The 121,896-nt window shown below is 48.6% G+C and overlaps 2 protein-coding genes across 2 annotated transcripts; both read left to right on the forward strand.

Moving 5' to 3' along the window:
• Positions 1-3,522: 3,522 nt before the first annotated feature.
• On the forward strand, positions 3,523-35,495 carry LOC143962022 (nucleotidyltransferase MB21D2-like). Its single transcript, XM_077471363.1, has 4 exons — positions 3,523-3,644; positions 13,070-13,169; positions 16,209-16,381; positions 32,367-35,495. The coding sequence occupies exons 3-4, from the start codon at positions 16,210-16,212 to the stop codon at positions 33,404-33,406; spliced, it is 1,212 nt and encodes a 403-aa protein (XP_077327489.1). The 5' UTR covers positions 3,523-3,644; positions 13,070-13,169; position 16,209; the 3' UTR covers positions 33,407-35,495.
• Positions 35,496-58,211: 22,716 nt separating this feature from the next.
• LOC143962023 (fibroblast growth factor 11-like) lies at positions 58,212-120,152 on the forward strand. The gene is made up of 5 exons (XM_077471364.1): positions 58,212-59,879; positions 67,879-67,989; positions 108,940-109,043; positions 114,046-114,244; positions 117,977-120,152. Exons 1-5 carry the CDS (start codon positions 59,690-59,692, stop codon positions 118,075-118,077), a joined length of 705 nt encoding a protein of 234 aa, XP_077327490.1. The 5' UTR covers positions 58,212-59,689; the 3' UTR covers positions 118,078-120,152.
• The last annotated feature ends 1,744 nt before the right edge of the window (positions 120,153-121,896 follow it).

Consider the following 121,896-nt stretch of genomic DNA (forward strand, 5'->3'; position numbering starts at 1 on the left):
CTCTCTCTCTTCCCCCCCTCTCCCGCTCCCTTTCTCTGCCCCTCCTTACTCCTACTCTATTTCTTTCCCCTCACCATGTCCTTCCCCCTCTCTCTCCTCCCCCACCTCTCTCTTTCTTTCCCCCTCACGCTATAACTTTTGCGCACACCAATCAATGTACCCTTAGGGCCAGTTCACATCACATGCAGTCCAGTGCGTTTTTTTTTTCTTTTCCTTTCCTGCATCAAAAACACATAGAAAGTAGGTTATATGATTTTCAATGGCAGAGTTCACACCAGTGCTTGCAGTTCCAGAAAAAAAGTAAAAAAAAAAAAAAAAGAACCTGCACTGGAACGCTGTAAAAAGCATCAAAAACTCGGAACGCACCTAAATGCACCAAAAACGCACTGGAACACCCATGCTCTTATTTAAGGTTAAGGAAAAAAAAGGGAGGGGGGAATGCACTGGACTGCATCAAAAACGCACTGGAACGCATCAGAAAACACACATGCAAAAAAGCATCTGGAGCGCATCTGGACTGCGTTTCTATGGTGTGAACCGGCCCTTAGGGGTTTTTGATGCGTTCCGGTCCAGTCCAGTGCAGGAAAAATGCAGCATGTTCTACTTTTTTTTTTTTTCTGGAACTGCAAGCACTGGTGAAAACCATATAACCTACTTTCTATGCATTTTTGATGCAGAAAAAAACGCATTGGACTGTATATGCTGTGAACTGGCCCTAACAGAAAGTAAAAAAAAAATATTTTTTTGTTTTTAATTTATGTTCTTTTTTTTGTTTATAGTGCAAAAAAAAAAGAAATCTCTATTTGTGGAGAAAAAAAGGACGTCAATTTTATTTGGGTACAGTGTCGCACGGCCGCGCAATTGTCAGTTAACCACTTGCCGCCCGCCCAGCCATCGTATGACGGCCCCCCAGAACGACCGATCGCAGCCGCAACCATGTGACTAGGACACGGCACGACCCCGATCTGTGTAAATCACCTTGGCTGCGGCGCTTTAACCATGTGACGGGCTGTGTCCAATCACAGCTGGTCACATGTAAAAACGGAGATGCCGGTAAGCGGCACTCCTCACCTCACACTGAAAGACAGTAAGGAGAGGAGAACCGATCGGGATCTCATCACAAGGGACATGTAGGTATGCAATCAGGGCACTGATCATCAGTGCCCTGATTACACTTAAGTGCCCACCAGTGCCAGCAATCAGTACCAATCGGTGCCCACAAGTGCCACCAATCAGTGGCCATGAGCGATCCCAGTCAGTGCTGACTATCACTGCTGCCCATCAATGCCACTCATCAATGCCCATCAGTGCTACCTATCCGTGCCGCCTATCTGTGCCCACCAGTGCCACCAATGATTGCCCACCACTGGCAGCAATCAGTGGCAACTGAGGATGAGCTCCCCTGTGTTCTCACAGCCCACCAGGAAGTCGGCGCTGCGCTGATCACAGGCAGTGAGACGTTGCCCCGATGTGCAGCTGCAGAGATCCGGCAATGTCTCGCTGCCTGCGATTAGCGCAGCGCAGCGGCGACTTCCTGGCGGGCTCTGCACTTGGGGTGTGCGAACACGCCTGAGCTCATCCTTAGTGCCAACCAGTGCCCACAATTGCCAATCGGTGGCCTATAGTGATGCCAGTTAGTACTGGCTATCAGTGCTGCCCATCAATGCTCATCACTGCTGCCCATTAGTGCTGCCTATCCTTGCAGGAGCTCATCCTTAGTGCAAAACAGTGCCCACAATTGTCACAAATCTGTGCCCAAAAGTGCCAGCAATCAGTGCCCACAAGTGCCAGAAATCAGTGGCCATTAGTGATGCCAGTCAGTGCTGGCTATCAGTACTGCCCATCAGTGCCACCCATCAGTGCTGCCTATCCGTGCTGGAGCTCATCCCTAGTGCCGAACAGTGCCCACAATTGCCACCAATCTGTGCCCAAAAGTGCCAGCAGTCAGTGGCCATTAGTGATGCCAGTCAGTGCTGCCCATCAGTGCTGCCTATCTGTTCCACCCATCTGTGCCCACCAGTGCCACCTATCTGTGCCCAGTGCCCATAAGTGACACCTCATCAGTGCAGGAGAAAAATTTCTTATTTACAAAATTTACGTCCCGTGCACGAGCGGCCTGCGCGCCCCCTGAGGGGCGCGTGTGGCACGCTCTGTGATCGGCAAGTCTATGAGATTCGCCTGATCACTGATCTGAGCAAGGGGTCGATCCCGACCCTTACCACATGATCAGCTGATCATATGATACAACGGAGCCGGTAACCGGCTATTATTCCTCCTCGCGCTGACAGCGCGAGGAGAAAAAAAAAAAAGAGCCGATCACCGGCGGCCATGATCGGGACATCACGGCCAGTCCTGCCAGTGCCCACCTGCCCCCTGCCAGTGCCACCTCATTAAAAAATAAGTGCCCCGTCAGTGCCACCCAGCAGTGCCCATAGTGCCACCCAGCAGTGCCCGCAGTGCCACCCAACAGTGCCCACAATCTGTCTCAACAAAGGTGTTGCACCCCAGTGCCACATATCCGTGCTCATCAGTGTCATCTACCAGTGCCCAGCAGTTCCGCCCATCAGTGCCACCTATCAGAGCCACCTATTAGTGCCCATCAGTCCCATCTATCAGTGGTACCTATCAGTGCCCCTTAGTGCTACCCTTCCGTGCCACCCATCCGTGCCATCTTATCTGTGCCCATCTTTGCCCATCAGTGCCGCCTTATCTGTGCCCATCGGTGCTGCCTTATCTGTGCCTATTAGTGGCGCCTTAACTATGCCTATCAGTGCCCACCAGTGCAGCCTATCAGTGCCCACCAGTGCAGCCTATCAGTGCCGCCTCATCAGCGCACTTCAATGAAAGAGAAAAATGACCTGTTTGCAAAATTTTATAACAAACTATTAAACATGATTTTTTTTTTGCATTTTTTTGTTTGTTTAGCAAAAAATAAAAAAACTCCCAGCTGTAATTAAATACCACCAAAAGAAAGCTCTATTTGTGGGGAAAAAAATGATAAAAATGTCATTTGGGTACAGTGTTGTATGCCCGCGCAATTGTCATTCAAAGTGCATCAGCGCTGAAAGCTGAAAATTGGTCTGGGCAGGAGGGGGTTTAAGTGCCCGGTAAGCAAGTGGTTAAATGCCACCAAAAGAAATCTCTACTTGTGTGAATAAAATGATAACAATTTCACATGGTTACAGCGTTACACGACCGCGCAATTGTCATTCAAAGCGTGAGAGTGCTGAAAGCTGAGAAATGGCCTGGGCAGGAAGGGGGCGTAAGTGCCCAGGATCAAAGGGGTTAAAGCAACGCGGCACCATATCGCGATAAAATGGCCTGGCCATGAATCCTTCTGGAGGGCAACTGAGCGAAAGTCTGTGGTGACGGATCCGCCTCATCTCATCTTCTCCTCCGAGACATTTCCTGGAGAGCGGCCCAGCCAGGTGTGACTGCAATCAGTGCTGGGGGGCGGAGCTTCCTCTACAGGTAGGACAGGTGAGGGATCAGGTGAAGAGGGGAGGAGCAGCACAGGTGGTAAGGAAATAGACAGGTGAAGGGGGAGGGGCAGCAGAGGACACAGGTGAGAGTTCTGCCGTCACATCCAGGAAGAGGGGGATGGAGATGTCTGCTACCGGAGGAGACACGTAAATCACAGACAGGTAACGTCACCTGATCCCCCAACCTGGAGGGATCCCGCAATCTGATTGTTATAGAAAGAGGATCCCTGTGTGCTCTATTCCATGATAACCTATACAGAGCTGATATGTCATCAGGTTATACATTGTTACATTTTGTGTTTTTTGTTTTTTATGTCCTTTCATTTTATTGGTGATTTCCCCGGTAGAATGTTGTAAATGTTATGACATTTGTCAGAGCTTTTTTTAAATATATATTATTATTATTATTATTATTATTATTATTATTATTATTATTATTATTATATATATTTTTTTTTGTGTTTGTTTTTGGTTCATATATTTATTTTTTATTATTATTCACTGGGAGCCAATTGTAGCACCTGATACAGAAACCATATTGCCTCTGCATTTTAAAGCAGTGTTCCGCCTGGGGGAAAGAAAAGTCAGCAGCTAAAAATACTGTAGCTGCTGACTTTATCCACTTAAGCCCCGGACCAAGTTGCAGCCAAAGGACCAAGCCCATTTTTGCGATTCGGCACTGCGTCGCTTTAACTGACAATTGCGCAGTCGTGCGACGTGGCTCCCAAACAAAATTGGCGTTTTTTTTTTTTTTTTTCCCACAAATAGAGCTTTCTTTTGGTGGTATTTGATCAACTCTGCTTTTTTTTTTTTTTTGCACTATAAACAAAAATAGAGCGACAATTTTGAAAAAAATTCTATATTTTTTACTTTTTGCTATATCCCCAAAAAATCTAATGCATTTTTTTTTTTTCCTCAGTTTAGGCCGATACGTATTCTTCTACATATTTTTGGTATAAAAAAAAAAAAAAAAACACAATTAGCGATTATTGATTGGTTTGCGCAAAAGTTATAGCGTTTACAAAATAGGGGATAGTTTTATAGCATTTTTGTTAATATTTTTATTTTTTACTAGTAATGGCGGCGATCAGCGATTTTTCTTATTGTGACTGTGACATTATGGCAGACACATCGGACATTTTTGACACATTTTTGGGACCATTGTCATTTATACAGCAATCAATGCTATTTAAATGCACTGATTCCTGTGTAAATGGCAGTGAAGGAGTTAACCACAAGGGGGCAGTGTAGTGTTATGTATGACGTAATATGTGGGGTTTTTTTTTATTGTGGGGGGGCGTGGCCTGGCATGTGACATCACTGATCGTCCTTCCCTATATAAGGGAACAGGAGATCGGTGACAGCCACACAGGGAAGCACGGGGAGAGATTTGTTTACACAGACCTCTCCTCGTTCTTCAGCTCTGTGACCCGATCACAGGACACCAGCGGCAATCGGGTCCCGTGGCCACGGTCACGGAGCACAGGACCGGGGTCAGGAGCGAGCTGCCGGCGGCGCGCTCCCGACCCACGGCTGGGCACTTAAAGAATCACGTACCGCTATGTGATTGTGCCATTCTGCCGATGTATATCGGCGTGAGGCGGTCCTTAAATGGTTAAAAAAAATTATATATATATATATATAATTACACACAGACACTTACCTGTCCAGGGAGTCTACGATGTCCGTACCCCAGCCAATTTTCGGATCGGCTGTCGGGGTGCTTCTGCCGTTTGTCATAAGGGAAACCGGCAGTGAAGCCTTTCAGCTTCAGAGCCGGATCCCTTCTGCACATGCGCGAGGTGCGTTGCACTTTCTAATTGGTCCGGCAGTGGGGGGGGGGGGGGCGAAGGAGGGGGACAAACTTCCAAGGATCAGTGCCACGGCGCCATCTCTTGGAAGTGGGGAAGAGTTAAAAAACAGGTACTAGTATTTCTCTTCTCTTTTTAACCATAACAAAAACCCCCAAATATCCTGCGCTCCCCCCCGGTGGTATTTGATGGCACATCCCAACATAACTCTTTTCCACTTCCACACGGTGGGCCTTTTTCCATACCAGGCCTCCAGCCATGTCGCACCAGCTTCGGAGACAAACCCATTACCGCAGTGCCACCATTACCATCTTCCAGTTGACCTGTGTTGACTGAATACACTGTGGACCCATACCCCTGATGGGTCCCCCCCACACTTCCATCTTGTAGACTATCTTGCCACCATCAAAGGCCCCCACCGCCATTTCCCTGCTGCCATGACATGTCCTGTTGCACCACCTGGAATAAAGAAAAATGAACCCACCAGGAAGGGCAGGTGGGAGAGTGGTCCTCTGAACGATCCCCTGCAGTGTATCCCAGGTCACCCCCCCCCCCCCCTTAAATAAACTAAACCCCACATATTCCTACTTTATCTCCAATCACTACCCCCCCCCCCCACCTCTGCACTATTTTCTTAACCCTTGCTGTTCCCTTATCGCTCTCACCATGCCGGCCCTCTGCTAGTTCTTTTCGATCCCCCTCGCTCCAGGACTCTCTTTAAAATGGAATTTCACAGAAAATGTAAAGTCCCACTGTTTCGCTCCCTCCCCCTCAGCCGGGACTGATTTTTATCAGGACCTGCTCCCTCTTCCACCATCCTTGGCTGGATGAGGATGGTATCCCTTGCCCTGCCCTCTCCACTTTCGGGAGCCTCTTGGAACATGTCACATGTTCCAGGAGGCTGCAGGACCATTCACTATGTGCTGCATGACCTCGCACGTGCGCAGTGGGAGAGGGGGTGGAGGTCATTTATGGTTCCTCAGGAAGCAATCTCCAAGCTGGAGGTACCAGCAAAATGCAGCGGTGAGAAGGAGTAAGACAATGCCGCTGGACTCCAGGCACTGCTAAATATTTGATTTTGAAAAATCAGCACCTACAGTTTTTTTTGTCCAGTATTCGTAGCTGCTGGGGAAAAAAACCCCCAAAACTGAAGTTCCTCTTTAAAGTCCACCTCAAGGGCCACCGGGAGGTGGCATTAAGGGGTAATACTGCTAGTCTTTTATTCAAATAGCAGGCCTTGCTGAAATTTGAAGGGCTCTAGTCGGGTCAAGTCCTGGGGAAAAAAGTATGGGAACTCACCCAAGATCCTTCACCCCTGTGCTGGTCCACTTCATCACCAGCATGTGCATACCAATTAGCATACTGGTCTGTTACTATGAGCAGTTGCTGAAGGGTCTTTAGCTTGTTCCTGAGTACCTGCTTACTTGTGCATGACGTGACCTGGAGTTCCTTTTGGACTTTGCACTTGTCCTGCCCCAGCTCTGTTCACCTGATTACTCTGACCCGGGCTGTTTACTGGACTTGTCTTTGCCTGTTGACTCTGTACTGCTTTGCCCAGCTGTTACTGACCTTGGCCTGCTTCCTGGACTTGCTCTGCCTGACGATTTTGGTCCCTCACTGCCCGGAAGTTGCTGACCACTGTCTGTCTCCTGGCCTTGCTTTTGTCTCCTGCTCTGGTGCCAAGCTGCTTTTTTGCATCCTGTTCTGAGGTCTGCAACTACCAGCTCTACCCACTTGAGTGGACATTATCAGCTAATCTGACACATTGTGCCACCCCTTGCCCTCACACTTTCTGTCTTCAGCTCTAGGAGCTGCAAGAGAGGCCTCCACAACATTCCAGTCTTCACCAGGTACATGACAGAGATGCAGTCTCAATACTTTATAGACGGTTGGCTTCCATTTCCAGGGGTAGTACTCTTTATCGGGATGGGCTATAGAACTTTTGCCAGTCCACGCCTCTGCACTGCTTTACTGTAGTGTATGAAGTGAAGAAGGAGCCTTCCCTGAGCTATCCTTCCTTGTCTGGAACCTGACCCTGTGCCAAACTCTGTCCCTCATAAGCAGGTTCCTTTCCCTACCACACCATCGCCAAAAGCACATAAAAATCCGTTATGTACCCTCTCCCAATATGCCCATGAAGTCTCATGAGGATTCAGTGTCCAATTAGCTTGCTTTCTGTATGGCAGCTCTAACGGACCAATTTCCTTATGAAACTTCTCCTCCAATGCATTAATGGCACAATGCCAGTTACAGGTGGTAAGGCTACAGGCATGAGCCTATAACTGATCCTATAACTATGCCCATTCATTTCCTATGGTCCTCAAAGGGCCACATAACTTACCAAATCCCCTTCCTTCAGGTTGAGGCTGGATGGTAGAAGGTCCAGTGGTTGGGGGTATTGTGAGTCTGTGTCTCCCTCGCTATGAAGCATTCAGTAGATATCAGAAGGTGGCAACTGATGGTACTGGGGCCTATGAGTACTGACCGATGTTCTATACCTGTATGTAGTTTCCAGCTCTACAATGAAGCAAGCTTTAGTATTTCTCCTAGCAAGTAGAGACTTTGCAGGAGTCCTCTGCCAGGATATAGAGAAGAGATCTCAAGTGCTTCCGTTCCATTGGGGTATCCCATGACTCCCCCCATACCTATCCAAGTTTCACATCAGCAATAAAAATACAAAAGATACCCTTGGACTGTGTTTTATTGAGCCGGTGAGCGAGAAGAAAATGCCATGTACTTGACTGTGTGTGCTCTCGTGGGTTATGGGGCCACGTAATGCCAGTGACCCCTGTGGTGGTAGAGCTATACTACATTCATGTAAGCTGGTGAATATTGGCATCAACCAAAGTTCACGCACGGAGACGATCAAGTATTTAGCTGAGCTGGCTTGATCCATTCTTTGGAAGGAAAGGAGAGAGACAGCCTGTAGATGGAATTTGGCCCTCTAAAGGTTTGACCTTGAGGCTCCATACATTTATACAGATGTGACGTGTAGACACTTTCCATAATTCTTTATATGGTGAGTAAACCATCCTATTTAAGAAGGTAACTTCCTGATTGTCTCTTTATGGCAGGGATCTGCAATTAGCGGACCTCCAGCTGTTGCAAAACTACAAGTCCCATCATGCCTCTGCCTTTGGGTGTCATGCTTGTGGCTGTCAGTCTTGCTATGCCTCATGGGATTTGTAGTTCTGCAACAGCTGGAGGTCCGCTAATTGCATATCTCTGCTTTATGGGATAGAAACCGTATCTGCTAGGCCGAGGACTCCTCCCGTCAGCTAAAATTCTGTAGAAAGCTCAATAAAGACACTTGCTTATGGTTATGAAAAGTCCTCCACGTACACAGAATGGTTACCCCAGCTTTGTCCTTCAAATATACATGTACGAGGACAAGATGGAATCTACATGCACAGAAGATCTATACAATGTCAGAGACCTTATGTAATTAATCTCCCAATCTTTAATGCCGCGTACACACGATCGCACATTCCGACAACAAAATGCCCCATGTTTTATTTCCGACGGATATTGGCTCAAACTTGTCTTGCATACACACGGTCACACAAATCTTGTCGGAAATTCCTAACGTCAAGAACGTGGTGACGTACGAGCCGAGAAAAAGAAGTTCAATAGCCAGTGCGGCTCTTCTGCTTGATTCTGACCATGCGTGGAATTTTGTGCGTCGGAATTGTGTAAAACCGATCGGCATTACCGACAACGGTTCTCAAATTTTGTTTGTTGGAAATTCCAACCGAAAATGTCCAATTGAGCCTACTGTCAGGGCTGGCTTAGCCCTTCCTCCTCTGGGCTGGCCGCTCAGCTGTCGGCTAATTGCCAGCTCTCTTCTATTTCCACAGTTACCAGCTGTTCCCGATGATGCTCGCCTGACCTGCCTATTTAAAGCCTTCCAGCTCACTCTTTCCTTTGCCTTCTCGTTGGTCACATCACAAGGAACCATCTCCTGCTGTTTGTTTCAAGACTGGCTTGATGACATCCCTTCTGGCTTCTTATCCTGCTTGCAGTTGCTCTCCTTGGATCCCTTACTTCTGGACTGGCTGATTACCCGATCTGATTTATGAACTTTGGACTTGCTTACTACCCGATCTGGCTACTGGACTCTGGCTATGCTTCACTATGCTTTTTTCTATTTACCTTTTTTTTATTTTTATTAATAAACAAGTGTGATTTGTTTGCACTTCTGTCTCAGTCTGTTTCATCGTTCCTGACACCTACACATGGTCGGAATTTCCGACCCATCGAACATTTCCCGTCGGAAAATCCGACTGTACACAGCATAACAGTGAAGAGGCCATAGTCAGGATGGGGTGTATGAATTGGCCTGGAATGTTGAGAAGCTGCTTCCAAAGAGATGAAAGGAGGATAAAAGCTTAGATGTGGCTTGTTAGGAATGGGCGTAGCTACACAGGGCTAATGACGGGCTTGCCTATAATGACCATGTCGAAGAGGGACCATTGTGTGTTTTGTGTGTTTGTTTTTTTTTTTTTTATTATTTTATTTATTTTTTTATAACATTTTCCTTCTTCAGTAACTGCTTGATAACCGATGAAAATTAAAGAGGAGCTTTATCTTCCCCGTCAACCTTGTATCATTCACCTTCTGTATCCTCCTCTCAAAAAATTGGATATTGGATAAGGGGGAGGGTAAATTATTTTCTGGGAGACACATCCCTCCCCTTAATCTTACTTTTCACATAAGCCAGAATTAAGTGAACCATGCCCACAGCATCCTAGATCAGTGGTTCTCAACCCTGTCCTCAAGTGCCCCCAACAGGCCATGTTTTGGGAATTTCTCTTAAAATAGCTGTCCAAAATACCAAGCCATTGACTCTGGTTTAAAGCACCTGTGCAAGATGAAGGGGAAAACCTGCGAACATGGCCTGTTGGGGATACTTGAGGACAGGGTTGAGAAATACACTGTCCTAGGATACCAAGGCCACGGATCCCAGGAGGCCACAGGTTACTCAAGGTCATCAATGGTGGGGGACTGGCTACCTATTAATGAAGTTGCCCCCCTGATGATGCCCATGCATTGAGTGTTCAACCCAGTAGAGACAGTTGACATCCTCCCAGTGACATCATAAAATGGCGGCACAAGGCTGCTGTGCTGGATCCCTAGGGAACATTGCAGGAGCACAAGGTAAGTATATGCTTCTTGTGCACAACCCCGCTATGTGGGTAAGAGGGGATGGGGGTGGTGTTTTTCCTTTAGGGGAACCAATTATCAATATTTTGGGGACACCCCCCTTCCCAAAAATCAGCTTGTGCTGTAACAAAATCGCAGCACAGCCGGGGTGGTGGGTGCGCTCTCTAGTCAGAAGCACTGATCACACCGCCAAAAAAGTCCACCGCACTGCCACTTTACTCGTTGACAGTACTTGGCCTTGTACCGGGCTGAGACCCGTCTTACCTTGTTCCCACTGCTCCGCACTAATTAGACACAAGAGGGGGGATTTATGACTTCTCCAATCACAAGCAGAGGGCGGAGATTGTGCCCCTCCAGACATTCCCGACCAGAATAAGTACCGTCAATCAGTAAAGCGCCCATGTGGCGGCTTTTTTTGGGGGGCATCAGATCGGCCTTGGGGGGGGGGGGATTTGGCTGTGTGTTTCATTCTGGGTCACTGTATTGTCCTGGAATGAAGGTTCCCGGGACCTGGGACAAGCCTCCAAAATGCGGGACGGGCAATCCGGGACACACGGTCAACCTAGCTGAGGTGCCATTCACAATCTCTGTATGGCATTACCATATTGCACCGTAATGCAGGTTGTGCGCATTACCACAATGAGGAAGTGTAACCAGGCCCTTAAGCCATATGAAGAAAAACTCATTGTTTGCAAGCATGCCAGTGTTGCATGGTTTACCCCAATCCTTATTAGGCCTTCTTCTTTATTTATTTATTTTTTTTTTTTTTACACAGGTAGCCAGAGGGCTCTCAAGATTGGTAAGTCCTTTGGAGCTTTAAAGAGTTCGGGTAGAGAAGAACCTCCAAACTCTGATAACAGGAACTATGGTCCTGAAGGGGTTAACCCAGATGCATCAGATTCAGAAAAGGAAGAGGAAACCGTGTCTGGGGGGAAAAAAAAATAGAAAAACGCATTTCAGAATTTGAAGAGCTGCACATCCCAGAAAATTGCAAAATGAAAAGATTCCCCCAAGGGTTTTTTTATTTTTTTTAGCAGTTATGTGTTCTAATCAAGGAGGTTTATATAGTTGTAAAATCTATATTTGGACAAAATTCCTACATAATAGAAGTTCTGGCTATAGGTATATGCATTCATGTTCCATTAAAACTGTCAAAATATTGCACAATGCTACTATCAATTGACAATACATTTCAAAAATGGTATTCAAATGAGCATCCCAACATGTTTCGACTTATTTGGCCGTAGTCTTCTTCAGGTGTTTGTTTTATTTTATTTTTTCCCTCTAAAAAGATGCATCAGAACATCCCATGTGTTCAATGCCTCCATAATCTAAGCATTTGTGCATGTGATTATAGTATAGTGAATTTATAATTACCACTCAGGAAATGGAACTGTATCCTATAGCCCTGTCTGTGAAGGAGAGAGCAGGACACGTCTGGGTGAGCAAGGTGGACTAGCTTGGGACTGAGCCAAGGCTTTTGAACTGTGAAAGCCTCTTTTTTTTTTGTGACCTGTGAAGCTGACAGGAAACCCCAAACCCCAGTGTGGGACTGGAAGAGTGGCGGTGAGCCATTTTCCTTGTTTCTGTGGCACCAGAGTTATGGACCATTTTGTGTTTGCTGAAGAAAGCAGTTCTGTTTTCTGGTTTATTTTGCAAGTTTCAATAAAGATTGGCATTTTTACAAGCAGCTGGCAGTGATCCTGAGCTCCCAGAAAAAAAAAATTAAAAAAAGGCAGCAAGGTCACCTCCTGAACACCCGATAGTGGTTGTGGATCATTTTTTTTCAGAGCTTTGGAGAGTGTGAACCTAACCATCACTTTTACTGGACAGCTTGGCCCGTTACAGGAAGAAGAAAAGTAGAAAATTAATGGATCTACTGGCGAGAGCAACGAGAGCAATATGTTAGACATTCTAAAGGGAAAAAAAAAAATGACAAACATGTTATACTTGCCTGCTCTGTGTAATAGTTTTGCATAGAGCAGCCTCAATCCTCCCCTTCTTGGGTCCCCCGCAGACGGTCCTTCCTCCAAGCCTCTTGCTATAGGGGTACTCAAGTAGGCTTGCTTCCCAGCCATGCTCTGATTCGGCCCTACCCCTGCTCTCTCCTCCCTGGCTCACAAGCTGTGATTGACAGCAACAGGAGCCAATGATTTCTGCTGCTGTGAACCAATGAGAGAGAGAGAGAGAGACACCCAGGAGAGCCGCTACTCTCATGCACATTGCTGGGTCATGATGGAGCTCAGGTAAGTATAAAGGGGGGCTGGGGTGGGGGAAGCTGCACCCAGAAGATTTTTCACCCTAATGCATTAAGGTAAAAAACCTTGAGCCTTTAGGACCACATTAAGTTTACAAAAACGTTTGAATAGCTATTGCTTGACTGGCCATTGTGAGTTGCCGGGGACTGCTGTTCCCTTTCAGAAGGGTAAAGTCAGGCTTAGATATCTCATTAAAATGCCAGGGAGATCTATGAAGGTGACCATCTGACCACCCATAAACAGAAATATCAGGTCCTGGTTGGACCAACACTTGGATGTGGAATAATTCATATCATTGGCACCCCCATGTCTTCACCCCTGACATTTACATCGCACTGTCCTCCTTCTCTTCCAGGTGGCGGCACGTATGTTTGTATGAAGTATTGACATCTTATGGGGAACCTGCATGCCAGGACCAAGGGAGTCTTGAATGTCTAAACCTCTCCAAACAGAAGGTGAGAGTCCTAACAGAAACACAATACTGAACCCCACGGGAGAGCAAATAGGGGGGTTAATTGGAGTGTATATGCCCAGGCTACAGTGTGCTCCTCGGTACGTGTAGGGTTAACGTGACTAATCTTGCAATTTTAAATAAGCTGCCAAAAAAAAAATGCATCTGTGAGTTTTTAATAAAAATGTCATGGACGGGTGCAGAGGCAAGAGGCCGATCAATAAGTGAGGCATCCATTGCATGTCCTCAAACTTGATCAGCACGCTGACAGATTGTCAGGAGAACACAGTTCTCCAATCCAGACATGGGTAACACCCATAGAACATCATGTACATGTTAATCTTCCATCACTGTCACCAAATGTCAAAGACACATGCCCATGCTGACTCTCTAATTGGAGTGAGGACCTTGTCTGGTGAAGAAGGTGTGAGGAGAGAACTTGCCTTTGGAAGTTATAACCAGCTGTGAAACATCATTACGGCAGCTTGCAGTACCAGGCCGAGAGGCTTAGGTCGAGTGGAGGCAGCCCAAGAGGCTTGGTTTTTGGGAACTGGGGGCATTCGTATTGTGCCACTAGAGGGGGACCACTAAAATCTGGCTGTCTGGCCACACGCGGGCAGATACAATATGGTGTACAATGAGGCTTGTGGAGCAGCCAAGTGATTAAACCACACGTTTCTGAGATTCCCCTAAACTAAAAGTTAATGCATTCTACCTCATGGTAAGAATCGGTTATCACTTTCCTACTGCCCACCCACACCATGTATGCACCCGCTCTTATGGGGTCTATTTTACAAAAAAAAAAGCCACTTGAATGTCGCAAGCATTTGCCCAGTGATCTTGAATAATTACAGTAATGTGCCTCATACTTTTTATTTCTATGACTGTAAGCTCCTTCTAGTGGCCTTTTCCTGATTGAGGTATTATAGGAAAATGCCACATTACGGACATTAAATTTAAGCTAGGAGTCTCCAGTATAATGTTCTGTTGATGCTACATTATACAAAGACATTGTAGACAATTTGTGCTCTTCCAGCTTGGTGAAGACCCCCTTTCTGTTCCAGCATGACTGTGCCCCTGTGTACAAAGCCAGCCCCCTAAAGACATGGTTTGACCAGTTTGGTGTGGAGGAACTCGGGTGACCTGTAAAGAGCCTTGACCTCAACCTTACTCAACACCTTTGTGGTGTATAATAAGGGCAATTGTGAGCCAGGTGGTGTTGTCCAACATCAGTACCTGACCTCACAAATGTTCTTTGGACACAAATTCCCACAGACACCCTCCAAATATTTTGTGGTAAACCATCCCAGAAAGGTGGAGCCAGCTCCCTAAAGACAGGGTTTGACCAGTCTGGTTTGCAGAAACTCGAGTGTCCTGCACTGACTTCAACCCTATTAAACACCTTTGGGATAAATTGGAAGGCCAATTGCAAGCCAGGTCTTTTCATCCAACATCAGTGTATGACCTCACAAATGGCACAAACTCCCACAGACACCCTCCAAAATATTCTGGGAATCCTTTCCATAAGAGTGGAGCCAGCTCCATAAAGACATCGTTTGACCAGTTTGGTATGGAGGAACTCAAGGACCCTGACCTTGGGATGAATTGGAACGTCAGCTGGAAGAGAGATTGTTAATTTTGGTGCCCAACGTGGGGCAACTGAACAGCTTTGGGATGGATTGGAAGGCCAATTGTGAGCCAGGTCTTATCCAACATCACTACCTGCCCTCGCAAATGGGCAGAAATTTCCAGACACAATCCAAAATATGTGAAAAGTCTTCCAAGAAGAGTGGACACTGTTTTAGCTGCAAAGGGGCACAGGTCCATATTAATGGCCTTGGGGGTAGGGTGACAACCTGTCATGGTTATGCAATAGAGTTGGTCTACTTACCTGTTTCCATGTGTTCATCTCTAGAGACCAGCCGACCCTCACCTGACTGCTTTTGTAATCCATCCTCTGGCATGACTCCACCCTAGCTCCTATCAGAGAACTCTATATATTAACCTGTGCACTGCAGGCCAACCCCGCTGATCAATCATTGTGTATTCCTTTGTGCGTTAGCTTCCTGTTACCTGCCGTGTGCTCTTCTGCTGTTTCGTTACCAACTTTGGCGTGTCTTTGACTATCCCTGTTTGCCTGTGATCCTGACCTTTTTAGCGTGTCCCTGACTATTCCTGTCTGCTTGTGGCCCCGACCTTGGCTTTGTCCCTCACCATCTCTATCCTGTGAATGTGAGCTGGGGGTCGCGACCTGGAGCCAGTTGCAGCCAAGTCCATCCTCACCACTCGAGGCTCTGGTGAACACCTGCTGGCTCTTAGACTCCGCACCCCAGGGAATCTTATGCTCTAACCCCGGTGGGACCTGTCTCCCGTCCGCAGCAGTCAGCCATAGGGTCAACAACCTTGCGGTGCACTCCTGATCCCTACGGTGTGCATCTGTCACCTCGCCTCAAGGTGACCTGACACAACCCATATAAATGTCCATGAGGGTTGCCGGCTGACCCCCTTATTAATGGCTGTATTTTCGAATGGGATGTTCAAAAATGGCCATATAGATGTAATGGGCAGGGTTCCAAACATCTTTGTCTATTATAGAGTATGTAAAAATGTATCCAATGTCTACATAAGGATTTGGTAAATAAAATTTTAACCTCCCCTAAATGTTATCAAAAGTATGGGACCCATCCTAAATATGGAGGCAAGATGACTTTACCACCAGTGTTGGACGTTCTTTGTGGGAATTGTTGAACAAAGAAATCCATTTTAAAATCTACTCGAGGATCTTAAAGATGAATTGCACCCAAAGGTATAATTAAGGAAGGATAGTGTTGGAGAATTTCCATCCAAGGAGCGGATCGCTCTGTCACTGTCAGGGAAGAAGTTTCTTCCTGTTTTGAATTAATTTCTTTGCCTCGAAGGTGTTTTTCTATTTTTGCAGTTTGCGAGAGATTGAACTTGATGGACTTTGTTGTCTTTTTAATTAAAAACTCCATAACCGGATCTACAATCTAAATGCCCTTTTTTTTTTTTTTTTTTTTTGCAGGATGACCTCGTCTGCCCGACCTCTGACGGACGTGGATTTCTGTTCTGGCTCTCGTATCGAAGAGATAAACAAACTCCTGGAGGAGCTGGAGAGGAGAGAGATCAGCACCCTGCAGGAGAAGGAGGTCCTGCAGAGCTGTGTGCAGGCCAAGGACCTCATCTTCTCTTTAGTAGGTAGGAGACCTTTATCATTAAGCAAAGGGAGGGATGGGGTGGAAATTAACATTAAACGCAACATTTTAAAGTAGAACTGAACTCAAAAATGAACGTTTTCTGTTATTGGGAACATTTAGAAATCAACCTTCTTTTTTTTTTTTTTGTCTTGCATTTCTGCTGGAAAATAGCATGGCCCCTGTGCCTAGACCGCCCTATAACTACATCCCCCCCCCCCCCCCATGGTGGTACATCTGCAGTGTGAGAACATCTAAGGCACATACTGTGTGTCAAACCCAAGGCCTACGGGCCTAGTCCAGCCTGCCGGCCCTTATAATGTGGCCCCGACATCCCAGTTTTGTCCTCCTCTCCTCCAGACTGATGTCGGCGATGGATTTTTGGCCCCTCCCGCTGTAGCTGTCAAATCGGGAGAGGCAGCCGGTCACGTGAGCGCCGATTGGCGCTAGCAAATAAGGTATACAGAGGCATTTTTTTTAAAATAAAGCGTATACAGTGGAGACATTGCATGATGGAAGATAGAACAACCACTTTAACTCTGCACTCTGTACACGGCACACCCCTGCACTCTGTACGTAGCGCACTCATTAACTCTACACTCTGTACCTAGCACACTCGTTAACTCTGCACTCTGTCCACAGGGCACACCCCTTAACTCTGCACATAGCACACCCCTGCAACCGGCCTTTTGAGGGCAACCATACTGCCAATGCGACCCATGATGAAATTGAGTTTGACACCCCTGATCTAAGACATTCCTTCTTCGTCTAGTCTAGTCTCACCAGCCTTGGTGTGAGATTAGGTGATGTCACTAATGTGCTGCTCCCTGTTCTCCTTGCTGGAGGGGAAGCTGTACCTGAGGCGTGCAAGGATCTCCCTGCTTCTTACATTTTGTGGGTGTGTGCTTCCTCCACCTTCCCAGGGTGGGCAGTTCTGATGGGGCGTGGGGTTCAGCAACTGGTCTTGTGAGGGGTGGACTGGAGGATCAGGTAAGTATATCTCCCTTCTCCAATCCCCGAGACAAAAACAAACCGTTAACCCTTGCACTGAGTGTGGGCACAGTCCAACATCAAGGGAAAACTTTTCTTGCCCAGAAGTGGGCTTTAATACTGTTATTCCCTATGATCATCAGCTCCATCTAGTGTCCATAATATGGTATTTTTACTGGTAGTGGGAAATTTAAGAAGAAAATACTGCATTATGGCCCCTAGATGGAGCTGATGATCATAGGAAAGTCACTAATTCAGTGGGATACAGTCAGGCTTTGTCAAGGATGGGCGAACGTTTGTCACATTCTTCCAACAAATTATTTTATAACTAACTCAAAGTGTGTTAAACTGCATTTAAAGGGACCCCATCATTAGTTACTGCTTTAGTCTTTATAAAATGGACAATACCATTAGCACCACTTTTGACCCCAGTCTTGCAGAGCTAGAGGAGTTGGTAGAACTTTCAGCATTCAATGGCTCCGGGTGCGTCGGATGCCTGCGTCTTCCCCCTCTGGGCCGCTTTGGCGCTGCAAGGACATACTATTGATATAACGGATGAGGGGTGGTCAGGGCTGCTGTTAGAAATGATGGGGCCCCTCCCGTACAGCCATCCTGATGATGCCTGCTTATATCCTCCCACCTCCTTGCCCCCTCTGTTGACCTGATGGGGCTCAGGGAGATGTCATTTAAGCCCAAGTAAGCAAGTAGGAAGCGGGGGTGTGGTCTAGTAAAATCAATTCATTCAATTAGTCCGAAATTCACAGCTGCCCTGGGCCCCCCCTGTTTAGCTGATGGGGCCTGGACCCAGTACAATAGGACCGGTTGTACTGCCTTATCAGCAGCCCTGGGAGTGGTGAGGTAGGTGGGGCTTAGCCCACTATGGCAAACACAACATTAACAATTTCTGGTAACTAGTGATGGTGTGTTTTATTTTTGCATGCCAAAAAAAAAAAAAAAGGCAATATGGGCAGAGAGACCACTAGAGCATGCCTACCTAGCTTTTTAAGGGGTCTGAAGTGTTATTGGCCAATCCCCCATTTTAACTTAATGCAGCTCTGTAATTAATGTTATTATTATAATATAATAAATATATAATTTTAATTTTTTTTTTATACAACTAGTGTAAGCAGGGCAGAGAAAAGGGGTGGGCAGGAGGGACAGCTGCCCCTGATGCAGTGGACTCATTTGAAGGAGTGCCGCATGGCGAGTTCCCGTCCCTGTAGCATTTTAGGCCTGTAAGTTTCAGGGCGGGAGGAGGGAATTTGTACTAGGGACACAATGGAAGGAGGGCTTGATTTGTGGTAGGAAGAAGGATTTGACAGGCGGTGACAAGGCAGTTTGTGCTAGGAGGGGTTGTTTTTTTTTGGGGGGGGGATAGAATTTGTGCTAGGAAGGGAGATTTGAGGGGAGGGGAAAGAATTTATGTTCTGGAGGGGTTGGAGTGGATAGAATTTGTGCGAGGAGGGGGCTGTTTCTTGGTGGGGGGGGGGGGTAGAATTAGTGCTAGGAGGGTTTTTTTTCTTGGGGATAGGAGGGTAGAATTTGTGCTAAGAGGGGGATTTTTTTGGGGAGGGGGGTCAAATTTTTTTCTAGAAGGGGGATAGAATGTGCTGGGAGGGAGGATAGAATTTGTGCTAGAATGGGAAATTTGGTGGGGACTAGAATTTGTGCTAGAATGGGAAATTTGGTGGGGACTAGAATTTGTGCTAGGAGGGAGGGTTTTGGGGGGGGGGGGGGGGAATTCTTGCTAGGGGGGAATAGAATTTGTGCTGGGGGGGGGGGGGGTTTGGGAGAATAGAATTTATGCCGGGGGGGGGGGGGGGGGGTTTGGAGGCAGGATATAATTTGTGCTAGGAGAGGGATAGAATTTATAGTAGGAGGGGGGGGGGGGGTTGGGAGGGGATTTGTGCTAGGAGGGTGGATTTGGGGGGTTGGGAGGAGTTGAATATTGCCTTACAGAGGGAAGGTATGTTTGTCATCTTTACCTGGAGCACTAGGTGCCCTTGTCTTAGCACTGACTGTAAGTACCTAAGTTTGGAGCAGTATAAGCCTCCCGCAGTCCCTGTTTTAGAGAAGCTCTGACTGGAAGAGGGAGAATCGGGACACATCAAGCCACTTAGTACAAGGAGACTGCTGATAGGAGGAGAGGGCAGATCGACAGAGAGATCTCATCAGTTTTCTGCTCCTCCTTTTGACTGTCCAATCACAGGCTGGGGGAGAGACGACATCTGTACATGAAGAATCCGGTCTCCTGCCCTGCAAGTGTGGCAGAGCTATGTAAATTTCAAGACTGGATGAGCAGAATTAGAAACCCGTTGGTATGTTGGACAGTTGCCCCCGATGTATATTTCATCTATTGATACCTTTTGTGACACGCTGAGCTCCAGCCAAAATGTTTCTTGTTTTGGACGGAGAAGTCCAGGATTAGGACCACTGTTGGGAGTTCGCCGACCTTCCCGACCTTCCCGACATTACCTTGGGTGTCTTCCCGACCTTCCTTCCCTCGGGTGTTTTTGGAATCTTTTTGGGAGAAGCCATGGAGGTGGAGCGTGAAATAAAAGTCTGACAGCACTGCGCTTGGCCACAGTTCATTTAGCTGCTTGCTCTGTTAGCAATTATTTGTTCTGCAAACAATCGTTCTTTATCTGCCACCAGCAGAGCACACCCAAGTCCTAAGCACACAATATGTTGGTTGTGGGTCATGATGTGTTACCTCTTTATTACCATCTACATCTTAAAATCTTCATTTTACAAATAAACATTGGAAGCCCATCTCCAGGATATCGGCATACACCCCCCCCCCCCCCCAGTCCTTCACTCCTCCCTCTATATAAATGCCCATTTTAATTACCCAAACCCACTGCCAAGTGACCCGACCAACCCTCCCCACCTTCCTGGAGGTCTTTCTTCAGGTGTCCACATCACTATCTGCAGGTTGTTGATGCCTCCTATTGGTTGCCCAAAGGGGGTTCTCTCAGGGGGCAAAACATCCCTGACATCACAAGGGGGCTGGTGGTCTTGGGGGGGATTTAGAACCAGACAGGGGACTTCAGGTGAGCCTTCCTTCACCAAGGGAAGCACAGTAAAAGACTATTTGGGCTTCAACACATATTACACTCAAGATTCCTAGAGAATAGAAGAAGTTTGCCTTTGGACGGTTTCTCTCTGATATAAACGTCCTATCTAGCCATATAAAAAAGTGACTCGGGAGAGAGCAGCAGGGGCAAAGCTCTGAAGGGGGGGGGCAGGTTAAAGTTTCACTGCTCTAAACAGGTTGGGTCATTATTTTATTCAGTTTGGACCTGGGTTTCTCAATCGGGGTTCCTCTCAGGGTTGCCAGGGGTTCCTTTTAGACATTGAGCAATTTCTGCCTATTAGATTATTATTTTTTTTTCACTGACACCATTGATCTATCTTTAAGGGGGGGGGGGGGGGGGGGGGGTAGGGGGATTCTTCCCAAAAAAACACAAGTGTAAGGAGCATTCTTCCCATGACCATCACACTAATGTATTCTGAGTGTAGGTATAGTAATTTTTAGCGGGGGTTTCCTGAGACTGGAAAGTTTTTTTTGTTTTGTTTTTGTTTTGTTTTTTTCCCAAGGGTTCCTTCATGTTCAGTAAGGGCCAGTTTACTGTCCTAGAGACTTTTAGAGGGGCCGGACTGTGGCCAGTGGGAGTAGGAAACATCCTGGTATTGGCAAGGTAATAACGCCAACTCGTTGGTGTCCCTGTGAGGAATAGTGACCCATTGTTAATGTCAGTGGAAGGAATAGTACCTTGTTACTGGTGTCAGTGGGAGGAACCATGCCTCATCACTGGGGTCAGTGGGATGAATGGTGCACCTTTGTTGGGGTCAGTGGGATGAAGGGTGCGCCTTTGTTGGGGTCAGTGGGATGAACGGTGCGCCTTTGTTGGGGTCAGTGGGATGAGCGGTGCACCATTGTTGGGGTCAGTGGGATGAACGGTGCGCCTTTGTTTGGGGGTCAGTGGGATGAACGGTGCGCCTTTGTTTGGGGGTCAGTGGGATGAACGGTGCACCATTGTTGGGGTCAGTGGGAGGAACGGTGCGCCTTTTGTTGGGGTCAGTGGGAGGAACGGTGCGCCTTTTGTTGGGGTCAGTGGGAGGAACGGTGCGCCTTTTGTTGGGGTCAGTGGGAGGAACGGTGCGCCTTTTGTTGGGGTCAGTGGGAGGAACGGTGCGCCTTTTGTTGGGGTCAGTGGGAGGAACGGTGCGCCTTTTGTTGGGGTCAGTGGGAGGAACGGTGCGCCTTTTGTTGGGGTCAGTGGGAGGAACGGTGCGCCTTTTGTTGGGGTCAGTGGGAGGAACGGTGCGCCTTTTGTTGGGGGTCAGTGGGAGGAACGGTGCGCCTTTTGTTGGGGGTCAGTGGGAGGAACGGTGCGCCTTTTGTTGGGGTCAGTGGGAGGAACGGTGCGCCTTTTGTTGGGGTCAGTGGGAGGAACGGTGCGCCTTTTGTTGGGGTCAGTGGGAGGAACGGTGCGCCTTTTTGTTGGGATCAGTGGGAGGAACGGTGCGCCTTTTGTTGGGGGTCAGTGGGAGGAACGGTGCGCCTTTTGTTGGGGGTCAGTGGGAGGAACGGTGCGCCTTTTGTTGGGGGTCAGTGGGAGGAACGGTGCGCCTTTTGTTGGGGGTCAGTGGGAGGAATGGTGCGCCTTTTGTTTGGGTCTTTGGGAGGCGTGCCCCACTGTTGGCATCAGTGGCAGGAATTGTGCTTCATTGTTAATGCCAGTGGAAAGAATAGTGCCCCAAGGGGCCACATAGAGGCATACAAAGGGTTTCATCCAATCTCTGGGCCACAGTTTGGAGAACACTGGTCTAGACCATAACAGATCCTGAAAGAAGATCTATGCAAAACCACTCTTGCTTACTTACAATAGGCTTTGAACTGCCCAGACAGTTCAGAATCGGACCTGGCACTGGCACAAACAACCCCTCCAGGCTAGAGCAGATCAGGGGGTGGACAGAAAAGGTATCTGCCTTGGGTTTTTCAGTAGGAAAGGGAGTTAAAAAAGAGCAGGACCTATGCTGCTGAAGTCGTTCACAGCCCATGGGTGGCACACTTTAGCCTTTTGGCTTCGGTGAAGGACCATGTCCTGACATTGCCTCCAGGTCTACAGGGGCTTAAACCAGGAAACTGAGCCTATCTGCCTTGGGTGCTTCAGTGGGAAGGGCATGAAAATGGGTCAAGGCCTGAAATCTATGTTGCTCTGGTAGTTCACAGCCCATGGGTGGTGCACTTTGGCCGTTCGTCTTGGGTAAAAAAGGACCTCATCCTGGCACTACTTCCAGGTCTACAGGGGATGCAACAAGGAAACTGAGCCATACGGCCTTCTGTTGGCAATAGATTTTCAGCATCAGGCTGCCAAGCCATCAGCACTATGCACTATATTCTGTATAAATTACAACTGTTTTGGACATGTTTATTCTGTCGCGTTGACAGTTTTTAGGAGCACATTTCTTAGTTGAACAGTTCCCATTATCATTCGGCTTTTGTTACCAGCTTTCTTTCTTCCAATTGTTAACTCTTGTCTGCTCTGGAGCAAGGGGAAGAAGGAGCCTAGGCGGAGTAGATGACGAGCCCTGCTGCATTACACCACCCATCAAAGACTGACCTGGTACAGAGATGGTTAAAGGGGAATTGCTGAACTATTGAAACATCTGATCTCCCTTTAATAACATGTCCTTGACAGGTGTAGGAAGTACCGGGACAGGTTCTCCAGATGCCCGGGGCAAGATTACGGAAGTGCATCCGACCTCCCTGTTGCCAATGCATGGAGTAGAATGGGTGTATTGCCCTGAACCCATTCTCAAAACCCTTGCTCCAGCTGCCCATGGTTGGCCAATCATTTTCTTTCTAGACAGCTAGAAGGTAGTTGTGCATGTTTTTTGTATCAATTGTGGGCATATGGGGTGGGAATTGGACGTTTTGGATCACGGTGTGACAGCAGTAGCTGTAAAAGAAAACATGAAGCCGCAGCCAGCTGGTTGCTAACCACTGATCTGCAAGAAGAAGGATAACCCCCATGGGGGGGCTGGGATGCAGGGATGGGGTAATGGAGGATATTTTGCAATCTAGAGCAGTTCTACTTGGATATCGTTCTACTCCTACAGGAGCCGCTGGTACTTTTGGGCCTATTTCCCCCTTTTAGGGCACACACAGCCAGGCACACAGTATTTTCAGATTTCTTCATCTAGCCCAGAGATCTAAGGGTTTCCCTTTTTTTGTGGATAGGGATAGGGAGCCTGGGATACTCTGGAACTGAAGAAACTTGAACAGTCTGAGGACTACTACATGTTTGGCTGCTCTGTGCAATTCTTGAAAGCCTTGAACTACTTGTACGCTTCCTGGCAGTATTCCACCTCTGCTTGGCTGCACTGCACAACTTCTGGCTGCACTTCCCCAACAAAGTCCCACAGAATCTCCATCTGCCTTTTGACCTCTACTTCACTCACAGTCCCAAGTACCTCACTGTCATCCCTTGTAGCACTCAGCCACTCACTCCGCCACCACCACCAGGACCCTTGGTTGCCTTCTGCCGATATCTCATCAGGTTCTTCCTAGTGATGGAGATGTAAACTCATGCTGCCTCTTTGGACAACTCCGAGCTTTCTCCTGACGCTCTGGATTCTTGGGTTGCTTTACAAATTGCCCCCCCCAGCTAAGCCTACCTGGGACCTGCATGTCTTCATACGGGCTTTCTCCCCCACCTTCTGCCCAGGAGGACAAGGACCCTAAACAGAGGTCTCCTCCAGCAGGCTAAACCCAGGAACACTGCCCTACACCCACATATACCCACATACTGCAAACTACCCCTGCTGCACAAGACTATTCATGGACTCTTTCCTACCTTCTGTCTGGGCTACATCTCCCCCAAGGATTGGCTGAAGTCCCATAAATATTTAGGCGGCGGCCTCCGCCTTCCCTTCCACTATGTTGGAGAAATCGCTTGAAAATTGGGGAAAGTAGCAGAGCAGCAGCAGCCTGTAAAACCCCTGAGCAGCCCCTTAACCACTTGCTTACTGGGCACTTAAACCCCCCTCCTGCCCAGACCAATTTTCAGCTTTCAGCGCTGATGCACTTTGAATGACAATTGCGCGGTCATACAACACTGTACCCAAATGACATTTTTATCATTTTTTCCCACAAATAGAGCTTTCTTTTGGTGGTATTTAATTACAGCTGGGAGTTTTATTTTTTGCTAAACAAACAAAAAAAGATGCAAAAAAAAATAATAATAATTTTCTTAGTTTGTTATAAAATTTTGCAAACGGGTCATTTTTCTCCTTCATTGAAATGCGCTGATAGGCGGCACTGGTGGGCACTGATAGGCTGAACTGGTGGGCATTGATAGGCTGCACTGATCGGCACAGTTAAGGCGGCACTAATAGGCACAGATAAGGCAGTACTGATGGGCACAGATAAGGCAGCACTGATGGGCAAAGATGGGCACAGATAAGATGGCATGGATGGGTGGCACGGATGGATGGATGGCACTAAGGGGCACTGATGGGTACCACTGATAGATGGGACTGATAGGTGGCTCTGATAGGTGGCACTGCTGGGTACTGATGGGCACTGGTAGATGACACTGATGGGCACGGATATGTGGCACTGGGGTGCAGCACTGTTGTTGAGGCAGATTTTGGGCACTGATGGGTGGCACTGATGGGTGGCACTGATGGGGGGCACTTTTTTATTAGTTAGGGAGCAGGTGGGCACTGATAAGCTGGCCGTGATCGGGACTGATGTCCCGATCACGGCTGCTGGTGATTGGCTTACCGGCTCTGTTGTGTCACATGATCAGCTGTCATTGGCTGACAGCTGATCACGTGGTAAGGGGTCGGGATTGACCCCTTGCTCCGATCCGTGATCAGGCGAGTCTCATAGACTTGCTGATCACAGAGCGCGCCGCGTGCGCCCCTCAGGGCGCGCAGGCCCCTCGTGCACGGGACGACGTCAATAGACGTCGTCCCGGCAAAGCAGGTCCGCTCTGTAGCCGTCATTCGGCTATAATGCGGATCCCTAGTGGTTAATCAACCCCATTGCTCCACTGATTACAGTGAAGCTGAAATTAGATTGTGGGCTAGCGGTCTGCTATACCAGGCGGCTCATACATAAATATGTCAGGTGGCTGGTTCTGACGAGTAGAGATGAAACATTTCTGGAAATTTTAGGCCATGGGAATTTTTATTTTTTTGGAAAAATTGAAAATAAAATCAATGTGGGGCAGCTTTACAAATTAAAATTTGTTTTGTTACACTGGGAAGGTGAAATGTATATAAAAGTATTAGGCTTGAAAGAAATGCTTTTGCAGTAAATAGTTTTTTTATTTTATTTTTTTATGGAATAACGAGGACTGTATATGATGAGAACATTTCACCTATACATGAGAACAGATAACCCCCTCCTCCACCTTCCCCTCGTAATAATTTAAAGTCTCAGAAAATGTAGCCGCACTCTTGAGCGTCTGTGGCATAAGACTAAGTTCCAGGAAGACTTCACACAATATAAATCTGCCCTCCTAAAATACTATTCCTGCCTCCGCACTGCCAAACAGAGCTACTTTATCACACTCATTAACGCCTTCTCATCCAGTCCACGTCAACTCTTCTCTACCTTCAACGCTCTACTCTGTCCTCCACCCCCTAACTCACTCACTACCCAGAAGATCGGCACTTCAAAAAAAAAAATGTAGCAGCCATAACCCTTTGTAGGGCGGCCTTAATTGACTGGGCTTACCGGTTACCTCCGCTTGGCTTGTCCTTCCACGTCTAGGGGTACCCAGGGTTGATACCCAACAACTGGAAAGCTGACACAAATGAAGTCCTTTTGAAAGGTTTTATTTTGCAGTGATGACATCCAATAACACAGTCTCTCATGGGAACAGAGGGCACGGGGTGAAGCACTCGGGCACCTTGAACTGCAGGTCTAACAAAGTCTCTAATTCCACCCAGAGAGTAGCCACTCGCAGCTGGGTACTTCAAGGCTGAACAGACCTCTAGCCAGAGATCATGGCAGTCAGCACGTTGACTCAAAACTTGAAACAATCCTCTGATGGTGTACAAATTGTAACTAAGGGCAAACAGGAACCTTTTTCTTCAGTACCTGGAACGTTCTCTGTCTCCTTAATAGTACTGGAAAAAGCGTGGATTCGTCAGTGTTCTTCCCAACTCAGTAACCAGGCACTTCTCAGGATGCTACTTGTCCGCTCTCCTCCGAAGAGTCCTCCCCCAGTCACTTCCACGAGCGGTGGTGCCCCTCCAAGCCGAGAACACACCCAGGCACCTTGAATCCTCCCTCAGTTACTGCGCCTTGGACCAGCCGGTTCCGAGACTCGGGAACAGACAGATCCCTACCCCAGACCAGATGGGTCTATTGGGGCATCTGACATGTTGCGGGATGTCGAACACCCCGTGACCTCTCGCGGGGCTACCCCGGTCCTGCAACAAGAACAGACCACATGGGCCTCACAAACTCTTCCCCAAACACGTGACCCACACATCTTAAGTACCCCTTCCCAGACTCCTTAGCGGGGCCCAGCACTCCCACTGATTGGCTCCGAGAAGTTTGATACTCAAAACGTCCAACTAGGCCAGGTTCAGGCCTGTCATGTGCACCTCAGGCCGCGTACACACGCGCGGACTGTTCGCCCAACCTTGTCCGCTGAACAGTGTTTGGGCGGACAGTCCGCTCGTGTGTGGGGCTTCAGCGGACAGTTTCAGCGGACAGTTGGCCGAACAAGGTCTTACGGAAATTCCGAAAAACTGTCCGCTGAAACAAGGTTTCAGCGGACTGTTCGCTCGTGTGTAGGCTTGTTCGGCCAACTAAGTCTCGCGCATGCTCAGAAAGGATTTCCACGTCGGAAGGTTGCATTGCAGTGTATAGGACGTCGTATTTTTCGTCCCGTCGTACGTGCCGTTCACGTCATCGCGCACGGTTTCAGCAAACTGTTCGTCCGTCGTGTGTGGCCATGTCCGTCCATGCTAAGTTTGAGCGGACTGTTCGCTCAAACTGTTGGACGGACAAAGTTGGGCCAACAGTCCGCGCGTGTGTACGCGGCCTCACTGTACACATGACCAGGCAGAACTTCTAACATAGCCCAGCCAGACTGATGTCAAGGCCAACCTACATAATTAACCCTCAGAACCCCTATTGTTCTGAGGCAAAAACTAAAGTTTCATCTGCATGACACTTTGTCCAAAATGTCATCCGCTACATAAGATTGATGCAATTTATGAGGAGATCTCCCCCACGCAAAACCCATGTCCACCAATAACAATCGTTACTTCCCTCATTCAACCCTGCTAGTATTAATGAGGTTGCTAAACTTTTATCTAACATTCATCTAACCACCTGCCCCCTGGATTCTGCTCCCTCGCAAATGCCATGCTCACCCTCTAACTCGATTCTACACTCTCTCTCTTTTCAACCTCTCCCTTGCTTATGACATCTTCTCAAGCTCTCTAAAACACACCCTAGTCACCCCCATACTTTAAAAAAAAAAAAAAAAAAAACTCACTGGACCCCACCAATCTTAACAACGTCCCATCTCCTTACTCGCCTTCAATTCCAAACTTCTTGAAAGACTGGTCTACAACCGACTGAGCAACCATCTGACCATGTACAAACTTCCTAATCTCCTTCAGTACGGATTTTGCCCTCAACACTCCATGGAAATTGCTTTCCTCCTTTTAAACTCTCAAATGACCTACTAATGGCTAAAACCAGCAGACACTATTCTGTACTACTTCTCCTCCTCAATAAACTCCACTCCTTTTGCTCTCCGTGACTGTACTCTTTACTGGTTCTCATCCTACCTATCCCCCCCACTCCATAAGTGTCACAACTCCTACTTCCTCCTCTCCTCTTGCTTTCTCCATTGGGGTCCCCCAAGGTTCTGTTCTTGGACCTCTCCTTTTTTCAGTCTACACCACCTCCCTGGGTCAATTGATTGCTTCCCATGGTTTTCAATATCATCTTTATGCTGATGACACCCATATCTATTTCTCCACCCCCCGGCTCTCCATCTGTCTCCTCACGCATCACCAACTTACTAGCAGACATATCAGCCTAGATGTCACATCACTTCCTCAAACTCAACCAATCCAAAACTGAACTCATGATATTTCCTCCCTCAGGTGCCGCTTCCCCTTATTTCTCTGTCAATATCAATGGCTCAACTATCAACTTGTCCCCCCACGCCAAGGTCCTAGGTGTAATCCTGGACTCTGAACTATCCTTTCGGGCCCACATCCTATCTCCAAAATGTGCTGCCTCAACCTCCACAACATCTCCAAGATACGCCTCTTCCTAACCAATGTCACCACTTCTAATCCACTCCCTGGTCAGCTCTCGCCTCGATTACTGCAACTTCCTCCTCATTGGCTTACCTCTAAATAGACTATCCCCTCTTCAGTCCATCATGAATGCTGCTGCCAGGCTCATCCACCTCACAAACCGCTCAGCGTCTTCTATACCCCTCTGCCAATCACTTCATTGGCTGCCACTCAGCCAACAAATTAAATTCAAGATACTAACTATAACCTACAAAGCCATCTACAACCTGGCCCCCAGCTACATCACTAACCTGGTCTCAAAATACCAACCTAATCGTTCTTTTCGCTCCTCCCAAGACCTCCTGCTCTCAAACTCCCTTGTTACCTCCTCCTATGCTCGCCTTCAGGACTTCTCCAGAGCCTCTCCTATCCTCTGGAATGCTCTACCCTAATCTGTCCGATTTTCTCCTACTTTATCCACTTTCAGACGATCCCTGAAAGCGAATTTCTTTAGAAAAGCCTATCTGGCCCCCACCTAACAACTGTACATTCATTTTCTCCATCAGCACATCCTCCACAGTTATTATCTCTTGACTTTCCCTCTTAGATTGTAAGCTCTAAGGAGCAGGTCCCTCTGATTCCTACTGTATTAAAGTGTATTGTATTTGTACTGTCTACCCTCAAATTGTAAAGCCCTGCATAAACTGTTGGCACGATATAATTCCTGTATAATAATAATGGTGATATGCAATTGTAGTTCCTGACGATGCTGATCCAGAAGCACATATTGCTCTATGAAGAGCTGGATGATGAATGTTCTCCTGATGTTCAGGTGTCCTTGTCTCTATAAATGAAGGAATTGCCTCCTATTTTTCACTCTGGTCCTCCATCATTTCTTTCCATAGAGTATCTGTTAATGTCTTTAGGGCGCCTCTGGCAAGCCAGGATATGTTTTGTCCTCTTTGTAGCATGTGGAAAAGAAAATGTCTGCTCACAATATTTTCCAATTAAAGGTTTGCTCTTAGTAGAAGTTGTGGGAATGTTTTACTGAGTGGGAGAAAATTTAAAAAAACAATTTACCGAGCAGACTATAGGGAAACATTATGCTGTAATGGTGGAGAACATTGGAGAAGAACGGGGAAAGCTTGTTTGGCTGTGGATCACAGGATTGCAGTCTATTTTGTACTCCTGTGACCTGTTTTTAGCTGACAACAGGCTGAAGCCCGCGGTCGGCTGACAATAGAGAGCCGGTCCAGGCACGAGCAAGATCGTGACCATATGGTTGAAATTTTCCCCCCATGCCTGGACCGGGCACCTGGCTCAGCCTCCTCAGTGAGCCGCTGAGAGCCTGACGGCAGAGCAGAGAACCGGTGACTGTCAGTCTTCTTGGGGAGCTCCAAGAGATCTGCGGTGTTTGATCACTCGATTCTCAGTGTTGCAGCATCCAGCTAGGTAAGTAGGAAATCCCCAATTCCCACACTTACCTTTTTTATAGCAAACATTTAAAGGGTTATAAATAAACTAATTTGTCAGCCAAATTGACTCTTTTTTTTTTTTTTTTTTTTTTAAAGAAAATTTTATTGAAGTTTATTCAAATACAAGAGAATAAATGTAAGTACAGACAAATATCTTCCAAATGTAAACAACGGGAGATCGTTAGAGAAAAAAAACAACAAAAACCGTTTCAACACAGCCATATTTATCACAAACTGGTATTTTTGTGTAGTCCGGACCAAGTGTAAATGTAATTTCTTAGAGATAAGACTCGGTTAAAGGAACTGTATTAAGGAAGGTTAGGAGATGTTGCTAACTTAGCAATACAATGCTGAGTCAAGGAGTTTGCATTCAGTTACGCTCTCAAACAAATACAAGATACCCCCTGATCCATGCGTAAAATTTTTTTGGGGGAATAAGTTATCTGCAGCTTTCGGAAAAATAATAGTATGATTCCGCCAAGATTGGTGTGGGCCGAGTCTTAAATTACTGTATGTTCCATCGTGAACTCTTGGATCCTATGGAAGGCAATGGCTGGGGAGAAAAATGGATGGGTGGTGTACAGGGATCATATGATCGGAAGAGTGGGGTCGAAAGAAAAGAAGCAGGGAGGGTGGGTGAGGATAGCTAGGGGGATAGAGAGAGTGGGGGGGGGGGGGGGGAGAAGGACACATAAGGAAAAGGAATGAGAGGGAGGTGAGTTTGCCTCCCGGGGTCGTATTAAGTGGTAATTAGTGTTGGGAGGGGGGAGCTGTATGTTCTACTATCATAGGTAAGGCAGAGTGTCTTTCGTGTCTTCTATACAATCAGGGCTCAAGATTGCAAATTGACTATCTTGGCTGTTAATTAAGGCCTGAGAGGACAGAAACTGTCATCCACTGTATTCCAACAATCACCAAACTGTAGGAGGTACAAGATGGAGCCGACAAGCAAACTGAACTGGAGCCTTTTCTCTGCAGTGCCCCCTAGAGGAAGTAATTCATATTTCTCTTGCTTGAGAACTGTATTGAGAAGTATTGCTCCCTGGTCTGAGAAGGACCAGGGAGCCACGTTTAACCACTAACAGGCTCCTTGTGGGTGGCACAGGAGGGCAGACAGCCCCTCCAGTCTGGGTCTCTCCCCACCAGGGCAAGGATCCCGCTGTCTAGGTCCCAGACTTTTTATGCAAACCTCATCCCCCTGCTGGTCACTTCACCACACCTATGTCCTAGAACTACCCAAAGAATTGTGGAGTGCGGGAAGGAGCAATTAAACCCGCAGCCTGTGAAATCCAGAACAGATAAAAGCAATCAACCTGCTCCTCTACAGAGGAGACAAAAAACAAATATACCTAACCCTATAAGCAACCGAACTAGGAGGGTGCTACAATCTTTTAGGAACACCAACTTTTCACATGCCCAACAATGAGGGCTGCTGTTAGAACTTATGGGGCCCCAAGCAGCCAACCTGACAGGGCCCCCACCCAAATAAACTGTTTACTATGGTTCAGTTATGAATGAACACGATGAGTGATTGGTACCGATCACTCATTGCCTTTATTAAGGAAAAGAAGGGGCTGGTAAATATGACATATTTACCAGACCCTTTCCCCTCTCACCATCCTGAATTGTGCTTGCAGCTGCCGGTGGGAAGCAGAGGAGGGAAGGTAGCAGAACTGCAAGGGGTGGGGCCTGGGCAGCAAGGCGGGGGGGGTGAATGGTGTCGCAGGGGAGCAATTGCTGGAACCAGTCCCCTGTATGGCTCTGCAGCTTCTAAAAGCCGGTGGATGGGAGAGGAGAAGAAACCAGCTTTCAGCTGCTGCAGAGAGCCATACAGGGGATCTGTTCCAGTAATTGCTCCCCTGGTGCGCCAATCGCCCTCCCTGCCCATATCTGATTCACCCTGCTGCCCTGGCCCCCTTTCTGGCCTAGGCCCCATACAGAAGTGCCAGTGGTACCCCCTTATTCATGGCTTTGCCAACAGTCAATGTGACTCCATGGCAAACTTTGTGCAGTACGCTTTTTAACCTACAGAAACATGTCCCTCATGAAAGGACTAGTCGTTGGTGTTCCCCAAGCCATATGTTCTAAACATGGTAGGTTTTCCCAGAGCCTGCTGGGTCCTCCTGAGATGTACATATTCTCTTTGCACTGAATACACAGTACTGTCTGTAGATCTTTGAGAAAGACCATGACCCACATATATAATATTTGTGTTTTTTTCTTCTCCAGGTCAGATCCATCCTCTGCCATCTCCGAATGCCTTCCTTCTCCTCTCCGGTGGATTGTGCTCTGGACTTCTTGATGTTTCCCCAACTGATTTAGGATCACGGACCCCCTTCATTTCGTACTCCATCTCCTATACGCTCCTAGTCCCCATCCTTCGTCTACCATCCCCTGATGCCCTGTCACAGCCCTGTCCATGTCACTACCTCCTTCCCATATCTCTCTGGGAGTCTCCACACCCAGAACTCAGCTCTGACAACCCACACCTCACCCCAGACAATGTATCTCAATGGTTTCTTCCTTCTCTCCTTTCTGCGGTGTCCAGCCTCCGTGGTTCCTCCCTTCCCCTGACCCTAGAGAGGGCTGATGTGTGGGGTAACACTGCCTCCATCCTGCTGTCTACATCTAGTGGCCTCCTCATTCGCTTTGACATTGTCCCCGTAGTGGAAGTTCAGGGTTGGCCCCCAGGAGCTCAATATCTAGATGACTGGTTAGGGAAAGATGGAGTTCCACCTCAGGTGTTTCATCTTTTCCCATGGGGAGCTGAGGGACAGTGGAGGGTGGGCTTCCCAGGGGTCGAGCTTTACATGAGACGATACTTACACCCAACGCTGTCCAGGGTGCTAAGAGCCTCCATGGCTGTGTTGGGACCCATACTCCAACAGCACGGAGGCCCAGGTCCATATGTATTATGGATCACCCTCATACATGCCTGTGAGAGGCTACCACACGGATACCTGTGCCAAGGGCAGAATGCGGCCTCCTGTTTTCTTGGGCTTCTTGAGGAACTTTCCCTGTCCTTCCTTCGAGGATCATGCCCCAACCCATTCTTACCAGGATGTGATCTGCTACTGGGCTCTGCCCAGGGCCACTACCTTGCCCGAAAGGTGTCCGAGGTAAGAACGCAGCCAGTATACTACCTCTGGGAAGTGGTGAGGGAGGCCAAGGAGGTGGTGAGGGAGGCCAAGGAAGTGGTGAAAGGGGAGAAGGTGGAGGAGGATATCGAGGAGAAGGAGGAAAGAGGGTCCAGCTGTTACCCCAGCTAGGGTAATGATTCCCTCGTGTAGCATTATATTAATTTCTAATTGCTGCTAGGAAAGTGCAGTTCTGACCAACCATACCTCTGCTGAGATTATGAGATCCGCTCCAATTTTACTACACCCCCTCCCAAGTGAGCAGTGACTTGCTTAAATTAATAATATGACTGGGTGCATCATGATGGGTAAGACTCAAAGCCCTAATTGGGTTTTGGTTTTGAAACTCAAAAGTATGAAGTACACATGTGCATAGTTCTAGACACACTTCAGTGCTCTGCAAGATCATAAGTAGTCTCGGAAATGCTCTGCAAGACCATGAAGCTGCTCAGCAATACTCTGGGAGACCATAAGGAATCTCTGGATTGCTCTGCAAGATCATGAGACAGCTCAGTATTGCTCAATTTGCTCTGCAAGACCATAAGGAGTTTCAGCATTGCTCTGCAAGACCATGAGACAGATCAGAAATGTTCTGCAAGACCATAAGGAGTTTCAGCATTGCTCTGCAAGACCATGAGACAGATCAGAAATGTTCTGCAAGACCATAAGGAGTTTCAGCATTGCTCTGCAAGACCATGAGACGGCTCAGCAATGCTCTGCAAGACCGTAAGGAGTCTTTGTTTTGCTCTGCAAGACCTTGAGGCAGATCAGCAATGCTGTGCAAGGCCATAAGGAGTTTCATCATTGTTCTGCAAGACCATGAGGCCGATCAACAATGCTCTGCAAGACCATAGAGTTTCAGCATTGCTCTGCAAGACCATGAGGTTGCTCAGCAATGCTTCATAGAGAAAAGTTTACTCTGGCAATGTCCTTTAAAGCTTGGGGGATGGCGGCATTGACGTTCTCCAAAGGTCAAGGCATTGGCAATGCTTTGCAGAGAACGGGAGTACCGTAACAGCTTGCACTGTGGGCAACGCGGAGATGCTCTGCAGACCACTTTTAATAACATTGCAGTGAATATAAAATCTTTCTCCCTTAACCCTTCATCCTCCACTTCTTGAAGAATGTCTTTGCCTCTCTTTCCCATAGGAACATCATTAACCCCTCGCCCTCTACATCCCGCAGAGCTCTCTTCAGTCATTAACCCTTCACCCTCCGCTTTCCTGCAGAGCACACTTCAGTCATTAACCCTTCACCCTCCGATTTCCTGCAGAGCACACTTCAGTCATTAACCCTTCACCCTCTGATTTCCTGCAGAGCACACTTCAGTCATTAACCCTTCACCCTCCGATTTCCTGCAGAGCACACTTCAGTCATTAACCCTTCACCCTCCGATTCCTGCAGAGCATTTTTCCCTGTGTCTGTTTTTTCGTTAACCGTGATGACATCACAAGCTGCGATCTGTTAAAGATGTGTTGCAGGGCAGCGATGCATCGCACATGATGGATTCGCCTCACGTCCCGTACAGGGTGTCCCTCCCTTTTAATTCTGATCAATTTTCTGATTAGCTCAGTGGCTGGCGGCGGTGTGCATGTATATATTACATATCCGTACCCTGTTGGCAGCACACCGAGGGCGACGTCACCCCCCAACCGTATATATATATATCTGAAGGCATCTCTCCATAGAGACAAGATTCTCTTCCATATGTCCGGGGCGGAGAATTCTATTTTATCTTTACAGAGTTTACATTGTCGCTGTACATATTTCAGCAGTGGAAATATAAGGGAGTGGAGATAATTCTTTGTGTAGTATGGAAAGGCCTGATTATTCCAGTTCTCTGTATGTAGGGCTCTATAGGGGGAGAAGATATATTTTTATAGAATTTTTTTTCCAGATTGAATCATCTCCAGATGTAGAAATAGATCCCTGCAAATAAATATCCGTTATCTCCATAAACGGCGCCTGAATCCAAAGAAGTATAACGATCTATCTTTATCTACCTCCGTATTTTACTCGCAATTTCCCCCTTTTCCTGTTCTCGATCTCCCCCCCCCCCCCGATCTCCCCCCAGATCTCCCCCCAGATCTCCCCCCAGATCTCCCCTCGATCCCCCAACTCAACCCTCATTTGCTCTCCAAGGATCTCAAATTTTCATTGTATAATGGAATGACGGATAACAAATTGTAACAAAACCTATAATAAATATAATTTATAAATACATTTGATTCAGCTTTGTTACTTCTACATGTAGCCCCCTTGACCTAAACAATGGTTAGTGTGTCAATTTAGTGATGGGCCAAACATCCCCCCCCCCCCTTCCCCCCCCTTCCACTCCGGTTCGTTTCACATCAGAACTCCCGAAAAGTTCATGCATCGGTCCGTGACGTCACAAGTGGGGGCGGTGCTGCCAGGTGACGTCACCCCCCATTGCCTATTTTTAAGGACTGTCAGACGGAGGAGCAGGCAGTCAGCAGTTAGCCTTTTGTTGTGAGCAGAGCGTTTATAAAAAAAAAAATGAATAAAATAATTTAAAAAAATAATAATAATTTTTGAGTCCGGCGGTGCAGCTGGCGTTGTTATTAAGCACTTTCCTACTGGGCCTATGCTGGTACTCCTCTCCTACTCCTCTCCTACATGTCAATTTCATCATATTATTCTTTATTTATTTTTTTTGCTAGAAAATGACTCAAAACCACAAACATTATATATGTTGTTGGTTTTTTTTATTTTTTATTTTTTTTTTTTATATTTTTTTTTTTTTTAGCAGACACCCTAGGGAATAAAATGACGGTCGTCGCAACTTTTTATGTCACAACGGTATTTGCGCAACGGTTTTTCCAAACGTGTTCTTCTTTTTTTTGGGAAAAATAAAACAGTTTAGTTAATTTAATAAAATAACAAAACGGTAACAACAATAAATAATAACAAATAATAATAGCAAATAATAGTAATAACAAAAGATGAAAGAGGATGTTACACCGAGTAAATAGATACCCAACATGTCATGTTTAACCACTTCAATACTGGGGGGGCACTTAAACACCTTCCTGCCCAGACCAATTTTGAGCTTTCAGCGCTGTCGCACTTTGAATGACAATTGCGCGGTCATGCTACACTGTACCCAAATGACATTTTTATAATTTTTTTCCCACCAATAGAGATTTCTTTTGCTGGTATTTGATCACCTCTACGGTTTTTATTTTTTGCTAAACAAGTAAAGAAAATACTTATTTTTTTTTTTGTTTCAGTTTAAAAACGTAAATAAGTAAGTTTTTTCCTGCACTGGTGGGGCTGCACTGATGAGGTGGCACTGATAGGCGGCACTGATGGGCACTGATAGGTGGCACTGATGGGCGACACTGATGGGCACTGATAGGTGGCACTGATGGGCGACACTGATGGACACTGATAGGTGGCACAAATTGGCACTGATAGCTGGCACGGATTGGCATGGATAGGCGGCACGAATGGGCATGGATAGGTGGCACAGATGGGCATGGATGGGCACTGATAGGCGGCATGGATGGACACTGATAGTTGGCATGGATGGGCACTGATAGTGCATGGATGGGCACTGATAGTTTGCACGGATGGGCACTGATAGGCAGCATTGTATTGTACTAATGGATGCCAATCAGTGCCAAACAATGCATGCCAATCAGTGATGCCCATTATGGCCACTGATTGGCATCCATTGTGGACACTGACTGGCATCCCTGGTGGTCTAGGGTGGCATACCTGGTGCTGGGCATCCCTGGTGGTCTGGTGGCGTCCCTGGTGGTCCAGTGTGGGCATCCTCGGGGGGGGGGGGGGCTGCGCTGATAATTGATCAGCACAGACCCCCTCTGTCAGAGGAGCAGCCGATCGGCTCTCCTCTACTCGCGTCTGACAGACGTGAGTGAGGAAAAGCCGATCACTGGCTCTTCCTATTTACACTGTGATCAGCCGTGATTGGACACGGCTGATCACGTGGTAAAGAGTCTCCGTCGGAGACTCTTCACCGAGATCGTAGTTGCCGGGTGTCAGACTGACACACACCGCAACAACAATCGCAGCGACGCGCGCCCCCCGAAAATCCTGAGGACGGTCTATGACGTCCGTTCGGGATTTTGAAACCGCTTTGCCGCCGTCATTTGACAAGGGGCGGGCGGCAAGTGGTTAAAATTGCACGCATTCATCGAGATTTTTTTTTTTTTTTTTAGGTTATTAGGAGAACACATCACGTGGAGAATTAACATTTTAAGAAGGAAAAGGGGTGGGGGGAGGGGGAGGAATAGGAAGAGGTAAGAGAAGAGGCAGTAGGAAAGGAAAACTTTGAAAAAAGGTGAAGCATATATAAAGGAATGGGATATTTTATTTTTTATTTTTTAAAGTTATTCACAAAAAAAGTTATTTATATGATAAAGAATTTATACAGCACGCAAAAAAAAACAAAAACACATAGGACACAGAATCCTGAGTAGAATATAAAACGCACTTAAATCACTAATAAGAAAAAAAAACACCAACATAGAGAATACAAAGGGAAAGGGGTAAGGGGGGGTATACTTTTTTTTTTTTCCTTTTCTTCATCCTCACCACCCATCGCCCCCTCACCTCAACAGAACATAGATATAGAGGCAGATAACCTCTCCCCGGACTATTATCTTGAAAAGAATGTTAAGGAAAATACAGTTGATAAGATGTAAGAGCCGAATATTTGGCAGCACCTAGCCTGCTTTCATGTGCAGGAGGTGGGTCTGAGATCCTGCAAACCGGGACCTTAACTTCAGCATTAGCCTTGGTTGCAATGGAGCGGCTTGGTGGGCGGGGGACTGGTGAGACTCTTTCCACTCTTCTTGCAAATGCAGGACATTGTCCACGGCCGGCCCTGCATCCCACACATCCACCCGCAGCAGCCCTGCCATCCACACATCCACCCACGGCCAGCCCTTCAATCTGCACATCCACCCACAGCAAGCCCTGCAATCCACACATCCAATCTGCAATCCACTCGTGGCTGGCCCTGCATGCATATCACAGTCAACTCTTCCTAAGACACATGGCACCGGTCCACCAGGCAAATGCCCGGTGTGCCCTATGGCCAGTCCAGGCCTGATGGCGGCTCATGTGAGACAGAGGCAGGACTGGCAGGGCAGCCTTTGCGCATGCGCCACACGTGAATGTGGACAGGCCAGCCCTGCCGCCCCACATGGCCCCATTCACCATTCACATGACCCCAGGGTGCCAGCCACACAGCCTGAGACTGAACATGGCAGCTGGAGTGCAGCGCAACGACGACATAGGACAGATTTAGTATGTGGATTAAAAAATGTTTAATAAAGTTGGAATTATAAAAAATAAATAAAAATGGCGCCAGATTTCGGTACTTAAAAATCTCCATAAGCGACACTTTCTTTTTATTTACAGGTTACCAGTTTAGAGTTACAGAGAACGTCTAGTGCTAGAATTATCGCTCTCGCTCTTACGCACACAGCAATACCTCACGCGTGGGGTTTGAAAGGCGTTTACATATGTGGGCGGGACTTGCGCGTGCGTTCGCTTCTGTGCGCAAGCTATTGGGGACAGGAGCGCTTAATTTTTTATTTTTTTATTTTTTTTTTATTGCTTATTTTACTTTCTTGTTTTTTCTTTTTACAATTTTTCTCTTTTAATTTTTTATTTTTAATTTTTTTTTTTTATCACTTTTATTCCTATTACAGGGAATGTAAACATCCCTTGTAATAGGAAGGGTGTGTGACAGGTCCTGTTTATGGAGAGTTGCGGGGTCAATAAACCCCGCATCTCTCCTCCAGGCTGAAAAGCACGAGATTAAAAAAAAAAAAAATAATAAAATGTAAAAATTCACAATCCCGTGCTTTCCAGCCGCGGACGCGGCTTTGTTTCTAAGCACGGCCCAGACGTCATAACCTTTCAGGGGTCTCAAACTGGCGGCCCTCCAGCTGTTGTGAAACTACAAGTCCCATCATGCCTCTGCCTGTGGGGAGTCATGCTTGTAACTGTCAGCCTTGCAATGCCTCATGGGACTTGTAGTTTCTCAACAGCTGGAGGGCCGCAAGTTTGAAACCCCTTGCTTTAGGCGCTTAGGGCCGGTGTGCACTGTAGCAGCAGTTACTCCTGCGGCTGAAAATAAGACCTACAAGGACTTTAACTAGGGCTTATTTGAGGGGGTAGGGCTTATATTGCAGCCATCACCGACAATCACGCTAGGTCTTATTTTTGGGTAATTAACGAATAATCTGATATCAAATCTAACAAACGAATATTTATTATTATTATTATTATTATTATACAGGATTTATATAGCGCCGACAGTTTACGCAGCACTTTACAACATTGGGGCAGACAGTACAATTACAATACAATTGAATACAGGAGGGAATCGGAGGGCCCTGATCGTTAGAGCTTACAATCTAGGAGTAATCATAGCAAATCTGATAGATTTATTGGATTTGTTAATAGATTATTATTTTATCAACTATTTATACTTTAATTCTTGAGAGTAAGTGCGAAAATTGGGACAGGCTTGTAGGGGGGGGGGGGGGCAGGCCCAGTGCATTGCTATGCCCGGGGGGGCCCAGGGCGCTGTTATAATGGCCCTGCAAGCTGTGTCAGTAACAGGTTATCAAAGGCAGGTAACAGGTTGCAGATCACACAGGAAATGATGTCGGCGAGACAGCCCTGAACAAGAGCAATGCTCCAGATTAAATAGCCCACCGAAGGAATAAAAGGGAGGAACTTTCCCAAAATGCAATAAGAAAAAAAAAAAACAACGGTACATACAAGATAATCGGAAGAGGTAATTGAAATGCAGCCCTTACCGTAAAAAAAAAAAAAAAAAAAAGAAAAATGTAAAGTATTGACAATAGAGGTGCGAGGAAAAAAAAAACTACTCATAATGGGCAGAGCTGTTGTAAAGAGCTGTGAACTCAGCACAAGGATGGTGTGAACCCCTCTTAATGGGCACAGCGGGTGTACAGTCCCAGAAACTCGGCACAGGGATGGTGGGAACCCCTCATACCCCTTGTGTAGTGTGTTCCGGCGTGCAGGGAAAGAGCAAGATAGGCAGGGACAGTGTGTTCTTTTCTCAGGCATCTGCAGGAGTTAACGTGGGTGTTGTGTGCCTCCAGCACAATATACATCTGTATCTACCCTTTATTGCTGGTGTTCTCTAATACAGGCATCTGCAGGAGTTAGTGGGTGTTGTGTGCCTCCAGCACAGCACAGTATACACCTGTATCTACCCTTTATTGCTAGTGTTCTCTAATACAGGCATCTGCAGGAGTTAGTGGGTGTTGTCTGTGTGCCTCCAGCACAGCACAGTATACACCTGTATCTACCCTTTATTGCTGGTGTTCTCTAATACAGGCATCTGCAGGAGTTAGTGGGTGTTGTGTGCCTCCAGCACAGCACAGTATACACCTGTATCTACCCTTTATTGCTGGTGTTCTCTAATACAGGCATCTGCAGGAGTTAGTGGGTGTTGTCTGTGTGCCTCCAGCACAGCACAGTATACACCTGTATCTACCCTTTATTGCTGGTGTTCTCTAATACAGGCATCTGCAGGAGTTAGTGGGTGTTGTGTGCCTCCAGCACAGCACAGTATACACCTGTATCTACCCTTTATTGCTGGTGTTCTCTAATACAGGCATCTGCAGGAGTTAGTGGGTGTTGTCTGTGTGCCTCCAGCACAGCACAGTATACACCTGTATCTACCCTTTATTGCTGGTGTTCTCTAATACAGGCATCTGCAGGAGTTTAGTGGGTGTTGTGTGCCTCCAGCACAGCACAGTATACACCTGTATCTACCCTTTATTGCTGGTGTTCTCTAATACAGGCATCTGCAGGAGTTAGTGGGTGTTGTCTGTGTGCCTCCAGCACAGCACAGTATACACCTGTATCTACCCTTTATTGCTGGTGTTCTCTAATACAGGCATCTGCAGGAGTTAGTGGGTGTTGTGTGCCTCCAGCACAGCACAGTATACACCTGTATCTACCCTTTATTGCTGGTGTTCTCTAATAAAGGCATCTGCAGGAGTTAGTGGGTGTTGTGTGCCTCCAGCACAGTATACACCTGAAGATACTCCTTATTGCTGGTGTTGTCTGTTGCATAATTTGCATATTAGCCTTTAAAATTAGCACTTTTGATTTCGAACGTTCGTGTCCCATAGACTTTAATAGGATTCTAAAGTTCGAATGAATTTTTGGTCCGTTCGAAGGTTCTGGTGCGAACCGAACCCGGGGGTGTTTGGCTCATCCCTAGTGGCGGTGATGTTCCTTAGTCTGGCTCTCTCGTAGGGATTATGTTGTGCGCAATGTGGTTTTCACCATTTATTATGTTCTTGTTTTTTTGTTTTGTATAGTCATATTCAATTATTTTGTAAATAAGTTTCTTTTATTCATTATGTTTTTATTGTATATAAGTTGTTGTTGTTTGTAAGATTTTTCAATAAACAAAATTAACCCCTCATCATGGGCACAGCGGGTGCACAGACTCGGGAAACTCAGGACAGGGATGGTGGGAACCCCTCATAAGGGTCACAGCGGGTGTGGAGACCTGGGTATCGGGCAGTGGAGTTTTCTGATCACTGTATTCTATCTGTGACTCTGAATGCCTCAGACATGCCACCTAGGGGGAGGGGTATCTGGATATTGAATTCGGCCCTCCTGGAAGACGAGAGAGTAAGACAATCCTTTGAGCATTTTTGTTGAAGCACAGGTAACGATCCTAGACTTTCGCAACAGTAAGTCAGAATGGTGGGAGCTTGTAAAAACAGCGGACTGTTGGGCTTTTCAAGGCCATAGGAAGAAAGAAGCAGCAAGATAAGTATATCACCTACCAGCGTTTGCAGAGGAAACTTGACCACCTTGTTTCGAATGGAGGAGATTCTGGGGCGATCTCTGAGGTGAAACTCCTCCTTGGCCCTTGTAAACAAGGTCGGAGATTCAGACGGAAATTGTCCGATCGGACCGTGTTGTCGGATAATCCGACCGTGTGTGGGCTCCAGCGGACTGTTTCCGTCGGAATATCCGACGGACAAAGTTTTAGAGCTGGGCTATAAAACTTTCCAACAACATGATCCGATCGGACTTTGTCCGATTGTGTGTAGAGAATTTCCGATCGGACAAAGTGCCACGCATGCTCAGATCAAATTACGAGACCAAAGCTATTGGCTACTAGCCTGAACGTCGTAACGAAATAACATCATCACGTTACGTACGATCGGATTTTCCGACAACTTTGTCCGACCGTGTGTATGCAACAGTTTCAGACAAAATCTGATGGATTTTGTTGTTGGAATGTCCGACTGTGTGTACAAGGGCTTAGAACTCCTCCAAACCCAGCACAGGGTTGGTGGGGATTCCTCATAATGGGCACAGCAGGTGTAGAGACCCAGGAACTCAGCACAGGGATGGTGGGAACCCCTCATAATGGACACAGCGGGCGTGCAGACCTGGGAACCCAGCACAGGGATGGTGGGGACCCCTCATAATGGGCACAGCAAGTGTGCAGACCTGGGAACTCAGCATAGGGATGATGGGCACCCAATTATAATGGGTTCAGCAGGTGTACAGACCTGGGAACCCAGCACAGGGATGGTGGGGACCCCTCATAATGGGCACAGCAAGTGTGCAGACCTGGGAACTCAGCATAGGGATGATGGGCATCCAATTATAATGGGTTCAGCAGGTGTACAGACCTGGGAACCCAGCACAGGGATGGTGGGGACCCCTCATAATAGACACAGCAGGTGTGCAGACCTGGGAACCCAGCACAGGGATTGTGGGGATTCCTCATAATGGGCACAGCGGGTGTACAGACCCAGGAACTCGGCACAGGGATGGTGGGAACCCCTCATAATGGGCACAGCAGGTGTACAGACCTGGGAACTCAGCACAGGGATGGTGAAACCCCCTCAGAAGGGGCACAGCAGGTGTACAGACATGGGAACTCGGCACAGGGATGGTGAAACCCCCTCATAATGGGCACAGCAAGTGTACAGACCTGGGAACCCAGCACAGGGTTGGTGGGGATTCCTCATAATGGGATCAGCAGGTGTACAGACCCAGGAACTCGGCACAGGGATGGTGGGGACCCCTCATAATGGGCACAGCAGGTGTACAAACCCGGGAACTCGGCACAGGGATGGTGGGAACCCCTCATAATGGGCACAGCAGGTCTACAGACCTGGGAACTTGGCACAGGGATGGTGGGGACCCTTCATAATGGGCACAGCAGGTGTACACACCCAGGAACTCAGCACAGGGATGGTGATACCCCCTCATAATGGGCACAGCAAGTGTACAGACCTGGGAACTCAGCATAGGGATGGTGGGGACCCCTCATAATGGACACAGCAGGTGTGCAGACCTGGGAACCCAGCACAGGGATGGTGGGGATTCCTCATAATGGGCACAGCGGGTGTACAGACCCAGGAACTCGGCACATGGATGGTGGGAACCTCTCATAATGGGCACAGCAGGTGTACAGACCTGGGAACTCAGCACAGGGATGGTGAAACCCCCTCAGAAGGGGCACAGCAGGTGTACAGACATGGGAACTCAGCACAGGGATGGTGAAACCCCCTCAGAAGGGGCACAGCAGGTGTACAGACATGGGAACTCGGCACAGGGATGGTGAAACCCCCTCATAATGGGCACAGCAAGTGTACAGACCTGGGAACCCAGCACATGGTTGGTGGGGATTCCTCATAATGGGCACAGCAGGTGTACAAACCCGGGAACTCGTCACAGGGATGGTGGGAACCCCTCATAATGGGCACAGCAGGTCTACAGACCTGGGAACTTGGCACAGGGATGATGGAAACCCCTCATAATGGGCACGGCGGGTGCACAGACCCGGGAACTCGGCACAGGGATGGTGGGGACCCTTCATAATGGGCACAGCAGGTGTACACACCCAGGAACTCAGCACAGGGATGGTGAAACCCCCTCATAATGGGCACAGCAAGTGTACAGACCTGGGAACTCAGCATAGGGATGATGGGCACCCAATTATAATGGGTTCAGCAGGTGTACAGACCTGGAAACTCAGAAAAGGGGTGGTGGGGACCCCTCATAATGGACACAGCAGGTGTGCAGACATGGGAACCCAGCACAGGGATGGTGGGGACCCCTCATAATGGGCACAGCAAGTGTTCAGACCTGGGAACTCAGCATAGGGATGATGGGCACCCAATTATAATGGGTTTAGCAGGTGAACAGACCCGGGAACTCAGAAAAGGGATGGTGGGGACCCCCCCCCCCATAATGGACACAGTAGGTGTTCAGACCTGGGAACCCAGCACAGGGATGGTGGGGATTCCTCATAATGGACACAGCGGGTGTACAGACCCAGGAACTCGGCACAGGGATGGTGGGGACCCCTCATAATGGGCACAGCAGGTGTACAGACCCGGGAACTCGGCACAGGGATGGTGAAACCCCCTCATAATGGGCGCAGCAAGTGTGCAGACCTGGGAACTCAGCATAGGGATGATGGGCACCCAATTATAATGGGTTTAGCAGGTGAACAGACCCGGGAACTCAGAAAAGGGATGGTGGGGACCCCCCCATAATGGACACAGTAGGTGAACAGACATGGGAACTCGGCACAGGGATGATGGAAACCCCTCATAATGGGCACAGCGGGTGTACAGACCCGGGAACTCGGCACAGGGATGGTGGGGACCCCTCATAATGGGCACAGCATGTGTACAGACCCGGGAACTCGGCACAGGGATGGTGAAACCCCCTCATAATGGGCGCAGCAAGTGTGCAGACCTGGGAACTCAGCATAGGGATGATGGGCACCCAATTATAATGGTTCAGCAGGTGAACAGACCCGGGAACTCAGAAAAGGTATGGTGGGGACCCCTCATAATGGACACAGCGGGCGTGCAGACCTGGGAACCCAGCACAGGGATGGTGGGGATTCCTCATAATGGGCACAGCGGGTTTACAGACCCGGGAACTTGGCACAGGGATGGTGGGGACCCCTCAGAATAGGCACAACAGGTGTACTGACCCAGGATTTTAGTGCAGACACCTCAGCAATAAGATCCATGAGAAACAGATGCATATAGATGTATATGCCGGGGGGTTTAGGTCTCCACCATCCACCAGTACAAAACAGATTACAGCGCACACATTCAAGAATGACATTTATCCTGCAAGGCTAGTTAAAAACACCTGAACATATTCAAAAGAAAATACGGGGGTTTGGTCACACTATATGGTCATATAGTGCTAAGCCCACTTACTGTGACAAAGTACCCACCGAATGAGTGGGTCTTTCCCTAGTAATAGGATGAAAGATCCTGCGTCTCAACCATGGGAGCCAAACTCCTCCATGTGGGAGAACTGAAGGGATTTCCCCTATGCACCGGTGGCCACTAAATGCACTATATGACCATATAGTGTGACCAAACCCCCGTATTTGTTCAGCTGTTTTTAACTAGCCTTGCAGGATAAATGCCGTTCTTGTATGTGTGCACTGTAATCTGTTTTGTACAGTTTGTTGGTCTTATAGCAACACCATCTTGAATTTAAACGCATTTTAGGGTGTGCCCCCCCACAAATATGTTTTTGTCCACCATCCACAAGACACAAGTTTGAAATGGAGTGACCATTTATGTGGAAACGAATATCACAGCTTATTTAATTTGGATAGAGCCAACATACTCTTCAGCTCTACACGAAGGACACGGCTAGTTAGGTGACATATATTAAGATAAAGGATGTGCATTAATCCCCATACCAATACTATTCTACAGACATAACCGATTAAATATATAAGACAAACGCAGATCAGATACAGCAGTGTATAGTAAATTCTGCTGCCTCCCTGACCTCTGGATCCTCACCCTCCCACCCAACCCCCCCCCCCCCCCCCCCCGAGGCACCGTACCATCCCTCACCTTACCCCGACGCACACTTTGCTCCGCATAGACAAAGAAGCTGGCACAGCAAACTGACAGATTCCTGGCAATCCCTCCTCTCCTTGTTTCTCCCTGTCCATCCTGCCAAACTGGACTCCGGCCCATCTAAAAAAAAAAAAAAAAACACTTTTAATAAATGTGTCAATTGAAAAACGTTGCAGTGTGGATGCAGAGAGCGATGCAGAACATCTGCTATTATTTATGTCGAAAAAAAGTAGAAGGATACAGGAAAGGGTGGGGGAGTGTGGAAAGAGATTTGCGAAGGGTCAGTACAGTTATGGTAGATATACAGGACAAGATGCAGGTGGATATGGAATAGTCTTTCTTGAAAAAAATGGGTTTCGCAAAGATAACCTAATATACAGCCAGTGGTCAGACTCAGAGACCAGTAGCTATAGCAATAGAGAGGCTCTCACTGAGCAGCAGGATAAGTGAACAAACAGGTCACCCTGGTGGATGACGCGGCCTCACCCGAAGTGTGGGGTCTAAGAACTACACCAGAGCTACTGATGGTGGAGATGTATTTGGCTGCTTGTTAGTACCAGATCATGGTCCTCGGGATTGCCCCACCAGGAAGTGAGCAAGCTGGGGTCCAGTAGCAGATATAGCAGGTTGGGATCAAGCAGAAGTATAGTCAGTAAACAAGTCAAAGTTTGGTAACAAATGGTTGCAGGTTTGGATCAAGCAGAAGTATAGTCAGTAAACAAGTCAAAGTTTGGTAACAAATGGTTGCAGGTTGGGATCAAGCAGAACTATAGTCAGTAAACAAGTCAAAGTTTGGTAACAAATGGTTGCAGGTTGGGATCAAGCAGAAGTATAGTCAGTAAACAAGTCAAAGTTTGGTAACAAATGGTTGCAGGTTGGGATCAAGCAGAAGTATAGTCAGTAAACAAGTCAAAGTTTGGTAACAAATGGTTGCAGGTTGGGATCAAGCAGAACTATAGTCAGTAAACAAGTCAAAGTTTGGTAACAAATGGTTGCAGGTTGGGATCAAGCAGAAGTATAGTCAGTAAACAAGTCAAAGTTTGGTAACAAATGGTTGCAGGTTGGGATCAAGCAGAAGTATAGTCAGTAAACAAGTCAAAGTTTGGTAACAAATGGTTGCAGGTTGGGATCAAGCAGAAGTATAGTCAGTAAACAAGTCAAAGTTTGGTAACAAATGGTTGCAGGTTGGGATCAAGCAGAACTATAGTCAGTAAACAAGTCAAAGTTTGGTAACAAATGGTTGCAGGTTGGGATCAAGCAGAACTATAGTCAGTAAACAAGTCAAAGTTTGGTAACAAATGGTTGCAGGTTGGGATCAAGCAGAAGTATAGTCAGTAAACAAGTCAAAGTTTGGTAACAAATGGTTGCAGGTTGGGATCAAGCAGAAGTATAGTCAGTAAACAAGTCAAAGTTTGGTAACAAATGGTTGCAGGTTGGGATCAAGCAGAAGTATAGTCAGTAAACAAGTCAAAGTTTGGTAACAAATGGTTGCAGGTTGGGATCAAGCAGAAGTATAGTCAGTAAACAAGTCAAAGTTTGGTAACAAATGGTTGCAGGTTGGGATCAAGCAGAAGTATAGCCGAGGAACAAGCCAAAGGTCAATAACGAGTGGTGGTGGAGATAAGGACGGCAACAGGAGGGACAAGAGCGAGATATCGGCTGTAGAAGAGCACAACAATCTGGCAAACAAGAAGTCCAAAGGAATGGCTTAAATATGAAGTTCATGAGAGGAGCAAAGGGTTCAAGGTTCAAGAGAAACAAGACACAAGGCAAGGTTTTCCAAGCAAAAAGGCAGGTGCTGTCCAGCATCTTAGGTTGCTCAGTGACGAGATTTACTCCCAGACACAGCAGAGGTGCCGTATTCAGGTCCAGGCCGTGACACCTAAGGTTGAACAGAGTAAATAGCTGGACGGATAGGTGTGGGGAGTTCCACAGAATGGGAAAAGCTCTGAACAATTTTTGGATGTGAGCATGGTTTTCGGTGATAATTTGTGAAGAGGTTGGGGATGTAGCCGGGGGCAGAGATGTGGATGCCTGGATATGTAGGTTCTTGTTAGTATTTTGATTCGCATTTGTTATTGTAGGTGAGCGGGGGCCAGGGGTGGGATTGGGAGAGAGGGGTGGAGGATGCTGAGGAGAGACCACTGGAGGGATTGGCAGAGAGGGGTGGAGGACACTGAGTGGAGGCCAGTGGAGGGATTGGCAGAGACGGGTGGAGAAAACTAAGTGGTCGGTAATGTAGATGAGCCTGGCACGAGGAGGAGATACTCTGTGTAAGAATATTTTGAAGAGGAGAGAATTGACATATTTGAGGCTAGAAATAATAAGATAGCAAATTAGTGGTTTTGGTGTCATTGGTTAAGAGATGTTAAAGCGGAGTTCCACCCAAAAATGGAACTTCCACTTTAAGCACTCCTTGCCCCCTTACATGCCACATTTGGCATGTAATTTTTGTTGGGGGGGGAGTGGGGGCTTCGTTAGGAGGGGGACTTCCTGTCCCACTTCCTCCTTCCGCCCAGGGATTGCCAAGGCGACTCCTCCTTTCGCCTTTGGCAGCCCCTCCCTCTAGGTGATCTCCTGGGAAACGAGACAGGTCTCAGGAGATCGCCTGTCCACTCCGGGAGCGCTGTCTGTCTCGTGCATGCGCCATGCATGCCCGGCCATGAAGCCGAAAGCTGTCACGTCTGGGTGCCCAGAGTGGCAATGGAGGCGCCGGGCGGAGAGGAGGAGAAGAGGAGCAACCCTCCGTTTGACCACATCACTGGACCATGGAATAGGTAAGTGTCTGTTTATTAAAAGTCAACAACTACACTTTTTGTAGCTGCTGACTTTTAATAAACATAAAAAGCCTGGAACTCCCCTTTAAAGTGGTTGTAAACCCTTACAAACCACTTTGACCTACAGGTAAGTCTAGATTAAGGCTTACCTGTAGGTCCAAGAAATATCTCCTAAACCTATACGGTTTAGGAGATATTTACAAAAAGACAGCCACCGCAGGCACACTGGGCAGGTCGCAGATCGCGGCGATATGCCGCTCGTGTCGGCTCCCGTGCGCATGCGCGGGAGTGACGTCACAGCGCCGGGGAGCGAGACCCGGAAGTCGCTCCGGGATACATGACAGCGGCGAAGAGGAAGACGGAGGACCGATTCGGGGGCTTCGTTCTCAGGTAAGTTATTCATAATGAGCTAGTATGCTATACATACTAGCTCATTATGCCTTTGCCTTACAGGGTGTGTTTTTTTTTTAATTTATTTTTTTTCCTTTACTTTCTCTTTAAGGAGATTACGGTTTCAGGATTTGCACAGTGATTGGCTGTAGAGCCTTAAGAAGAGCTCAGAGTCAATGACTACTCCTACACACTGGCATGAGGGGAGGAACTGATAGTTGTGCCATTGATCTTATTGGAAAGTCAAGGGAACAAGAACCTGGAGGAGGAAATATTATGAACTTGGTTTTGGAAAGATTTGAGTTTGATGCAATGGTTAATCATCCAGACTGATATATACCATAGTAAATAAGTGATGGGTGAGGAGACTGAAGAGGTAAGCTGAGGGGTAGCAAGGTACACTTGGGTCTCCTCCAACATTGAGATGGTTTTGGAAGCCTTGGAAGGCTATCAGCTGACCCAGGGAGGAAGTGTAGGTAAAGAATAGTAGGGATCCAAGGACAGAGCCTTGGGGCACCACTACAGAAAAAGGAGAGGAGGAAGTAGAGTTGTAGGTGACACTAAAGGTTCACTACGTTGAGTAGAAATGGACCAAAACAAAGAGCAGAGTCTCAGAAGCCAAGGAAGTAGAGTGGTTTTAGGAAAAACAGGTGGCCAACTGTATCAAGGGCAGAAGAAAGGTCTAAGCCCTTGTACACACGGTCGGATATCTTAACGTGATGACGTTATTTAGTTACGACGGGACTATGTTCAGGCTAGTAGCCAATAGCTTTGGTCTAGGAATTTGATCTGAGCATGCGTGGCACTTTGTCAGATCGGAATTCTCTACAAACGATCGGACAAAGTCCGATCGGATCATGTCGTTGGAAAAATTTTATATCCAGCTCTCAAACTTTGTTGGTCGGACATTCCGACAGAAAAAGTCAGATGAAGCCCACACATGGTCGGATTATCCGACAATACGGTCCGATCGTGTGTACAAGGGCTAAGAGTATGAGTATGGAGAAGTGGCCATTGGTTTTAGCAGATAGTAAGTCCGTTTCTGCAGGGAATTTTCTTTGGAGTGTTGCAGGCAAAAGCCGGACTTAGGGCCGGTTCACACAGCGAGGCGATGCGAGGCGACACGGCTCGCCTCGCCTCGCTCCCGCAAGTCGCCCCCGTTCTGTACAATGGAACCGTTCTGAGAGGAGCGACTCGAGTCGCTCCGACTCAGAAAAAAGGTTCCTGTACTACTTCGGGGCGACTTCGGGGGCGACTTGCATTGACTTCTATACAGAAGTCCTCTGCAAGTCGCCGCTGAGGTCCCCGCAGGTCGCGGCGAGGCAAGTCGGAGACGCCTCGCCGCGCCTCGCTGTGTGAACCGGACCTAAAAGGGGGTCAGCAAAGTTGTTATCAGCAAGTGGTAGCTCAGGCGGTTGTAGACTAGGTGTTCTGGAAGTACACTGAAGCAGAGAGCTGGGTCTTAGGTTGCCCGCGCAAGTGGATTATAACGAGGTATTTCCAAGAATAAGGCTCGGTTCACACAGGGGCAACACGACTTTTGGAGGCAACTTGGACGTGACTTGATGTGACTTGACCTGAAGTGACTTGACGTGACTTGGACACGACTTACAACACTACTTTAAGTCGCCCCAGGCCAGGCGACTTGCCGTGGCCAATCAGAGAATGAGCTCTCAGGGGGGAACTCCTTTTGAGAGCTGATAACTCTCTGAGAGTCACCTCTGTATAGACGAAGATCCGACTTGGAGGCGACCTCCATTGAAATCAATGGGTACCAGTCGCCTACAAGTCGGATAGAAGTAGTACAGGAACCTTTTCTGAAGTCGAAGCGACTTCAGTAGTGTGCATTAAGACGGCTCTCATTCACTTACATTGATTTCTACATGTTGTGCGACCTGAGGTGACTTGGGGCGACTTGAAGTCGGATCTGAGTCGCCCTTGTGTGAACCGGCACTAAGGGGAGCCAGTTTATGTTTTAGAGTGTTGGGAAAGCTGCCAGTAGAGAGGGAGAGAATTGAAGACATGGCTTAGAGAGTGTAGAATAGAGCCAGAGGATGATTGTGCTAATTGTGAGGGAACGGGGTCCAGGGGGCGGGTGGTAAGGTGGGCATCAGAAAAAAAGTTTAACCATCGCCTTCCATGGTTACATTGTCCAAAGAGAAATGTACTTCATGAGGTGGTATACCTGGTTTGTTAGGTATGGGAGATATCTAGACAGTGAAGGTCTCATTACAAATTGCTTCGGTCTTGTTTTGGAAATGATTGGCAATCTCCTGGACAGTCGGTGATTTAGTGGGTGGAAGCAGGGAAGGACCATCCGAAGAAATAACTCATATTTCCTCACAATGAATATTGGGGATTTTATGAGAGATGAAACATATTCTCGCTGATCTACAAAAATGACAAACGACTGAAAACGGCCTGGTGCCTCCAGCATGGGGTGACCTCTACCACCCGCTGATTTTGCCATCACAAGGTTCAGAGAATTAATTGGATGGCTTGTGATAGTTGTCCATCCTTATCTGCAGCCATGAGCCTGCAGGGTCTTGTCAGAGATTCATTGGCAGCGGGGTGTTAACTCTTCCGTTATTCAGCCAGATCCAATATATGTATTCTAATGCCGCGTACACACAATCGCACATTCCGACAACAACATTTTTTCCGATGGATCTTGGCTCAAACTTGTCTTGCATACACACGGTCACACAAATCTTGTCGGAAATCCCGAACGTCAAGAATGCGGTGACGTACAACACGTACGATGGCACTAGAAAAGGGAAGTTCAATAGCCAGTGCGCCACCCTTGGGGCTCCTTCTGCTAATCTCGTGTTGGTAGAAGTTTGGTGAGATACGATTCGCACTTTTCAGCCTCGTGCTTTTCCGATCGTTACTGCTCTTCAGTTTGCGCTTGTGGGTTCGTATCTGGTTTTCAGTGCGTGTAGTCAGTTTGCATTTGTTTTTCAGTACGTGTTATTATAGTATGTATTTGATTCTCAGTGCGTTCTTGTCTGCTCGTTTCTGATTTTCAGATCGCTCTTCTCAGGCCTTTCTGATTTTCAGTGCATTCTGTTGCAGTTCGTTTCGACCAGCCGAATGTTTTGAAGCCATTTTGCGGGTACGTAGAGTATGTGCTGTGCGGGGGGCTTGATGTTGGGATTCTTACTTTGACCCAAGCCCAGGCCAGGAACAGGGCAGGGAGGAGTTCATGGACCAAGAATTGGTTACTCCATAATCCTGATGATTTCAGGAATTATCTCCGGATGGCGGACCCCGTTTTTCACCGTCTGTTGGCTTTGATGTCCCCTTATATTACCAAGCAGGACACCTGCATGCGGCAAGCCATCACTCCCGAGCAGAGCATGTTGTGGTACTTGGCGACTGGGAGAAGTCTACAGGACATCAAGTTCTCGGCAGGCATCTCCCCCAGGCTCTGGGGATCATTATTCCAGAGACCTGTTCTGCCATCATTCAGGTCCTGCAGAAGGACTATATGAGGGTAAGTTTTATACTTTAACATCACAATCTAGGTATTTAACGTTTGCTAATGTCTTGTATTTCTTTCATCATTCTATAATTAACATAATTGTAATAAGCTGGGGATTTTCTCTTTGTCCTCATGCATGTTGGAATTTTGTATGCTCCTTTTTTGTCCTTCATGCATATTTGCCTTCACTAACCTCCCCAGCATGCTATCCTGGGCCCATACACACCTAGCCTAGTCACTTAACAATGTATTTGGTCAGCTCCATAGTAGTGCTTTACTCTAAACACCCCCTAAAATGTGTACAAATGTTATTTGTGTCCTTAAATTCATGCAGAGTGCCAGAGGCTTTTTTTATTTGGGTCCCAAAATCATTTGGAACCCCACCTCCCCAGCATGCTATCCTGGGCCCATACACACCTAGCCTAGTCACTTAACAATGTATTTTGTCAGCTCCATAGTAGTGCTTTACCCTAAACGCCCCCTAAAATGTGTACAAATGTTATTTGTGTCCTTAAATTCATGCAGAGAGTCTTTTTTTATTTGGGTCCCAAAATCATTTGGAACCCCCCTCCCCCCCACAACCAATACCAATCCTCTATCTGCTGACTTTGCCAAACCCACACACACTATACCTACCTCTTTTGTGGTCAGATTTCTGTATGAATTCCCCAAAGCATGTAGTGAAAGGGCCTGTCTCAATACTTTAAAAATGGTACTGTTTAAAGTTTTGTTCTCCTATTATCTTTATAGGCAATTGAATGTAAAAAAGTGCTTTGATTTGTACAGTGTGTATTTATATTTTTGTATTATGACACATCTTACCTGTACAGTGGATTTGCGTTTAGTAAATAACCCCCATTTCAGTGAAAAAACACCAACTTAGTCCAAAAAATGATACTGAGCATTGAAAGAAGAAGCCATTGTTGAGTAGAAAACGTTTTACTCTGTGCACATTCACTTGTGCGTTAGAAAAGGGTTTTTGAACAAACCAACATATTTTAGTAATACGATTTTTGTTTTTGACAGAACAAATAGCCTTTTTTGTGTTAAAAACGTGTTTAAAACCATAAAATAATACACAACTCGGGAACTTACAAAGTTCAACTTTGACAAAATGAAGGCAATATCAGACATTTGTATGTCCAAACTGTGTTGATATTGCCTTCATCAGATGGGGTGATGTCACCCCTGTGAAAGCCACATTTTGAAGATGCACACAAATTGAAACTCAAAATGGGGATTTCCCTCCCGATCCCATGCCTAATGTCAACATGTGCTAGCTCCCATCATGGGTGATCAATGGACGTGTTTAGGCAGTGAGTAGGCAGGTACATATTCTAAATACAATGTCAAGTTAACAAGGGACACAAACCAACCTCCTTGAGGTTAAACAAAATACAATAATAATGGTGTTGCGGTAACTTGACACACAAAACAATAAACAATATTAATGAGATCACTTGGAAATAAAAAAGGAGATCTTGATAAAAAAAAAAAAAGATTATTATGGAGCTCTGATGAAAAGGAAAAAAAAAAAAAAAACGTATTCATGAGATCAAGAGAAATGATAAAGAAATCGGTTTGTCAGAACTCTGTGAGTATGAGCAGCAAAACTTAATTATTCTAGCATTATAAAGAAGAAGAGAATGCGCTGCATTGAAAGATTTGAAAATTTTCAGCATGACAAATGTGCTATCTCTATTACGAATGCTAGTTTTTCCAGACCGAACGATCCCGTCTCCTAATTGATTCATAGCATGCGTGGAGCTTTGTGCGTTGGAATTGTGTACACACGATCATAATTTACGAGAACGGATTTTGTTGTCGGAAAAAATTTGAGATCCAGATCTCAAAACTTGTTTGTTGGAAATTCCAACGAAAAATGTCCGTTGAAAAATGGCCTACACACGGTCGGAATTTTGCAACAACAAGCTCCCATCGGACATTTGTTGTCGGAAAATCCGATCGTGTGTATTCCAAATTGTGAACATTTTCTCCATTCTACTGACCACTGAATCATGAATATGTATGTTGTATATCTCCTTCTGTATCTAACAGGACAGGATGGAGGGGTCAGTACAGGAATATACACTCTCTGGCCACTTTATTAGGTACACCTTCCTAGTACCGAGGTGTACCACATCCCAAAGGTGCTCTATTGGATGAGATGTGGTGAGTGTGGAGGCCATTGGAGGACATGGACCTCATTGTCCAGTGGTGAGATGATTGGAGGACAGGGACCTCATTGTCCAGTGGTGAGATGATTGGAGGACAGGGACCTCATTGTCCAGTGGTGAGATGATTGGAGGACAGGGACCTCATTGTCCAGTGGTGAGATGATTGGAGGACAGGGACCTCATTGTCCAGTGGTGAGATGATTGGAGGACAGGGACCTCATTGTCCAGTGGTGAGATGATTGGAGGACAGGGACCTCATTGTCCAGTGGTGAGATGATTGGAGGACAGGGACCTCATTGTCTAGTGGTGAGATGATTGGAGGACAGGGACCTCATTGTCCAGTGGTGAGATGATTGGAGGACAGGGACCTCATTGTCCAGTGGTGAGATGATTGGAGGACAGGGACCTCATTGTCCAGTGGTGAGATGATTGGAGGACAGGGACCTCATTGTCCAGTGGTGAGATGATTGGAGGACAGGGACCTCATTGTCCAGTGGTGAGATGATTGGAGGACAGGGACCTCATTGTCCAGTGGTGAGATGATTGGAGGACAGGGACCTCATTGTCCAGTGGTGAGATGATTGGAGGACAGGGACCTCATTGTCCAGTGGTGAGATGATTGGAGGACAGGGACCTCATTGTCCAGTGGTGAGATGATTGGAGGACAGGGACCTCATTGTCCAGTGGTGAGATGATTGGAGGACAGGGACCTCATTGTCCAGTGGTGAGATGATTGGAGGACAGGGACCTCATTGTCCAGTGGTGAGATGATTGGAGGACAGTGACCTCATTGTCCAGTGGTGAGATGATTGGAGGACAGTGACCTCATTGTCCAGTGGTGAGATGATTGGAGCTTTGTGACATGGTGCATTATCCTGCTGGAAGGAGCCATCAGAAGATGGGGACACTGTAGTCATAAAGGGATGGACATGGTCAGCAACAATACTTAGGTAGGCCGTGGCATTTAACCACTTGCTTACTGGGCACTTAAACCCCCCTCCTGCCCAGACCAATTTTCAGCTTTCAGCGCTGATGCACTTTGAATGACAATTGCGCGGGCATACAACACTGTACCCAAATAAAAATTTTATAATTTTTTTTCCCACAAATAGAGCTTTCTTTTGGTGGTATTTAATTACAGCTGGGAGTTTTATTTTTTGCTAAACAAACAAAAAAAGATGCAAAAAAAAATCATGTTTAATAGTTTGTTATAAAATTTTGCAAACGGGTCATTTTTCTCCTTCATTGAAGTGCGCTGATGAGGCGGCACTGATAGGCTGCACTGGTGGGCACTGATAGGCGGCACTGGTGGGCACTGATAGGCTGCACTGGTGGGCACTAATAGGCTGCACTGGTGGGCACTGATAGGCTGCACTGGTGGGCACTGATAGGCATAGTTAAGGCGGCACTAATAGGCACAGATAAGGCAGTACTGATGGGCACAGATAAGGCGGCACTGATGGGCAAAGATGGGCACAGATAAGATTGCACGGATGGGTGGCACTAAGGGGCACTGATAGGTACCACTGATAGATGGGACTGATGGGCACTGATAGGTGGCACTGATAGGTGGCTCTGATAGGTGTCACTGCTGGGCACTGATGGGTGGCACTGATGGGCACTGATGGGCACTGGTAGATGACACTGATGGGCACGGATATGTGGCACTGGGGTGCAGCACCGTTGTTGAGGCAGATTGTGGGCACTGCTGGGTGGCACTGTGGGCACTGCTGGGTGGCACTATGGGCATTGCTGGGTGGCACTATGGGCACTACTGACAGGGGGCACTTATTTATTCATGAGGTGGCACTGGCAGAGGGCAGGTGGTCACTGCCAGGGCTGGCCGTGATCGGGACTGATGTCCCGATCATGGCCGCCGGTGATCGGCTCTTTTTTTTACTCTCCTCGCACTGTCAGCGCGAGGAGGAATAATAGCCGATTACCGGCTCCGTTGTATCACATGATCAGCTGTCATTAGCTGACAGCTGATCACGTGGTAAGGGGTCGGGATCGACCCCTTGCTCGGATCCGTGATCAGGCGAATCTCATAGACTCGCCGATCACAGAGCGCGCCGCTCGTGCACGGGACGACGTCAATAGACGTAGTCCCGGTAAAGGAGGTCCGTGCTGTAGCCGTCATTTGGCTATAGTGCGGATCTCTAGTGGTTAAACAACACTCAATTAGGACTAAGGGGCCCAAAGTGTGCCAAAAAAATACCTCCCACGCCATTACACCCCCAGCTTAAACCGGTGATACAAGGCAAGATGGATCCATGCTTTCATGTTGTTTACATCAAATTCTGACCCGACCCTCTGAATGTCGCAGCTGAAATCCAGACTCATCAGACCAGGCAATGTTCTTCCAATCTCCTATTGCCAAATTTTGGTGATCCTGTGCCAATTGCAGCCTCAGTTTCCTGTTCTTAGCTGACAGGAGTGGTCTTCTTCTGCTGCGGTAGCCCATCTGCCTCAAGGTTGGATGTGTTGGTTTTTCAGAGATGGTATTCTGCATACCTTGGGTGTGACGAGTGGTTATTTGAGTTACTGTTGTCTTTTTATCATCTGGAACCAGTCTGCCCCATTCTCCTCTGACATTGACAAGGCATTTTCCTTCACACAACTTCCACTCACTGGATATTTTCTCTTTTTCCCACCATTCTCTGTAAACCCAAGAGAGAGTGTGTGAGTGAAAATCCCAGAAATACTCAGACCAGCCCGTCTGGCACCAACAACCATGCCACGTTCAAAGTCACTTAAATCCCCCCTCCTCCCCCTTTCTTCCCTATTGTGATGCTCGGTTTGAGCGGCAGCAAGTCATCTTCACTGCGTCTAGATGCCTGAATGCATTGAGTTGCTGCCATGTGATTGGCTGATTAGCAATTTGTGTTACCAAGCAATTGAACAGGTGTACCTAATAAAGTGGCCGGTGAGTGTAGATACACAGTACGGGACAGGATGGAGGTGAGGTGACAGCGCTTGTGCGAGGGGGTCGGTACGGATGTGTAGGGACGGCGTAGTACTCGAATCGTACTGCTACTTGAGGTCAGTCAATAATGGCGAGGAGTGAATAGAGAAGCAGATTGATGAGTCTGGGCGGCCGGTGGTGGCGGAGTGTGGAGGGGGGGAGGGAGGGGTGCTGGGGGAGGAGGGAGGGGGAGCGGGACGCTGGAAGGAGAAGACTGGGACACATTAGACACGCGAAGAGCAGAGCTTTGGCGAGCATTCTCTGGGAGACAAAGCCGGATCCGAAGAGATTGAAGCTGGTTATTATTATTATAGAGGATTTATATACAGGATTTATATGTAGAATTTATATACGGGATTTATAAAGCACCAACAGTTATAAAGGAGAAGATGAGGAATTCCGATACTTTGTGTCGGCACATCAATGATGGGCAGCAGTGACTGCACACCGGACACCCCAACACCGGGACTGAGAGATCTGAACCAGACATCCCAACACCGGGACAGGGAGACCAGAGCCGGACACACCAACACCGGGACCGGGAGACCTGAGCCAGATACCCCAACACTGGGAGACCTGAATCGGACACACCAACACCGGGACTGAGAGATCTGAACCAGACATCCCAACACCGGGACAGGGAGACCTGAGCCAGACACACCAACACCGGGACCGGGAGACCTGAGCCAGATACCCCAACACCGGGAGACCTGAATCGGACACCCCAACACCAGGAGACCTGAATCGGACACCCCAACACCGGGAGACCTGAATCGGACACCCCAACACCGGGAGACCTGAATCGGACACCCCAACACCGGGAGACCTGAATCGGACACCCCAACACCGGGAGACCTGAATCGGACACCCCAACACCGGGAGACCTGAATCGGACACCCCAACACCAGGAGACCTGAACTGTACACCCCAACACCAAGAGACCTGAACTGTACACCCCAACACCAAGAGACCTGAACTGTACACCCCAACACTGGGTGACCTGAACTGGACACCCCAACACTGGGTGACCTGAACTGGACACCCCAACACTGGGTGACCTGAACTGGACACCCCAACACTGGGTGACCTGAACTGGACACCCCAACACTGGGTGACCTGAACTGGACACCCCAACACCGGGAGACCTGAACTGGACACCCCAACACCGGGAGACCTGAACCGGACACCCCAACACCAGGAGACCTGAACCGGACACCCCAACACCGGGAGACCTGAACCGGACACCCCAACACCGGGAGACCTGAACCGGACACCCCAACACCGGGAGACCTGAACCGGACACCCCAACACCGGGAGACCTGAACCGGACACCCCAACACCGGGAGACCTGAACTGGACACCCCAACTCCGAGAGACCTGAACCGACACCCCAACACTGTGCCCAGGAGACCTGAACTAGGACACCCCAACACTGTGACCGGAGACCTGAACTAGGACACCCCAACACTGTGACTGTGAGACCTGAACTAGGACACCCCAACACTGTGACTGGGAGACCTGAACTAAGACACCCCAACACTGGGATCGGGAGACCTGAACTGGATACTCCAATACAGGGACTGGGAGACCTGAACTTGACAGAGGAACACCTTCCAGGACCCACTGAGGGATGTGGAGACATGGGGACCCATGACAGCTGACACGCCGCACACCGGGAGGATTGGACACAGTGATGGCTGCACTTGCCAGTAAATTGATCCGGCAGAAGCGAGAAACCCGAGATTCCGGTGGATCCCGCCCCGCACCCCCCCAGAGGAAAGTCTGCCCCCGCGGAACCAAATCCCTCTGCCAAAAACAGCTCCTTATCCTGGTCTCCAAAGTCCGACTCTGCAGTCAGAAAGGAGCGATGGACAAGGACCCAGGTGAGATACCGTCCTCTGTATCAACCGTCATGACCCCCCACACAGCGTTGTCACCTCACCCCCATCCTGTCCTGTATAGTCCTGTATTGACTCCTCACACAGTGCTGTCACCTCACCCCCATCCTGTTCCGTATATTCCTGTACTGACTTCTCACACAGCGCTGTCACCTCCATCCTGTCCTTTATATTCCTGTACTGACCCCCCACACAGCGCTGTCACCTCCATCCTGTCCTGTATATTCCTGTACTGACCCTCACACAGTGCTGTCACCCCCATCCTGTTCCGTATATTCCTGTACTGACTCCTCACACAGTGCTGTCACCCCCATCCTGTCCTGTATATTCCTGTACTGACTCCTCACACAGTGCTGTCACCTCCATTCTGTCCTTTATATTCCTGTACTGACCCCCCACACAGCGCTGTCACCTCCATCCTGTCCTGTATATTCCTGTACTAACCCCACACACAGCGCTGTCACCTCCATCCTGTCCTGTATATTCCTGTACTGACCCTCACACAGTGCTGTCACCCCCATCCTGTCCTGTATATTCCTGTACTGACCCCTCACACAGCACTGTCCCCTCCATCCTGTCCTGTATATTCCTGTACTGACCCCCCACAGAGCGCTGTCATCTCACCTCCATCCTGTCCTGTATATTCCTGTCTGACCCCTCATGCAGCGCTGTCACTAGACAGACATCCATCCTTTGCTGTGTAGCACACCCCCTTAGTGGCCGCAGATGCTAGGAGCAACAGCCGTGCAGTTTATTGTGGGCAAGATCCCGGAAGAGCCCCCAAATGTAGCGCACCCCCCTTAGGGGCTGCAGATGAACTGGGATCCCCCATCCTGCACAGCCGGGCACACCAAATTTTCACAGGCACAGAGTCATAGAACAGTCCGTGACTTTGTTTTTGTTATTTATTGAGGGTTAATAACTTGGATAGGGATGGGAGGTTATAGGAGGCCCACTTGACTTAACAGAACTTCACCAACAACTTTAGGGACATCTTCCCATATACGGTCTCCTCACTTTCCTCCTGCACACACTTGCATGCTGGCCCCAACTCACTGTTGGTTTATTAGACAGGCTCAGTCAGATTTAAGCAATAGCCCTTGCAGGCAGGAACTTGCAGCCCCCTGTTGTGTAGAAATATACAGTGATCAGCTTGTATTCCTCCTCCTATGGCTACTGATCCCAGCACCACCTCAAGCACTGCCAACCTACCAGGTTGCAGCTGACCCTTTCACTAGCCTATGCTAACTTCTCCACAACAGTCCTCCAGACTGACTCCTTACTAGCCCACCTGGCTTGCTCCTTACCAGCCCACCTGGCTGACTCTCTCACTAGCCCAACTGGCTGATTCTACAGGAAATCTCCCAGGGAAGGGATGAAGACTTGGCCCACCGCTGTCTTCAGGGAGAAATGGCTACATGTGCAATTCCTCCCCCCTTGTCCCCAGTAGTGCTGATCTACTAACACTATCCTCACACTTGCTTACACTCACCCCCCCCCCCCCCCCCAAAAAAAAAGCAGCTGTGTCCCCATCGACTGGGGGCAATAAACAACTCCTAAGCCCAGGAGAAAAATTGGGCATCCCATAAAAAAAAAAGGGAAGGAAGAAAGGAAACAAATTTAAAAGGGGCTTTGTACAAATAAGTTAGTAGCATAAAAAATATACAAATTTTTTCAAAGAACCATATATATACATCCCACATACACTATGTTACAAAAATTATTGGGGCGCCTGCCTTTACTTTACTGGCATCACAGTCTTAGTCCGTAGGGTTCAATATTGAGTTGGCCCACCCTCTGCAGCTATAACAGCTTCAACTCTTCTAGGAAGGCCGTCCACAAGGCTTATGAATGTGTCTATAGGAATGTTTGACCATTTTGCCAGAAGAGCATTTGTGAAGAAGGCCTGGCTCACAATCTCCGCTCTAATTCATCCCAAAGGTGTTCTATCAGGTCGAGATCAGGACTGTGCAGACCATTAAAGTTCCTCCATCCCAAACTCACTCATCCATGTCTTTATGGACCTTGCTCTGTGCACTGGTGATGTTGGAACAAGAAGGAGCCATCCCCAAACTGTCCCCACAATGTTGGGAGCATGAAATTGTTCAAAACATCTTGGTATGCTGACACCTTAAGAATTCCCTTCACTGGAACTAAGGGGCCAAGCCCAACCTATGAAAAACAACCCCCCACCATTACCCCCCCTCCACCAAATGATTTGGACCAGTGCACAAAGCAAGGCCCATTCTGTCAACAGAGGGTTTTAAGCCTGCTGGCAGAAACAAAAAAAACTATATTTTTTTCCCAACAGTCTTTGGTAGGAGGAGCCCCTCAAAATTTTGCAAAGTATTAGCAGGATACTAGGCCTCACCCGAAGTTCTTCAACAGGAACCGATTATCCCATCTGGAAAACAGGTCAGGGTGTTAGGCCTGTTAGGAAAGAAACAGAGGCAGCAATCCCCTCCTTGCCATCCATCTCTGTAACTTGTGGGCTGAACAATTCCCTTCAGTCCTTTCACAAGTAGTATTGAGGATTGGGCAGTCTTTTAAGGTTGCCGTCAGCCTCTCTGACAGCTACAGTGTGGCTACTGGTGGGCTGTCCAGCTGTGAAAATCACCACCCTGTCCCTATGAATGGCTCTTCCCAGCCGACTCCTGACAAATGTCCTGGAACCAGATCCCAGCATCTTCATTTTTAATGATAGTCCAAAACCCCCCTGTTCAGTTTGCACCAGAACTCCCAAACATAGCAAATGTTCAGACCCGAACTCCAAACCCCATTGAAGTCTATGGGACCTGAACTTGAAAAATCGAAAGTTCTCATTTTGAAGGCTTATATGCAAGTTATTGGCCATAAAAAGGGTATGGGGGCCCAGGTACTGCCCATATGTATCAATGCAAAAAAAAAAAAACTTTAAAAAAATTATGTTTTTAAAGGAACAGTGATTTTAATGATGCTTAAAGTGTAACAATATAAATGAACAATTCCTTTAAATCAGGGGTCTCAAACTGGTGGCCCTCCAGCTGTTGCAAAACTACAAGTCCCATGAGGCATTGCAAGGCTGACAGTTATAAGCATGACTCCCACAGGCAGAGGCATGATGGGACTTGTAGTTTCGCAACAGCTGGAGGGCCGCCAGTTTGAGACCCCTGCTTTAAATATAGTGCCTGGGGGTCCCCTTAGTCTGCCTGTAAAGTGGCCCAACTCTGTACCATGTATAGAACCTGCTGCAGCAAAATTGGCATTTCTAAAGAAAAAAAATATGTATTTAAATTGCGGGCAATACAACACCATTGCTGGCAATAGAAAAATGTGAAGAAAAATGGTGCGCCCCCCCCCCCCCCCAAATTCATACCAGACCATTAGGGTCTGGGCGACTTCACTACCCATCGCCTGTGGGTAATGGTCCAGACCAGCAGCTCTTGTCTGGGTTGTGGATGGTCTGTTCTGGAACTTCCACTTCACACAGACTGGGGTCTGCATGGATCCTTCGGTCCCTTCAGATGAATCTGGTACAACCGTTACCTCAGATAGCACCTCTACATTTTCCTGGCAGTTTCCCCACTCCTCCTCTGAGCTGCTATTGGATGACCATTGTGCATACTCTTCATCTAACGGCCCAAATTCCGCCTGCAGCCTAAGTGACCTCCAATCTATGGCCCCACCACTCCCGCTTCCCACTGGTTCACTTGAAGATGAGCTGTCTTCCTGCACAGGCTACTTCCAGGTGGGGTTAACAGGGTGTATGGGTGCTGCCAGCTTTTCAGGGACAGCGTCTGGCTCCTGCTGGTCAGTACTTACAGGTACCAGCTCCCTGACCAGGCTACAGGCCAAGGCAGATTTCCAGCTTCCTTCCCCCAATGTCACTTGTTTTCACAGGGGTGTCACCAGCTTCAGACTCAACCCGACCTTTCGTAGTCACTTCTAGGCCCACTACTGCCTTTCCGGGACTTTCATTGCTGTTCCGTGCTGTAGGTGAGCCGCTCCTGCTTGCTTGGTGTCAGCTTGGTATGCGGCTTGATGCAGTGCCTGCACCGAATCCAGGCATTGACCACTGTAGTGGGTCTCCTGCAGCCAGGACATAACAGACACAGACTCTCCGTCCCCTTGATCAGCCCGAGGTCAATCCCCCTTGATGCTCCAGCTGAACACCGGTGACCACCAGTGTCATCTTCTGCAATGTCAGGCAACCAGGTCAGCAGTGGGTACACAAGTGCACCGTCCACCATCTTTTTCCTTTCTCCCTCTCTGCAAGCAGGGCACGCTGAGTCTCCTCTGGGGCGTGGTTCCACCCCCAAGCTTCCGGACTGGCTGCCGCCTACAGCTCTGATAAGTGATAAGTAGGCTTGTTCCTGCACGCTTTGCAGTAATCCCTTGTTGACTGAACTGGAACTTGCAGGCATAGACAGTACACTGGTAATTGTTATGTACATGCTGATGCTTGCAGAACTTGCCAGGACATGGCGCTCGGCACTACCTGTGCACAAGCAACTGGGAGAAGATGGTTGTAAGTGTTCACTGTGGTTACCATGACCAACAGCAAAGTCTGTAACACATGCCACACTGTTTTTAGCAGGGTTAGGACTGTCTTTAACATCAGCTGTGGTGGACAACTGATAGACCCCCACCTGCAGGTACCCGCTTGGCTTATCCCGATCACCATGGGCAACAGTAGACATTTCCATGTACACTTTATTGTTCTCAGCAGGACATTGCAGTATACAGTCACTTTTTCCAGCTTTATGAAGACCACCGGAAATTTTGTAATCCAAGGGCGTGATCACCCGCCATGGTTGCCATGGGTGACAGCTAGACATGGGATGAACACCCCTCTGTTTCCCTCGCAGCAGAACTCCTGAACAGGGTAAATATTCTAACCCAAATGGCAAACCCCAATGAAGTCTATATGAGCTGAACAGGATAAATTAAAAGTGCCCATTTTGAAGGCTTGTAAGCAAGTAATTGGCCATAAAAGGGTTATGGGGGTCTGGGTACTGCCCTGGGGGACATGTATCAATGCAAAAAAAAAATATTAACAATTGTTTTTTCAGGAGCATTGATTTTAATTATGCTTAAAATGCAACAATAATACAATGAAATGAAAAATTGCTTTAAATATAGTGCCTGGGAGGTCCCCCTAATCTACCTGTAAAGTGGCGCATCTGTAGCATATATAGAACCTGCTGCAGCAAAACTGACATTTCTAAAGAAAGAAAAACTGCATGAAATTACATTTAAATAGCTGGAAATAGTTACATGTTAAAACCCCCCAGTCCAATTATTTTTTTTTTAAATGGTGTGGGGTCCCCCCCAAATCCCATACCAGACCATTATCTCTTAATGTGACTGTAAAGTGGCACATCTGTAGCATGCATAATATTATGCTGCAGGAAAAAATTACTTGAGGTTACAATTGACAGCGCCCAATTATTGGAAACAGAAAGAAAAAAATAGCGCCCCACCAGGGGCAGGTATGGATTTTGAGGGGAACCCCTCCCCAAAATCCATACCAGATCTTTATCCAGGCATGCAGCCTGGTAGGTCAGGACGAGGACCAGCGCACCTTGATGGGGACAAGGGCCTCATTCCCACAACCGTGGCCAGTGGTTGTGGGGGGTCTGAGGGTAAGGCGCTTATCGGAATCTGGAAGTTCAATTAGGGGGCCCCCAGATCCAGACCCCCCCCATGTGAATGAGTATCGGGTACAGAAAAGACAGGTCAGAATGTGGGATTACACCTAGTACACTGGCGTAGGGATTGATGGTTGTATTATTGACCTTGATGGAGAAGTCGGGGGGGGGCGCATGGGTGGGGGGGAATGTTACCAGCTTGGTTTTACAGAGATTTTGTTTAAGGAAGTGGTGTGACATCCATGGTGGTATTTCAGTTAGTAAGTTAATAATGCAAGAGTCTGATAGAGTGAGGTGAGGAGTAGAGAGATAGATTTGGGTGTCATCGGCATAGAAATGGTTTTGGAAGCCAATGGGAGGTTATCAAGTGACCAAGGGAAGAGGTGTAGATGGAGAAGAGAAGGGGTCCAAGATCCCTTGGAATCTACTATATCTACTATTCCTGTAATGACCCCTCACACAGCGCTGTCAATACACCCTCCATCCCATCCTGTATATCTATATTCCTGTACTGATCCCTCACACAGCGCTGTCACTACATCTCCATTAGAGTTAGGCAAACAGTAATGGAACATAATTACCTGTTCGCCCGTTCAGCGAACAACTCGAATTTGCAGGGCGTTCGCAGGTGTTCGCCCTGCAATGCACTGCGTGCTGCACAGTGCATTCTGAGCTCTGATTGGGCAAAGCTTTGCCCAATTACGGCACAGTGAAAAGCTGGTTGTTAAGGAGCAGGCCAGGAAGCTGGCCATGCCGTCCTTAGAAACCGATGAGTCATCAGCTGTCAATGGGCTTCCCCGCTGCCAGCTGAATAAAAAAAAAACATTGCCTGAAATTAAAAAGGGAAAAAGAAATGGCGTGCGGTCCCCCTAAAAATTCATACCAGACCCTTATCTGAGAATGCAACCTGGCTTCCCGGGCTACATGCTCGGATAAGGGTCAGGTATGGATTTTGGGGGGAACCCCACACGATTTATTTTATTTTTTACATTTTGAATGGGGGGACCCCACACAATTTTCCTATTTAAAGCGAGATTCCACCCTAAAGTGGAACCTCCGCTGATCGGATCCCTCCCCCCCTCCGGTGTCACAATTGACACCTTTCAGGGGGGAGGGGGGTGGAGATACCTGTCAAAGACAGGTATTTTCACCCACTTCCGGGCATAGACTCTCGTGGGAGTCTACGCCATTTCCTGCCCTGCCGCGCTGTCTGCTGGGACACACACGGGTCCCAGTGACAGCGCGGAGATTTCCTATTGCGCGGGGCGCGGCTTGCGCATGCGCAGTAGGGAACCGGGAAGTGAAGCCGATTCGCTTCACTTCCTGATTCCCTCACCTAGAATGGTGACTGCAGCAGCCGAGAGCCGAGCGATCGATCGGCCTCGGCTGCCGGCATCGCTGGAACCCGGGACAGGTGAGTGTCCATTTATTAAAAGTCAGCAGCTGTAGTATTCATAGCTGCTGGCTTTTAATATTTTTTTTTGTAGGTGGAATCCCTCTTTAAAATGTATCTATTTCTGGCACTATTAAATGCCATTTCATGCAGTTTTATTTTTTCCCTTTAGAAATGTTAGTTTTGCTGCAGCAGGTTCTATACATGCTACAGATGTGACACTTTACAGGCAGGATAAGGAGACCCCCCAGGCACTATACTTAAAGGATTTTTTTTTTTTCATTTTTATTGTACCTCAAGCATCATTAAATTTACTAAATTACTGCTCTCGTAAAAACGATCTTTTAAAAAAAAGTTTGCATTGATACATGTCACCCATGGCAGTACCCAGGCCCCCGTATCCTTTTTAGGCCAATTACTTGCAAAGCAGCCTTAAAAATGGGAATCATTGATTTTTCAAGTTCGGGTCATATAGACTTTAATAGGGTTCGCTGTTCGGATAAGAACTTTTTCTCTCTTTGGGAGCTCTGGTGCGAACCAAACAGGGGGGGGGGGGGGTTGTTTGGCCCATCTCTAACCTCCATCCTATCTTGCATATCTATTATTCATATACTGACCCCTAACACAGCGCTGTCACCTCACCTCCATCCTGCCCTGTATATTCCTGTAATGACCCCTCGCACAGCGCTCTGACCTCGATAGCGCGTTCGTTGATATCTCTCTGTAATGACCGCCTTGCTAAGCTGTGTCATTGAACATTGTGTTAGTCCCTGCTCTAGTTGAGCTGTCGGTATAATGGATTGAATAGTTTGTCCCTGGAGACAATAAGATGAAAGAAAAGAGGTCAGGGGCACAGAGAAGATAGAACAGCAGTGTGATTAGAGTAGGAGGAGGTGGGGGGGGGACTCAAGTTGATTTTTTTTTTCTATTTCACATGAAATTTTTGACTTTTCTTTTGCAGAACCGCAGTTGAGAGGGATTGTGACCCGTTTGCTCAGTCGAGTGGGATATTACCTTCAATTCCTTCCCGATGGGACCATATCAGGGACTGCAGAGGAACTCAGCCCTTATAGTGAGTAGACAAAGTAACATTTCTTTAGTCAACACGATTTGTTTCCAGCAAGTAGATTTTCCTAGAATGCAGGCGGCTTATATTTTGTTTCAGATTCTGTTCTATGTGTTTAAATACCTCCATAGACTCCATGGACACCTGCTGACCTGGCACCATCAACAGGAACCGTTTCGGAGGCAGCAGTGATTTTATTAATACTTAACATGAAACATTAAAAATGTGAAATGCCTTGTCTTGTTACAATGACATCTGAAAGTGGGTGGAATCAGGCAGCAAGTGAACATGTTGTCCCTGAAGTTGATGTGTTGAAAGCAGAAAAAAATGGACAAATGTAAGGGTTTGAGGCTTTGACAAGGGCCAAATTGTAATGTCTAGATGAATGGGTCAGGGCAGCTCCAAAACTGCAGCTAATGTGGGATGTTCTCGGTCTGCAGAGGTCAGGACTGACCAAAAGTGGTCCAAGGAAGGAGAACCATCCCACCGGTGACAGGGTCATGGGCGGCCAATGCTCATTGATGGAGGTGGAGAGGGAAGGCTCATTGATGGAGGAGGGGAGGGAAGGCTCATTGATGGAGGAGGGGAGGGAAGGCTCATTGATGGAGGAGGGGAGGGAAGGCTCATTGATGGAGGTGGTGAAGGATGGCTCATTGATGGAGGTGGGAGGGGGATGGCTCATTGATGGAGGTGGGAGGGGGATGCTCACTGATGGAGGTGGGGAAGGGTAGCTTATTGATGGGGGTGGGAAGGAAGGCTCATTGATGGAGGTGGAGAGGGAAGGCTTATTAATGGAACTGTGGAGGGAAGGCTCATTGATAAAGGTGGAGAGAAAAGGCTCATTGATAGAGATGGGGGGGGGGGGCTCATTTATGGAGGTGGGGAGTAGAGGCTCAATGATAGGTGTGGAGGGGGAGGCTTATTGATGGAGGAGGGGAGGGAAGGCTCATTGATTTAGTTGGGGGGCTCATTGATGGAGGTGAGGAGGGAAGTCTTACTGATGGAGATGGGGAGGGAAGGCTCATTGATGGAGGTGGGGAGGGAAGGCTCACTGATCAAGGTGTTGCGGGAATGCACATTGATGGAGATGAAAGGAGGAAAGGCTCATTGATGGAGGTGGGGAGGGAAGGTTCATTAATGGAGGTGTGGAGGGAAGGCTCATTGATGGAGGTGGGGAGGGAAGGCTCATTGATGGAGGTGGGGAGGGAAGGCTCATTGATGGAGGTGGGGAGGGAAGGCTCATTGATGGAGGTGGGGAGGAAAGACTCATTGATGGAGGTGTGGAGGGAAGGCTCATTGATGGAGGCGGGGGTGGGAAGGCTCATTGATGGAGGTGGGGAGGGAAGGCTCATTGATGGAGGTGGGGAGGGAAGGCTCATTGATGGAGGTGGGGAGGGAAGGCTCATTGATGGAGGTGTGGAGGGAAGGCTCATTGATGGAGACGGGGGTGGGAAGGCTCATTGATGGAGGCGGGGGTGGGAAGGCTCATTGATGGAGGTGGGGAGGGAAGGCTCATTGATGGAGGTGGGGAGGGAAGGCTCATTGATGGAGGTGGGGAGGGAAGACTCATTGATGGAGGTGTGGAGGGAAGGCTCATTGATGGAGGCGGGGGTGGGAAGGCTCATTGATGGAGGTGGGGAGGGAAGGCTCATTGATGGAGGTGGGGAGGGAAGGCTCATTGATGGAGGTGGTGAAGGATGGCTCATTGATGGAGGCGGGGGTGGGAAGGCTCATTGATGGAGGTGGGGAGGGAAGGCTCATTGATGGAGGTGTGGAGGGAAGGCTCATTGATGGAGACGGGGGTGGGAAGGCTCATTGATGGAGGTGGGGAGGGAAGGCTCATTGATGGAGGTGGGGAGGGAAGGCTCATTGATGGAGGTGGGGAGGGAATGCTCATTGATGGAGGTGTGGAGGGAAGGCTCATTGATGGAGGCGGGGGAGGGAAGGCTCATTGATGGAGGTGAGGAGGGAAGGCTCATTGATGGAGGTGTGGAGGGAAGGCTCATTGATGGAGGTGGGGAGGGAAGGCTCATTGATGGAGGTGTGGAGGGAAGGCTCATTGATGGAGGTGGGGTGGGAAGGCTCATTGATGGAGGTGTGGAGGGAAGGCTCATTGATGGAGGTGTGGGGAGGGAAGGCTCATTGATGGAGGTGTGGAGGGAAGGTTCATTGATGGAGGTGGGGAGGGAAGGCTCATTGATGGAGGTGTGGAGGGAAGGCTCATTGATGGAGGTGTGGAGGGAAGGCTCATTGATGGAGGTGTGGGGAGGGAAGGCTCATTGATGGAGGTGTGGAGGGAAGGTTCATTGATGGAGGTGGGGAGGGAAGGCTCATTGATGGAGGTGTGGAGGGAAGGCTCATTGATGGAGACGGGGGTGGGAAGGCTCATTGATGGAGGTGGGGAGGGAAGGCTCATTGATGGAGGTGTGGAGGGAAGGCTCATTGATGGAGGTGTGGAGGGAAGGCTCATTGATGGAGGTGTGGAGGGAAGGCTCATTGATGGAGACGGGGGTGGGAAGGCTCATTGATGGAGGTGGGGAGGGAAGGCCCATTGATGAAGGTGTGGACGGAAGGCTCATTGATGGAGGTGTGGAGGGAAGGCTCATTGATGGAGGTGTGGGGAGGGAAGGCTCATTGATGGAGGTGTGGAGGGAAGGTTCATTGATGGAGGTGTGGAGGGAAGGCTCATTGATGGAGATGGGGATGGAAGACACATTGATGGAGGGGGGGGTGGGAAGGCTCATTGATGGAGGTGGGGAGGGAAGGCTCATTGATGGAGGTGGGGAGGGAAGGCTAGCCTATGTAGTCTGATACAATTGAAGTGCTGCTGGTGCTCAAATTGCTGAAAAAGTGAATGCTAATTCTGATAGAAAGGTGTCAGAACACACAGTACATCACAGTTTGTTTTGTATGGGGCTGTGTAGCCGCAGATCAGTCAGTGTGTCCATGCTGATCCGTGTCCACAGCCAAAAGCACCTACAATTAGAACATAAGTATCAGAACTGGAACACAGAGCAATGGAAGAAGGTGGATGGCCAGGTGCTTGTGCACCAGGAGACGGTATGGGAAGGAGGCAAGCTGGCGACGTCAGTGTGGTGCTTTGGGCAATGCTCTACCGGGAAACCTTGGCTCCTGACATTCATGTGGATGTTACTAGATACATACCACCTAGCTAAACATTGTTGGTGACGAAGTACACCTCTTTGTGGAAATGATCTTCCTTGATGGCAGTGGTCTCTTTCGGTAGGATAATGCACGCTGCAACAAATGGTTCAAGAACGGTTTGAGGTACACAACAATGAGTTCAAGATGTTGACTTGGTCTCTAAATTTTCTAGATCTTAACATCTGTGGAATGTGCTGGAAAAACAAATCCCATCCATGGAGGCCTCACCTCACAACTTACAGGACTTAAAGACTTAAAGGATCTACCACGGTGTACTTTCAGAGGTCTAGCGGCATCCATGTCCTGAGGCGTCAGGGCTGTTTTAGCAGCAAAAGGAGGACCTACTCAATTAACAGAAAAACTTCTGCTTAAACTGCCAGTAAACAACACAGTGGTGGAACTACCAGGATTGCAAAGGTCACACTTGCGACCAGGCCCTGGATTTCCTCCACTGTGGTGGTGTGGGGGTCCCCCAAGAGCCTGGACTGTGACTCCCCCCAGCAGGGTTGCTGGCTTCAGGGCTCTGAGCTGAGCAGAGCCAGCATTGACAGTTCCCCTTCCCTCCTCACAGACAGGAGATGAGAGAAAGAGCTGATCAACTTCTCCTCATCCCACCCTCTTCTCCTGTGTCTGCCCCAGCGGTGCTGTGCCTCAAGGAAGAGGATGTGTGGGTGGGAAGTTTGAAGCCCAGCAGCCAGATGAGGAAAGGTTCCGACTACTGATGCCAGCGTATGCTCACCATCCATCTACTGTGAGTGAAGTCTTCCCCCTGCATCAGAGTTCTCCTTTACACCAGAGTCCACAGCATGCCCCCTTACATCAGAGACCCACATTTAATCTGGGTTCCCCTTTTTACACTGAGAACTCTGATATCCGGAGGGAACATTGATGTAAGAAGGAACACTGTAGACTCTGGTGTGAAGGGGTACTCTGATATAAAGTGGTCATTGGTAACCAGAGCCCCCACTTACATCAGAGTTCCCAGCATTCTCCTTTAATCAGGGCTCCCAGAGCACCCCTTACATAAGAGTCTGCAGAGCCCCCCTTAAATCAGAGTCCACAGAGATCCCCCTTACATTGTAAGTGGATATTCTGCATTCTCTGATGTAAGGGGACTGATGTAGTGGGCGCTCTGATGTAGAATCTGATGTAGGGAGAACTCTGCAGACCCTGATGTAATGGGTGCTCTATGGACTCTGATGTAAGGGGGGGTCTGCAGACACTAATGTAAGGGGTACTCTAGGAACCCCAGTTAATGAGGGGAATTCTGGTAACTCTGATGTAAGTGGGGGCACTGGGTACTAGAGACCCCCTTATATCACAGTTCCCTTTTACACCATAGTCCACAGTGTGCCCCCTTACATCAAAGACCCCCACGGAATCAGGTTTCCCCTTTTTACACTGAGAACTTTGATTTAAGAAGGAACACTGCAGATTCTGGTTTAAAGGGGAACTCTAGTTTCTGGTAACCCCACTTACATCAGAGTTCCCAGCATTCCCCTTTTAATTAGGGTTCCCAGAGCACCCCTAAGGCCGCGTACACATGCGGGGACTGTTCGCCCAACTTTGTCCGCCAAACAGTTTCAGCGGACAGTCCGCTCAAAATTAGCATGGACGGACTTGCCCACACACGACGAACGAACAGTCCGCTGAAACCGTGCGCGATGACGTGAACGGCACGTACGACGGGACGAAAAATATGACGTCCTATACACTGCAATGCAAACTTCGGCGTGTAAATCCTTTCTGAGCATGCGCGGAACTTAGTTTGACTAACAAGCCTACACACGAGGGGACTGTTCGCTGAAACAAAGTTTCAGCGGACAGTTTTTCGGAATTTCCGAAAAACTTTGTTCAGCAGACTGTCCGCTGAAACTGTCCGCTGAAAGCCCACACACGAGCGGACTGTCCGCCGAAACACTGTTCAGCGGACAAAGTTGAGCGAACAGTCCCCGCGTGTGTACGCGGCCTTACAAACAAGTTTGCAGAGCACACCCCCCCCCCTTAAATCAGGGTCCACAAAGATCCCCCTTACATTGTAAGTGGATATTTTGCATACTCTGATGTAAGGGGACTCTGCAGACTCTGATGTAGTGGGCGCTCTGCACACTTTTATGTAAAGGAGAACTCTGCGGACTCTGATGTAAGGGGTGCTCTACAGACTCTGATGTAAGGGGGGCTCTACAGACTATAATGTAAAGGGGGCTCTGCAGACTCTGGTGTAAGGGGAGCTCTGCAGACTCTGATGTGAGGGGTGCTCTAGGAAACCTGATTAAAGGGGAATTCTGGTAACTCTGATGTAAGTCAGGGCACTGGCCACAGGTGCAAGTCAGGGCACTGGGTCCTTATATCACAGTTCCCCTTTACACCAGAGTCTGCAACTTTCCTTCTTATATCAAACGTCCCTCTTCACATCTGAGTTCTCAGTATTTCCCCTTAAATGAAAGTCCCCAGAGTTCGCATAAAAAAAAAAAATATATATATATATATATATATACAATACTTATATTTTATATATACCTACATATATTTTGTGATTAAATAACATTTCTAATTATATGGCTTTAATCACAAGAGTCCCCCCTTACATCAAAGTTCACAGAGTTCCCCCTTTACATCTGAATCCACAGAGTTCCCCCTTTACATCTGAATCCACAGAGTTCCCCCTTTACATCTGAAACCACAGAGTTCCCCCTTTACATCTGAATCCACAGAGTTCCCCCTTTACATCTGAAACCACAGAGTTCCCCCTTTACATCTGAATCCACAGAGTTCCGCTTTACGTCTGAATCCACAGAGTTCCGCTTTACGTCTGAATCCACAGAGTTCCGCTTTACGTCTGAATCCACAGAGTTCCGCTTTACGTCTGAATCCACAGAGTTCCGCTTTACGTCTGAATCCACAGAGTTCCGCTTTACGTCTGAATCCACAGAGTTCCGCTTTATGTCTGAATCCACAGAGTTCCGCTTTACGTCTGAATCCACAGAGTTCCGCTTTACGTCTGAATCCACAGAGTTCCGCTTTACGTCTGAATCCACAGAGTTCCGCTTTACGTCTGAATCCACAGAGTTCCGCTTTACGTCTGAATCCACAGAGTTCCGCTTTATGTCTGAATCCACAGAGTTCCGCTTTACGTCTGAATCCACAGAGTTCCCCCTTTACATCTGAATCCACAGAGTTCCCCCTTTACATCTGAATCCACAGAGTTCCCCCTTTACATCTGAATCCACAGAGTTCCCCCTTTACATCTGAAACCACAGAGTTCCCCCTTTACATCTGAATCCACAGAGTTCCCCCTTTACATCTGAAACCACAGAGTTCCCCCTTTACATCTGAATCCACAGAGTTCCGCTTTACGTCTGAATCCACAGAGTTCCGCTTTACGTCTGAATCCACAGAGTTCCGCTTTACGTCTGAATCCACAGAGTTCCGCTTTACGTCTGAATCCACAGAGTTCCGCTTTACGTCTGAATCCACAGAGTTCCGCTTTACGTCTGAATCCACAGAGTTCCGCTTTACGTCTGAATCCACAGAGTTCCGCTTTACGTCTGAATCCACAGAGTTCCGCTTTACGTCTGAATCCACAGAGTTCCGCTTTACATCTGAATCCACAGAGTTCCGCTTTACATCTGAATCCACAGAGTTCCGCTTTACATCTGAATCCACAGAGTTCCGCTTTACATCTGAATCCAGAGTTCCGCTTTACGTCTGAATCCACAGAGTTCCGCTTTACGTCTGAATCCACAGAGTTCCGCTTTACGTCTGAATCCACAGAGTTCCGCTTTAAGTCTGAATCCACAGAGTTCCGCTTTACGTCTGAATCCACAGAGTTCCGCTTTACGTCTGAATCCACAGAGTTTCCCCTTACATCTGAACTTGCAGAGTCCCCTTACTCTGTAAGGGGCAACTCTATTTTTTTTGGTATAGGTTTCTTGGCCACAATTAACATCCAAGGACCAGTCTTTCCACACCCGTTTGACAGGTGCATTGAATTCATTTTTTTTACAGAAAGGCCAATTCTTGCTTTCATCAAGATTGCCTCTATAGGTTATGGGGTGAAGGCGCCACCAACACCCAAAGACCAATTTTTCCACAACTATTTGACTGGGGGAATCAAATACATTTTTTTTTTTTTTTTACAGCAAGGTCAATTCTTGCTTTTATCAAGAGTACCTCTAGAAGGTTGCGGGGTGAAGGCACCACCAACACCCAAAGACCAATTTTTCTGCAACTGTTTGACTGGGGGAATCACATTCAATTTTTTTACAGCAAGGTCAATTCTTGCTTTCATCAAGAATACCTCTAGAAGGTTACGGGGTGAAGGCACCACCAACACCTAAAGTCCAAATTTTTCCGCACCTGTTACTTCTATTCAATGTTTGTGAAAAAGACACCAGACTTTATCTAAAAAAAATTATTGTTAACCTTGGCCTGAGTGTACTATAATTTGGCTTCTTCACATAAGGCTTGCTCACTGTGGTGCAAAACTTTGTTATTTTCCATCCAAAGTCTGACAAAGAGGCACCAGACTCTTTCCAAAAAATCTCTAATCTTGTTCCGAGTGCACTAAATTGTGGCCTCATCATACAGACCGGCTCCCCAAGCCATTGTTTATAAAATAAAGAAAACTTGCAGGGAAAATGATTTTTTTTCCCAAAAATCTTTTTTTTTTCTTTATAAATGTAAATTTTGCTGCAGCAGGTTCTATACATGGTACAGATGTGCCACTTTACAGGCAGACTAAGGGGACCTCCCAGGCACTATATTTAAAGGAATTGTTCATATTTATTGTATCACTTTAAGCATCATTAAAATCAATGCTCATTTAAAAACTAAAAGTTTTCTTTGTATTGGTACATGTCCCCCAGGGCAGTACCCAGGTTCCCATACCCATTTTATGGATAATAACTTGCATATAAGCCTTCAAAATGGGGACATTTTATTTTTCAAATTCGGGTCCCATAGACTTCAATGGGGTTCGTGGTTTGGGTCCGAACTTTTGGGGTGTTCGAAAGTTCTGGAGCAAACCTAGGAGGTGTTCAGCCCATCTCTAGTGCTTTACTACCGCTTTAAAGAACCTTAGCTTTTGTCTTGTTTCTCTTTAACTTTGATCTCTTTGCTCATCCCATGAACTTCCTATTTAAAGCGGAGCTCCACCCTAAAGTGGACCTTCCGCTCATTGGAATCCTCCCCCCCTCCGGCGCCACAATTGGCACATTTCAGGGGGGAGGGGGATGCAGGTACCTGTACAGTACAGGTATCTGCACCCACTTACGGTGTAGATTCTGCAGAAGGTACGCCCCTTTCCACAGAATCTACGCCCCTTTCCGAAAGTCCCTCGCTGCCTGCTGGGAAACACATGGATCCCAGAGACAGCGGGGACCATCCTTATTGCGCAGCGTGACTCGCGCATGCGCAGTAGGGAACCGAGAAATGAAGCCGAAAGGCTCCACTTCCTGATTCCCATACCCAAGATGGCGGCGGCAGCACCCGAGAGACGATTGAGAGATCGGCTTCGGGTGCCGACATCGCGGGCGCGCTGGGCGGGTAAGGGTCACTATTTTAAAAGTCAGCAGCTGCAGTATTTGTAGCTGCTGGCTTTTTTTAAAAAAAATGGCGGAACTCCCGGCGGGCTCCCGCTTTAAATCTTGTCTATGCACTTCCTGTTTGCCAGATTATTGTACTCCCTCCAGCCGATATCTTATGTCACTTCTGCTGCTGTCCATATCTTCGCTAGCACTTGTTGCTGACCTTTGGTATGTTTCTCGCCTATGCTTCTGCTTGATCCCTACATATATCTGGACTCCAGCTTGCTCACCTCCTGATCCTGAGGACTGTGACCTGCCACTGACACCTAGTAAAATCCATCTCCACCATCAGGAGCTCTGGTAAACTACGGGTGGTGCTTAGACTCCGCACCTCGGGTGCGTCTTGTCATCTGCCGAGGTGACCGCCTTGTGTACTTATCCAGCTGGTCGGTGGGAGTCCCTCTACTGCTATAGGTGCTGGCAACAACATCCCAAAAAGGTATACAGGAACAACCCCAATACTCTCAAAGAAAGAAAGTGAAATGACGGTATTGTTGCTCTATGGCACGTGTGCTCAACCTGTTGCGGAACTACCATCATGGCTCTGCCCTCGAGAGTCATGCCTGTAACTGGCAGCCATGCAATGCTTCATGGGACTTGTAGTTTCACAACAGCTGGAGGGCCACAGGTTGAGCACCCATGCTCTATGGCAGTGATGGTGAACCTTGGCTCTCCAGATGTTTTGGAACTACATTTCCCATGATGCTCAACTACACTGCAGAGTGCATGATCATCATGGGAAATGTAGTTCCAAAACATCTGGAGAGCCAAGGTTCTCCATCACTGCTCTATGGGGACGTCCCCATTTTGCCCGATATGTGTGAAAATGAATTGCTGCATTTAAACCCGATCGCTGAGTCACAGAAGATCACACCCTAAAAATGGCGAGCCAGGCGCTCCCGATGTGCTGCCCCCGGCCAGAATAGAAACCTCATTTTACGATACTTGGCGAGAAGAATAAAACCTGAGGACGGCCAACGGCAAACTCTATAGAGATGGACGTTGGGAGATCTCTGGTGCACCGTAGCTGCCAAAAGAAATGTCTATCCCATTGTAGGCTGCGCTGACTCAGATTTCTCATACGCAGGCGGATTTCCAAGTCCTGACAACGGTCAGGTGCCTAGAGCACTTTCCAGGCTTTCAGAAAAGTCTTTCTTAGGCCGCGTACACACGGGCGGATTGTCTGCCCAACTTAGTCCGCTGAACCGTGTTTCAGCGGACAATCCGCTCGTGTGTGGGCTTCAGCGGACTTTTTCAGCGGACAATCTGACGGACTTAGTCTTTCGGAATTTCCGTAATTTTGTCCGTCCAAACTTTGTTTCAGCGGACAGTCCGCTCGTGAGTAGGCAAGTTGGACGGACTAAGTATGGTGCATGCTCAGAAAGGATTTACACGGCGGAAGGTTGCATTGCAGTGTATTGGACGTCGTATTTCTAGTCCCGTCGTACGTGCTGTACACGCCATCACGCAAGTTTTCAGCGGACTGTCTGTTCATCGTGTGTGGTCAAGTCCGTTCATTCAAAAGTTGGACGGACTGTCTGTCGGATTGTTTGACGAACTTAGTTGGGCAGACAATCCGCCCGTGTGTACGCGGCCTAAAGGGGATTTCTATTGTTTTTGTATCTTTTACTTTGTGGTGTTAGTGTTGAGTGCTCTGGGTCCTGCATCTAGATGTTCATATCTACCACTTGCAGCCAGCAGGGGCTGAGCTCTCTGCAGGCGCCTTCTGCTGTTCTTGTGCTGAAAACTAGGCAACTACTGATCTTGGAGAAAGAAGGAAGTACCCCCATCCTATCAGAGGTGGGATATCTTAAATAGTCAGTCTGCAGAGGTTGTTGTAAATCATGCAGACAGTGCAAACGTTGTGCCTTCCCTGGTTTCTTCCTCCCCCATCATCAATGAGTACGCTAAATAAAACCGTTCTATTTTCATCAGTGGCGGCTGGTGCTCAACATTTTTTTTGGGGGGGGGGGGGGGTACACACACAAACAAACTGAAAAAAAAAAAAACACATCAACTGCAGCCACTGTGTCCATCAAACGCAGCCACTGTACCCATCAAACGCAGCCACTGTACCCATCAAACGCAGCCACTGTACCCATCAAACGCAGCCACTGTACCCATCAAACGCAGCCACTGTACCCATCAAACGCAGCCACTGTGCCCATCAAACGCAGCCACTGTGCCCAGCAAGTGCAGCCACTGTGCCCAGCAAGCGTACCCACTGTGCCATCAAATGCAGCCACTGTGCCCATTAAGTGCAGTCACTGTGCCCACACATGCAGCCGCTGTGCCCATCAAATGCAGCCGCTGTGTCCATCAAGCGTAGCCACTCTGCCATCAAAGGCAGCCACTGTACACATAAATTGCCACCACTGTGCCATCAAACACAGCTACTGTACCCATCAATTGCTGCCAGTGTGCCCATCAATTGCCGCTACTGTGCCCCGTCAATTGCTGCCAGTGTACCCATCAATTGCCACTACTATGCCCCATCAATTTCTGCCAGTGTGCCCATCAATTGCTGCCAGCGTGTCCATCAATTGCCGCTACTGTGCCCCATCAATTGCCGCTACTGTGCCCATCAATTGCCGCTACTGTGCCCCATCAATTGCCGCTACTGTGCCCATCAATTGCCGCTACTGTGCCCATCAATTGTCGCTACTGTGCCCATCAATTGCCGCTACTGTGCCCATCAATTGCCGCTACTGTGCCCATCAATTGTCGCTACTGTGCCCCATCAATTGTTGCTACTGTGCCCCATCAAATGCTGCCAGTTGGCCCATCAATTGTCGCTACTGTGCCCCATCAAATTCTGCCAGTGTGCATTGCCCCGGGAGTCGGAACTTACCTGTCTCGCAGCAGGTCATGGTGGCGTCCTCCACGTCCACGCTCCTCTATGTCTCCTGTCCTCTCTATCAGGCATCCAATCACAGTGCCTGTTGTTTCAGCCAATCAGGTGACAGGTAACCAGACCCGAGCACCTGATTGGCTGAGAGGCGGGTCAGTGTTAGGAAAGCGATTTATTTGCTTTCCTAACACAAAACTGAGTAAACAGCAAACGCACAGCATTGCGCCCGCTGTTCACCATTTTGGAAGCCTATTAGATCCTATGGCTCTAATCGGGCGCTTCCAAAAAACCAAAACCCCTGCCACTGTAATTCAGGTGCCCGGCGACCGACAAGGGCCCGGACACCTGAATAGGGGAGCGGCAGCAGTGACCATAGATAGATTAATGCAATGCATGAATCCATCTATGGTGGGAGAGAGGTGACAGGAGAGAAGGGGCAGCACTTCTGTGCCCTTTATGGATGCACCACCACTGTTTTGTTGTTACACTGTGAAGTTTGCCATCATCCATCCTTGTTTTTTGTAGTACTTTCTATTTTTTTTTTATTTTTTTTTAGACCCAGCGATGGTATCACTGTGTCTCTGTGCTTCTCTATGCTATGAAGGCAGATCATGACTGGTGGGAGGGGACAGCACGGCGCTGTACACGGCTTCCTGAAAACATCCCAGCACCCAGCCTCAGTACTCCTCCCAAGAGCCCTCAGTCCTAAATCATGCAGTGGGCTGGCTCCTGGGAGGAATTATGAAAGTCTAGTGAAGTGGGCGTTCCTGGGCTGGATTCATTAGCATGTAGACCACCCCCAGGCAACACTCCACATGTGATGCCGAGCCTCCATGATTGGAAGAACTGAAATTCAAAGAATGAAAGGGGCGGGGCCAGGGTCCTTTGAAGTTCTTACTTTGCTGCAATACATTTTTCACATTATTTGTGTTCACGTTGGACACTCTTCTACCTAATCAGTTAATGGTGACTGATGACACTAGGAAAGGACATGGACAGTCCTCGGTCCTGGGAACAAAGATGAGAAGCTGACCACTCATAATGGGCACAGCAGGTGTATGGACGCAGCACAGGGATGGTGGGAACCCCTTTATAATGGGCACAGCAAGTGTGCACACCAAGGAACTTTGCACAGGAATGGTGAGAACCACTCATAATGGGCACAGCAGGTGTACAGACCCAGGAACTCAGCAAAGGGATGGTGGGAACCCCTCATAATGGGCAAAGTAGGTTTATAGACCTGGAAACTCAGCACAGGGATGGTGGGAACCCCTCATAATGGGCACAGCAGGTGTACAGACCCAGGAACTCAGCAAAGGGATGGTGGGAACCCCTCATAATGGGCAAAGTAGGTTTATAGACCTGGAAACTCAGCACAGGGATGGTGGGAACCCCTCATAATGGGCACAGCAGGTGTACAGACCCAGGAACTCAGCAAAGGGATGGTGGGAACCCCTCATAATGGGCAAAGTAGGTTTATAGACCTGGAAACTCAGCACAGGGATGGTGGGAACCCCTCATAATGGGCAAAGTAGGTGTATAGACCTGGAAACTCAGCACAGGGATGGTGGGAACCCCCTCATAATGGGCACAGCGGGTGTGCAGACCTGGGTACTCAGCACAGGGATGGTCTGAACTACTCATAATGGGCACAGCAGGTGTACAGACCTGGGAACTCAGGACAGGGATGGTGGGAACTCCTCATAATGGGCACAGCAGGTGTACAGACCTGGAAACTCAGCACAGGGATGGTAGGAACTCCTCATAATGGGCACAGCAGGTGTGCAGACCCGGGTACTCATCACAGGGATGGTCTGAACTACTCATAATGGGCACAGCAGGTGTGCAGACCCGGGTACTCATCACAGGGATGGTGTGAGCTACTCATAAGGGGGCACAGCAGGTGTACAGACCCAGGAAACTCAGCACAGGGATGCTGGGAACCCCTTATAATGGGCACAGCAGCTGTACAGACCTGGAAACTCAGCACAGGGATGGTGGGAACCCCTCATAATGGGCACAGCGGGTGTGCAGACCCGGGAGCTCAGCACAGGGATGGTGGAAACCCCTTTATAATGGGCACAGCAGGTGTACAGACCCAGGAACTCAGCAAAGGGATGGTGGGAACCCCTCACAATGGGCAAAGTAGGTGTACAGACCTGGAAACTCAGCACAGGGATGGTGGGAACCCCTCATAATGGGCACAGCGGGTGTTCAGACATGGGTACTCAGCACAGGGATGGTGTGAACTACTCATAATGGGCACAGCAGGTGTACAGATCGGGAAACTCAGCACAGGGATGGTGAGAACCCCTCATAATGGGCACAGCAGGTGTACAGACCTGGGAACTCAGCACAAGGATGGTGGGAACCCCTCATAATGGGCACAGCAGGTGTACAGACCTGGGAACTCAGCACAAGGATGGTGGGAACCCCTCATAATGGGCACAGCAGGTGTCACCAGAGAACCATCAGAGTCCCTGCCGGATAGAAGAGACTGAATTTTTATCTCAGCTTTATCTAGCTAGGATGGACTGTGTAGCTGCACAGGGGACCTATGGGATTTAAGGGGCCCATTTACACAAGATATGAATCAGGCAGGTGCTGTGGCCCTTCCCTGCCGTAGGTCTAGACATTTGTCACTCTTACAGGACAGATGAGAATTGGGAGATCTAACCGTGCCAGTGAGCTGGGAGCCCTTTGCATCTACCAATCCCTGAAATCCCATGTGCTGGTTGGAGTGACACTTTAACCTTCCTGTGCTTTGCAGCCAATAAATGAGGCTGCCATAGGCCTTCTCAGGGCCAGTGATAGCTTTGTGCCTAAGTGTGGCCTAGATTGTCAACGATCCCTCTCGCTTCTCTCCATCTCTGTCTCCACACAGTATAATGAGGTTCACGTGCACCTCATAATGACCATTCCTGTCCCAGTTTCTCTCCGATGACGGATAACCCTCTCTTCTCCAAAATGCCGAGAGCGACGGCAGAGCCTGTTTTGGAGAGCAAAGGCAGAGCCTCCAAGTCTACTGCTGAGGGACAGGGGGTCACTGAGAGCGATGACAGAGCCTCCAAGTCTACTGCTGAGGGACAGGGGGTCACTGAGAGCGATGGCGGAGCCTCCAAGTCTAATGCTGAGGGACAGAGGGTCACTGAGAGCGATGGCGGAGCCTCCAAGTCTAATGCTGAGGGACAGGGGGTCACTGAGAGCAATGGCGGAGCCTCCAAGTCTAATGCTGAGGGACAGGGGATCACTGAGAGCGATGGCGGAGCCTCCAAGTCTACTGCTGAGGGACAAGGGGTCACTGAGAGCGATGGCGGAGCCTCCAAGTCTACTTCTGAGGGACATGGGGGTCACTGAGAGCGATGACAGAGCCTCCAAGTCTACTGCTGAGGGACAAGGGGTCACTGAGAGCGATGGCGGAGCCTCCAAGTCTACTTCTGAGGGACATGGGGGTCACTGAGAGCGATGACAGAGCCTCCAAGTCTACCGCTGAGGGACAGGGGGTCATTGAGAGCGATGGCGGAGCCTCCAAGTCTACTGCTGAGGGACAGGGGGTCATTGAGAGCGATGGCAGAGCCTCCAAGTCTACTGCTGAGGGACAGGGGGTCACTGAGAGCGATGGCGGAGCCTCCAAGTCTACTGCTGAGGGACAGGGGGTCACTGAGAGCGATGACAGAGCCTCCAAGTCTACTGCTGAGGGACAGGGGGTCACTGAGAGCGATGGCAGAGCCTCCAAGTCTACTGCTGAGGGACAGGGGGTCACTGAGAGCGATGGCGGAGCCTCCAAGTCTACTGCTGAGGGACAGGGGGTCACTGAGAGCGATGGCGGAGCCTCCAAGTCTACTGCTGAGGGACAGGGGGACACTGAGGGCGATGACAGAGCCTCCAAGTCTACTGCTGAGGGACAGGGGGTCACTGAGAGTGATGGCAGAGCCTCCAAGTCTCCTGCTTAGGGACAGGGGGTCACTGAGAGCGATGACAGAGCCTCCAAGTCTACTGCTGAGGGACAGAGGGTCACTGAGAGCAATGGCAGAGCCTCCAAGTCTACTGCTGAGGGACAGGGGGTCACTGAGAGCGATGACAGAGCCTCCAAGTCTACTGCTGAGGGACAGGGGGTCACTGAGAGCGATGGCGGAGCCTCCAAGTCTACTGCTGAGCAGTGTTGCCAAACCCTGAAGTAAAATTTGCTGACAGGACGCCAAAATTTACAAACGGCAACCAATTTTTTACTGGCAAAAATCATGCCATTTGCTGACAGAGCCACATTGTTGACATCACATAGATAACAGCCAAGCCATGGATGGATCTTGCTGGGGTCCTGTGGTGGGACTCCAGCAACCTGGATCAGGGATGGATGGGGCAGGGGTACAGTGCCATGGTGGTGGTGAGATTCCCCATAGGCTCCTCAAGCTATGGTATGGGTCGGGGTCCAATCTCGTGCCCACTGATGTGTTGCCAAGAAGCTGAGATCGAGTGCTGACTGCCGTCCATTCAAAAATGGTGCCATGTGGCGCTATTACGTCACTGACTCACTGCACATGCTGAAAATGGCCGAGCATGTACGAGCTTGCCTGACCACTGCAGGCTTTGGAATGGCACATTTGCAGTTTCAATGTCGGCCTGCAGCCATATTTCTTTACGGGCACCGGTGCCTATAATGGACATTTACGGGCAGTCCGAAAATGGGTTGAAATCTACGGGCTGCCCATAACTTTACGGGGGGTTGGCAACACTGCTGCTGAGGGATGGGGGGGTCACAGAGAGGGAGCGCAGAGCTTCTAAGTCTACTGCTGAGGGAAGGGTGAGGTAACCGAGAGTAATGGCCGAGCCTCCAAGTCTTCTGCTGAGGGAAAGGTGGGGTAACTGAGAGTAATGGCCGAGCCTCCAAGTCTACTGCTGAGGGAAGGGTGAGGTAACTGAGAGTAATGGCCGAGCCTCCAAGTCTACTGCTGAGGGAAGGGGGGGGGTCACTGAGAACGATGACAGAGCCTCCAAATCTATTGCTGAGGGATGGGGTTCCTGAGAACAATAGCATAGCCGCCAAGTCTACTGCTGAGGGATTGGGGGGGGGGGGTTGTTACCGAGAGCAATGACCAAGCCTCAAGTCTAATGCTGAGAGATGGTAGGGTCACTGAGAGCAACAGCACAGCCGCCAAGTCTACTGCTGAGGGATGGGGAGGGTCACAGAGCGCGATGGCAGAACCTTCAAGTCTACTACTGAGGGACAGGAGATCACTGAGAGCATTAGCACAGCCTCCAAGTTTACTGCTGAGGGACGGGGGTCATCAAGAGCGTTAGCATAGCCTCTAAGTCTACTGCTGAGGGATGGCGGGGGGGCTTACTGAGAGCAATGACCAAGCCTCCAAGTCTAATGCTGAGGGAAGGTAGGGTCACTGAGAGCAACGGCAGAGCCGCCAAGTATAGTGCTGAGGGACGGGGCGGGGGGGGGTAATCAAGAGTGATAGCAGAGCCACCAAGTCTTCTGCTGAGGGATGGTTGGTCACTGAAGGATTTGTATAGCGCTGCAATGCAAACTGAATCGCTTCAAGGTGCTTGATCTGTCCTGTGTTGTCTAGCTTCTTATGCCACGTACAGACGACCGGACTTTTTGACAGCAAAGGTCCGACGGAATGGGTCCGTCGGACATTTCGATCGTGTGTGGGCTCCATCCGACCTTTGCTTGCCAAAAATCCGTCAGACTTTAGAAATAGAACATGTTTTAAATTTTCCCACCGGAACTCCGCCGGACCGAGAAATCCATTCGTGTGTATGCTAGTTCGCCGGACAAAAACCGACGCTAGGGCAGCTATTGACTACTGGCTATGAACGTCCTTATTCTAGTTCGGTCGTACATCATAACGTTCGAATCCATCTGACTTTGGTGTGATTGTGTGTGGCCAAGTCCGTTCATTCGGAAAGTCAGTCGGAACTCCGTTGAAATTCCGTCAGAAAGATCGTTGGACCTAGTCCCTCGAAAAGTCCAGTTGTGTGTATGCGGCATTAGAATAGGTAGGTCTTACGTTTTTTCCTGAAGGCCTGATGATTTCCTTCCATGCGGATGTAAGTCAGAATAGTGTTCCATAGCCGTGGTCCTTGGACTGCGAATCTTTGTTCTCCCTTTGATTTGTAGCGGGATTTGGGAATGAGAAGGAGGTTTTGGTTAGATGATCGTAGACTGTGATTGGATGTGTAGTGTGTTATCTTCTCGCGTAGGTATTGAGGAGCGTCTCCATGTACGCATTTGTGGGTGAGGCAGAGGGCCTTGAATGTAATCCGATTCTTTACGGTTAGCCAATGTAGGCTCCTCAGAGTGGGGGAGATGGACTCCCAGGGTTTTTTTCCTGTTATCAGTCTTGCCGCCGTGTTTTGGATGAGTTGTAAGCACGCAAGTTGATATTGGGGTAGTCCTATGTAAAGCGAGTTTGCGTAGTCGAGTCAGGAATTAATGATTGTTCCAACTACTGCTGCTTTGTCCTCAGTTGGAATGAAGGGGATGAGTCTACGTAGCAGGCGGAGGAGATGATGAGATCCCTTGACTACTGATCCAATTTGTGCATCCATTGACATTTCTGAGTCAAAGATGACTCCGAGACTCTTGGCTTTGGCGCTTGGAGAGATGGTCTGTCCAAAGATGGTGGGAGGTGTCCATGGGGTCTTAGTCTGAGAGTGTTAGCACAGCATCTAAGTCTACTGCAGAGGGATGGGGGGTTACTGAGAGCAATAACCGAGCCTCCAAGTCGAATACTGAGGGACGGTAGGGTCAGTGGGAGTGACGGCAGAGCCGCCAATTCTACTGTTGAGGGTCAGGGAGTCACCGAGTGTGATGGCCAAGACTCCAAGTCTACTGCTGAGGGACAGGGGATGGTCACCGAGATCGGCAGCAGAGCCTCCAAGTGCCAAGTGTACTGCTGAGGGACAGGGGGTCACCGAGAGTGACAGCACAGCCTCCAATCTACTGCTGAGGGATGGGGGGGTTACCAAGAGTGATGACTGGCCTCCAAGTCTACTGCTGAGGTAAAGGTGGGGTCACCAAAAGCGATGTCAGAGCCTCCAAGTCTACTGCTTAGGGATGGGGGGTCACCAAAAGCGATCTTAGAGCCCCCAAGTTGACTGCTGAGGGACGGGGGTCACCAAGAGTGATGGCAGAGCCTCCAAGTCTACTGCTGAGGGACTGGGAGTCACCAAGAGTGATGGCAGAGCCTCCAAGTCTACTGCTGAGGGATGGGAGGTCACCAAAAGTGATGTTAGAGCCCCCAAGTTGACTGCTGAGGGACGGGGGTCACCGAGAGTGATGGAAAAGTCTCCAAGTCTACTGCTGAGGGACTGGGAGTCACCAAGAGTGATGGCAGAGCCTCCAAGTCTACTGCTGAGGGATGGGAGGTCACCAAAAGTGATGTTAGAGCCCCCAAGTTGACTGCTGAGGGACGGGGGTCACCGAGAGTGATGGAAAAGTCTCCAAGTCTACTGCTGAGGGACTGGGAGTCACCAAGAGTGATGGCAGAGCCTCCAAGTGTACAGCTGAGGGACGTAGGGTTCACCAAAAGCAACAGCAGAGCCGCCAAGTCTACTGCTGAGGGATGGGGGGGTCACCGAAAGCGATATTAGAGCCTCCAAGTCTACTGCTCAGATACAGTCACCAAGAGCGATGGCAGAGCCTCCGAATCTACAGTTGAGGGATGTGGGGGTCAACAAAAGCAACAGCAGAGCCTCCAAGTCTACTGCTAAGGTATGGAGAGCCACTGAAAGAGATGTTAGAGCCTCCAAGTCTACTGCTGAGGGACAGGGGAGGGTCACCAAGAGTGATGGAAGAGCCTCTGAGTTGACTGTTGAGGTGCGGGGGGGGGTCACCAAAAGCAATGTTAGAGCCTCCAAGTCTACTGCTTAAGGACGTGGGGGGGAATCACAGAGAGCGATGGAAGAGCCACTGAGTTGATTGCTGAGGGATGGGGGGTCACCAAGAGCGATGGCGGAGCCTCCAAGTCTACCGCTGAGTGAGGGGGGTCACCAAAAGCGACAGCAGAGCCTCCAAGTCCACTGCTGAGGGGTGGGAGTGTCACCGAGAGTAATGGCAGAGGAACCAAGTCTAATGCTGAAGGACGGGGGGTCACGAGAGCAAGAACAAGATGATCCAAATTAAGGAATTGTAAAAGGGCTGGCAGAGAGGAGCTTGGATCTTTTTTTTTTATTTCGCTTTATTGATTCAGGCGAGGCTTTATGGGGCCAGAATGACATCGGTGGATTCTGTGCCTGGGGCGCACTCAGGAAAGTGATTTATCGCCAGTCCCAAGAAGCCAAAGCCAAGGATTTGAATTGGCGTCTCCAAAGAGTTGCAGTTTTGGCCAATGGCCAGATCTGTGTCCTTGTCGGAGACACGCCGCACCATCCGGAATGTGCAGCTGCTACAGGAGGACCGCCATAAACAGGACGACCTGCCGGGGATCTGAGATTTGTTTTTTTTTTCTGTGACAGGACAGAATCTACAATCCTGTAGTGATTGATTTGACTTCTGATAAACAGGACAGGCTGGAGTGGCAGAAAACAACCACAACAGAACTGTCCAGGCTGCGGGGGACAAGGTGACCCCAATTGTCAGACATTGCTTCTGTTTTAATAAAGAAAGCCTGACGCTGGCTGTAGATGGGTAGAACTTCAAACACAATTAGGAAAATTTGTACAAAAATTCTCAGAACATTCAAATGTCTTCTTTTTCTTAGAACATTATTCTTCTAAGCCCTTGTACACACGGTCGGACATTCCGACAACCAAATCCGTCGGATTTCGTCCAACGGATTTTGTCCGAAACTGTTGTATACACGCGGTCGGACAAAGTTGTCGGAAAATCCGACGTGATGACGTTATTTCATTACGACGGGACTACGTTCAGGCTAGTAGCCAATAGCTTTGGTGTAGGAATTTGATCTGAGCATGCGTGGCACTTTGTCCGATCGGAATTCTCTACACATGATCGGAATATGTCCGATCGAAGCATTTTGTCTGAAAATTTTACCAAGTTGGAAAACTTGGTCCGTCGGATACTCCGACGGAAACAGTCCGATGTAGACCACACACAGCCGGAATATCCGACAAAATGGTCCGATCGGACACATTCCGTAGGAATCTCCGACCGTGTGTACAAAGGGCTAAGACTTTTCCTAACAATTTCCATTTGGAATTCTAACCGTTGTGACAGTGCTAGGCCCTGCCATGGCGTGATTATAAAGAAAAGACACACGGTATTCACATGAATGCAGAATGCAAAGTTCCAGAGCATTGTTTCTGAGAGGAGAAGACTGGCTTTGCCGTGTTCCAGGATCGGGGGTCTGGAGATTGGAGAATTCAAAGCCGTTTGGGTGGGAAGAAGTCTTCAATCCTGTGTCTGGGTCTTCCTGGAGGCCTGCAGGTTGTGTGAGTATGCCGGCCGCGCATGCTCGTTATTCACCTCAGCTCCGGAAGATTTTACCCCCTTCGTGACCAGGCCATTGCTCGCTATTCTGCACTATGCTACTTTATCTGGTGATTGCACGGTCATGTTATGCTATAACCAAACAATATCATTTTATATCATTTTTTTTCCACACAAATAGATCTTGACCCGTGTAGCCCAGATGTACACTCTGCTGAAATAGCCCCTTTACTCCTACCCCTTTTCCCTTAATAATAGACCACACAGTTCTCGTGGAGTAAACTGGCCACAACAGCCTTTATTAAACCAACCAAAATAAAACTCCAAATTACTTTAATAATAAATAACATTAAATAACATATAACCAAGAAACAACATGTTTTACCAGATTGATTGGTCAGTGACGGAGCTAAACTCCTTCTTACCATATACCTATAAATATATATATTCATATATATCTATATACACCCAGGGGGCACTGCGGGACTTTTTCCATAACCTCATAGGCCTCCAGCTGTACCGCTCGGAGACAACCACCGTTCCCGCAGTGCAACAACACCAGTATTCATCAAAACTTTTGATGTACCCACCGGAGGGGCCATCTACCGACGAGCCCCCCCACCCACTTTTTCCACCTCTATAACTGCTACCGTCACTGACCAATAAATAACTACCGCCAACCCCAGCTGTCATGACGACCCTTGCTCCCGAACCTGCAATGACAAACAAAACATTAACACAGCCTACAGTAACCACAACCTATAAAGGGAGGGTGGGTGGGAAAAAATTGCCTCCCCGTGTCTTCCTCCTTCCGCACTGCCCGTTCCCCGGCTCCGCCCCCTTCCTTTAAATGGCCGCTCCCCTTCCTTCGGCCCCACCTCTACATTCAAATCCCACCCCTTCGTGTGTCACTAGACACACGGTCATGCCCGGCCCTCCTCTATCCTTCCCCGTGGTCCGTCCCACTCCGGTCCTCTCTTGACCCGTGTAGCCCAGATGTACACTCTGCTGAAATAGCCCCTTTACTCCTACCCCTTTTCCCTTAATAATAGACCACACAGTTCTCGTGGAGTAAACTGGCCACAACAGCCTTTATTAAACCAACCAAAATAAAACTCCAAATTACTTTAATAATAAATAACATTAAATAACATATAACCAAGAAACAACATGTTTCACCAGATTGATTGGTCAGTGACGGAGCTAAACTCCTTCTTACCATATACCTATAAATATATATATTCATATATATCTATATACACCCAGGGGGCACTGCGGGACTTTTTCCATAACCTCATAGGCCTCCAGCTGTACCGCTCGGAGACAACCACCGTTCCCGCAGTGCAACAACACCAGTATTCATCAAAACTTTTGATGTACCCACCGGAGGGGCCATCTACCGACGAGCCCCCCACCCACTTTTTCCACCTCTATAACTGCTACCGTCACTGACCAATAAATAACTACCGCCACAGCCTGAAAGGGTGAAACCTCATCCTTGATGGCACCTCCACACCCGCAGGGCCGCCTGAATGCCCTCCTGAAGTCCCAAAGACCAAAGGTCAATGCCCACATCCGTAAGATGGACCCCATCCTCCCTTAAATAAAGGCCAACGTTGACCTCCAATTCTCTATGGCGAATCACCATCCCCCCTTCTTTCGCCAAAAACCTCCCGACCACCTTATTGACTCTAATCCGTGCCTTATTGAGTCTGTACACAGACCGGGCCATGCGCCAAGTCGTCCGCGCCACCATGTCCGACCACAGCAGCAACGTGTCCGGGAAAGCTGTGCGCAGGTATACCAGGTCCGCCTTGATATCCGCGATCAGGTCCCTGACCGTTCGGACACCCAGGTCGTTACCTCCTGCATGCATGACCAACACATCCGGCGGCCTGTCCAAACCAACATATCTTTCCACTTCTGGGACCACCCTGCCCCACATCATACCCGGCCTACCCAGCCACCGGATGGTCGCCTCCCTCCCGGAGATCCCCAACTGTCTCCCACCTGGTCTGGCATCCCCTCTCCTGGCCCCCCAGCACACATACGAATGCCCCAGGATCCAGACGAGGTGCGGAGGCCCTCCATCTGAAACAACAGAACAGAACATAGCAATCACTCACCAACCATCGAACAAAAAAACCCTTTTTTTTTTTTTTTATTTATTCACAAACCAACTGCGGTCTAACATAAGTACGGAATCGTTTGGATTCCCACCTCCCCAGCCTCCGCACGTCCGCTTCATCCAACCCGCGTCTGGCGGCCTCCGTGGCCGCCCCGATACGGAAGGAGTGGGAAGCGTACGCTGTACTATCCAAACCCAACCCTTGCAAGCATTTTCGCAGTACCGCCACAAACTGGTATTTCGACAAGAAAGACCCATCCGCATGAACCAATAAAGGACCACCCCCTGCCGGCCTTTCCCGCACAAAACCTCCAACCGCCCGAGCAGGGCATGCCACACAGCCCGGCAACGCATACAACGACAGACGAACCCCCACTCCTCGTTGGTCTGTTTTCGACCTCCTCAACAGCACTGATACTGTATCGTCGAACACCGCTACATCCTGAGCCAATAAACCACCCCCAACCGCCTTGGAAGGGCTCACCAATTCCCCGATCCTGAAAGCCCCAAAAAACGCCAGCGAAAAAGCCGCCAAAAACAACAACCTTTCAAAGCGCGATGAACACACCAATCCCAATTGTGCGCACAACGCCAAAAGATTCACGAAAGTAATAGGCCGCCGCGCATCCCGACTTTTATGCTCCAACCGATATCCCTTGACAGCCTGTTTCACCCAAAAATCCTTCGTCCAATCCACCATCCCCCGCAGCTTGAACCAAAACGCCAACCCTGTCAATTTTCTATTTATGGACGAAACCGACTTCCCCTCCTCCATGTTCCTGGTCACCCAATACAACACCAAAAGCCTCCGCTCACGCTCCTCACCTCCGACCTCCGCCTCCCGGACCAAAGCCAGCCATTCCAACCATACCTTAGTATAAGCCGACCATGTGGCCGCACTTAAGGACCGCCGGATCCATCCTGCGGCGATTCCAATGCCAACTCCCAAATCCAGCCCGGGCAGGGGACTCCCTCCTCCTTCGCGTCCGGCGCCAGAGTCCTGAACCTGTCCCACTGGAACCGAGACAAAGAATCAGCCAGGGCATTATCAACCCCCGGGATATGCACAGCATAAAGCAAAATGTTCAACTGCAAGCATCGCAACACCAATTGCCGCATCAGCCGTACGACGGGTTGTGAAGACGCCGACATGCTGTTGATCACCTGCACAACCCCCATATTATCGCAATTGAGCCGCAATTTCAAGTTCCGGCAAGCCTGCCCCCACAGTTCCAAGGCCAGCACCACCGGAAAAAGTTCCAGCAGCACCAAATTCTTAAGGAAACCCGCCTCCACCCAAGATCGCGGCCACGGCTCCGCGCTCCAGTGCCCTTGAAAGAATGCTCCGTATCCTGTGGATCCCGCGGCGTCAGTAACCAATTCCACGTCGAAGTTGCTCACTGGGCCCGACATCCACACTGACTTGCCATTGTACTCGGTCAGGAATCGATACCACACCAAAAGGTCTTCCCTATGCTCCCAATCAATCTAATGAAGTGTGTAGGCGACCGCACCCCAGCCGTGGCCGCCGACAGCCTGCGACAAAATATCCTCCCCATGGGAATGATCCTGCACGCAAAATTCAATTTTCCTAACAACGATTGCAAAGCACGCAACCGAACCTTCTTACAACCGTGAATCTCCCTGAGCTTCCCCTCCGGCAATCTGCACTCCATCGCCATGGAGTCAATCACTATGCCCAAGAAGCTCAGCTCTGTACGCGGGCCCTCCGTCTTATCAGCTGCCAAAGGCACCCGAAATCTCTCCGCAATGTGCTGCAACGTGGACAGCAAAATCGCACACACATTGGAAGAAGGAGGGCCCACACAGAGAAAATCATCCAAGTAGTGGATGACGGAGTCAACACCTGCCACGTCCCGAACCACCCACTCTAAAAAGGAGCTAAACGCCTCAAACATCGCGCAGGAAATGGAACAACCCATCGGTAAACATCTATCTACATAAAATCGGTCCTGCCAACAACAACCCAGCAAATGAAAACTATCAGGGTGAACCGGCAAAAGTCGAAACGCAGATTCCACGTCAGACTTCGCCATCAACGCCCCACGACCGTAACGCCTAACCCAGCGGACCGCCGCATCAAACGACGTATAGGACACCGTACAAGCCTCCGGGTCAATGAAGTCATTAACCGACCCCCCCTTCGGGAATGACAAGTGGTGAATCAACCGAAACTTGTAGGGCTCCTTTTTGGGAACCACACCCAACGGCGACACCACCAACTTGGCTAACGGTCTCGTCGCAAAAGGCCCCGCCATTCTCCCCAAGGCCACCTCCTTAGCCAGCTTCTCAGAAACCACCGCTGGGTGCTCCAAAGCCGACTTCAAATTCCTCGCCAGCGGGGGCACCACCGACAACGCACACGGGATCTTAAACCCATGCCGAAAACCGGCGTAGAGCAACCCCGCTGCCGCCCTATCCGGGTACCTATTTAGGAAAGGAACCATCCTTTCCCACATCACCGGCGTCGTCCCTCTTGTGCGAAGGCTCTCCGGCACGTTTTCCCTTTTTAAAACACCGCGCGAGTGCGTGTCCTCCCCCGCAGCCCGAACACTCGTGTTTGAACTTGCAGGCACCACCAAACTTGCAGGAGCCCTCGTTGAACTGCCAGCACACTCCCCATTTTTTTCCGGCCGACAGTCCCGAAGAGTGGCTACTCCCGGCCCCCCCTTGAAATGGCCGATCAGGGGTCCTCGCCAACGCCATTAGCCTCATCCAGAGGCTAATGTCCTTGTGGTCCCAACGCAAGGCCGGTCGCACCGCCCTGCGTTGACGGAACTGCTCGTCGTAGCGAAGCCACGCCGTGCCACCATAAACCCGATAGGCCTCCCCCACCGCGTCCATGTAACAAAATAAGGCCGAACAATGTTCGGGACTCTTTTCCCCGATGACGCTTGCCAAAATAGCAAACGCTTGGAGCCAGTTAGCAAACGTGCGCGGGATTAAACGGTACCGACGCTTCTCCTCATCCTCTTTCTTCGTATCATCAGGCTTAACCCTATCCAGGTTGAACTTTTCCAGGGGCAACAGGGAGAAAATTTCCACATACTCCCCCTTCCAGATTTTTTCCCTCACCTCCTGTTTTAAATGCGCCCCCAATGGTCCCTCGAAGCATACATATACCTCGCACCGAGCCGCATCGGCGATCCTCACAATGTCCGACCTCGCCGTCCTCTCCGTGTCGGGCGAATCCGCCGTACTCACCTTATCCGAAACACCCGGCGCCGGACTGCCCACGGGAATCGTCCCCGACCCCTCACTGAGCACCCCGTCGGCGACCCCCGTAGTCGCACCGCCGACCTGTTCCACGCAGTCGACACCTCGCCCCACCACGGGATCCAGAACCGGGCTACCAGCAAAACGGCCCACCAGAACCCGCAAACCTTCCAACAGTTCGTGCATCTGACCCCGCGCCACCCCATCGGGCCCACTCCCGCCCCGCGTCTGGGCAGAGGTAGCCAGCGGCGGCGCGGGAGTCCCCTTCACTCCCCCCCCCACCGACACAGAATCCAACAAACCCTTCAAAGCAGTAGTGAAATTAACATTGTCGGTCGACTTACCGGGCTGACTGGGCGGTCTCCCCACAGCCGCTGTTCGGACCTCCCTGGACGTGATCGGTCGACTGGGCTCCTCCTCCTCCTCCGACAGCTCCCCCTCCGATCTGCTCGCACCGGCCAAGTCCTCCGCACACGGCGACCCCCCTGGCGAGGGGCCCCTGGAAGGCGGGCTGCTCCATGCCCCTTGCTGACCGTCAGCTGCCCCCCCGCTGTCCAGCGGGACCGGCTGTCTCTCGGCTCTTCTGGCAGGCGGGCCGATCCGGGCACCGCTCCTGCTCCGTGATGCCCGCCCCCGGTCACTTGACAGTCTTCGCCCCCCCTCCGGACTGGCCCTACCCCCGCCCGCTCGGCCCCCAGCGGCTGTCCCAGCGCTTCTCCTTCCGTCAGCCCCCCGCGACCCGTGCAGGGCTGCCGGGGGGATCGTCACTGGTGGACCCCTGGCCGCAAAGGCACCCTTCCTGGCCGTGCCAGGAGGAGCCCGTTTGCCCGCCCCCCTCGTCTCCTGTAGGGCTGCTGGTGGGGTAACTCCGGTCCTGCCTTGGACATCCGCGGCCGTGCGTCCATGTACACGAGCCGTGCGGGGGGTTCTGCCGTCCACCCCCCCCGCTACGTGCAGAGCGGCCGGGGGAGACACCCCCGCGGAAGCCCCCTTGCTGACGGCCACCCTTCCGGCAGCCGCAGGGCGCCTGACCCTCCGTCTGGAAGCCCCCCCAGGCCCCTGCAGGGCTGCAGCAGTCAAACCCACGTTGTATCTGGTCCCGCTCGGGCCTGGCAAAGGCCCGCCATGTAAGTCCGTGGCCCCGCCCCCTCCCGCCTGTCCGCGGCCTGCAGGCCGCCCAAACCCCTCCACATGCAGTGGCTGGCTCCTCTTCGCAGGGGGGGAGGAGTGCTCCCCCCGTGGGCTCCTGGACAGTCTTGAAGGCCCCCCCACAGTCCCAGGTGAATACCTTGTCGGCGGCCTGGAGATCCGCCCACGTGCCGCCGGTCTGCCGCCGTCCGAGCCTCCTGGTCGCTCCTCCTGGTCCACGGACCCGTCCAACGCTGCCGCCACCTGCCGATGCAGCCAGTCCGGTCCCCGGGTCGAAACCGCCGCTCGAAGTTGCTCCAAAAGCGCCTCCACGTCTGCCATGGCCGCACGAGAACAAAACGAGGAGCAGTGAAAAAACTGCCTCCCCGTGTCTTCCTCCTTCCGCACTGCCCGTTCCCCGGCTCCGCCCCCTTCCTTTAAATGGCCGCTCCCCTTCCTTCGGCCCCGCCTCTACATTCAAATCCCACCCCTTCGTGTGTCACTAGACACACGGTCATGCCCGGCCCTCCTCTATCCTTCCCCGTGGTCCGTCCCGCTCCGGTCCTCTCTTTCTTTTGGTGGTATTTGAACATCACTGGGTTTTTATTTTTTGTGATCTAACCACTTGCTTACTGGGCACTTAAACCCCCCTCCTGCCCAGACCAATTTTCAGCTTTCAGCACTGATGCATTTTGAATGACAATTGCGCGGGCATACAACACTGTACCCAAATGAAATTTTTATCATTTTTTTCCCACAAATAGAGCTTTCTTTTGGTGGTATTTAATTACAGCTGGGAGCTTTATTTTTTGCTAAACAAACAAAAAAAAAAATCATGTTTAATAGTTTGTTATAAAATTTTTCATTGAAGTGCGCTGATGAGGCGGCACTGATAGGCTGCATTGGTGGGCACTGATAGGCTTCACTGGTGGGCACTGATAGGCATAGTTAAGGCAGCACTAATAGGCACAGATTAGGTGACACCGATAGGCACAGATAAGGCAGTACTGATGGGCACAGATAAGGCGGCACTGATGGGCAAAGATGGGCACAGATAAGATGGCACGGATGGGTGGCACTAAGGGGCACTGATAGGTACCACTGATAGATGGGACTGATGGGCACTGATAGGTGGCTCTGATAGGTGGCACTGCTGGGCACTGATGGGCGGCACTGATGGGCACTGGTAGATGACACTGATGGGCACGGATATGTGGCACTGGGGTGCAGCACCGTTGTTGAGGCAGATTGTGGGCACTGCTGGGTGGCACTGTGGGCACTGCTGGGTGGCACTGACGGGGGCACTTAATTTTTAATGAGGTGGGCACTGGCAGGGGGCAGGTGGGCACTGGCAGGGCTGGCCGTGATTGGGACTGATGTCCCAATCACGGCCGCCGGTGATCGGCTCTTTCTTTTTCTCCTCGCGCTGTCAGCGCGAGGAGGAATAATAGCCGATTGCCGGCTCTGTTGTATCACATGATCAGCTGTCATTGGTTGACAGCTGATCACGTGGTAAAGGGTTGGGATCGACCCCTTGCTCGGATCTGTGATCAGGCGAGTCTCATGGACTCGCCGATCACAGAGCGCGCGGCGCGCGCCCCTTAGGGAGCGCACGGGACGACGTCAATAGACGTAGTCCCGGCAAAGGAGGTCCGCGCTGTAGCCGTCATTTGGCTATAGCGCGGGTCTCTACTGGTTAAATGAAAAAGACGGCCAGCTACCAGTGCTCACAGTGCCACCTATCAATGCCTACCAATGCTCTCAATCAATGCCCATCAGTGACTTATCATCAGTGCCACAGATTAGTGCTGCCTATCAGTATCACCTACCAGTGAGTATCAGTGCCACCCATCAGCGCCTATCAGTGTCACCTATCAGTGCCCTTTAGTATCGCCCATCAGTGCAGCCTCGCCAGTGCCCATTAGTGCAGCCTCATCAGTGCCCATCAGTGCAGGCTCATAAATGCCCATCAGTGCAGTCTAGCACTACTCATCACCACAGCCTCATCAGTGCCCATCAGTGCGGCCTCATCAGTGCCCATTAGTGCAGCCTCATCAGTGCCCATCCAGTGCAACCTCATCAGTGCCCATCCAGTGCAACCTCATCAGTGCCCATCAGCGCAGCCTCATCAATGCCCATCAGCGCAACCTCATCAGTGCCAATGAGTGCAGCCTCATCAATGCCCATCGGTGCAGCCTATCAGTATCCATCAATGCAACCTCATCAGCGCACATCAGTAAAGAAGAAAAATTAGTTATTTGCAAAATTGTATAACAATTAGGCTGGCCATACATGGTCAAATTTAGAAAGAATTTTCTTTTGAAAATCTGAAAATTTGTGCATTTTGTGATCCGATGATGCCACCATTGATTTCAAAATTCGGCCAACCAAGCCTTCAATTTCACCTCATGTTGCTACAGAAAATAATTTTCGTGCCTGAGAATCTTCTTTTCCTTCTGGGAATTTTCATTTCTTGCACATGCGCATTTCTTTTTCGATTTACATTTCTCGCTCGAGTCCCCCATCGTTGATTAGAAAATCGTTTGTTTTTCAAAAAATGTGCAACATGTCCGATTACTCAAATTTGATTGCCACACGAAAAATCGGCTGTTGCTGCAGCCCCACTAATGGTGCGAAATACGAACGAAAATTCTTAGATAGGATTTTCGAAAGAAAATTCTTTCGAAATTTGACACGTGTGTGGCCTGCCTAACTAATGCCGCGTACACATGATCAAACAATCCAGTGGAAAAGTCCAGCCGTGTGTGTGCTAGTCCGCTGTACTTTTGAAATGAACAGACTTTTCCTGCACAGGGGAAAAGTCTGTTCATTTTGAGCACGGCTCCAGGTAGCCAGGACTAGTGATGGAAGTGTCGCTGGCCCTGTCACCTGGTATGGAGTTAAAGGGGAAGCCCTACGCCGAAAAAATGGCGTGAGGGTCCCGCCTAGTTCCATATCAGACCCTTATCCGAGCACGCTACCTTTGCCGGTCAGGAAAGGGGGTGGGGACGAGCGAGCTCCCCCCTCCTGAGCCGTACCAGGCCACGTGTCCTGAACATGGCGGGGGTGCTTTGGGGAAGGGGGAGCCGCGTGGCAGCGAAGATGACAGCGGTGTTAGAAGACCGGGCCACCGCTTGTAAAAGAGCTAGAAGAAGGCGCTGAGGCCCGGCAAGAAGAACCGAAGAGGGGGACAAGACCCCCGAAGTCGGAAGAAGACCCCCGAGCGGCGACGAAGAAGAAAGCCGGGCTCCTCCGCTAGTAAAAGAGCTAGTAAAAGAGCAGAAGATAGCGGAGGAGTCTGGCGAGAAGACCCCCCAAGGCAGAAGAAGACCCCCGGAGCTGTGCAATAAATAATTTTTAACCCTTGTGTGTTGTGTTTTTTTTACATTTTTTTTCACAGGTGAATGGGTAGGGGTACATTGTACCCCATACTTATTCACATAGAGTGGGGGGCCGGGATCCGGGGGCCCCCTCATTAAAGGGGGCTCCCGGATTCCGATAAGCCCCCCACCCGCAGACCCCGACAGCCAACGGCCAGGGTTGTCGGGAAGAGGCCCTTGTCCTCATCAACATGGGGACAAGGTGCTTTGGGGTGGGGGGGCCAATGCGGTCCCCCTTCCCCAAAGCACCCCCCTTGTTGAGGGCACTGTTATGGATCAGGAGGGGGGGGGGCGCTCGCTCGTCCCCACCCCCTTTCCTGACCGGCCGGGTAGCGTGCTCGGATAAGGGTCTGATATGGACCTGGGGGGGACCCCCACAAAGTTTTTTCGGCGTAAGGCTTCCCCTTAAACTCCACACCAGGTGACGGGGCCAGCGATGTGTCAATCTCGCTGCCAAAGGCGGTGACATTGACTTCCTTCGCTAGTCCCGGCTACCTGGAGCCGCGTTCAAAATTAACGGACTTTCCTCCGCGTGTGTGGGCAAGTCCGTTTATTTCAAAAGTACAGCGGATAGTCCGGCGGACCTAGTCCACTGCAAAAGTACTGTGTATGGGCAGGTACGCTCGTTCGGACAGTCCGGCGGTTTGTCCACCAGACTAAGTCCGCCAGATAGTCTGATCGTGTGTACGCGGCATTAGAAAAACTTTTTTTTTTCAAAATGTTTGGACTTTTTTCATTTATTTTGCAAAAAAAAATAAAATAAAACCCCGGTGGTGATTAAATACCACTAGAAGAAAGTTCTACATGTGTGTAAAAAATTCTAATAAGTCATATGGGTGCAGCGTAGGGTGACCGCGCAATTGCCATTCAAAGTGTGACAGCGCTGAAAGCTGAAAATTGGCCTGGGGCAGGAAAGGAGTAAAAGTATTGAGCTGGATCAGAGCTGTCTTTAATATTGATTTGACCCTGGGCAAAATTTTTCTTGCCCCCCCCCCATGCATGTTTTGCTCTCCACCTCCTCTGAGACAATAAATAGCAGCTAGACTCAAAATCAGTTTACTGAATCAGATCAGGTAGTGATTGCGATTGGTTGCCAGAGGTTACAATGTATCATTACTGCTCACTGACTGGTTGCTAGAGGTTATAGCACACATTACCGCTCACTGACTGGTCTCTAGAGGTTATAGCACACATTACCGCTCACTGACTGGTTTCTAGAGGTTATAGCACACATTACCGCTCACTGACTGGTTGCTAGAGGTTATAGCACACATTACGGCTCACTGATTAGTTGCTAGAGGTTACAGCACATGATTTCTGCTTGTTGATTGGTTGCTAGAGATTACTGTGGATATGACCTCAGGTGGGCATGATATACATATCAATACTGCCGGCCACCGCTATTTACATATGAATGGCTGTCATTTACATGTAAACATGGGGTCTGCAGGTGAGTCATCTGTACACAACAATAGGGCAGAGCATAGAGCAGAGCTGGGCAGCATTAGTACCAGGACTTCACACTGAGATATTGAGACACAGCATGGGACTAAAACCTTCAGGATAGTTGGCAAGTATGAGGCAGCTGCTTTGGGCCCCACAACATTGACAGGGCCCAAGGCAGCTGCCCCTTTTGCCCTGCCTTAAAGACAACCCTGACTGGCAAGGATTGATCACAGCTAGGACTGTGGAGACCGTGTACACACGACCGGACTTTTTTCGACGGACTAGGTCCGACGGTCTTCCCGACAGACTTTCGGCAGAGTTCTGACAGACTTTCTAAATGAAAGGACTTGGCCACACACAAGCTCACCAAAGTCCAACGGATTTGAACGTGATGACGTACAACCGGACTAGAATAAGGAAGTTCATAGCCAGTATCCAATAGCTGCCCCTAGCGTCGGTTTTCGTCCATTGGACAAGCATACAGACAAACATATTTTTCGACCGGACTCGAGTCTATCAGGAAAAATTTGAAACATGTTTTATTTCTAGGTCCTTCAGACTTTTGGGAAAAAAAGTCCAGTGGAGCCCACACACGATCGTAATATCCGACTGATTCATTCCGTCGGACCAAGTCCGTCAAAGTCCAGCCGTGTGTACGCCGCATTAGGTTTGACCTCATAATCTATGGTTTTGGTAAATCTGAAGGAAAGAATAGTGTGTATGGGGCTTAAGAAGCTGGGGTCTGCCTTATCCCCCCCAGCTCCACCCATAACAGGAATATCACTTTTAGGTGGAGTGACCTCATTTTGCAGAGCTGGGTTTGGGTATAGATCAGCACAGATCCCTCGTCTCACCCGTGGTTGGAGCGTTAGTCTTTGTGCTGGTGGAAGGTCATGGCTGCCGGGAGACGCACAGAGCCAAGTTATTAGCAGGATAAATGAAGAGCTTCTGATACTGGAAGACAAATTGGAGCCGTCACCGGAGAACACTTATAGAAGAAAAGCAGTGGTGGTGGTGTACATATAAAGTGAGATTGTGACCTTAGACAGCAAAGCCATATACATCGCCATCACTGGCAGGAACTGCGTTAATTAGAGCATGACCGATTATTGGGGACCACAAATGTCTGATGCGGATCAGCCTCTGGGGCAACCTCTCAACCTTTCTACAAAGTTACAATGTGCAGTCTGATCACTGGGGGAGGGGAGACTGAGGAAACGCTTCCTCCTCCTTTTACAAAGTTACAATGCACAGTCTGATCACTGGGGGGAGGGGAAACTGAGGAAATTCTTCTTCCTCCTTCTACAAAGTTACAATGTACAGTGTGAACACTGGGGGAGGGGAGACTGAGGAAATGTTTCCTCCTTCTACAAGGTTACAATGTACAGTCTGAGCACTGGGGAGGGGTGACTGAGGAACTGCTTCCTCCTCCTTCTACAAGGTTACAGTGTACTGTCTGATCACTGGGGGAGCGGAGACTGAGGAAATGCTTCCTCCTCCTTCGACAAGGTTACAATGTACAGTCTGAGCACTGGGGGAGGGGAGACTGAGGAAATGTTTCCTCCTGGCTACAGCAGACTAATGGCACCATGGATTGGTGGTCAAGAACGGCTTTGTAACGATAAAAGGTGAAGCTTTTCAGAAAAATGATATTGTTGCAATATAATATGAGCTTACAGAATGCCTGAGGAGCACTTCCCTTGGAGGAGGAGCCCTTCCCTTGGAGGAGGAGCCCTTCCCTTGGAGGAGGAGCACTTCCCTTGGAGGAGGAGCACTTCCCTTGGAGGAGCACTTCCCTTTGAGGGGCACCTCCCTTGGAGAAGGAGCACATTCTTTGGAGAAGGAGCACTTCCCTTGGAGGAGCACTTCCCTTGGAGAAGGAGCACTTTCTTTGGAGAAGGAGCAATTCCCTTGGAGGAGGAGCACTTCCCTTGGAGGAGGAGCCCTTCCCTTGGAGAAGCAGCACTTTCTTTGGAGGAGGACTTCCCTTGGAGGAGGAGCACTTCCCTTGGAGAAGGAGCACTTTCATTTATAGAAGCAGCACTTTCTTTGGAGAAGGAGCACTTCCCTTGGAGGAGGAGCACATCCCTTGGAGAAGGAGAACTTTCCTTGGAGAAGGAGCACTTTCCTTGGAGAAGGAACACTTCCCTTGGAGGAGGAGCACATCCCTTGGAGAAGGAGAACTTTCCTTGGAGAAGGAGCACTTTCCTTGGAGAAGGAGCATTTTCCTTGGAGGAGGAGCACTTCCCTTTGAAGGGCACTTCCCTTGGAGAAGGAGCACTTTCTTTGGAGAAGGAGCACTTTCTTTGGAGAAGGAGCACTTCCCTTGGAGAAGGATTACTTCCCTTGGAGGAGCACTTCCCTTGGAGAAGGAGCATTTTCTTTGGAGAAGGAGCAATTCCCTTGGAGAAGGATTACTTCCCTTGGAGGAGCACTTCCCTTGGAGAAGGAGCATTTTCTTTGGAGAAGGAGCAATTCCCTTGGAGGAGGAGCACTTCCCTTGGAAGAGGAGCACTTCCCTTGGAAGAGGAGCACTTCCCTTGGAGGAGGAGCACTTCCCTTGGAGGAGGAGCACTTCCCTTGGAAGAGGAGCACTTCCGTTGGAGGAGCACTTCCCTTGGAAGAGGAGCACTTCCCTTGGAGAAGGAGCATTTTCTTTGGAGAAGGAGCAATTCCCTTGGAGGAGGAGCACTTCCCTTGGAGGAGGAGCACTTCCCTTGGAAGAGGAGCACTTCCCTTGGAGGAGGAGCACTTCCCTTGGAAGAGGAGCACTTCCCTTGGAGGAGGAGCACTTCCGTTGGAGGAGCACTTCCCTTGGAAGAGGAGCACTTCCCTTGGAGGAGGAACATTTCCCTTGGAGGAGGTATCCAAATTACCAGGACATCCTGAGATCTTTAAAGTCCTTGCAGTTTGTCTGGCTAATGGTGGGAGACAATTCCAAGAATGTGGCAGAAGAGATGCTCTGAAAAGGGGAAATTCCTCTTTCCCTCTTCATCATCCTTATCGCTTCTCCTACTCTCTCTCTAAAATGCAAAATTCTATCCCGGAACTAATCCAACACTGCAGCTGTGCTGAATGAACCACAAACCGATATTTAGGCACTTCTGTGTCAAGATGGCTGTCCAAACATTAGAGGATTGTAATATCCAATAGAAGATGCTAGACACCTCAAGATGGTTGTCTAGAGTCCACAACAGGGGACAAATTAGTCCCCAGTGGTTTCTTGCCAGCCTGAAGATGTGGCACAGTGCCACCTTCAGGTCGGCAGATGAACTGCAGCCCAGCACTTCTTACAAGCCCCATATTAGAAGCTTTAGGAACATTTAGGGCTGGTGCTATGAGAGGTCCCCTTGTTCCTGACACTTCCAAAGTCTAAAGCTGCCCATACCAAGGTAAATGAAGACAAGTTGAAGGCTTTACCACTACATCTGGCGGGCCCTTTACTTCATCAACTCAAATCCAATTTCCCCTTTAAGTGGCAAGGAGACTCTGTTACGTTTCTGGGGACTTCCTATAGTGTTCTATGTGGACGCAACTTCTCTCTTTTGTTTGCTGAGGTCAAGTTCTTAAAATTGGACCACTATGCTATTTCTTGGGTTTGGGCAATCTCTTTTGCAATTAATATACTGCAGAAATGGTTATATGCCTACCAGTCAGTCAGAGTTCCCTCTTCTGACCCACAGTCATTGCAATGATGGATGTACAAGTTTATTAGGCATCAGGGGAGTCCTAGAATAGGTTGCAGTGTCCTTCAAGCCCAAGTCTCTCCAGGGAGTCTCTAAGTCCCCAATCTATTTGGATGTTATTATGCAGCTCACCGGCACCAATTAATCAGCTGGTCCGAGAGAATGCCCCAAGCTTCTTGTGTACAAATCGAATTTGCACTTTTCTATCCGTGCCACCCAAGTCGTTTATCGAAGGCCTTTCTTCTTTTTCTACTCCGCTTGTACTGAACGCTATGCAGATCTCGTATAATGTCTGGTCCTATTGTCCTTTGTCTGCACCCTGGTAGTAAGAACCTTGGCTTTCTCATTGAGTTTTATCTCTACACATTGTCTACGTGCGGCATCCCAAGGGGTGTATTTTGTGCAAGGTGTACTCTACCCTGTTTCCATCTCTTTTCTGGACTATGACTCTCTTAACCACTTCAGTACCGGGCATTTTCACCCACTGCCTGCCCAGGACAATTTTCAGCTTTCAGCTGTCACACTTTGAATGACAATTGTGCGGTCATACAACACTGCACACATAGGACATTTTTATCATTTTTTGAAACAGATAGAGCTTTCTTTTGGTGGTATTTAATCACCACTGAGGTTTTTTTTTTTTTTTTTTGCTAAAAAAAATGGAAATAGATTGAAAACAAGAACATTTTTCTTAGTTTCTGTTATAAAATTTTGCAAATATGTAATTTTTCTCCTTCACTGATGGGCACTGGTAGGCTGTACTAAAGGGAAGTGCAATGATAGGCCGCACTTATAGGTGATGCTGAAGCTGGCACTGATTGGTGGCACTGCTGGGCACTGATAGGCTACACTGATGGGCACTGATAGGTGGTTCTGAAACTAATGAGGAGGCACTGATAGGTGGCACTGATGAGAAGGCACTGATGGGCACTGATAGGCAACACTGATGGGCACTGATGGGTGGTACTGAAGCTGGTACTAATGAGGAGGCACTGATAGGCGGCACTGATGAGAAAGCGCTAATAGGCAGCACTAATGGGCACTGATAGGTGATGCTGAAGCTGGCACTGAAGAGAAGGCACTGATAGGTGGTACTGATAGGTATTGATAGGCTACACTGATGGGCACTGATAGGTGGTACTGAAGCTGGTACTAATGAGGAGGCACTGAGAGGCGGATCTGATGGGCACTGATGGGCACTTATAGGTGGTACTGAAACTGGCACAGAAGAGGAGTCACTGATAGGTGGCACTGATGGACACTGATAGGCTACACTGATGGGCACTGATAGGTGGTACTGAAGCTGGTACTAATGAGGAGGCACTGATAGACGGCACTGAGAGGTGGAACTGAAGCCAGTACTAATGAGGAGGCACTGATAGGTGGCACTGATGGGCACTGATATGCTACACTGATGGGCACTGATAGGTCGTATTGAAGCCGGTCCTAATGAGGCACTGATAGCACTGATGGGCACTGATAGGCTACACTGATGGGCACTGATAGGCAATGATAGGTGGTGCTGAAGCTTGTACTAATGAGGCGGCACTGATGAGAGGCCACTGATGGGCACTGATAGGTGGTACTGAAGCTGGTACTAATGAGGAGGCACTGCTAAGCGGCACTGATGAGAAAGCACTGATGGGCACTGATAGGCTACACTGATGGGCACTGATAGGCAGTGATGGGGCTGCACTTATAATCAGGGCACTGATTATCAGTGTAAATGTCTCCTGTCACACTTGCTGGTTACTGGCTCTCCTCTCCTCACATTGTGACAGCACACAAGGAAAGGGAATGCTGGCAGCAGATGACACCCGCAGAGGGATGGGAGCAGGAGGTCACAAGGATGGATTTCAGAGATTCATGCTGGGACTTGTAGTCCCTCAATTTTGGGGATGTGACCCCCCAAAATTGAAGGACTACAAGTCCCAGTATGAACCCCTCAGAGCTGAGGATGTATCACACTCTGCCCTCCCCAACTAGTGAATAACTCCAGGTCCCACTGTGCCAGCATGAACCCCTCAGAGCTGAAGAGGTGACCCCCCCAGCCCTCAAACTAGTGAAAGACTACAGGTCACAACATGAACTGAGCGTGAGATATAAGGAGTCACATCCTTAGATCTTAGGAGTTCGTGCTGGGACATGTAGTCCTCACTTTTTTTAACAACTCTATTTCCTCCTGTTCTCTTCCTTTCTCCATTGGGGTCCCCCAAGGTTCTGTTCTTGGACCTCTCCTTTTCTCAATCTACACCACCTCTCTGGGTTAGTTGATTGTCTCCTATGGCTGTCAATATCATCTGTATGCTGATGACATCCAAATCTAGCTCTCCACCCCCCAGCTCTCTTCCATCTGTCTCCTCACTCATCACCAACTTACCAACAGACATATCAGCCTGGATGTCACATCGCTTCCTCAAACTCAACCTATCTAAAACCGAGCTCATGATATTTCCTCCCCCACACGCCACCTCCCCTGATTTCTCTGTCAAAATCAACGGCTCAACTATCAACCCCCCCCCCCCCCCCCCACGCCAAGGCCCTAGGGCAGTGATGGCGAAACTTGGCACCCCAGATGTTTTGGAACTACATTTCCCATGATGCTCATGTACTCTGCAGTGTAGTTGAGCATCATGGGAAATGTAGTTCCAAAACATCTGGGGTGCCAAGGTTCCCCATCACTGCCCTAGGGTGTAATCCTGGACTCTGAACTATCCTTTTGGCCCCACATCCAATTGCTATCCAAAGCTTACCACCTAAACCACCGCAACATCTCTAAGACACGCCCCTTCCTAACCAATGTCACCACAAAGCTTTTAATCCGCTCCCCGGTCATCTCTCGCCTCGAAGACTGCAACTCCCTCCTCATTGGCTTACCACTCAGTCTATCATGAATGCTGCTGCCAGACTCATCCACCTTACAAACCGCACAGTGTCTGCTACCCCTCTCTGCCAATCCCCTCCACTGGCTGCCACTCAACCAACAAATTCAATTCAAGATACTAACAATGACTTACAAGGCCACCCACAACCTGGCCCCCAGCTACATCACTAACCTGGTCTCAAAACACCAACCAAATTGTTCTCTTCACTCCTCACAAGACCTCCTGATCTCTATCTCCCTTGTCACCTCATACCATGCTCAACTCCAGGACTTCTCCATAGCCTCTCCCATCCCATGGCATACTCTACCCCAATCTGTCCGACTTTCTCCTACTTCGTCCACTTTCAGACGATCCCTGAAAACTCATCTTTTCAGAGAAGCCTATCCGGCCCCCACCTAACAACTGTACATTTATTTTCTCCATCAGCACAAGTTGTAAAGAGCTGCGTAAACTGTCGGTGCTATATAAACCCTGTATAATAATAATACATGACATTATGAAGGAAAGCAGGGAAGCCAAGATTAGAATGTGAGTCTAGTGGAGAATAGCAGAGGATGCCAGCATGGGTGTCTGCAGGTAGGGGCAAGGGGGGGCAAGTGCCCCCCCCCCCCCCTGGAATCAGTGATTGGATCAGGAGTGATTACTCCATCACCTCTCTCTCTCTCACCCCTCTGTCTTTTTCACCCCCTCTGTCTCTTTCTGTCACCCCCCTCTCTCTCTCTCTGTCACCCCCCACATGTATGCAGTTTCTGACAGTCTCTTGTGCCATGTCTGCAGTCTCTTGAGCCATGTATGCAGTTTCTGTCAGTCTCTTGGGCTATGCATGCAGTCTCTGGTCATCTCTTGTGCCATGTCCGCAGTCTGTTACAGTCTCTTGAGCCATGTATGCAGTCACTGACAGTCTCTTGGGCCATGTATGCCAACTCTGACAGTCTCTTGGGCCATGTTCGCAGTCTGACAGTCTCTTGGGCCATGTCCGCAGTCTCTGACAGTCTCTTGGGCCATGTCCGCAGTCTCTGACATTCTCTTGGGCCATGTCCGCAGTCTCTGACATTCTCTTGGGCCATGTCTGCAGTCTCTGACCATCACCTGTACCACGTCTGCAGTCTATGACGGTGATAATGTGATAATGACATTGCCGAAAAGGGTCAGAGCATGGGTGACCTTAAAGCGGGATTCCGCTCTTTTTTTTTTTTTTTCTTACCTGTGTTACAGGTGGGCAACTGCTACCTTCGCTTAGCATCCACGTCCGGCGTTTTTTTGACCCCCGGCGCGACGATTCTTTTCCTCGGGATGACTTTTAAAAAAGTGCTCTGGCATTTTCCATTTTAAGTGTGGGCGTCTGAAGCCCACAGGCATTTACTTCCTGTATATCGATGACGCTCGGCTCCCAGCATGCTCCGCTCCATCTCGCACATGCTCAGTGTGCAATGGTGGTAATGGCAGATACAGCTGCCTGCCCACTTTAAAAATGGCAAATTCGGACACACCCTCGTCACGTGACCGGCATCCTAACGAAATCTCACGAGATTTCGCAATTTCATTGTCCCCCCATGGATTCCTGGGAAATTTCCCAGGGACCATTGCGAGGACGATAACCACGCCTACTCCCACGGGAGGACAACCAGGAAGTCAGCAGAAACATCTGAAATAAAAGGTAAGTAAAGAATATTTTTTTTTTTCAGGGTTCATTTAGGTAAGTATTCTATCTTGTGATTTTAATAATATGAAGTTTAATTTTTAGGTACCAAACCGCTTTAAAATGATGCCCCTCCCTGAAAAAAGTTCTGCGGACGCCCATGGATGCCAGTGATCAGATTATCCTTGTAAAGGTGTATCTTGGGCCCTCAATGGAGAATAGACCCTGTTATGGGCAGGACTGGGAATACCCTGCCACTGGACACCAAATTATTTTTAATAAGGTGGCAGTTTTAAGGGAAGAAGGTGACCAGGAGCACTGTAAAAATGCTGAATTTGTAATTTTGTGTTAATTTTCAATATGTTTGTTTCATGTGTCTACTACTTTTTCCATGACCTTCCTTTTCTTCTGTTTTCTTAGCTCTCTTCAACGTTATCCCTGTGGGTCTTCGGGTGGTGGCCATCCAGAGCTCGGCCTGTGGCCAGTACATCGCCATGAACTCTGAGGGTTGCCTCTATGGATCGGTGAGCATCTTCTGAGTGTGAAGCCCGTGATGAATTTCCACGCCCTTCATATTCTCATGGGAACCAAGATCTCAGGGCCTTCAAGCTTTCTTGAGATACTGCTTAGGGATTCCCAAGATGCTTGTGAGTAGAGTGAATCGTGGTGTGACGGCAGCAGAAATCACACAGAGGCTGAGTTACATGAACTGTATATTGCAGAAAGTTCCCACCAGGTACAACTAGGACGGGCGTTAGAACACAGCCGTCCAGAGCCACTTACAGAACATATAGCAGCGGTACTTTGGCTTGAAATTATGCTGATGGCTTCGGCAATGAGGACCAGGAATGCGGCCTGGCCAGATCTAACCCAATTAAGAGGCTTCCTACAGTGGAGAATAACGTGGTCCTTGCACTGTCCCTACTCCTCCGGAACCACTCCCCAATGCTACATGCTGCCCCTAACTGACGGGGAACCCTACACTAACCACTCACAGAATTCATGATAAATCAGGGAGCCAGCGTCTTAAATAAGCCACTGTCCCCACCCAAGAGGGCCACAGAGGTCACGCAGGGCATCAGCATCCAATGGGACGGCTGCTTTCCTGATGACTGCAGGAAGTCATAGAGGAACTACGTTCCTCGCAACTTTCTTCCCCTTCTGTATTTTCGGTCAAACCTAGCATCACCTACAGAGGGGAGTCCAAACTGCACCTGCCTACAGGCTGTTATTAATGAGCAATGCCTTAAAATTGTCTTCTGCAATCTAACAGCAACACCCTAAAGCAGGGGTCTCAAACTGGTGGCCCTCCAGCTGTTGTGAAACTACAAGTCCCATCATGCCTCTGCCTGTTGGAGTAATGCTTGTAACTGTCAGCCTTGCAATGCCTCATGCGACTTGTAGTTTTGCAACAGCTGGAGGGCCGCAAGTTTGAGACTCCTGTACTAAAGAGTAGACTCGGAAGCTCCAGGAAGCCAGAGTCAATCCATCTCATGGACAGAAAAGGAAGCAGGCACCATGGGTCTGGGGTACAAAGGGTCTGATTCAAGCAGCTACTTTCTTTTTGTGCTTAGCGCAGGTTGGAACACATACGCTAAACACTTATTGGGTACTGCAAAGAAAGACAGAACTTCTTCAGTAGGACCCATCAAACACGTATCCTACAATTTTCTTAAACCATTCTATTTTCCCATAATGAATGCTATGAGTCACCAGAGAGCCTGCCTCATTTCCTACTGTTCTACATGGCATTGATATCTCAGATTTATATAGTGGAGACTCCAGTAGCGAGCGCTCCCAATCAGAATATTCAGTTCTTCCCAACTTCTTTGGCCATTGCGTGCTTAATAATAATAGTTTCACCCTTCCCCAGTCCAGTCCCATAGGATGGCCTTCTAGAAGAGGCAAAGACACAAACTACTGTGTGGAGATATCACCATTGTGGGAGGGGCAGAGACATAAACTACTGCAGGGAAATTTCCCCATTGTGGGAGGGGCAGAGACACAAACTACTGCAGGGAAATCTCCCCATTGTGGGAGGGGCAGAGACACAAACTACTGCAGGGAAATTTCCCCATTGTGGAAGGGGCAGAGACACAAACTACTGCAGGGAAATCTCCCCATTGTGGGAGGGGCAGAGACACAAACTACTGCAGGGAAATTTCCCCATTGTGGAAGGGGCAGAGACACAAACTACTGCAGGGAAATCTCCCCATTGTGGGAGGGGCAGAGACACAAACTACTGCAGGGAAATTTCCCCATTGTGGGAGTGGCAGAGACACAAACTACTGCAGGGAAATCTCCCCATTGTGGGAGGGGCAGACACACACTACTGTGTGGAGATATCACCATTGTGGGAGTGGCAGAGACACACACTACTGCAGGGAAACCTCCCCATTGTGGGAGGGGCAGAGACACAAACTAATGTGTGGAGATATCCCCATTGTGGGAGGGGCAAAGACACAAACTACCGGAGGGAAATCTCCCCATTGTGGGAGTGGCAGAGACATAAAAAACTACTGGAGGGAAATCTCACCATTGTGGGAGTGGCAGAGACATAAAAAACTACTGGAGGGAAATCTCCCCATTGTGAGAGGAGCAGAGACACAAACTACTGCAGGGAAATTTCCCCACTGTGGGAGGGGCAGAGACACAAACTACTGGAGGGAAATCTCACCATTGTGGGAGTGGCAAAGACACAAACTACTGGAGGGAAATCTCACCATTGTGGGAGTGGCAGAGACACAAACTACTGGAGGGAAATCTCACCATTGTGGGAGTGGCAGAGACACAAACTACTGGAGGGAAATCTCACCATTGTGGGAGTGGCAGAGACACAAACTACTGGAGGGAAATCTCACCATTGTGGGAGTGGCAGAGACATAAAAAAATACTGGAGGGAAATCTCACCATTGTGGGAGGAGCAGAGACACAAACTACTGGAGGGAAATCTCACCATTGTGGGAGTGGCAAAGACACAAACTACTGGAGGGAAATCTCACCATTGTGGGAGTGGCAGAGACACAAACTACTGGAGGGAAATCTCACCATTGTGGGAGTGGCAGAGACACAAACTACTGGAGGGAAATCTCACCATTGTGGGAGTGGCAGAGACATAAAAAAATACTGGAGGGAAATCTCACCATTGTGGGAGGAGCAGAGACACAAACTACTGGAGGGAAATCTCACCATTGTGGGAAGGGCAGAGACACAAACTACTGGAGGGAAATCTCCCACCTGTGGGAGGGGCAGAGGCCCAAACTACTGGAGGGAAATCTCACCATTGTGGGAGGGGCAGAGACACAAACTACTGCAGGGAAATTTCCCCATTGTGGGAGGGGCAGAGACACAAACTACTGCAGGGAAATCTCCCCATTGTGGGAGTGGCAGACACACACTACTGTGTGGAGATATCACCATTGTGGGAGTGGCAGAGACACACACTACTGCAGGGAAACCTCCCCATTGTGGGAGGGGCAGAGACACAAACTAATGTGTGGAGATATCCCCATTGTGGGAGGGGCAAAGACACAAACTACCGGAGGGAAATCTCCCCATTGTGGGAGTGGCAGAGACATAAAAAACTACTGGAGGGAAATCTCACCATTGTGGGAGTGGCAGAGACATAAAAAACTACTGGAGGGAAATCTCCCCATTGTGAGAGGAGCAGAGACACAAACTACTGCAGGGAAATTTCCCCACTGTGGGAGGGGCAGAGACACAAACTACTGGAGGGAAATCTCACCATTGTGGGAGTGGCAAAGACACAAACTACTGGAGGGAAATCTCACCATTGTGGGAGTGGCAGAGACACAAACTACTGGAGGGAAATCTCACCATTGTGGGAGTGGCAGAGACACAAACTACTGGAGGGAAATCTCACCATTGTGGGAGTGGCAGAGACATAAAAAAATACTGGAGGGAAATCTCACCATTGTGGGAGGAGCAGAGACACAAACTACTGGAGGGAAATCTCACCATTGTGGGAGTGGCAAAGACACAAACTACTGGAGGGAAATCTCACCATTGTGGGAGTGGCAGAGACACAAACTACTGGAGGGAAATCTCACCATTGTGGGAGTGGCAGAGACACAAACTACTGGAGGGAAATCTCACCATTGTGGGAGTGGCAGAGACATAAAAAAATACTGGAGGGAAATCTCACCATTGTGGGAGGAGCAGAGACACAAACTACTGGAGGGAAATCTCACCATTGTGGGAAGGGCAGAGACACAAACTACTGGAGGGAAATCTCCCACCTGTGGGAGGGGCAGAGGCCCAAACTACTGGAGGGAAATCTCACCATTGTGGGAGGGGCAGAGACACAAACTACTGCAGGGAAATTTCCCCATTGTGGGAGGGGCAGAGACACAAACTACTGCAGGGAAATCTCCCCATTGTGGGAGTGGCAGACACACACTACTGTGTGGAGATATCACCATTGTGGGAGTGGCAGAGACACACACTACTGCAGGGAAACCTCCCCATTGTGGGAGGGGCAGAGACACAAACTAATGTGTGGAGATATCCCCATTGTGGGAGGGGCAAAGACACAAACTACCGGAGGGAAATCTCCCCATTGTGGGAGTGGCAGAGACATAAAAAACTACTGGAGGGAAATCTCACCATTGTGGGAGTGGCAGAGACATAAAAAACTACTGGAGGGAAATCTCACCATTGTGGGAGTGGCAGAGACATAAAAAACTACTGGAGGGAAATCTCACCATTGTGGGAGTGGCAGAGACATAAAAAACTACTGGAGGGAAATCTCCCCATTGTGAGAGGAGCAGAGACACAAACTACTGGAGGGAAATTTCCCCACTGTGGGAGGGGCAGAGACACAAACTACTGGAGGGAAATCTCACCATTGTGGGAGTGGCAGAGACACAAACTACTGGAGGGAAATCTCACCATTGTGGGAGTGGCAGAGACACAAACTACTGGAGGGAAATCTCACCATTGTGGGAGTGGCAGAGACATAAAAAAATACTGGAAGGAAATCTCACCATTGTGGGAGGAGCAGAGACACAAACTACTGGAGGGAAATCTCACCATTGTGGGAGGGGCAGAGACACAAACTACTGGAGGGAAATCTCCCACCTGTGGGAGGGGCAGAGGCCCAAACTACTGGAGGGAAATCTCACCATTGTGGGAGGGGCAGAGGCCCAAACTACTGGAGGGAAATCTCACCATTGTGGGAGGGGCAAAGACACAAGCTACCAGAGGGAAATCTCCCCATTGTGGGAGTGGCAGAGACATAAAAAACTACTGGAGGGAAATCTCCCCATTGTGGGAGGGGCAGAGGCACAGACTACTGCAGGAAATATCACCATTGTGGGCGGGGCAGAGACACAAATTAAAAATAACATAACCTAAACCTAACAATTTTTTTTACTAACTTGAAGTTTAGCTTTAATGTAAAACATATAATACTGACGTAGAATGCTTACTCTCTGGAAATACACAAACTATCTCCTAACATCTGACCACAAATGATCTTTCTTCCTCCCCCATTCTTTCCTGCAGCTTCATTTTACAGCCGAGTGTCGCTTCAAAGAGAGTGTCTTCGACAATTACTTTGTCACCTACTCGTCCACGCTTTACCGCCAGCGCAGCTCTGGTCGCGGATGGTACTTGGGCCTGAGGAAAGATGGACGAGCCATGGAGGGCAACCGGGTGAAGCGGCACAGACCAGCTGCCCACTTCCTGCCCAAACTCAGTGAGGGTAAGAAATGGATGCTATACGGGGGGGGGGGGGGGGGTGGAGAAATGGTTAAGATGGAACTTCTGCTCAAAGTTTTTTTCTTGTAACCTTTTCTCTTCCCTTCTATCTCTGTTTATATGGTTCTGCTCTTTCTCCTCCACTTATCTTTCTTCAATACCCTTTCCATTTTTTTTTACTTTCTCTTTATAATTCTCCCCTTCCCTTACTTCCTTTATCTTTATATCCCTTCTTTTGTCTTACTTTCTCTTTATTTTCCTTCCCTTACTTTTCGATTTTATTACTCCCCTTCCCTTATTCTCTTCATCTTCCTATTCTCCTTCCCTTACTTTCTTTCTCTTTGTTTTCCTTCCCTTCCTTATTTCCTTACTCTTAATATTTCCCCTTCCTTTATCTTTATATTTCTCCCTTTCCCTTAAGTGCTTTATTTTTATTTCCCTTCCCTTACTTTTACTTTGTATTCCTTCCCTTCCTTTGCTTTCTTTCTTTTTTGTTTTCTTTTCCTTCCTTACTTCCTTTCTCATAATATTCCCTTCCTTCCCTTATTTTTTTTTCTCTTTGTATCCCTCAACTTCCCTTACTTCCTTTCTCTTTATTTTCATTATCTTTATCCTCCTCCCATTACTTTCTCATTTTATTTCTCCTCTTCCCTTATCTTCCTTTTTTTTATTTCTCCTCTTCCCTTATCTCCCTTTTTTTTTTATTTCTCCTCTTCCCTTATTTCCTTTATCTTCATATTCTTCCCCCTTCTCTTACTTTATTTCTATTTGTTTTCCTTCCCTTCCTTAAATATTTTTTCTTTATATTTCACCTTCCCTTATTTTCTTTATCTTTATATTTTTCTACCTTCCCTCACTTACTTTATTTGCATTTCTCTCACCTTACTTTTCCTTTTGTATTCCTTCTCTTCCCTTACTTTCTTTCTTTTTGTTTTCTTCCCCTTCCTTTACCATAATATTCCCAACCTTCCTTTATTTTTTTTTATTTTTTTTTACCTGCCCTTCCCTTATTTCTTCCTCTTTGTTTTCATTTCCTTCCTTACTTCCCTTCTTTTATATTCCTCCCCTTCCCTTATTCTCCTTCTCTTTTTACCCCCCCCCCCCTTCCCTTATTCACCTTCAATTTGTATTCCTCCACTCCCCTTACTTCCTTTCTCTATATATTCTTCCCTTACTTACTTCCTTTTACCTCTCTTTGGTTTCCTTCCCCTACCTTTTCCTATATAATCATCTCTCCTTCTTACTTTCTACCTCTTTGTTTCCCTTCCCTTCCACCTCTTCTCTTTTTACTCCCCGCCCCCCCCCCCCCCCCCCCTTTACTTACTTTCCTTTTATTTCCTTCCCTTATTTTGTCTTTATGTTCCTCTTCCCCTTCCCTTATTTTTCTTATTCTTTAATTTTTCTCCTTCCCTTGCGTCCTTTCTTTTCATATTCATCCCCTTTCTTTTAACTTCCCTTTTCTTTAAATGACTCTCCTTCCCTTACTTCCCTTTTCAATGTTACCCCTTCCCTTTATTTTTTATTTATTCATATTCTTCCCTTCCCTTACTTTCTCTTTTTATTTTCCTTCCCTTACTATTCTTTTATATTCGCCCCCCTCTCTTACTTATTTCCTCTGTTTTCATTCTCTTCATTGCTTCCTTTTTCTGTCTATTCCCCTCTTCCCTTACTTACTTTCTCTTTATTTACTTTTTGTTTTCCTTCCCTTCCTAACTTCCCTTCTTATTACATTTTTAACCTTCCCTTATTTTTTTCCGGGGCTCTTTCGTTCTTTCTTTTCTCTTTATTTTATCACCTTCTGTTCATTCCTCTCTCTTTATATTCCTTCTTTTCCTTATTTAATTTGTATCCTTTCCTTCCTGCCATTTCACTTCCTTCCCTTACCCTTGTTTCATTTTCCTTTCTTTACTTACTTTCTCTTTATTCCCTTCCCTTGTTTTGTCTTTATGGTACTTCTCTCCCCTCCCTTCCCTTATTTCCTTTTTTCTTAAATTTTCCTCTTCCCTCGTGTCCTTTTTTTTCACATTCCTTCCCTTCGCTTAACTTTCTTTTTCTTTATATTCTCTCCTTCTCTTACTATCCTTTTTTTATTTCTCCCCTTCCGTTTTTTTCCTTTATGTTTATATTACTCCCCTTCCCTTATTCCTTTTCAATTTATATTATTCAACTTCCCTTACTTACTCTCTCTTTATAATCTTCCCTTCCCTTACTTACTTCCCTTTCTTTTAAACCCTTTATCTTTCTATTCTCTTCTTCCCTTACTTTCTATTTATTTAATTTCTTTTTTATTTTCCTTCCCTTCCTTGCTTCCCTTCTTATTGTATTCTTAACCTTCTATTATTTTACTTTTATCCTATGGATCTTTATATTCCTCCACTTCCCTTATTCCCCTTCAATTTTTATTCCTTAATTTTACTTCCTTTCTATTATATTCTTCCCTTCCCTTCCCTTTCCTCACTTTCTCTTTATTTTCCTTCCCTTACTTTTTCTATATATCCCTCTCCTTCACTTACTTCCCCTATGTTTTCTCTTCATTCCTTACTTCCCTTCTCTTTTATATTTCTCCTCTTCCCTTGCTTCTTATTCCTATCTTCCCTGACTTACATTCTCTATAATTACTTTTATCTTGTTTTCCTTCCCTTCCTTGCTTCCCTCCTTATTATATTCTTTTAATCTTCTCTTATTTTTATTTGGCTCTTTATATTCCTTACCTTCTCTTTCTTTTCTCTTTATGTCATCACCTTCTGTTTCTACCTCTCTCTGATTATATTACTACTTTTCCTTATTTCAATTTGTATCCTTTCCTTCCTGCCATTTCACTTCCTTCCCCTACCCTCTTTTTCCTTTCTTTACCTTCTTTTCCTTTCCTCCCTTCTTGTTCCTTCCTTTCTATTCCCTTTGTCTTTCTCCCCTTCCCTTTTTCCTTTCCCTCCTTTCTTTTTCTTTCCATTTTCCTATCTTTCTTTTCTGTCTCCTTTCTTTCCCTTCTTCTACTTCCCCTTCCTCTTTTTTCTCTTCCTCTTTTTCCCCTTCCCCTTCTTTCCCCTTCCCCTTCCTATTTTTCCCCTTCTTTCCCTTCCCCTTCTTTCCCTTCCCCTTCTTTCCCTTCCCTTTCTTTCCCTTCCCCTTCTTTCTCTTCCACTTCTGTCCCTTTCCCCTTCTTTCTCTTCCACTTCTGTCCTTTTCCCCTTATTTCCCTTTCTTTTCTTTCCCATCTCCTTCTTTCCCTTTCTCCTCTTTCCCTTCCCCTTCTTTGCCTTTTCCCTTTGTTCCCTTCCCTTCTTTCCTTCCCCTTCTTTTTCTTCCCCTTCTTTTCCTTCCCTTTATTTTCCTTCCCCATCATTCCCTCCTACTCTTGTCCCTTCCCCTTCTTTACCTTCCCCTTCTTCCCTTCCCCTTCTTCCCTTTCCTCTTGTTTCCCTTCCTCCACTTCTCCCTCCCCTTCTTTTCCTTCCCCTTCTTTCCCTTCCCCTTCTCCTTCTTTCCCTTCCCCTTCTCTCCTTTCCCTTCTTTGCCTAACCCTTCTCTCCTTCCCCTTTTTTTCCTTGCCCTTCTCTCCTTTCCCCTTCTTTCCCTTCCCCTTCTTTCCCTTCCCCTTCTCCCCTTCCCCTTCTTTCCCTTCCCCTTCTCTCCTTTCCCCTTCTTTCCCTTCCCCTTCTCTCCTTTCCTCTTCTTTCCCTTCCTCCTCTTCTCCTTTCCTCTTTCGGATTCTCTCTCCGATCTCCTCGCCTTTCAGTCGCTCTCTATAAAGAGCCATCTCTTCATGATGTCATCACAATGTCGCCAAAGAGACGTCTGAGCGCGAAGCCCAGCACGCGGGTCCGGGGTGCGCGATGAAGGACAAGGAACCGGACAGAGCCGGACAGGAATATTCCGGGACTAACAGCAATATAAATATGGGGTGGGGATGGGGGAGGGGCTCATTTATCTCTATAATATAACTATGGGAATTTATACAAAACAAACTTTAATATCAGGAAGGGGAAACATGCTGCATCTTCAACTGCAATAATATCCTAATACCTCCCGGACCGGTACAAAGAGCTGACACTTTATTCCTTCCAGGCTGATACACAAAGCTGACACTTCATACCACCTAGGCTAGTACACAGAGCTCACACTTCATATCTCCTGGGTTGGTATAAGGGCTTACATCCCATACCTACTGGGCTGGTACACAGAGCTAATACCTCATATTTCCCAGGCTGGTACACAGAGCTGACACTTCACATATCCCAGACTGGTACACAGAGCTGACACTTCATACCCTCCAGACTGGTACACAGAGCTGGGATTTCATACCCTCCAGGCTGGTAAATAGAGCTGACACTTCACATCTCCCAGACTGGTACACAGAGCTGACACTTCACATCTCCCAGACTGGTACACAGAGCTGACACTTCACATCTCCCAGACTGGTACACAGAGCTGACACTTCACATCTCCCAGACTGGTACACAGAGCTGACACTTCACATCTCCCAGACTGGTACATAGAGTTGACACTTCATTCCTCCAGGCTGGTACACAGAGCTGACACTTCATACATCCCAGGCTGGTACACAGAGCTGACACTTCATTCCTCCAGGCTGGTACACAGAACTGACACTTCATTCCTCCAGGCTGGTACACAGAGCTGACATTTCATACCTCCCAGACTGGTACACAAGCTGACACTTCATTCCTCCAGACTGGTACACAGAGCTGACACTTCATACCCTCCAGACTGGTACACAGAGCTGACACTTCATACCTTCCAGACTGGTACACAAAGCTGACACTTCACATCTCCCAGACTGGTACACAGAGCTGACACTTCATACCTTACAGACTGGTACACAGAGCTGACACTTCACATCTCCCAGACTGGTACACAGAGCTGACACATCATATCTCCATGTTGGTACACAGAGCTGACACTTCATACCTCCCAGACTGGTACACAGAGCTGACACTTCATACCTCCCAGACTGGTACACAGAGCTGACACTTCATACCTCCCAGACTGGTGCACAGAGCTGACACTTCATACCCTCCAGACTAGTACACAGAGTAGACACTTCATACCTCCCAGACTGGTACACAGAGCTGACACTTCATACCTCCCAGACTGGTACACAGAGCTGACACTTCAAATCTCCAGACTGGTACACAGAGCTGACACTTCATACCTCCCAGACTGGTACACAGAGCTGACACTTCATACCCTCCAGACTAGTACACAGAGTAGACACTTCATACCTCCCAGACTGGTGCACAGAGCTGACACTTCATACCCTCCAGACTAGTACACAGAGTAGACACTTCATACCTCCCAGACTGGTACACAGAGCTGACACTTCACATCTCCATGTTGGTACACAGAGTTGACACTTCATACCTCCCAGACTGGTACACAGAGCTGACAATTCATACCTCCCAGACTGGTGCACAGAGCTGACACTTCATACCTCCCAGGCTGGCACACAGAGCTGACACTTCATACCGTCCAGACTGGTACACAGAGCTGACACTTCAAATCTCCAGACTGGTACACAGAGCTGACACTTCATACCTCCCAGACTGGTACACAGAGCTGACACTTCATATCTCCCAGACTGGTAGACAGAGCTGACACTTCATACCTCCCAGACTGGTACACAGAGCTGACACGTCATGCCTCACGGACTGGAGAACTCTGCATCTCAGGAAGCCTCAAACTCTGTCTTGCTGCATTCGCCATTTGTCGGCTATAATGTATATCTGCATCTCCTCCGCATATACCGGGGCTGAGCGGCTTGTATACGAATCTGCTGTGTAGGTCTATGTGTATATCTGCTATGTTATCCTATGAATGAGAACATATATAATATATTCTGTATATCACCGTGCATCCAGTTTAATAAATGCAAATTAATCTGCCAATTTTATTAATCTTGTGTCAGTGTTATTTACTGTAGGGTTGAAGTCAGAGCTCTGTGCAGGACACTCGAGTTCTTCCACATAAACCTGGTCAGACTCTATATCTTTATGGAGGTGGCTCCACTCTTATGGGTTAGCTTCCCACAACATTTTGGAGTGTGCCTGTGGGATTTGTGTAATTCCAGCCAAAATAACATTTGTGAGATCAGGTACTGGGTGATATTGGGTGAAAAGACCCAGCTCACCGTCAGCGTTCCTATTCATTATGAAAGTGTTGAGTAGGGTTGAGGTCAGGGTTCTGTGAAGGACACTCGAGTTCCTCCACACCAATCTGGTCACACCATATATTTATGGAGCTGGCCTTGTACACAGGGGCCCAGTCATGGTGGAGCACAAAAGGGTCTTCACCAAACTGTTACCACAAGGTTGGAAGAGCGCAGTTGTCTAAGCCCTTGTACACATGGTCGGAGATTCCGGCGGAATGAGTCCTATCGGACCGTTTAGTCGGATAATCCGACTGTGTGTGGTCTCCATCGGACTATTTCCGTCTGAGTATCCGACGGACCAAGTTTTTCAACTTGTCCGTAAAATTTTCCGACAAAATGCTCCGATCGGACATACTCCGATCATGTGTAGCCTACTCCGACGAACAAAGTGCCACGCATGCTCAGATCAAATTCCTAGACCAAAGCTATTGGCTACTAGCCTGAACGTAGTCCCGTCGTAATGAAATAACGCCATCACGTTATGTACAATCGGATTTTCCGACAACTTTGTCCGACCCTGTGTATGCAACAGTTTCGGACAAAATCCGTCGGACAAAATCCAACGGACTTAGTTGTCAGAATGTCCGACCGTGTGTACAAGGGCTAAAACATCTTTGTATGGCATAGTATTATCGGCACCTTTCACTGGATACATCTGTAGTCCATCATTTTGTTTTGGAATGGGATGTCCATCAAGCTAAAACAGGTATAATGGTTGGGCGTCCACAAGTCTGGACAAGAACAGATGTTGTCCTTGTATGTACTACTGTCCTTGCACAAATAAAACCCTCAAAATAGAAGGAGCAAAAAAAAAAAAAACATCCTCTACATAGGATAGTTAGTATTTGATTTCTAAAAGATCCTCTTTGGCTCCCATTAGTGTTTGATCCAGAAAAAATGGGTTAAAAAAAGTGCCATAAGAAAATGAACAAAAGCACCGCTGAAGGTACTCTTTCCAGCAGAAAAAGTCAGATGGGAGCTTTTCATCGGACATTCCATCCGTGTGTATGACTTTTTCTGCCGGCATTTCCAACAGACTTAGCCCTTGTACACACGGTCGGAGATTCCGACAACCAAATCCGTCAGATTTTGTCCGTCGGATCTTGTCCAAAACTGTTGTATACACACGGACGGACAAAGTTGTCGAAAAATCAGATCTTTCAGAACGTGATGACGTAATTTCGTTACGATGGGACTACGTTCAGGCTAGTAGCCAATAGCTTTGATGTAGGAATTTGATCTGAGCATGCGTGGCACTTTGTCCGATCAAAATTCTCTACACATGATCGGAGTATGTCCTATCGGACCAGTTTGTTGGAAGATATTTCCAGCAAGTTTGAAAATTTGGTCCGACGGATATTCCGACGGAAACAGTCCGATGCATACCACACACAGTCGGATTATCCGACAACACGGTCCGATAGGACACATTCCGACGGATTCTCCGACTGTGTGTACAAGGGCTTAGAGATAGAACATGTTCTAAATCG

The sequence above is a fragment of the Lithobates pipiens genome, unplaced genomic scaffold (genome assembly GCF_037356315.1).
Source record: "Lithobates pipiens isolate NorthernLeopardFrog02 unplaced genomic scaffold, aLitPip1_a1.2 Scaffold_8, whole genome shotgun sequence".
Classification (NCBI taxonomy): domain Eukaryota; kingdom Metazoa; phylum Chordata; class Amphibia; order Anura; family Ranidae; genus Lithobates; species Lithobates pipiens.

Excerpts from the sequence above, each read along its gene's own strand:
- LOC143962022 (XM_077471363.1), top strand. The coding sequence starts at position 16,210 with ATGACCTCGTCTGCCCGACCTCTGACGGACGTGGATTTCTGTTCTGGC. Across the intron at positions 16,382-32,366 it reads CCTCATCTTCTCTTTAGTAG|GTCAGATCCATCCTCTGCCA; the intron begins GTAGGAGACCTT and ends TTTCTTCTCCAG.
- LOC143962023 (XM_077471364.1), top strand. The coding sequence starts at position 59,690 with ATGGCTGCACTTGCCAGTAAATTGATCCGGCAGAAGCGAGAAACCCGA. Across the intron at positions 59,880-67,878 it reads AGCGATGGACAAGGACCCAG|AACCGCAGTTGAGAGGGATT; the intron begins GTGAGATACCGT and ends TTTCTTTTGCAG. Across the intron at positions 109,044-114,045 it reads AGGGTTGCCTCTATGGATCG|CTTCATTTTACAGCCGAGTG; the intron begins GTGAGCATCTTC and ends TCTTTCCTGCAG.